The sequence below is a fragment of the Rhinolophus ferrumequinum genome, chromosome 13, assembly GCF_004115265.2.
Source record: "Rhinolophus ferrumequinum isolate MPI-CBG mRhiFer1 chromosome 13, mRhiFer1_v1.p, whole genome shotgun sequence".
NCBI classification, from domain to species: Eukaryota; Metazoa; Chordata; class Mammalia; order Chiroptera; family Rhinolophidae; genus Rhinolophus; species Rhinolophus ferrumequinum.
In genome coordinates, this window is record NC_046296.1 from 7,849,375 (window position 1) to 7,958,827 (window position 109,453).

Consider the following 109,453-nt stretch of genomic DNA (forward strand, 5'->3'; position numbering starts at 1 on the left):
ATTGTCGTGATGCAAGAGCCATGAATTGTTGGCGAAAAGTTCAGGTCATTTTCTTCTAACTTTTCACACAACCTTTTCAGCACTTCCAAGTGGTAAACTTGGCTAACTATTAGTCCAGTTGGTACAAATTCATAATGAATAATCCTTCTGATATCAAAAATGTTTAGCAACATCATTGCAACAAGTTCACGAACTTAATTGTCCGACCTCGCATATGGTACCCAGCCTGTAAAGGGGTAGTATTTATACCTTTTGAAGCTGCTCCCTCAGGTTTTATTAGTCTGAATCTTTTCTTTTTCTGGAATCTGGTGTGTCTTTCTATACTTTGTTTCCTCCTCACTCATTGGTGTGGTTTACTAGGTGGAGCAGGAATGGTGCCAGTACCGTAACCCTAAAATAATTCATTCAACCCCACCCAGCTTTAGTTTTTTTATCTATAAAATGAGAAGCTTGAAATAGATGACCTTTAAGTCCCTTCCAGTTCTAACATTACAGAGATGCCAATGTTTATTAAGCAACATGTGAGATGCTACACAACCAAACAGGAATGGACAGATGCACCCTTCCTGCTTTCAGAAGCTTTGGGTCTGAATCATTACTTCCTCATGGAATGCAGTAGGTCTTTTATGCTTTGTTTATCCCTATAATCTTAATAGCTACCTTTTATTCGGCCAGGCACTTTGCTTTAAATCTGTGATTATCCAAAGCAACCTTTTGAAGGGTTAATTAATATTGTTATCCTCACTTTACAAAATGAAGAAACTGAGGCACAGAGTAGTTAAGTATTTTTTTAAAGATTACACAACTAATACATGGTGGAGTTGGAATTTGTATTTGTCTGACTTCAAAACCTGTAAGCTACTGTATCTCATAAAGGCAAACTTATTCTGCATGATTTCTTATTAAGCATGGGATTTCTAATAGAACAAAGGATCATTTACGCTAGATTGTGTGTTTTGGTAATAGGAGCCCAGGGCTAAAATTCACAAAAATCATGACACTTCCACTTAACCAGCTTTTCAACCTTTGGCAAGAACTTTAACCAAACAGCCCTTTTTTTTAAAAAAAAAAAAAAAGCAATACCTACTTCACCTACCTTGCAACATTGTTGAGAGTAATATATACATATACACACACATATGTATATATGTCTAGTAGTAAACGTATACATTTAATTAGTAAATGTATATGAGTATATGTATATAGAAAGTGTTCTGTAAACCCTGAAACCCTATAGAAATTTAGGGTGCTTTCATTTTCTCCTGTTAGGTGTGCATTTGATTCATCAGTTTATGTCCGTTACTATGCATCTGCTCAGGACAGAGTCTGGGCTGTAAATCTGTGAAATACAAGATTCATAACTTTTGACAACCTGAGGGGAGACTCCAGGTAGTAAATTAAGCAAATATTTAAAAATGGCCTCTTGAAGACACTGTCGGTTCCACTAAAATGAAGTAATCCCATTCCTCCAGGTCATTATCCCTAAAAACACCGGACATAGCACAAAAAAATGTGGGAATATTTTGAAAGGCAGAAAGAAGTTGGGCTACGTACATAGGGTTCTCAGGACTTGAGAATATCATAGTGGTAAAGTTCCCAGGTTTCTTTATTTTCTTTCATGTCTCAGACAGGACAGTATAAAAGCCTCCCACCCAGCACCACAAACAGGGACAGATAATAAGAGCTCCAAAAAAAGCCTGTTTTCCCTAGCCACAGGATGGGGGGGAAAGGGTGGCCTTACAATGTAAAACTTTAGCTGTCTCACTCCAGCCAAACACAAAAAAACTGCACCCTCTCCCCCAGCATGGTTTCAGCAGAGCTGAGCAAGGAGTTATGTTTCCACTCAATCCCCCTAATCCGTGGATGGGGGAGGCAGCACTCCAATTCCACCGCAGACTGGTTTTGGAAGGGCTGACCTTCCTCTCCTGCCTGACAAAAGCAGGTGGTGCTCCAATTCCCCCAGAAAGTGGAATCAGCAGATTGAGCAGGGAGCTAACTTTAGACCCCCACTCAGGGGCAACAAGACAGTGGGAACTGGTGCCCCACTTTCACTGGGAAGTTATCAGTGGAGCAAATGTAGAACTGAACTTCAACCTCATTCATTTGCTACAAGGCAGTGTGACTCAGTGCTCCATTTTGCTAAGGTGGTATTGGCAGGACCCAGAGAGAATCTAAACACAAATCCAACAGCCCATGTGCTAAATCTCAACAGGGGACTGCCTACTAAAAAAAACAGAAGATTAAACAGGATCCAGAGCCTTATACTATACTATCCAAAATGTTCAGGATACAATTAAAAAAACAAAACCTCTCTTCCAAGAACCAGGAAAATCACAACATTAATGAGAAAAGACATTTGATGGATGCCAACAATGAGATAAATCAAATGTTGGAATTATAATTATGTTAAAACAACTATCATAAAAAAACTTTACCACTCATATACAATTCTCTTGAAACAAATTAAAGATAAATAATTTAGCAAAGAAATAGAAATTATCAAAAAGAACTAAGTGGAACTTATAGAACTAAAAAATACATAAGTAAAATATTGCTGAATGGGCTCAATAATAGAGTGAAGATAACAGAAATAGAATCAGTGAACTTGAGGAATAGACCAATAGAACTTACCCAACCTGAACAACACAGAAAAAATAGCCTGAAGTAAAATGAACAGAGTCTCAGGGACTATGAGATTTTTTTTTTAAGGTAACAAACATATCATTGTAGTCACAGAAGGAGAGGACTATGAGAGGAGGACTGAAAATGAATTCAAAGAAATGATAGCTGAAAACTTCCCTAACTTGGCAAAAGACATAAACCTACAAATTCAAGAAGTTGATCAAATCTCAAATAAAATGAATCCAAAAAAAAAATCCACTCCAAGACATATGACAATTAAACTTCTAAAAACTAAAGATGGAGCAGCCGATTAGCTCAGTTTGTTAGAGCGCAGTGCTCTTAACAACAAGGTAGCCAATTCAATCCCCACATGGGCCACTGTGAGCTGCACCCTCCACAGCTAGATCGAAACAACGACTTGACTTGGAGCTGATGGGTCCTGGAAAAACACACTTAAATAAATAAAAGTTTAAAAAAAAAACACTAAAGACAGAGAAAATATCTTGAAAGCAGCCAGAGAGAAATGACTCATTACTTAAAGGGGAACAAAAATATGAATTACAGCACCTGAATGTGGGGAACCAGAAGGAAGTAGCGTAACACTTCAAGTACTAACAGAAAAGGATTGTCAATCCAGTATCTTATGTCCAGTGAAAATACTCTTTAATAATTAAAAGGAAATTAAGATATCCTCAGATGAAGGAAAACTAAGAGAATTTGTCACCAGCAGACCTACCCAAAAAAATATTTTCTAAACAGAATGAAAATAATACAAGAAGGAAACTTGGAACATTGAGAAGAAAGAAATAACACTATAATAACACAAAAATATTAGTATATACAATGGACTTTCTTTCTCTCGAATTTTCTAAACTACTAAATTGACAGTGGAAATAAAAGCCGTAATAATGTTTGATGTGGTTTTAAATGTATGTGGAAGTAAGTATGTTCAGGTAAGAATGTCCAATCCTGTAGAGAATATTTATAAAACTTTATTTGAATCAGAGGATATGTAGGGAATCAAAATCTCGACAGACTGAGATAAATGCTTCCAAGAAAATGACAGCTTCTTTTATGCATTTGGAATTAAGAAGGGAATGGAAAGAAGATTATATGAAAGTGGGAGAAAGCAAGGCAGGGATCAGATTATAAAATAGTTAAGATTATATGATCTCTGAGGGTGGTCATACTTTAGAAGGAGGGGTCTGAAGAAAGGTGTGTTCCAAGGTGTGTTAACCTAGATGAACAGAAACAATGGACAGGACTAGCTTAAAGCAAAGTCAAGCTTTTTAATAAAGCAGTTATAGGCCTGGGGTGTGACTACCCACCATGACCTAGGAATTAATGATCACATCACCCTGTGAGGAATTAATGATCACATCACCCTGTGAGGAATTAATGATCACATTACTTTCCCTAGAACCCCTTTGTCATCCACAATAGTTAAGACAAACAGAAAGAACAAGGATTTAAATGGAGGTTAACTTGAACTAGTAAAATCATGACACCAGTAGACTGTGATAGCATATATAATGTAATGGCTCTGGCAAGCACTTAAAAAAATAATAATACACAAACGGTAAAATAAAAAAATATTATAGACACTATCACCCTGATCCCAAAATCAGAAAAAGACACTACAAAAAAAGAAAACTACAGGCTGATATTTCTAATGAACATAGATGCAAACATCCTCAACAAGCTATTAATGAACAGAATTCAGCAATACATTAAAAAGATCATACACCGTGATCAAGTGGGATCCATTCCTGGTATGCAAGGGTGGTTCAACATCCGCAAATCAATTAATGTGATTCACCACATTAACAAAATGAAAAATAAAAATTATGTGATCATATCAATAGATGCAGAAACAGCATTTGACAAACTCCAGCAGCCGTTTATGGTAAAAACCCTTAAGAAAGTGGGAATAGAGGGATCATATCTCAACATAATAAAGGCCATGTATGATAAACCCACAGCTAACATCATACTCAATGGGGAAAAGCTAAAACCATTCCCCTTAAGATCAGGAACAAGGCAAGTTTGCCCACTTTCTCCACTTCTATTCAACATAGTGCTGGAAGTTCTAACCACAGCAATCAGACAAGAAAAAGAAATAAAAGGCATCCAAATTGGTAAGGAGGAAATAAAATTGTCATTGTATGCAGATGACATGATACTATATATAGAGAACCCTAAAGACTCCACCAAGGAACTATTAGAGCTCATAAATGAATTTAGTAAAGTAGCAGGATACAAAATTAATATTCAGAAATCAGTTGCATTTGTATATACCAATAAAATATCAGAAGGAGAAATTAAGAAAACAATCCCATTTACAATTGCTTCAAAGACTATAAAATACCTGGGAACAAATTTAAGCAAAGAAGTAAAAGATCTGTACTCAGAAAATTATAAGACACTGAAGAGAGAGATGAAAGAAGATACAAAGAGATGGAAACACATACCATGTTCATGGATAGGAAGAATTAATCTAGTTAAAATGTCCATACTGCCTAAGGCAATATACATATTCAACGCAATTCCTATCAAATTACCAAGGACGTTTTTCACAGAAATAGAACATATAATCCTAAAATTTATCTGGAACCATAAAAGACCCCAGATAGCCTCGGCAATCTTGAGAAATAAGAACAAAGTGGGAGATATAACGATACCTGACATCAAATTATACTACAAGGCTACAGTAATCAAAACAACATGGTACTGGCATAAAAACAGACACATATATCAATGGAACAGAATAGAGAGCCCAGAAATAAATCCATGGCTATATGGTAATTTAATCTATGACAATGGAAGCAAGAATTTACAGTGGGGCAAAGAAAGTCTATTCAATAAATGGTGCTGGGAAACCTGGACAGAAACATGCAAAAATATGAAGCTGGACCACCTCCTTACACCTTATACAAGAATAAATTCAAAATGGATTAAAGACTTAAATGTAAGATCTGAAACCATAAAATTCCTAGAAGAAAATATAGGAATAAACTTTACAGACATTACCCGGAGTAAGATTTTTACTGATATACCCCCTTGAGCAAGGAAAGTAAGAGAAAAAATAAACATGTGGAATTACATCAAACTAAAAATTTTTTCACAGCAAAGGAAACCATCAATAAAACAAAAAGGGATCCTACTGAATGGGAGAAGATATTTGCTAATGATATATCCGATAAGGAGTTAACATCCCAAATTTATAAAAAACTCACTCAACTCCAAAAAAACAAACAACCTAATTAAAAATTGAGCAGAGGACATAAAGAGACATTTTTCTAAAAATGACGTACAGAAGGCAAACATACATGAAAAAATGCTCAACTTCACAAACCATTAGAGAAATGCAAATAAAAACCACAATGAGATATCACCTCACCCCAGTCAAAATGACCATCATCAATAAATCGACAAACAACAAGTGTTGGCGAGGATGTGGAGAAAAGGGAACCCTTGTGCACTGTTGGTAGGATTGCAGATTGGTGCAGCCACTATGGAAAACAGTGTGGAGGTAGCTCAAAAATCTGAAAATGGAAGTACATTATGATCCAGCAATTCCACTCCTAGGTATCTATCTGGAGAAATCCAAACTCTAATTTAAAAAATTTATGTACCCGTATGTTTATTGCAGCACTATACACAATAGCCAAGACTTGGAAACAACCAAAATGCCCATCGGTAGACGACTGGATTAAGAAACTGTGGTACATTTATACAATGAAGTATTATGCAGCCATAAAGAAGAAAGAAATCTTACCATTTGCAACAATATGGATGGACCTAGAGAACATTATGTTAAGTGAAATAAGTCAGACAGAGAAAGACAAATACCATATGATCTCACGTATATGTGGAATCTAAAGAAAAGAATAAATGAATGAACTAATCAGAAACAGTCTCAGAGACACAGAGGAAAAACTGAGGGTTGCTAGATGGGGGCGTGGGGATAAGGGGGAAGGTGAGGGGATTAGAAAGCACAGTCAGTAACCACAAGATTGCCACAGGGTTACAAAAATCAATTTGGGGAATGTAATCAATAATATTGTAAAGATTTTGTAGGTTATCCGATGGACACTTGTCTCATTAGGGAGACCACCTCAGGGAAGTTATAGATGCCTGATCACTGCACTGTACACCTGAAGCTGAAGCTGAACAATAATGAATGTCAGCTACAATTTTATACATATATATAGTTACAAGAAGCGGAGTACAGCATTAGGAATAGAGACCGTGGAAATGTAATGGCTGTGTGCAATGTCAGAGGGATAGTGGATGGGGTGAGGGGGGTTGTCACTGTGTGAGGGATATAAATGATAAATGTCTAACTATTACATTGTTTTGTGCACCTGAAACTAATAAAAAAACTAAAAAAGCTAATCACAAAAGAAAAAAATATTATAGATAAGGGGGAAATGGGGAGTTATTGTTTAAGGAGTACAGAGTTTATGTTTGGGATGATGGAAAAGTTCTGGAAAGGATAGTGGTGATGGTTGCACAACATTGTGAATGTAGTTAATGCCACTGAATTGTATACTTAAAAATGGTAAATTTTATGTTATGTATATTTTACCAAAAATTTTAAAGTAGGTAATAAAAATGGTAATTATTTTGCAATATATAAATTTACAAATCAACACTTATGCACCTTACACTTACACAATATTATATGTCAATCATTTCTCAATACAGTGAATAAAAAAAACACTAGTGGGGATTTAAAAAGGGGTTTCTGTGGAAAGTAACCTCACAGGGTGACCTGATCATTAATTCCTAACTGAGCAGGTCACGGAGGGTAGTCATACCCCAGGCACATAACTTTTTAGTAAAAAGTTATCTTTGCTTTAAGTAAGTCCTGTCCATTGTTTCTGTGCATCTAGGTTAACACACCTTTGAAAGAACCACACTCAAAAGAGCACATAATCTTGTTAACTATCCTTTAAGCCAGTTCCGGACTTGCTTTCTCCCTCTTCCACGTAATCTTCCTTACATTCCCTCCTTAATTTTAAATGCATAAAAGAAACTGCAAAACTGTTATTCTCTAGTGCATTTGAGATCTTGCTCCCTGGCATATGTCATCAGTTTGGCTCAAATAAACTTTTATAAAAATTCTCTATGGGTTTGAACATTTGTTATGTCAACAATAGATAAATCAAAATAGGATTCTTCAAAAATGTTCAAGTAACTCACATGATGGCAGAAAAAAAGAAACTAGAGAAATGGGAAACAAAGAGAACACATAGAAAGCAAAAAATATAATGGCCGACAAACTCTAACATATTAATAATTACATTAATTGAAAGATGAGATTTGCAAAATTTATTAAAAACATGACCTAACTACCTGATGTCTACAATAAGATCATTTCAAATATAATGAAAAAGCATGTTGAATGTAAAATAGTTTTTAAAGACTTACCATACAAATATTAATCAAAAGAAAGCAGAAGAGGCTATAGTAAATATCACATAAGGACTTCAGGGCAGGAAAATTACCAAAGATAAAGATAGCCATTATATGATGATAAGAGAGTCAGTCTGCCAAAAAGACGTAATATTTCAAAATACGTATGCACTAGACAACAGAGCTTCAAAATATGTGAAATAAAAACTGATAGAACTAGAAGAAGAAACAGACAAATTCACAATAATAGTTGGACTTCAGCACCCCTCTCTGAACAATTGATAGAACTAGACAGAAAATCAGCAAGGATATAAAAGAACCCAATATCACTAACAGGCAGCAGGATCTGATAAACATTTATAGAATACTCCACCCAATAACAGCAAAATACACATTCTTATCAAGTATCTGTGGAACATGTACCAAGATTGATCACATCCTGGGTCATAAAACAATTCTCACTAAATTTAAAAGAATTGAAGTCATACTGAGTTTGTTGTTCAAGCATAATGAAATAACTAGAAATAAATAACAGAAAGATAACAGGAAAATCCCAGAACATTTGGAAACTGAACAACAAGGCTTCTAAATAACTCATGGGTCAAGGAAGTCTCACCTCAAGAAACCAGGAAATGAAGTGTAAAATAAATTCAGAACAAGCAGAAGGAAACAAATAATAAATATAAAAGCAGATATCAATAAAATTAATAAACAATTGAGAAAATCAGTAAAAGAAAATTAACAAACTACTAGCAAGACCGACAAAGAATAAAAGAGAGAAGACACTGATTTTCCAGTCAAGATGGCGGAGTAGGTAAACATTGTGCTTGCATCTCACAACCACATCAAAATTACAACTAAACTATAGAACAACCATCACTGACAATTGCGTGAAGTCTAACTGAACAAAAGTCCTGTAAGTAAGGATGTACAGAAGAAGCCAGGTCGAGTCTGGTAGGAGGGGCAGAGACATGGAACATACTGCTCCTACACACACGTGTGCCCATTAAAAATTGGGAGGGATATCTCAGCTGTGGAGACCCCTCCCAGAGGAGTGAAGGGTCCCAGCCGAGGGTTCCTGTGCCAGGCTGAGAAGTCCCCATAATTTCTGGTTGTGAAAACTAACAGGGAGTGTGGCTGAGTGAGAATGAAGGCAGCTGGAGTCCCAGATGCTCTTCTGGAAGGGACCATGCTGGACTTACTCATTGATGGAATCACTGGCTGTGAGTTCCAGCACTGGGGAAGCAGCTGGAGAGGCAACAGGGACATTTGGAGGGAAACTGAGTTGTTTGGCTTCAGGATGAGGGCTGGAGGGGCAGCTTTCTCCCAGATGGAGGAGCTGGCAGAAGCCTTTGTTTCTTTGTTGAGCCCTCCCCCTTGCGGCATGTAGATGCAGGAGGCCACCATATCTAAGGTTTTATCGAGCTGGCTAATGCCATTCACCATTCCCTGGTGATTCTGAGATCCCACCCCATCCAACTTACGGGCACACCCAAGCTGCTTCCAGTGGCTTTTTCATACAAATGGCCTGCCTTGACTCGTGTTCTGGACTTTCCTAGGGCCTTTCAAAGGTTTGTGAAACCCAGACACACAGTATGTGGCTAGAGCATGTCCCAAACCTCTGGTTGAGCAGCCCTAAGCTAGGCACAAAAGGCAGCCATCCTTGGTTCATAGCTTGGCCTCTCGAGTCACTTTCAAACACAGCACAGGTGGCAGCCATCTGCTAATTGCTTTGTGGATCCTACTGGGTGACCCTCCGTGGGCACAGGCTGTGGCCGAACTTGATCTGCAGCAAGTCCTCTCTCAGGTGGCCCTAGGGCTTGTGCACCCAGTGGCCAACCTTGAAATGAGAATTACCCAGGCACTTCCCAGCACAGCAATCAAGGGGTAGATCCTGCTCTGTAGTGTCAGCCTCTGCACCACAACTCCTTCACTATAGTCACGGCCAGTCCTCACAACCAATGAGCATGAGAGTCAATCCCTCCCATTGATGTGCAAACAGCACATCTACAAGAGGAAGACTCGACTACAAGAGGAAAGCACACACAATCCACACAAGGGACATACCTGGAGTGTGCAGCTCACGTGAACAGAAAGACCGCGTCAATGAGCCCCACAGCACACCTACTACATAAGGCCACTCTACTAAGACTGGGAGACATAGCAGCCCTACATAATGCATACAAACAAACACAGGGAAGCAGCCAAAATGAGAAGACAAAAGAACATATCCCAAATAAAAGAACAGAACAAAGCTCCAGAAAAAGAACTAAACAAAATGGAGACAAGGAATCTACCAGAAGCAGAGTTCAAAACACTGGTTATAAGGATGCTCAATGATCTCAGGGAGAGGTCCAACACACAAGAAACATAAAAATGGAGATTTAAAACATATGAAAAAGAACCAGTTCAAAATGAAGAATACAATAATGGAAATGAAGAGTATATTACAGGGAAGCAACAGTAGATTAAATGAAGCAGAGGATGGAATCAGTGATTTAGAAGATAAGGTAGCAGAAAATAACAAATCAGAATAGCAAAAAGCAAAAAGAATCCAAAACAATGACAACAGTTTAAGGGGCCTCTGGGACAACATTAAGCATACCAAAATTTGCATTATAGGGGTAACAGAAGGAGAAGAGAAAGCAAAGGATTGAAAGCTAATTTGAAGAAATAGTGATGGAAAACTTCCCTAACCTGGTGAAGGCAATGGATATACAAGCCTAGGAAGTGCAGAGAGTCCCAAACAAGATGAACCCAAAGAGGCTAACACCAAGACACATCATAATTAAAATGCCAAAGGTTAAAGACAAAGAGACAATCTTAAAAACAGCAAGAGCAAAGCAGTTAGTGACTTACAAGGGAGCTTCCATAAGACTATCAGCTGATTTCTCAACAGACTTGGCAGGCCAGAAGGGATTGGCAGGAAATATTCAAAGTGATGAAAAGCAGTGACCTACAACCAAGATTACTCTACTCAGCAAAGCTATCATTTAGAATCTAAGGACAGATAAAGAGCTTCCCAGACAAGAGAAAGCTAAAGGAGGTCATCATCACCAAACCGGTATTACAAGGAATATTAGAGGGACTTCTTTAAGATTAAATAAAATAAATACATAAAAATATGAATAATAAAATGGCAATAACTACATACCTACCAACAATTACTTTCAATGTAATTGGATTGAAAATGCTCCAATCAAAAAACATGGGGGGGGGTGGGAGTGAATGGATAAGGAAACCAAACCCATACATATGCTATCTACAAAAGATACACTTCAGATCTAAAAGCACAGATGGAATGAAATTAAGTGATGGAAAAAGATATTTCATACGAATGGAAATGAAAGAAAAGGTGGGATAGTAATACTTATATAAGACAAAGTAGATTTCAACACAAAGAGAGACATTATATAATGGTAAAGTGATCAATCCAACAAGGGGGTATAACACTTATAAACATTTATGCACCCAACATAGGAGCACCTAAATATATAAAGTAAATATTGACTGACACAAAGGGAGGAGATCGGGAGTAATACAATCGTAGTAGGGGACTTTAACCCCTATTGACAAAATGAACAGATCTTCCAGAGAGAGAAAATCAACAAGGAAAGAGCAGCCTTAAATGACACTCTAGACCAGATGAACTTAATTGATATTTTTAGAGCATTTCACCTGAAAGCTGCACAGTATACACTGTTTTCAAGCGCACATGGAATGTTTTCCAAGATAAACTACATGTTAGGCCACAAAATAGATCTCAATAAATTTAAGAAGATAGAAATAATATCAAGCATCTTCTCTGACCACAATGGTATGAAACTAGAAATCAGCTACTAGAAAAAAAAACTGAAAAAACACACAAACACATGGAGGCTAAATAACGTTACTAATTAATGACTGGGTCAACAAAGAGATCAAGGAAGAAATCAAAAGATACCTTGAGATAAATGAAAATGAAAACACAATGACCCCAAATCTATGGGACACAGAAAACAGTACTAAGAGGGAAATTCATAGCAATACAGGCCTATCTCAAGAAACATGAAAAAAAAATCTCAATTAAACAATCTAACCTTACACTTTAAGGAACCAGGGGGAAAAAAAGACAGCAAACAAAGCCCAAAGTGAGTAGAAGAAAGGAAATAATAAAGATCAAAGCAGAAATAAGTGAAATAGAGCCTTAAAAAAAATTCAAAATGAAATCAAGAGTTGGTTCTTTGAAAAGATAAACAAATTGATAAACCTTTAATCAAATTTATTTTAAAAAAAGAGAGAAGACCCAAATAAATAAAATCAGAAATGAAAGATGAAAAGTGACAACTGACACCACAAACTGTAAGAAAATATTACGAACAATTATATGCCAACAAATTGGACAATCTGGAAGAAATGGGTAAGTTCCTAGGAACATACTGCCTTCCAAGATAGAATCAACAGAAAATCTGAACTGACCAATTACTGGTAATGAAATCGACTCAGTAATCAAAAAACAAAAGTCACAACAAACAAAAGTCCTGGAACAGATGGCTACATAGGTAAATTTTACCAACATTCAAAGAAGAATTAACACGTATCTCAAACTATTCCAAAAAGTTCAAGAGAAGGGAAAGCTTCCAAGCTTATTTTATGAGGCCACCATTACCCTTATTCCAAAACCAGACAAAGACATTACAAAAAAGAAAGAAAGAAAGAAAATTATAGGGCAATATCCCTGATGAACATAGATGCAAAAATCCTCAACAAAATATTAGCAAACCAATTTCAGCAATACAGTAAAAAGATCATACACCATGATCATTTGGGATTTATTCCTGATATGCAGGGTTGGTTCAATATGTGCAAACTAATTACTGTGATACACCACATAAACAAAATGAAAGACAAAAATTATATGATCTATAGATGCAGGAAAAGTGTTTGACAAATCCAACATCCATTTATGATAAAAAAATATGAGCAAAGTAAAAATACAGGGAACATACCTCAACATAATAAAGGCCATATATTACAAAGGCACAGATAACATCATACTCAACAAGCTAAATGTATTCTCCTTAAGATCAGGAACAAGACAAGGATGCCCACTTTCAGCACTTTTATTCAGCATAGTATACTGGAAGTCCTGGCCACAGCAATCAGACAAAAAAAAAAAAAAAAAAAAAAAGGGAAAAGAAAAGAAATAATAGACATTTACATGGGAAAGGAAGAAGTAAAACTGTTATTATTTGTAGATGACATGATACTATATAGAGAGAATCCTAAAGATTCCACCAAAAAACTATTAGAATTTATAAATGATTGGGTAAAGTAGCAGCATATAAATTTAATATTCTTAAATCAGTTCCATTTTTATATACCAATAATGAACTGTCAGAAAAAGAAATTAAGAAACAATCTAATTTACAATTGCATAAAAAAATACCTTATCAATTTAACTAAGGAGATAAATATACCTGTACTTGAAAAACTATGACACTGAAGGAAAAAACTGAGGAAGATAGAAATAAATGAGCATATACCATGCTCATGGATAGGAAGAATTAACATCATTAAAATTTCCATACTACCCAAAGCAATCTATAGATTCAATGCAATCCCTATTAAAATATCACTGGCATTTTTCACAGAACTAGAACAAATAACGTTAAAATTTATATGGAAGCACAAAAGACCCCAAATAGACAAAGCAATCTTCAGAAAGAAGAACAAAGTTTGAGGTATTACACTATCTGATATCAAACTATACTACAAGGCTACAGTAATAAAAACAGGATGGTAATCAAAACAGGATGGTATTGGCATAAAAACAGACACATAGATCAGTGGAACAGAATAGAGAGCCCAAAAATAAACCCATGTTTATATGGTCATTTAAGCTATGACACAGGAGGAAAGAATATACAGTGGGAGGTAAAGACAGTGTACTCAATAAATGGTGTTGGGAAAACTGAACGCCCTTCTAATAACATCTACAAGGATAAACTCAAAATGAATTAAAGAGGTAAATGTAAACCCAAAACCATAAAACTCCTAGAAGAAAACATAGTTCTTTCAAACTCTTTGACATTGCTTTTAGTAATATTTTTTTCTGATCTTTCTCCTCAGGCAAGGAAAACAAAAGAAAAAATAAACAAATGGGACTACATTAATCTACAAACTTTTGTAGAGCCAAGGAAACCACCAACAAAACGAAATCGAATGTGAGAAGATATTTGCCAGTGATGCAACTGATAAGGAGTTAATATCCAAAATTTATAAAGAACTCATAAAATCTTACCACGAGAAAAACCCCAAACAATCCACTTGAAAAATGGGCAGAGGACCTGAATAGATATTTCTCCAAAGAGGACATGCGGATGGCCAATAGACATATGAAAAGATGCTCAGTGTCACTAATCATCAGGGAAATGCAAATTAAAATCACAATGAGGTATCACTTCACACCTGTCAGAATGGCTATCTTCAATAAATCAGCAAACAGTAAGTGCTGGTGAGAATATGGAGAAAAGGGAACCCTCATGCACTGTTAGTGGGATTGCAAATTGATGCAGCCACTATTGCAAACTATTTGGAGGTTCCTCAAAAAATTAAAAATAGAACTACCTCATGACCCAGCTATTCTACTTCTAGGTACTTATCCGAAAAAATCCAAAACACTAATTTGAAAAGGCATATGCATCTTTACATTCACTGCAGCATTATTTACAATAGGTAAGACATGAAAGCAACCCAAGTGCCCATCAATAGATAATAAAGATATGGTACACATATGCAGTGGAATATTACTTGACCATAAAAAAGAATGAAATCTTACCATTTGCAACAACATGGATGGACCTAGAGGGTATTATGCTAAGTGAAATAAGTCAGACAATGAAGGACAAATGCCATATGATTTCAGCTACATATGGAATTAAAGAACAAAATAAATGAACAAACAAAACAAAAACAGACTCATAGGTACAGAGAACAAACTGATGGTTGCCAGAGGGGAGGGGAGTTGGGGAGCTGGATTAAAAAAAGGTTAAGGGATTAAGAAATACTGGACATTACAAAATAGTCATGGGTATATAAAGTACATCATAGAGAATATAGTCAATAATGTTTCAATAAGTATGTACGAGTGTATATATAGCCAGGTTCTAGACTAAGGAGGGGATCACTGCATAAATTATATGAATGTCTAACAACTATGCTGTACACCTGAACCTAATATAAAATAATACTGAATATCAAGTGTAACTGAAAAATAATTAAAAAAACAAACAAATAAAAAAGTAAAAATAAAAGTCACGTGCTCATCTAAATAAATGTCAAAAAGCATTTAACAAAATTGAACATCCATTCTTTGTACATACTCTCAGTAAATTAAAATTAGAAGGGAATTTCCTCAACCTCATACAGGTCATCTACAGAAACCTACTGTTACCATCATACGTAATACTGAAAACCTAAATACATCCCCCGTAAGTTCAGGAATCAGATAAGATGTCTTCTCTTGTCACTTTAATTCAACATTGTACCAGTGGTTCTAGCCAGTGCAATCAGGCAAAAAAAAAAAAAAAAATCCTGATTACAAAGAAAGAATTCAAACTTTTTATTTGCAGATTACAAAATCACCTATGTTGAAAATATGATGGGAATTTTTTTGAAAAGATTAGAACTAATAATTGAAACCAGTAAGGTTTCAGGATACAAGATCGATATACCAAAACTAAGTGAATTTATCTGTATTAGCAACAAACAATGAGAAATTTGAATAGAAAAACATTACCATATACAATAATTACCATTATACAAACATTACCATAATACAATAACATAAAAATATGCAATATATAGATAAGCTCAATAAATGAAGTCAAAAACCAGTACATTAAACTACAAAATATTGCTGAAAGAAGTTAAAGAAGACTTAAATAAATGGAAAGATATACCTTGCTCATGGATCAGAAGACTCAATATCATAAAGATGTCAACTGTCCTCAATTTAATTTGTAGACTCAATGCAATGTCAATGAAACTCCCAGCAGCAGAACTTTTTGTAGAAATTGACAAGCTGATTAAAAAATTCTTATAAAATGCAAAGAATCTAGAATGGCCAAACTACTCTGAAGGAAAAAAACAAAGAAACCGATTTGAAGGTGTAACACTCCTGACTTCAATAATTATTATAGAAATACACCAGTGAAGACAGTATTAACATAAAGTTAGAAAAATAGATCAATGGAACAAAGTAGAAAGTCCAGAAATAAACCCAAACATATATCTGGACAACTTCTTTTGACTAAGTCACAATGGTAATGCAGTGGAGAAAGGATAGTCTTTTTAACAAATTGTGCTGGAACAGTTGCATATAGATATGAAAAAATAAATTTAGATCCACATCTCACACCAAATGCAAAATTTAACTCAAAATGGGTCATAGATTTAAATGTAAAAAACATGTCTATAAAACTGTTGGGAGGAAATAGAAGTAAATCTTTGTGACCATGAGTTAAGCAGAGATTTCTTAGATATAACATCAAAAGTACAATTCAGAAAAGAACAACTTGATTAATTGGGCTTGGTTAAAATTAAAAACTTGTACTCTTTAAATGACACTCTTAGGATAATGAAAAGAAAAGACACAGACTGGGAAAGAAATCTTTGCAAAACATATATTTGATTAAAAAAAACAAAACTTGTATCCAGAATATATATTCTCGAAAGTCAACAATGAGCTAACAAACAAATCAAGACAGAATTGAGTAAAAGATCTGAACAGAAAATTTAAGATACAGAGATGGCAAACAAACATAAGAGAAAATGTTCAACATCAATTAGTCAATAGGAAAATGCAAATTAAAACCACAAAGACATAACGCTACATAGCTATTAGAATGGCTAAAATTTAAAAAAACTTAGCATGTGGAGGAATGAAACGCTTGTGAACTTCTGGTGACAATGTCAATATTACAACTATTTTTGAAAACAATTTTGCAGTTTCTTAAGTTGAACATATAATGGACATATGATCCACTCAATCCACTCCTAGGTATGTACTCAAGAGAAAAATAATTTTTGTCTATGCAAAGAGTTGGACACAAATGTTTACAGGTGCTTCATTTGTAATAACCCCAAGCTGGAAACAGCTCAACTGTGCATCAATAAGTGAAAGGATAAACAAATTATGGCATATTTATAAAATAGAATACCACCCGGCAATAAAAAAGGATGAACTATTGCTACTTATAACAACATGGATGATTCTTAAAATTATCATGCTGAGTGAAAGACGCCAGCCAAAGAAAGAGTACATATTGTAAGATTAAACTATAGAGACTTCAAAACTAATCTGTAGTAACAGAAAGGAGATTGGTGGCTACTTGGAGATAGAGGACTGGGAGTTGTGGAAAGGAAGGATTACAAAAGTACAAATGAAAACTTTTGAAGGTGATATGTTTGCTATCTTGATTGTAGTGATGATTTCATGGGTGTATACACATATAAAATTGTACACTTTAAACATGTGCAGTTATTATAAACTTTATATATAAACTTTAGTAAAATTTATATGCATATAAACTTTGTGTATAAAATTATACCTCTTTATTAAGATATAATTGACATACAATAAACTATATATAAAATTTAAAAAAAAACACTTGGTCCGAGAAGCGAAAATGTCACCTTCCTGTCATGTTTCATTGGCCAGTGAAAGTCATTATGTCCACACCTCATTCTGAGGGGCCAGAAAAGTGCATTCTTACCATATGCCTGGAAAGAGTTAAATATTTGTGTATACCGGTAGGCCTAATGACTACCATATTCAGCAGTAAGCTGCTGGTTTTTTATAAATATAACACTTACCCCAGTTGTTATGTAATAGAATTCACATTTATTTGCAGAACCACCAAACAACAGTAGACTTAGCAGCCCTCATTTAAAAGTCCTGCAAAGATTCAATTGTTTTGCTTATAATAGTGAGAAAAAAAAGTTAAATCAAATTGGCCACGTAACCCAGACCTTTCCCTACTAATTCTGAAATTAGTGCTTCTTAGAATTGAAGAAAATAAATAGAAGTAGGAGAAAGCAGGAACAACCATTTGGTCTAACTCCTGTCTCCTAGATTATCAAGTATATTGGAAACCATAGAAGACAGATTTCATAATGATAAATTCCTTTTCCAGAATTTATTCTCTTTATGGTCAAGAAATTGTTTCTCATGTCCAACTAAAAGAAATATATATTTTTAACTAATCTCTTTTTGTTCTGTTCTTATCAGTCACTTTGATGAATTGGTGAGAAATATTAAAGCAAAAGCGCTATGGCATAGCGTCCTTATTGTAGAGAAAAACTCTTGATATCAGTATGGAAAAAAAGACAAAACGTTGTACTTCTTTTTCTAGCAACATGGCAAATTGTGTTACTACAGCCTGTAACTCACCCCTAGCAGGCCTTCTTTCTGAAAAACGCATAGAAATGTTGTGTCTGTTCTATTATTGTCTGTTTTTGTATATGTAATTTTAAATATTTCTAATTTTTAAAAAGAAAAACAAATATCTTAACTAAAAATAGTTTATGGACACAGGCAATTCAGAAAGGAAAATTTATATGAACAATAAGTACATGAGTATAAGATGAAGAAAGAATTTATTATTCAAAGAAGTAATTTAAATAAAAATCGCAATGAGATGCCATCTTAGCTGTAAAATTGGCAAACAGATTTTTAAAGTGAAAATGTCCAATGTCATCAAGGGTATCAAACCTGTATTTACAGTAGGATAATCAATTGATACAAACTTGTTCATTGTGGGAGTGTACATATTTTTAATTTTTTCTTTTTGCTAATATGCATTTTCTAAGTTTTCTGTAATAAACATGTACTACTTTTGTAACAAAATGTACACTTTCAATTGAAAGCAATATTGCTATTTTAAAGTTCTTTCTTATCCTTCTCTGTGTTAACCCACTCTAATTTCTTCCATCTTTCTTTACAAAGCCTATTTTCATTATGAAATTATATTTATCAGGGTTTTCAGAACTTTATTTTTTCAATGTCCTCAAGTCAGCTGAACTTACTTCCTGAATTATTCTATCATAATAGGTTTGAATTTTTGAAAAATGCTTTTCTGGTTTCTCTTTTAAATTGTAAAGTAATATTTGCATCACATTTCACCTAAAACATTCATTAGCTAGACTGACATTTAAAAGAATATATTAACTGTATTCTTTTGTCCAAAAAATACTTCTTAAGTACAATTTATGTACTCTGTTAGTGTCCCTATGTGTCTAGCAGAGGTGTCTGGGTATCCATGTACGTAGGTAAACACTACCTATATACAAGGTCCGACCATTAAGTTCTTGAACTTGTTGCAACAATGTTGCTAACCATTTTTTTTTAATATCAGAGGGATTATTCATTGTGAATTTGTACCAACTGGACAAACAGTTAACCAAGTTTACTATTTGGAAGAGCTGAAAATGCTGCATGGAAAAGTTAGATGAAAACAACGTGAAATTTTCACCAACAATTAATTGGCTCTTGCATCACGACAATGCACCAGCTCACAAGGCACTGTCTGTAAGGGAGTTTTTACCCAGTAAACAAATAACTGTATTGGAACACTCTCCCTACTCACCTGATCTGGCCCGCAGTGACTTCTTTCTTTACCCAAAAATAAATGAAATATTGAAAGGAAGACATTTTGATGACATTCAGGACATCAAGAGTAATATGACGACAGCTCTGATGGCCATTACAGAAAAAGAGTTCCAAAATTGCTTCGAAGGGTGGACTAGGTGCTGGCATCAGTGCATAGCTTCCCAGAGGGAGTACTTTGAAGGTGACTGTAGTGATATTCAGCAATGAGGTATATAGCACTTTTTCTAGGATGAGTTTGTGAACTTAATTGTCCAGTCTCATATGTGTATGTCCATTTGTATAAAACATGCGCCAGTCACTGGGCTTATAGTACCGTATAAACTTTAATTCATTAAGTCCTCGCAAGAATCTTATGTAATCATTGTGTTATTTCTATTTCGTGGATAAGGTTTAGAGAGGGCTGTACTATGCCAGAGAATAGTTGGAAAGAGTGGGAGTTAAGCCTTGCGGATGGCATCCAGGAAGGGGAGAAGACAGAGAAATGAAACTGTGTACGAAGCCATATAATAAATGCCACAAATGTAATAAAAAATAACTTTCTGGACTCTCTTTGATTTCAATAATTTTATCCCACATGGCCAGTGTCATGGGTGTGTGGACAGAGCAGTGGCATAGGATCCCATGTTCAGATGGACCCTGTGCTTGTCGTTTAATGCTCTGCAGTTGCCATCTTGAAATTCGAAATATTTTTTCTTTGAATTTGCGTTTTGTAAATAAAGTCTGACGAACATTATAAATGAAGTCTGCTCATAGGCGGTCTGCCTGCTGTTAGCTCCCTACCTCCCGGCAGGTGGCTCTCCATGGCCTGGTGCCCCAGGGCTCTGCCCAGCCTCACCCTCTCCACACCTACCCTCCCCACTGCGACCACTGCTGCCTTCCACTGGTGGTGGCAACTGGGTTGTGTCTCCAGTGGGGACGCGAGAAGGCCCATGTTCTGCTGTGACCCTCTATCCCCAGTGGGGCCCTGGGCTTACGCCTGGGATGTTTTACAGCAAGATGTGGGTGACAGCAGCGGTCCCTGCCAGGACTGGCAGCAACATCGCTGTTTTGGGGGGTACTCATCAGGGGCAGGGCTCTCTCCCACCCCCAATCTAAGTTTTGAGCATGTCCTGAGATTGCAATCTTTTCCGGGACCCAACGCCTGCTACAGGGCTCTGTGGCCCGAGGATGGGGGTCCAGGTGCCTGTCAGGACCTGCACTTACCCTGCAAGTATGCCCCGCCCAAGGGAGAGTTATATTAAGTAGCAAATTAAAAAACACCATGATAGGTCAAGAGAGCTACCGTGAAAGAAAGAAAAAGCTTCATATAATATCTTTAACGGTACTTTCCCCCTGCTTTTTAAACAAGGGGAGTGTGCTTTCATTTTGTACTGGGCAGGACAATTATGTAGCCAGCCCCACTGGTCAGACAAAAATGTCATTGTAGCTGCAGGTGATCAGAGGAGGGAAATGTTTACTCCAAGAGGAAAAGTGACTTATTTGCTTACTCCACCCTTATTCACCTTTGTCTTCAAAGTGTTTATACAGAGTCCTACTGCTTGCTGTTCCTGGTGTTGGAAGATGAAAGCACTGGTGACTGCTAGCTGGCTGGCTGGCCAGAGGAGAAGGGTGTTTATTACATGGAGGGCAATGTACAAAGCGGAGCTGTCCCAGGGTGCATGCCTTTCAGTTTTATTGAAAGCTCCTTTCTGCAGGGATCGCTCTGGTGAAAAGAGGTTCCCACTTTTGAAGATTCCTGCTTGAGTGACAAATAGGTCTCTGAACACTGCTTTCTGGATATCACTTATTCCTGCAGCTAATGGCCTTAATGCACTGGAAAAAGCAACTTGATACCAATGCTGTGGTGACAGTCAGTGAACAGGGTCATCTCCACACAGAAAGGACAGGACACACAGTTCTCACAATCACAACAGGGCAGCTTCCTGGAGAAGGCACTCTTGGGTAAGTCTGATTTTCTCACACAAACAATGTAGTTAGGTCGCTCCATGCCTAAGGAAACCCTTAATCTGAACTCTTCTCTTTTAACGACCATAAATGCCATATTCAAATCAGCTATAAATTATATAACTGTATAATAGTAAGCTTTCAAAAATGTAAATCAGTTAGTCTGGTAATAAGGAAATAGATCATGTAAATTTTCAGTGAACTTTGTTTAATTGTTTGGGAGATTCCTCGGGAAGGGAGCTTGTGCAAGGATGGGAAGTATGGGGAGGACAGGGCCAAAAAAGGCAGAGAGGGGAGAAGTCAGGGGGACAGTAGGCGTCAGGGGGTGGTACGTATGCACTGCCTGGCATTACTTTCTAACAGCGTGTATCTGGCCAAGAGCTCCCTGGGGAAACTGCTGAAGGGTGAGCTGGTCTAAGGCAAGAGCTGCCCTAACACCCTTTTATGATTAGTTACTAATGAAATGAACATTTCTGTCCTTGAAATGGGAAACATCAAATATGTTTCTATGCTGGAGACTGACTTTGCCTACCTCAAATCTATGCTTCGCTGTGTGTAACCAGACATAAGATGATAAACACCTAACTTTTCTACACGGGGCTTAGATTTTGAGCCATTTTTTAACCATTTCTCACCATTTTAACCATTTTTTACCCAAATGTGTTCTTGATAATGGGGTAAGAGAACAAAGTGAAGACAATGGTGTTATTTCCTTTCCCTTTATCTGCCACTCTCTTTGTCCCTACCAAAAAACAAAGTAGTAAATGTTGGGATTCCTTTTCCTATGCTCCCTGTCTATCATTCTGAGGTCCTTGCAAGTGCCACCCTTGCTCCTCTGGCTCTGTGGAAGTGATTTTGTCTTAGATGCAGAGAGCCTTATAGTCAAAAAATGGAGGCAGAAGGTCAAAACAAATCCTAGGGGCTCCAGGACCTGCTATAGCACAAAGTTCTCAGGACTGTTCTCTGGGTCCACCTCCTGGCTACCCAATCTGGAGAGGGCCGGCCTGTTTACATGGGCCAGGCCTGAAAGAAGTGCACATTACTACTTGCCTCCCACCGGCCATGACTCAGTCATTTACAGAACCTAACTGCAAGAAGGCCAGAAGCTGTGGTCTGTGGCACTACCTCTGCCACACTAAATAAACAGTTGGTGTCACAGAATCTAGCAAATGTTCAGAAATTGGAAGCACAACACTTTGGAAGCCCAGGTTGCTGGGTGGGGCTGAAAACTGGAAGATTTGCTAGAAGTTTCATAAGGTACAGTTGTACCCTGTGGAGCCAGGCACTTGCCCAGAAGAAGATGGGAGGTTTATCCTTTGAAGTGGAGAGGCAGACTCTGAACTTAGAAATACCAGTATAGTTATGTCAGGGAGATGAGGAACCCTACTGAAAACTATGGTATTAAGCTCAAGTCTGATGGTTGAGTCGTGATAGTCCAGCCTCCTTCTCCCACTCAGTCCCAGGATGCTGACAGCCGTATTTGAACTTGCAGGCAGAATTCCTCTTCAACAAAAGCAAACAACCCAGCAGAAAGGACTTACAGATCCTCCTAGTGAAATGCATGGGCCCTGACCATTCATTGTACAGTGAGCCACATTCACTTTCAAAGAACTTCAATGAACTTTTCAGTGCCTCAAATTTATGAAACTATGAACAAGGAGAAAGCCAAGAATTACCAGGTAATTGAAGAGAGCCTCTAACATGAAAGACAAAGTCCAAAATACACAAATAGAAAATGAATCCAGATCTAAGAGGCAATAGAAAGAGCAAAAGAAACCTCAGGAGGAAAACCATTATTAATTAATATCTCCAGAGAGATATGAAAATGTACTACACACACAAAACAAAAACAAGGCTGCTATAGAAAAGGTACATCCCTATGACAAGCAAGAGGTTTTTGGAAACTAAAAACTAGGATAGACAAAATTAAGAATTCAGTAGAAGGGGTGAAAGATAAAGTTGAAGAAATCTGTCAGAGAGTAGGACAAAAGGCAAAGAGAGGAAAACTAGAGAAATAAGAGAATAAAATTGTAGGATCAATTTAGGAGTTTCAACATCTCACTGATGGGAGTTCCAGAAAAGTGAGATAATGGACATGGGAAATTATAAAGAATTTCCCAGAACTGAAGGACATGAGGTGTCCTAGTGAAAGGGCCCAGTGGGCACTGAACACAATGAAGGAAAAGAGACTTGCCCTGATGCACATCATTGCAAAAGTTCAGAACACCAAGGATAAAAAGAAGAGTTGAAGAGCTAACAGAGAGAACAAACAAGTCACAACAGAAGATGGAAGATAAGGGATTGACGTTTTCAAAATTCTGAGGGGAAATGATTTCCAATTTAGAATTCTATACTTGGCCAAACTATCATTCGAATATGAAGGATAATTGCAACTAACTCTTAAATGGTTCAAGATAAAAATATGCATATACAATATAAAGAAAAGGCATGATAAAACAAATACAGCAAAAATGTTAACTGGCAAATTGGTGAAGGGTATTAAGGAGGTTTTGGTAATATTCTTGCAGGTTGTTAAGTTTGGGGAAAAAAAAAGAATGAGGGTTGGATAAAGGAAGTTTTAGATATGTAAGGTCTCTAAAGTTTATCTCCATGTTTACTTTCTTACTAAACCACTGTAGAATGGGATGTGTTCCATGCAAACAAGGAAGTGAAAGAACAAAGTGCAACCATGGGATCAAGAAAACAGAATCCAACATAGAAGAGCAGTGAAGGGATGACAGCTGTGTAGTTGGTTTGAAGAATAACCAGTGTAGCCTGGAGCAGGAGGCCAGGACAGAGGTTTATTTCCAATAAAATATAGAATTGATAGATTAGTCATCAGAATAGTTTTATAGTTCAGACAGGGCCCTAGAAAATAGAACAAACCAAAATTTGAGTTAATTATTAACTCCAGGGAAAATGAACAATTGCATAAAAAAGGAAATATAAATGATGTGCCTCAGCCATGAACAAGATTTGTATGGTCATATTAATACAAAAATGAATATATCATATAATCATATTGGGGATAAGTGAACGGAAATGGTGTGTGAATGGGTGATATAAAAGAGATCATTCTTCATATTCCATGGTAAGAAATCAATACATAATGTATAAAAATGGAAAAATCAAGAAAAGCAGTATAAACCTATTATTGGAAATACATGGGTAAACATGAGACAAATGCTTAAAGAATAGTCTTTGAGGAATAGGAATCAGATTGGGTAGGGATAAGAAGAGGATCTATTTTATAATAAGTAGGGTTTGTCTGGCACAAAGTTTATCCTTGTTAGTCCGGCATATTTTTATTACCATTGTTCTTGCCACAATATCAAATGATAAGGCATTTAAGCCATCCCACAAACTAACAGAATCTGAGATGGAAAATCAAGAAACCAGATTAATAGTTTAGCTATTAGAAAAACAGATTATGTAAAACAATAAATAATTCATCCTTTTGTCAGCCTTGTCTTTGAACAAAAGTTGTAATGGTCTGCCCAATTAGGCATAGCGGAAACGGAAATCACCCTCATGGGAGGAAAGGCCATACCTTCCTTGGAATCCCAAAGGATGAATCTCTGCAGCTAAACCTCCAGACCAGGGAAGCAGTTCTAATGGTTGTCTTATTTTTCAAAACACATCTTAAAATTACAACAATAATGTATAATTAGTTCAGAAAAGTAATAAAGATAAAGCACAAAAGAAAAATTTAAATCATCTAAATTCCATCACCTAAAGATGAATATGATTAACATTTTAGTGTATGTATATCTTTTTTTCTTATACAAATACAAAAATGCCATCATTTACCATGCAAACTTCTCAGTAACCTGCTCTTCCCTGCAGACACTGCACTTTGGACATGGTTCCATATCCATGGCCATATGTCTACATCTTTCTTTTTAGAAGCTGCCTAATCGTTCATCATTTGGATTACTGTATTTGACCAATCTCTGTTGCCAGATACTTGGGTTGTTTTCATCTTCTTTATTTCTTTTTTCCTAACTTTACACCAACAAAACTCTGCACACACATCCCTACACACACGTGACCAGTTATTTCTTCAGGATAGCTTCCCTGAAGTGAGATTACTTTGCCAAAGAGCATGCATTTCAGGGGCCTTTCTAGCTCACGTTGTAAATTGCCCTCCGGAAAGGTTGTACATTCCCATCGATAGAAGATATAATTTTTTTTTTTAATCAGTCGGTGCTGTTACTTTTTCTAAGCATTAAACCTTGAGGGAATAAGGCTAGGTGGTGGGATGGGAGACAGTTGAAACAAACAAGAAATATCAAAGAATTACTTAATCGCTTCTTTAATATTTTTCCAATTTCAAACTCTGGCCTGACTGGTTCCATCTTCAGCTCACACCCCAACTCTCCCTGCACGACCCTCTTTTACCTTATTTGAGTTTGGGTCAGTCTTTCCTCACTAGTGAGTACATGCCTTTGAAGAGAAGGACTTCACCCTAAATTTCAAGGTTTGGACAGCAATATCACCCAGTAATAGGGTCACTGTGACATACCCAAGGATTCTGACATTTCAGAACCAAGCTTGTTAGAATGAACTATTTAATACAATCTCCCACATGGATCTGCCAGTTGTGGAAACAAAGCCACATTGAAGCTAGTTAAAACACAGAAGCAGAGGTCAAGAGCTAGGTTGTACATTCCTACACCTCCTCCTCTGATTCTTTCTCCCTGCTCCAGGGGCGTTCCCTTCTAAGTCCTCCTCCTCTAGCTGTGTACTGAAATGGTTTTAATTGCTTTAATTTAAAGGGGTACCATTTGGAGGCTACATTCTCACAGTTCATTCTTTGTTTTCCATTCCTCATTCACTCCAAGATTGAGGGTCATACCCCCATTCTTCCTAAAACGCCCACCCCTAGTTTAAGACATTTGACATAAAGTTTTGCATAACAGCGAACGTTTCTCTTGTAATTCTTAGGTCTTTTCCTTCCTGATCAAGGGGGTTGGTAAAAGCCAGCCTTGTTTAATTTATGTATGCAATCCCTTTCTTCCTAAGGACTGGCACAGAGATTTTCATAAAGAGTATTCACCACTGGTGTTAAATAAATATACAACTATGTACTGCGTGCTCACCCACACTACTCATTTTATCTAAGTTCTTGCTGGCGGAGCCCATACTCAGGGAGGGTAATGAAAGAAAACACAGATAAACTTTGCACTGGGACACATCAACATTCAACAACCTTTGTCCTGGGAACTCAGTGCTTCATTACTTGACTTTTAACACCCCTCAGACTGAAGGGGAGGAAAGACTCTAACCGGCTGGGACCAGTGGGCCTAGTTCTAACTGCCCTTTCAGTCAAACCTCTCCAACGCACAATGCACAAACTACATTCTCACCTAGAGACGGAAAAAAATCATTGTTTTCTGGGTTTCACCTTCTACCACCTCAAACCAACTGTGCCAAAAATTTCCCAATTCACGAGGACCTAACATAAACGTACTCTTCTATTTTTATCGATTTTAAGAGGATAATTAACTATCCTATTTTAACAAAAAAATACACAAAATGACACAGTCCAAAGTCCAACCCTTGGACAAAATCAATTACTAAATATCTGCAGGGCAAAAGGAAAGAGAGCGGAGAAGACATTGGAGGAGCACCTTTGGGAGCTGTTTGGAAGCCCAGCCAGTCAAGGCTGCGGCTTCGCACTTCTTTACCGCCTCCCTCCCCAGCCACTGCTCCCAGCTGGGCCACCCCCTTCCTCCTCCTGCCTGGCGGGCGCTCCTTCCCGGCCCCGCCTGAGGCCCCGCCCCGCCGCCGACGTCAGTTGTTATGTCTCTGCTCGGGCTGCGGTCGCTGCCGCTCTGCTACGGAGGCGACTGTCGCGGCCTCGCGAGGTGACGGGGACGGCGGCCGGGGTCCGCAGCGCCCATCCGAGCGGGGCGGGCACAGCGTGGCCTGGAGGCAACCAGATAGCCGCCCAGGGAGACGTCTTGAGCTGTTTTTTCCTTTTTTTCCTCCGGGACCTTCGCTCCGCGCGCCCCATTTCCCTTTGCAGAGATCGCGGACGCCCCCTCCCGGGCCGGGCCGCGGTGCCCGTCCCCCCTGAAAGGCGCCGCCCGCTGGCGGGAGAGAACCTGGAGCTGCCGCCGCCGCCGCCGTGCGGGCCCCGCTTCTCGCGGATCCTGGGCAGCCGGCGGGGCCTGGGCCCTGGGCGCCGGGCGCGGCGCTGCGGCGCCCGCTTCTTCTCGCGCTGGGCCCCGGGCCTTGCCGGGCCGAGCGGGGCGTCCTCTTGACCCGCCGCCGCGGATTCCCGATCGGCCCCTGCGCCCCCCGCCTGCAGCCGGGACCCCGCTTCCTTTGTGGATCGGATTTTTTTTTTCGTTTCCTCCTCCCCCTTGAGATTACGGTGCTGGAAGGCCGACCCCGCCACTTCGGTCAGTTGCCCCCTGCCTGGGAGCGTCCCTTCGTTGCATCCCCGCGGGCTCACCCGGTGTTTAATGGGGCTTTTTAAGTTTTTTCTGTTTATTTTTCTTGCCTCTTGACTGGAAGGCCCCGCGTGAAGCTCTGCGCCTCTGCCCCTCCTCGTCTGTTCCCTATCCTCACAGATACCCAAATCCACCTGCCTCCGGGCCCGGGATGTTCCAACAGTGACCGCGGCGAGGGCCGGCCCGCACGCGCAGATAGTGCCCTCGCCCAGGCCGGCGTGAATACACACTCCCCTCACCTCCTCTCTTTCGTATTCTGAGCTCTCTGAAAAGAGAGAAGACTTAGGGGAAGATGTGGCTGAAGCTTTTTTTCTTGCTCCTCTATTTTCTGGTCTTGTTCGTCCTGGCTAGGTTTTTTGAGGCCATTGTGTGGTATGAAACTGGCATTTTTGCCACCCAGCTAGTGGATCCGGTGGCGCTGAGCTTCAAGAAGCTGAAGACCATTTTGGAGTGCCGGGGGCTGGGATACTCGGGGCTGCCCGAGAAGAAGGATGTACGGGAGCTGGTGGAAAAGTCAGGCGAGTATCGGGCTCCCCCGAGGTCCCCTCCATCCGGGGTAGTGGCCACCTGTACTTCCTCGTACCCTGGTGGTCCCCCAGAATTAGGCCTTACCTGGAAGAGTTAAGCCTACCTCCTCCGAGAGCTGCCCCAGTTTTTCATTGTCCAGGTTTTCTACAAAAATGTGAATCACCGTTTTGAGAAGGGGTCTGGAATTAGGTGTAGGGGTATGTCTGTTTTTAAGGTTATTTTAAAATAACAGTTTAAAGTGCAGCTTCTTGGCATTGTTACTAAGTTGAGTGATTTTCTCAAAATATGGCAATGTCACAAACGAAAGCATTATTTGTCAGTTAAAATTCATAAGGATGTAAGAAAAAACCCAAAACGTTGTCACAGTAATAATAGCAAGTTACCCAGAGAGAAAAATGTCATTGGAATATTTAATTATCAAAGAGACATTTAAGCCTAAGATATAAGTTTAAAATAATGAATAAAATAATGAGTTTAAATATAGAGAAAGTGTACACTGTACAGTACTAACTTTTCATACTTCAAGTTTGATGAAAATGAGGTGAACATTTTTTTTTTGTGAATGCCTACCTTGTTTGTTTTATATTTCTTTCAGGATTTTAAAAAAATCCTTGTATGTAAATGTTTATTTTCTTTCCGTGTCACAGACACTGCTGCATCAATGAAATGGGTTGTGAAATAAAATTCGAAATAGTGCTAAGAGAATAACTTCTTAAAGAATGCATTTTCAATAACTGTGGTTTTGGGGTAGGATTGGGTGAAAAATATGGTTTGGTTTTTTTTCACCCCCTGCACAAATGTGTCTTGTTTAGATATACTTCCTGGGAGGGAATGTACTGTCCTTTGAGAAAGGCATTCTGGGTTGTAGGAAGCAGTAGAAACTGATGGTTATCTTTTTTATTGTTTCAGTATATCTGTCAGCTGTGTCTTTTACAAGAGAAATATTTTCCTTCTTTAGTATCCTATAGCCATATAGTATGACAGACCAAGAATATTAACTCCAGAGGATTTAGCACTCACATATTTGCAAGTTAAGGGTTATCAAATTCATGTATTATTACTGAGGTAGAGAAGGGAACCCTCTTTGTAAAGTGATACATTTTCTTTAAAGGAAACATAAAATTGTGGTATTATTCTTGACTCTTATTTGCTGACTGGTTTATGGTGACTTTTATTTTGGGGTGTGGGGCTGCAATGGAGTAAAATAGAAGATATCTAATAAACGCTCTAGGTTTAGCAATGAGAAGTATCTTAACTGCCAAAGCCAAAATATTTTCCATAGTAAAATAGTTTGGTAACACATTTTTTTCCTTTCGACTTTTATATAGTATTCCCTTCCTTTGGGCCTAAAAGTACTTGTCACTTTGAGTGTACAGGAATGTACATATCACTTAAAGAATATATATAGCCCATAAAAATATGACTCAGATCACACATTCTATAGCAGCGAAGTCTTGGTATAGCAATTTAACTTTATAATTTAAATATTCACTGTGAATGGCTTTGCTGCTATCATGATAAAAGCTTGTTTTCTCATTGTTAACATTTAAGGCAAAAGTAAAATAATTGGACATTTAGTGTTTTCCTTTACTTTTACAAGCTCTAAATTTACACTGTTAATGTTGTGTATGAATGTGGAGTTTGTTCTTATAGGTGATCTTTATATCTAACCTCAAAGTCATATAAAACTCTGTTGCTATTTTAAGCATGCAGCGGCGGCAAATTCTGTAAGCCTATTCTAATTATCTCTAAGTCAGAAGTATATAAATCATACTGTTTAAAAAGTATTTGAAGCCTGAACATGTATACACAAAAGTAGATAATATGGTGGTGGCTTTTGGACTGGTATAAACTTCACTTATTTTCTAATAAATTATGGTGACCCTCCCCTCCCAGAATGTAAACCCCATGAGGAGGAAACAGATTTTGTCTGTTTTGTTCATTTTTGCCTGACACATAATAGGTTCTTACTATATATTTACTGGATGTATGAATCTTAAATGGGTATATTCAGTTTCTACTCTTCTGTATCTGCAATGAAAGTACAAGACGATTTTTAACAGTGTAAAATGGAATTAATCATTGAAGTTGGGAATGAGGGAATTTTGAAATCTTACTAATTTGTTTTTCTTGTCTTCAGGTGACTTAATGGAAGGTGAACTCTATTCTGCACTCAAGGAAGAAGAAGCATCTGAATCTGTTTCTAGTACCAATTTCAGTGGTGAAATGCACTTCTATGAGCTTGTAGAAGACACAAAAGATGGCATCTGGCTGGTTCAGGTATCAGAAACTGATTGAAGTGAATTTTTTTTTAATCATAATAGTATTCGCCCGCTGTGTACTTATGTCATATTTCTTAGCCATAAGTCAGTTCTCATAGGAAGGCTCCAGTGTCCTCTTAAAGAGGTTTTGCAGACAGGGAAAATGAAAATTGAAGAGTGTGAGAGGGGATTGTTGGGGAAAGAGGGTTGACTGCTTTGTTTCGCGTCAACAGAAGCAAATCCATTTTAGTTGTTGGCTCTTCATTAAAGTAAGAAGCACATACATATATTCCTTTCTTTCAATTTTTGTTAACTCCAGTTTTTAATTCAGTGATCCAAATAATTTTTGTATCTGGAGGAAGAACACTAAAGTAAAAGTAAAGGAATCCTTCCATAGGAAGATAGCCAACTCTGTGGCTGTAGAAGAAGAGCTAGTGTAGGGAATGGTGGGGAGTGCTCATTACTTTGCTTATGAAATTGATGAGATTATAATATAAAGCCCTAGCTCTTATCAAAACTGTGAGATTTAATTAGCATATTAGAATTTTAGAGCGATGAAGGACTTTAAAAATCATCTTTTATGCTTCCCAGAGTGTAGTTTATATACCATTCATGGTAAATAAGTGGGCCCACATTATCATTTATGTATTTTAATGTAAGTTAAAAATATCAATATATCGAATGTAATTTCATAAATATCATTTACGGCAAGGCTGAAGTTATTTGAATTTTTAAAAAGATAAGTTCACTTAAAGTAACCTATCAAGTAAATTAACAGCTCAAATTATGATTATTAAACCAGGATCAAATCCCAGGTCCCCTCATTTCTTGTCCAGTGCTCTTGTGATTTCACCCTGGGGTTGGCAAAGTTTGATCAGGGTATAAAAATCAAAATAGCTGCTGCTTCATATTTCTGTCAATATAACTTTCTTGCAGTATGACAACAATAACTGCAAAATATGGTAGAAAAAGCTAAGTTCAGAGGTCTTAGTTACAGCTCTGGTCCTGTCACTGATTTATATTATGATAGTGGCTACATAAGAGTTTCTGTTGCACATGGCCTTAAATAAATACACATACATCTAAAAAGGATAGGATAATATGGTACTTCACTGGATTAAAGGGATAAGGTTTGGGAACTCTTCAGGTTATTGCACTGGATATCCATGACCTTTCCTTTACTTGGAATTTTCCTATTGTGTTTGACTTATTACCTTCCAGGGACCTAATTCAGTAATTTTAAAAATTAATTTATTTTCTAATTACAGTTGACATACAACATAACATTAGTTACAAGTGTACAACATAGTGATTAGACATTTATATAACTTACAAAGTGATCACCCCAAGTCTACTACCCATCTGACACCATACGTAGATTTTACAATTTACTGTATCCTTAGGCTGTACTTCACATCCCCATGACTATTTTGTAACAACCAATTTGTACTTCTTAATCCCTTTCCCTTTTTCACCCTGCCTCCCCAACCCTCCTTCCGTCTTGTGACCATTAATTTCTTCTCTGTAGCTATGTGTTTGTTTCTATAGTAGTACCTCGGTTTTCGAACGTCTCGGTTGATGAACATTTTGGTTTATGAACGTGGTAAATTTTACAGATCTATGGTATCATTAGACAGTAAAATTCATGCTAAATTGTTGTTGTAGGGTTTGCTTTTAAAGGTCTAGAACGGATTAATCCCTTTTGCATTACTTTCTATGGGGAGACCATGCCTCGGTTTTTGAACGTTTCAGAACTCAAACGGAGTTCCGTGACGGATTATGTTCGAAAACCGAGGTACCACAGTATTTTGTTTGTTCATTTACTTTGTTTTATAGATTCCACATATAAATGAAATCATATGGTATTTGTCTTTCTCTGTCGGACTTATTTCACTTAACATAATACACTCTAGGTCCATCTATGTTGTTGCAAATGGTAAGTTTTCATTCTTTTTAATGGCTGAATAATATTTCATTTTATATATGTACCACATCTTTATCCAGTCATCTAATGATGGACACTTCGGTTGTTTCCATATCTTGGTTATTGTAAATAGTGCTGCAGTGAACATAGGGGGTGTACATATATTTTCAAATTAGTGTTTTGGATTTCTTCAGATAAATGCCCAGAAGTGGAATTGCCAGGTCATATGATAGTTTTATTTTTAATTTTTTGAGGAACCTCCATACTGTTTTCCATGGTGGCTGCACCAATTTACAATCCCACCAACAGTGCACGAGGTTTCCGTTTCTCCACATCCTGGCCAACACTTGTTGTTTGTTGACTTATTGATGCTGGCCATTCTCACAGGTGTGAAGTAATATCTCATTGTGGTTTTGTTTTGCATTTCTCTGATGATTAGTGACGTTGAGCATTTTCATGTCTGTTGGCCATTTGTATGTACTCTTTGGAGAAATGTCTGTTGAGGTTCTCTGCACATTTTTTAATCGGATTTTTTGGTGGTAAGGTTTTATGAGTTCTTTATAAATTTTGGCTATTAACCCCTGATTGGATGTATCATTGGTGAATATCTTCTCCCATTCAATAGGTTGTCTTTTCATTTTATTAATGGTTTCCTTTGCTATGCAAAAACTTTTTAGTTTGACGTAGTCCCACTTGTTTGTTTTTTTCTTTTGTTTCCCTTGCCCAAGGAGACATATTCAAAAAAATATTACTAAGCGAAATGTCAAAGAGTTTACTGCCTATGTTTTCTTTTAGAAGTTTTGTGGTTTGGGGTCTTATCTTTAGGTCTTTAATTCATGTTGTGTTTATTCTTGTATATGAAACGGGAAAGTGTCTTGTTTCATTTTTTTGCCTGTATCTGTCCAATTTTCCCAATACCATTTATCGAAGATACTGTCGTTACTTCATCGTATAATCTTGCCTCCTTGTCGTAGGTTAATTGACCATAGAGGTGTGGGTTTATTTCTGGGCTCTCTATTCTGTTCCACTGATCTGTGTGTCTGTTTTTATGCCAGTACCGTGCTGTTTTGATTACTGTTGATTTCTAATATAGTTTGATATCAGGTAGCATGATACCTCCAGCTTTGTTCTTCTTTCTCAGGATTACTATTGCTGTTTAGTCTTTTGTGTTTCCATATAAATTTTAGGATTATTTGTTCTAGTTCTGTGAAAAATGCCATTGGTATTTTTGATAGGGGTTACATTAAATCTGTAGATATCTTTGTAATTCAGTGATTTTTAAGTTCAGCAAAGGGAGAACCCAGGAGGGTATAGTCTATACCTTATCCATAAAATTCTAGTTGCTTTCTGTGTTAATTAGTTGGTAGTGAAAAATAAACTATCATCTTTAAACCTTTATAAGTAAATTGTTACTCCATTTCTTTTCCCAGGTATTTATTTCTGATAGTCTGATTGAAGAAGAATTACTGGTTTTGATAATTTTAGTTTTATTAGTGAGATTGAGTTGAATAGCCAGTCCCAGTGCCCTGTGTTCTGTGTCAAAATGTTTGTCCACACATTGAATGATCCCATAGAGATGAATGGTAAAGATGCTGATCACCTTCCAAATTTGGAAAAGCCATATCAAAAGTCTGGAAATCTTTTGGTATATAGGGTTCTACCTATAGACAGCAAACATACTCTGGTTAACTAATTAGCAATAAATTCTTGGTTTATAAATGATTTAGTATTTTTTGATGTCCTACTGAAGATAACCATGGATTTACTCCCTTATTATATGACAAAATTGAAACAGTTTAATCAGTATATGCCAGACCCTGGAGATATACGAGGAGCAACCACCCGGCTGTCCTTGCTCTCAGGCAGCTCATGTTCCATCTGGGAGAGGTAGGCACTAAATAACTAAATGTTTACTATAACATCAATTAGTGGAAAGTGCTAAGAAGAAAAATAAGCTAGGTAAGTTAGGTAAGTAGACAGAGAGTGGCAAGGAATTCTCGGATAAGGTGACCCTTGAATGAAGTGAAGAACAAATAATGGTAGTAAATGTTAGCATTATAAATTCTAATCACTAAATTATTTTTCTCTGAAAATATTTTTTAAACCTCATAAGTATTTATAGTTGAAAAATGACTCCTAAGAAAATGGAATGTATTTATATGGTTTTCTGTGTGTTAGTGGTACAGGACACACATACTTGATTTTTCCAGTGACCTTCAAGATTTACACTGGTCACCACTGTCTGGCTTGTACTGCTTGGGGCTAGTGGCTTACAGCTGTCAAATGGCTGGCTGGGGTTGGAAGAACAGTCTGTGGCAGGACAGCTGAGAAGACTGATGTTGAAACCCTGTCCTAGGCACTCTGAACTCACCTAATCAGAACAGACACTTTGGTTTAAGCTCTTTAAAGAGGGTTTTTTGTTTGTTTTTTTTTAATTGAAATCATCTGCTAGAAACAAGAGAAATATTCTCTCGTCATTTAATCTCTTATAAAAGATAACTTTCAATAATTAGTTTTTAATAATTTGAAATATCGTTCTTTTCACTGAATATTTCTTCTTTTCTTTTTTTCTTTTAAAAGAAGCTGACTAATTTCAGTTTGTTCTTTTTTTTTTTTTAATCTGTCAGGGTACATAAATCATGACCAATTCAATCCTCTTCAGATTACCTTTCTTTTAGATATCCTATCCTGTAAGAAATATTTAAGCCCATCCAATTTCTTTCTTCTTTTCCTCCCAGTTTTCTAATATCGTTTCCTTACTCAGATGAACTATAGTTTCATTTTGTATTTACTGAGAAAAAAATGTAGTTAGGTGGTATATATAACTTCTAATTAGCACTTTGGACTTCATATATCATTTTACTGAAGGATGTCTGGATTTACTTATGTAGGGAAAATGTGACTTTAATAAGTGGGTATAGGTGACTTAGCTATTCCATCACTTGATCAGTCCGTTATTTTTCTGAAATGGGTTGATTGGCAATCGAGGTTGATTATCTTTTTTGGTGACACTACATGTGGAATGACGCTATGAAAGGAAAAATGAATTTCTTTTATTTAATTTATCCTATATTCCTTATGATTTCTGTCTTCTCTACAACTCCGGAGTTTATTTTCTAAATAATACATGTTAATGTTTCATATATTTTTTTCCTCTTAATTGTTTGAAGATTTAATAGTATTTATGAATTATCCTTTTGTTAAAATAGAGTACTAGGATATTCATTTGCATGTCAAGCTTTTCTATGTCTATTTTACATTCACTGTAATATGAGGTGAAAAGAACTAACAGCTTCTTTCTCTAACAGTTCTTTCTAACATTCTAAGTTTTTCTGCTTGGTTCCTAGCCTGGTTGGTTCCTGTCCCAGACGGGAACTCAGGCTGTCCTTTTATCTAGTTGTTGTTGTTTTTTCTAGTCTCTGAAAATATTCCCCACAGAGAACACAACATCCTTCCTGAACTCCCTAGGAGTATGTTTCCCCTCTTAATAAGACCAACAGTGTGAATGCATATCAGAATCATCGTGTGTACTCTTGGGTGTGAGCTATAAGTTGGGAACTCTTATTGGTGTGACACAGTAGTAATAGGCTTAGAGTATTTTGTTGTGCCATGTGACTTAGCCAAATTAGTTATTGTGTGAAAATATTAACATTTTTAGTCATTGTTTAATTCAGCCTCCACCAAATTTAATTGATGCTAAACCTTCAGTTGAGTAATATAACTATTTAGGACATTGGACAAAGCAATTTCTAATTGCATAAGCATAACTATAGAGTCAAATAAAATGCTTTCACAAAATGCCTAGGGGATTTTTCATTTTTGTGTGGCTCTCTCAGTGATCATTAAACTCTTCAAAAACAGGTGTTGGAACAGCTTGCTGAATATATAAGGCTCTGGGGTTAAACATTGTCATGTACTTGCGACAGGGGCATTCCCACCTCTCCACACACTTGTGTTGTCTGTGCTATAACCTGGGTGTCTGGGAACAACAATCTCATTTGTACTTCTTTTCCTAGCGTTGGAGCTCTTACAAGTCTGAAGGATGCCTGTGCAATGATCAGGATCTCACGGGAAGATGCCCCTAGACTTAAGGCGTATCTGATATACATTAAAGCAACCTCTTGATTAATCCCTTGATGCAATGTCATTATAAACACAGACCCGAAATGTTTGGGTTATTTGCAGCCTTGATAAGGAAATGGGAGTGGAAGTGAGTTCTTTTAAAAAGAAGGCAGTGGATACTATGCATGTTGCTAGAGATATTAATATGAAGAGCTCCCAGCCTCTGCCTTGTGGGAGAGTATTCACAGCTGAGTGGGAAGGTGGATGTAAACAAATTATTACAGCTGTGTAGTATGTATGCTTGTTCCTTTGTTGCCTGGAACAAACATAGCATTTTGTTAAAAAATAAATAAATAAATAAATAAAATAAAAATAAAAATAAAAAGAAGGCAGAACAGGGAATATGGTGATTGATTGCGCACAGACACTTCTTAATCCTGAGTTATCTGAAAAATAAGTTCAATATTTCTTTGACTACTTGACAGAAAGAACTACTACTATACTGACTCTTTAGAGGTAGGGAAAAAAAGGAAAGAAATACCTGCCTTGCTTGATCTCCCTTATTCTTGAAGTACATTGTATACAGCACTTTTAGACCATGGAAAAGTGCAAAAGCTAGGGACCTACTGGGTGATGTGAGCGATGTGAACCTCCTCTGAAAGAGCTTTCACCTGCTAAGACCATGTCCTCAAGTTGCCTTCTTCCTGGTTTATCTCAACCAGCTGAGCATTTGAATAATAACTTAAGTCTCCCACAGTGAGGCCATTTATTTTCACTAAAAAGTACCATTAAAACCATTTAGTTAATGCCCTAAATGTATACGCATGTGTATTTATTAAGCATCAAAGTTATGTTACAAAAAGTTACATATGCATGTTTATCTCTGTAGGTATGAGGATGATTATGGTATATGGCAAGAGGTTACTGGACTGTAGGAACATAAAGTGTCACTTGTCACCACCATGCAATATCTCTTTTTCTGCTGCCTTTGAAATTTGTTAGACTGTGGTAGAGGGGCCTCACGTGACGTAGCTGTACCATCTCCTGCTTCCCTGGTTCTTGACTGTTGGCACTTATTTCACACACACCCCTGGAATTTGACTTCCTGGAGCTTTGTGAACATGAAAATAGCCCTTCCTCCCAGAAAGATTAGAGGCCTCCAGTGTATTGTGTTGTAATTTTGAATAAAATAGTATCGGTAATGTAGCATTCATGGAAAAAAAAATTGGCCTATTTGCCCTGGGCTTAAAATAAATCAGATGTTTTCATTAAAACGTTTTTGACTTTCCTTTAAGTTCCCATTTAGTTATTTTTGTTTGTGTTTTTGTTTTTAATGTATATATTTTCCTTTTTGTTTTTTACTGGTATCTTTATTTAAATTTTGCCTTCATTCAAAGCAGGAAGATTAAGGAATAAAGGGAAAAGGTGTTAACTACTAAAAAGGCTGAGAAAAGAAGTCATTACATATTTTGAAAGTTAATTACAGTTTTTTCGCTTTCTTTTTTAAGAAATCGTTTTCTTCTTCCAACCCTAATTGTGTTTGAAAGCTATTTGCATATTTGAAGTAAAAGTTCAAAAATGTAGAATTCATTATGGTAATTCTTTTTATATGTTAGAACTTTCCATGATTGTTATGAAAAGAGCCATAAAAGTAGTAGTATTGATTTAGCCAAAGCATAGTTTAATAAAAAACATGTGTTTGACTCTTGGCTCCATAATTATACTTTTAAAAAAGTGAAATTTGAACTCGTTGAACCCACGTGTGATCATTTTTTGTAAGCTTTATTTGGATTGTTGTTTTAAATTATTTTTTCAGAGTAGAGAAATGACTCCAAGGGCCATTTTCTTAAATCTTTGTAACTTAATTTTAGAGAATAGGCCACATGATGGAGAAGGGACATGGCCAGCTTTTTAATGAGGCTTTGACTCATCTATGTAACTGCCTAAGAGTGGGGAGGGTTTAATGTACTGTATTCAGTATTTTAAGGCTTTTCCAGTTGGACAGTTGCTCCATCTACAAGAATTGCAATGATAACATGATACAACAAACAAGAACTGGGGACAGAGTATCTTTTTTAAAAAAGTGAAGTTATATTATAAATGGTTGGTTTGACTCTATTTTAGGTCATTAAAGTTTCTGTTTTTCTTTTGGGGGAATAGGTCATAGCAAACGACAGAAGTCCCTTGGTGGGTAAAATCCACTGGGAGAAAATGGTGAAAAAGGTATCAAGATTTGGAATACGTACAGGCACTTTCAACTGTTCCAGTGACCCCAGGTAAGTTGATTAGGCAATTCTTAGAATTTGAGTTCTGACCAGAATTTTAAAAATAAAGACAGTGATATTAGAAGCCTCTGTAAACTGAAAGTTAATTATAACATTGAGTTCCTGTTAGTTACACAGGTGCTTGATTAATAGTGTTTGATAAATTGATTTACTTTCTCTCTGAGATTTCTTTTTTTCTCTCTGATTCTTCTGTCTTCTTCCTAGTGGAGGTGACTCTTGAGAATATGTCTTCAGTCCTTTTTGTTTCAGTTTTCTTTCCCAAAGAGACTTCAACACATTTATGGTTTTGTGACACCTTTGTGCTGACCTAAATCTTCCATAATTCTGAAAATTCCAAAACCTCTAGTTTTCATTTTGACACTCATTTTAATCTGCCCTACAACTCTCTCTCACTATATCCTGTTCCCTAAAACTATTGTCCAAGTTCAGAGTCGTCCTCTTTTTCTTTAGTAAACCATGTGCCCTCTCTACCTTTCCCTTTTCTGTCTTTCACTGCTTGCTTCCCTGCCCCCATTTTCTCAGACAAGAATCCTTGCAGGTATTTTTGTTTTTCTTTTTGTCATCATCTCCAGTATTTAGTCTGTCAAAATATTTCTTGTTTTATTATTCCATTATTCTTTAAAATGCATTTTATTTCAATTTCTAGTGCCACCAAGTTATAACTTAAATTCACTCATTCAATTATCCATTCAATAAATATTTAATAAAAGACTAGCATGTACAGCATGTTTTGTTTAGTGCTGAGGAGGGGGCATATGATATCTATGTAGAAACACCCACAACATTAGGTAATTTCTAATGTAGGTAGATACACCTGACTTACCTACGTCCCTTATATGTAGCCACAATGGAAAGCCCATTAGCTGTAGAAAACCCTCCTACAACACAACTGCTACACCTCAGGTTTCCCTGCTCTTTTAATTTTAGGCCCATGTTTTCTTCAGTTCTCTTTACTATCCTTGTTTTGCTCACTCACCATGTAGGGTGAGAGCTATCATATCCTTTAAGAGTATGACCCCCTAAGAGTTGGGGATAGGAAAGGAAGTTTTTATATCGCCTAACTCACATTTAGTCTCCTCACCTACCTACAAAACTCCATTCTTGTCTTCACCACAGAACCTTGATCATATTGCAATGCCTTTCATTGAAATGTCCGAGATAGCTTAAGTGGTGCTAATGTTCTTACAAAAAGGAAATCATTCTTAATTCTGTCCTCTGTTTACCAAGAACAATTGCATTTGGTCTGATTCCATCATTCCCAAATAGAGTCTAAGTGAAAGATCTTTTTTACCCCACTGGTAATTGCAATACCGAAACAAATGATAGTGCTGACATTTTGATATTTTTTCAGATAATGCCAAAAATCAGTATTTTATTGAAAAATATTCAGAATTGATTTTTTAAAAGTCAATGAACTGAATAATGCATTTCAAACACTATACTTATATTAGAAAATATCAGGTAAAAATAAATTTACGAAAATGTAAAGGTTAAACACATATTGCAATCTAAGTTGTTAAATAACATTAATAAAGAGTTCAAAAATCAACTAAGCATGCCATAAAATGGAGATAATCTATTAAGCATTAAAAAACTGAAGGAAATGGTAATATTTGATTTGTTTTTTGGTATAATCATATAAAGCAAAATATGTCAGAAGCATTATAATTGAGACAAGTGGATTTTAGTGCAACTTGTTCTAGCTTTACGAAAAGCTCTTTTTTATTCTATACTAAGAATGGTGAAGATACATATAAACTACCTCCATATATTTTCATCTAAATCCTTCATCTTCAAATAATACCACCTCCTATTTATGATGGAAGAGATATTTTTTGAGCAACTTTTGCTTTTTTGTTGATTTCAACTATAATTTTTAGTTATTAAAAAAGCACTTTTACTGTACCTTCTTTAGTTTTCATCACAGAGATGAAGATTTTGATACACAGTTACTTATGTCGGTTTCAATATTGTCATGTTCGTGTTCCTTTTTTATTTGGAAAGTCTTCCAACTAGAGTAAGAACTGTTCTTGCCATAGAAGCTGTGCTAAGTCAGGGTCACTTTTTTCTTCTTTTGAGGATATGGAGATATAGAAGAACAAAATAGAGAAATATAGAAAAGCATGTTCAGAAGGTCACTGCAGGATGTAACTGGCCAGGGAATAGTGTTATTCAGCAAGTGTTTAAATCATATGTTGAATAATTGAGTCATCATTTCGACCATGGAGTTTTTAAAACACCAAAATTCTGTACTCCACTGTGCGCTGCTTTCTTTACTGTAGTTCCTTCTCTGGGTGGCCTCCACGATGGCCTCCTCCAGTGGGCCAGGCCCATTGTATAGCAACACTGTCCTGGCCTGTTTCACCTCCATAAGAACATTCAGGACAACCAGTTCTGGGTAGTGTCGGACTGCCCATGGCAGCAGTTTTCATTTCTTTTCCTGCTTATCCAGCTTGCCTGACCATAGCCCCTCTCATTCCCCAAGCAAGTGATCTGTCTCAGAGGGGCTGTACCTTTCAGATCTATTCTCTGCTCTCTTTTTTGGAGAAAGTAGAAAGTGAAGTGGGTGTGTATCGTAGGGGCTTGGAGAGACTGGGGGTAGTAAAGAGCAGATGGAGGACAGAGGAGTTGCAGGAGCTAAGTGAGAAACAGGCCAGGAGAGCTTCTGGTGATAGCATCAGGGATAGGGACCCATGCAATAGGCAGGGGCGGGAAAGGAAGGAGAACAGGCCCGGAAGGCCAGGGAGGCCAGTGACCTCATCTGACTTGAAGGAGTAGAGGATACCTTCCTGGCATTGTTACTGAATGTATTCAGACATTTAAAAAGTTTTTCTTTTCAATTCACAGTAAAAGTTTGTATATAGATATAAGATAATATAACATTCTTAAAAACTAATATGTACATTAGTCTTTATTTCTAGGTTTTTAAATTAATATGATATACTTTATTTGTATATTGGATTTCTTCAGAGCAGTGTTTAGATAAATATACATTAGCCTGGTGTTTTGTAAGTATTAGAGGTTTTTCAAGTCTGGAAATAAGATTTAATTTGAAAGATATATAATAATGTACAGAATTATTTTTTCTTGGGTACTCTGAAATTCTATCTGGAATGATAAACCTTAAAGCTATCACTTAGCTCTGAACTGAAAAGAAAGCACATGTACATTTGTTTTCTTACATGAATATAAGCACTAAGACTGCCTGTTTTACAGCGTAAAGTTTTCTACCAGAAAGACTGTCATTGAATTTATCACACAAACCAGAATCCAAATACTCTCTGAAGTGGTTACAAAGATAAAAAGAATGACCAAGAGTAGAAATGTGTCATCATAAGTATCAAATGCAATTAAAAAATTAAAGCTACTTAAAGATATTTAAGATGTCATTAAGGCAATTATCTATATTTAACTTGTTGCTTTTGGGCGGAAGTTAAAAATAGAATTCATGTTGATAAATTATTATTTTGCATTAGACAAATACATTGGGATAGAAGATATTTTATTTTGTAGGATATATATTCTCAAACCATTTCAATTAAAGCAATATTGATATTAATGGAATCTATCTTGTTAAGGAAGTAAATCAACTCAAATGGGGCTGAGTCGTGGTCTGTGATTCTGAGTTACCTAGATAGTTTCCCAAAGTCATTACTAATTGTGTTTATTTCCATCCATTTACAAATCTGTGACAAACAACGTGTATCCAGACAGGTTTTTGTGCCCTTAAAAAAAAATGTATCTACATGGTAGATATTTTCCCCACAACTTCATTGAGGTAAATTTACATGCCATAAAATTCCACATGGTAGGTTTTCGGAAAAAAATACTAAAAAAAACAAACAATGTTTTATTTATAATCTCTCCACTGTAATATGACAGCTGTTTTCATTTTTCAGTATGTTTTTCATTTGTCTATTTTTTGGGGGGCGGGGGCAGGAAGGAAGTCACAAATATTATAGTAGGAATCAGTCCATTTCCAAAAGATTTGGAGTCATGACCCTAGTGGATAAATCTGAACAAATGATTTGATTTTAGATAAATTCTTCTGTACTTGCTCTGTTGTAAAATAGGGTCATGCTTGGACTGAATCTCCTCTTAATCTGAAAAGTTACTACCTTTGTTTCCTCTGTGTTAAATATTCTTCTTCCTGGTCTTCATTAAAGCGATGAGAGAATACAAAACAACATGGGACTTGCTTTTTGTTAGGCGAGATTTTGTGCACATTTCTTTGTAACAGTGTCCGTGTGCATCAGGCATCGTGGTGGATGTTTGGGTTAGTAAAGGGTACAGCGTAGCTCCTGTGGTCAGAGAGCTTGCGTTCAAGGCAGGGACTCGGCGTGTGGGATAATCTGTTTACTTCTCTCTTCTTTGCTCATCTGAATCTAACCGTCCTTCAAGGACCTAGTTTAGTTCCCAAACCTTTCATGAAATCTTCATCAGTTCAAACTTCCAATGATATTCCCTTGTTTGAACTTTTTTTTTTAACATTTACTAATAGAACATATACGGTTTTAAACTTGTTTTGTTTCCTTAATAAGTTTTTAAATTCCTTGTGAGCAGGAATTATTTTCCTATTATCTTTTGGATCGTATCAACACTAACAGAGTAGTAAGTTCATAATAGATGCTGAAGTATTTGCTGATTCCCTTGACTTTTCAATCTACACTTTTTTAAAAAAAAAAAAAGCAGAGATACAAAACAAAGAAACTACAAAACAAGAGCTTGCTTTTCCTCTTTTACAACTGCCAGATACTGGTACTACTTTTGATTTTTTAGAGGTTATTTGGTTTCTGGGAGAGGGTATCTTTCAAGTGCTAAAGAAACGTAGCAGTGGAAGACAGATTGTTTGCGTAACAGTGAGGATGAGCAAATTAGCTCATCTGGCCAGTTTAGTTGTTTACTTACAGTTTACTCTCTTATAGATACTGCAAGAGAAGAGGCTGGGTGCGATCCACACTCATTATGTCTGTTCCACAAACAAGTACTTCTAAAGGCAAAGTCATGCTTAAAGAATACAGTGGACGCAAGATTGAAGTAGAGCACATTTTTAAGTGGATAACTGCTCATGCAGCTTCTCGGATCAAAACCATTTACAACGCTGAACACTTAAAAGAAGAATGGAATAAAAGTGATCAATATTGGGTGAAAATATACCTATTTGCAAAACTTGACCAACCCCCAGCTTTCTTCTCTGCACTAAGTATAAAATTTACTGGAAGAGTTGAGTTTATTTTTGTTAATGTGGAAAATTGGGACAATAAGAGTTATATGACAGATATTGGTGTGTGTAACATGCCATCATACATACTTAGAACTCCTGAAGGAATTTACAGATATGGAAATCACACAGGTGAATTTATATCCCTTCAGGCCATGGATTCATTTTTGCGCTCATTACAACCTGAAGTAAATGATTTGTTTGTTTTGAGCTTGGTTCTAGTTAATCTTATGGCTTGGATGGACTTATTTATTACACAGGGAGCTACCATCAAGCGATTTGTGGTTCTCATAAGCACTTTAGGGACATATAATTCTCTATTAATTATATCCTGGCTGCCGGTGTTGGGCTTTTTACAGCTCCCTTACTTAGATAGCTTTTATGAATATAGCTTAAAATTGTTGAGATATTCCAATACGACCACTCTGGCTTCATGGGTAAGAGCAGACTGGATGTTTTATTCTTCACACCCGGCCCTGTTTCTCAGTACATACCTTGGACATGGTTTACTAATCGATTACTTTGAGAAAAAGAGACGGCGCAACAACAATGCTGAAGTCAACGCCAATAACTTAGAGTGGTTATCAAGTCTGTGGGACTGGTACACCAGCTACCTCTTCCACCCGATTGCTTCTTCTCAGAACTTTCCTGTGGAATCTGATTGGGATGAAGACCCTGACTTATTCTTGGAGCGGTTAGCTTTCCCCGACCTTTGGCTTCACCCTTTGATACCAACTGATTATATAAAAAACTTGCCAATGTGGCAGTTTAAGTGTGTTGGAGTCCAATCTGAAGAGGAAATGTCGGAGGGCTCTCACGATATTGAAAATGACTCAGACATCGAGAGCACAGACACTTTTAACAGTGAGAAAGAAGTATTTGAAGATAATCAAAGTGTAGTTCACAGTTCTCTGGAAAGAGGAAGTCACTGTGGCACCGAGGCTTGTTCATGTGCCAATAAATATTGTCAGAGCAGCCTGTATGAAAGGAAGGGGAGGTCATATGGATCATATAACACTAATGAAGATATGGAACCTGATTGGTTAACTTGGCCTGCTGATATGCTGCAGTGTACTGAATGTGTTGTTTGTCTAGAGAATTTTGAAAATGGATGTTTGCTAATGGGGTTGCCTTGTGGTCATGTGTTCCATCAGAATTGCATTGCAATGTGGTTGGCTGGGGGCCGACACTGTTGCCCTGTTTGTCGGTGGCCTTCTTATAAAAAAAAGCAGCCATATGCACATCAGCCCTTGTCAAACGATGTCCCATCTTAACCATGTGCAATTTGTCATTTATAAGCTTTGAGTATCTTACAGCTTGCCTTTTTAATGTTAGTCACAATGTTTTTGTGGTTTGAAGTTTAGTTTAATGTTAGTGCAGTGACAGGAAATACACATTATACTAATGTTGATGACAATTACTTGGTTGCTTGTATGTCAATTGAATGCATACTTAATTATAAAAATTTTTCTTTACAACATTGGCAATTGAGAAGTTAATGTTTTTTGTAAGCACAAAAGAAGTATGATAGAGATTTATCCTAGCAAGACTTTACAAAGTAGGATGCAATTCAAATGGAATTGACGCAGTTTCTTATCCTAAATGTTTCCTCCCTTTTTACAATCGCTGCCCAGAATCTCTTAGTTAAGTAATGTATGCTCTGAGACATGAAATTAAAACAGACCTATGAAATAAATTATTTTAAAACCAGAAGATTACAGCTTTTCCAATGTTAAATTGTTTTTGATAAGGTGTGTGAATTCTATAGGCATTTTGTTGGTTTCTTAGTTTCACAGAAAAGTCAAACATGATTCTTGACTCGGGGGAAAAAAGGACAAAACTTATGTTGCTTGACTCATCCCTTAATTGCTAAGCATAGCAAATAATTCTTTTATCAGATTTTCCTGGAGGTGGAGAAATGAAGGAAATAATCAGCGTTAACAGACTCTAAACTTTAACTGTGTTTAAAAAGAAAGTTAATGAACTACAATTCCAAGTATGTGGGCTTTGTTGTTACTGAACTCTGGTTAACTGTAATAGTAGGACACATGATTGCTCTCAAGAGTTTTTCGACTGTCGAGTTATTTCTTGTGGAAGTCTTTGCTTTCCTTAAGGATAAGCTCCCTAAAGGCAAGAGTAATGCTATAATCTACTGTTATATCCTTAACATAATTAGACCCACAGTAGATATTCAATAAGTAGTTAGTGGCTTGAATTTTTAAACTCTATTGTAATTTTGCTCTTTACCAAACTTTTTACCACCCAACTAGTGTAGGTAGAAAAAAATAAAACAAAAGAGATTCTATTTTTAGTATCCATCTGTAGAAGATATTTTTGGCTTGCTCCAAAACAAAAATTTTAATTTTTGTTCCTGCAGTCACATACTTTTTTTCATCATTTATTCAGATTATTTGGGAGCCTGGAAGATTATTCATGTAATCTTTCTCCTACCACACGTTTCCCCTTGGCCATTTTATTATTCCTTAAAACTCTACCAAAGAGACAAAAAGTTGAGAGAGGTAAAGTATAGGGTCCTTTTTGCTATTGCTATTGGATCTGACTAAAAATTTAGAGAGAAAAAATGAAAATGTAATTTTTAAAATGTACTGATTTATAACCTGTTTAGGAATTTCTTTGCTTAAGTTTTTATATTGTCACCAAAAAAATGTTATTATTTCATATGTAGTAGATCATTTTACTTCCTAATATCCCTGTGCAACAAGTAGAACAGAAGGAATTCCCACTTAATACATGATCGGAGCTCAGGATAACCAAGGTAGTTAAAGATGTAACTAGGACACAGCTTTCAAATTTGAATGTCATCAGGGCCCAGGGAAACAAGAGTTTGAGTAACGTGTGGTGGGGGGAGCAGTGTGTGTGCTCCACCTACAAATCCTTTTTTAAAAGATGGTGTCAACAGATCAAGACTGGTGGTGGCTTATTTCTAATCTCTGGATAAGACTGTATCTTGCTCAGGGCTCTTTCTACCATATTTTCACTTAGAAGTAAGTGTGTTTGTGGAAAAGACAACTATAGGAAACTGTGTCTTGTCAAAGGTATATTATCCTTTATGCTGGTGCTAAATAACATACTTGTTATTGTCAAGTTCTTTTAGTTTATGTGTATGATGGGATAATGGGCACTTTACATTATATATTAAACAACTGGTGCTTGAATATTTTTACTTATAGTTTGTTTTAAAATACAAGGTGTGATCAGATAATACAGTGAATGTTTAAATAAAAAAATTTTTTACAGTAAAAGACACATTGCCATTAATCTCCCTCAAACTACTCTTCCTAGTTCTAAACACATACCATCATTCTTGCCACTTTCTGAAGCAGTTCTGGAAGTTCTCTTTCGTGAGTTCGTTAGTTGCTCTATTGTGCCTGTCTTGACGTCCTGAATCATTTTGACTTTGGGGAAGAGCCAGAAGTTGCACGGTGCTAGATCTGGTGAATAAGGTGGATGAGGACACACCGTAATGTTTTTGTTTGACAGAAATTGCCGTACCAGAAGCAATGTGTTACACGGAGCGTTGTCATAATGGAGGATGATTTTATGGCACACTTTGAAGCACATCTTCTCTCAATCATAGTTCACACCTGACTGACGTCTCTGAATAAATTGAAATTTGTTACACACTGTTACTAAGGTATGGTGCTCCACTTCCCGTAGTGAAGAGCGTTCACCATATTTTGTGATCACAACGGATAGGTTCTGCGTCACATCGCTTCTAGTACGGCAATTTCTGTCAAAAACATTACAGTGTGTCCTCATCCACCGTATTCACTGGATCTGGTGCCGTGCAACTTCTGGCTCTTCCCCAAAGTCAAAATAACCATGAAAGGTAAACGTTTTGAATCGATTCAGGATATCGAGGCAGCCACGACAGCACAACTAAAGACACTCACAAAAGAGGACTTCCAGAACTGCTTCAGAAAGTGGCAAGAATGATGGGATAAGTGTGTTCGAAGTGAGAGAGAGTAGTTTGAGGGGGATTAATGGCAATGTGTCTTTTACTGTAATAATTTTTAAAAGTTGAAACATTCACTGTATTTTTTGATCAATTTAAATACTCTTAGTATTGACATAGAGGGTAGGTGAGTTTACAGCATATTTAACAGTGAAGAACAAAAGTAAGCCTATAAATAGAAACAGACCCAAAGAGATGTCAAAGTTCAGGCACTAGTGTTTTGTTTATTTTATTTTTTGAGATTTATTGAGATATAATTGAAATATAACATCGTGCAAGTTGAAAGTATACAATGTATTAATTTGATACATTATACATTGCAATATGATTATCACTGTATAATTAGCTAACACTTCCATTACGTCACATAATTACCATTTCTTTTTTGTGATGAAGAATATTTGAGATCCACTCTCTTAGCAACTTTCAAGTACATAATACAATATTGTTAATTATAATCACAATGCTGTGCATTAGATTCCCAAAATTTATTTATCTTCTAACTGGAAGTTTGTACTCTTTGACCAACATTTCCCCATTTCCTCCACCCCCCAGCCCCTGGTAACCACCATTCTACTCTTTGTTTCTGTGAGTTTGGCTTTTTTGGATTCCACATATAAGTGATATTATACAGTTTTGTCTTTCTCTGACTTATTTTACTTAGCATAATGCCCTCAAGGTCCATGTATGTTGTCACAAATGGCAAGATTTCCTTTCTCAAGGTTGAATAATATTCCATTGCATACATATACCATACCTTCTTTATCTATTCATCAGCTGATGGACACTTAGTATCTTCTTATAAGCATCTACTGAATGAATGAAGAGCCATGCAGATACTGCCTCAGAGAAAATTTATTTTTTACATAGAATTTGAATGAGCTTGGTGATCTAGCTTCCTAGTCTATAGAATAGAAGCTACATGTATAGAGATTATGGAGTAGGGGTGAAGCCTGCTAGAGGCAGGCCAGGCAAAGAAGTTATCGATACAATCGTTTGATAGTAAAAGGTATTAAGGGGGAAAAGAAATACCAAAACAAAAAACTGTAGTTTGTGTCCAGGTAGTGCAGTGGCAAATAATTTCCTGAGAGGATGTCACTGTCTTGCCAACAATGACTCTGTCATCATGAAAAACAATTTACTATTATTTGCACAAGAAGTGGGGAAAATTCATTATGATATTCAAAGTAGTTAACTTTAAAACGTTTCAACAAAATGAAAAGATGCTGTTTCCTGGAAAACTCATTTAGGAGGATGGGGTGGGAAAGACAGAAATCTTGTTTCTTGTCTCCCTTATAAAAGGTTAATGCCTAACAGTCTTATTGGTTTTTCCATGAGCTATGACATCAGTTGTATAATAGACAAATGACTTTCACTTACAGTATATATCTAGTCAGTGTCACTACTGTTAGTACAATTCTTTGAGCTCTTTTCATTCGGTAACATACTTGGAGAACTGTCTATTTGGTGATAAAGCAGAGTCTGGTGATGTTTCCACATGGGTAACTTATTTGGAGTTTTGTGAAGTCCCTTCACAAAGTAGGGTTTCAGACACATAAAAGGGAAGTTAGAACTCTGATCTTTTCTGGCTGCTTCTGTTTTTATTGTTTAAATACTCTCCATTCAGCTTTACTTAATTCCTGAGCCAAGAAGCTAAAGCAATAGATTTCTGGAACAAAATACCTCAAACTGACTCCTGGCTTTGTTGCCAGAGGCTTGGATAGGAGACACCTCTTAAAATGCCAAACACAGCAATATTTTGGGCCTTTAAAACAGTATTATTGTTCAAATTATTTGTTAGTATTGAACATGGTAATGTATACTGCTTTGCTTTAAAACATCTCATTTTGTTTGATGAGAAAAAAAAAGGTCGTTCTTACAGTTTTTCTGTTTAAAATAATAGAATCTGAATGTCGGAAGCAAATATGGAAGCCATTTTGTCCAATCTACTGAATTAATTTAGATTGTTGATGTCCCCGTTATGACTAAATTTGCACACTCACCATCTAACAAAAAGCATGCTACATTTGCCAAAAACCTGCCCGGATCTATAGAAAAGCATGCAGTTAACTGGCAATGTAACAACAGCAGGTGCTGAAAGCCTAGATTTGGACACTTAGTGGGACACATGTCACCACCTTTGGGAAAGAGAATGAATCAGTTCATCTGTTGAAAAAGCTAGTCCTAATATAGCCTACTTGTTTTGAAATATGTTACGATATTTACATTTATTCATCAAACTGGCACATATTTCACCAGGATTTTTATTTAGAGAGAAACCTGTGAACTGTAAGGTTTTAAAGGCCATCCTCATGAGTTCAGCTCCAAACTCAATTACCCTGAATAGCTCCAGAAAGTAGGGAACAAAGACATGAGAGCAGCTTTCTCTGCTTCAGCCAAGCATATTGTCTGTTGTTACTGAATGAGGGCAGATTTACACAGACTGCTTGCTGTATTTTCATGGCTGTGGAAAGGATGAGAGGTTATATGACCAAAGCAAAAGACAGTTTATGCATAATATGCACCAGACTGGGATATACAGAAATTGGAGAAAGCATCCTTTACACTTTCCAAATTTTTTTGCTATAAAAGACTGCAAGAATTTATTCAGTTACATTCCTTTAAGAAGAAATGTATCTAATCGATCCATTTTGGGGAAATATATAGAGAGAGGGTGCCAAAAAATGTATACACATTTTAAGAAAGGAAGAAAAACTATTAAAATTGTAATATTAGGTTGGTGCAAAAGTAACTGTGGTTTAAAAGGTTAAAAATTGCAAAAACTTCAATTACTTTTGCACCAACCTAATACAATGAATGGTGCTAGGGTTCATTTGATTAACGCCATCTTTTGAGCGAACGTTATACTACACATTGCTACCGTAATTCAACTTCAAAAAGTAATACATAGATAACATCTTTTAAAATGTGTACATTTTTTTGGCACCCCCGGTATATATTTTAGAATCTGGAAATCAGAGACCTAGAATTTGTTCAAACAGCTTTGAGTTTTTAGTCAAAGAGAATGTGGTGTCAACCATGTTGCTTGTTTACCTGAGAATTATTCCATAGTCTGAATGCAGTACTAGTGTTTTCTGAAATAACATTCCTATAGGTGGGAACCATAAGTGGGAAGCGGAAAAAGGCTTTTGATCCCTCATAACATGTACTAATCAGTTAAGAAGGAAAGGAATGGAACAAGGAAATGATGGAACAAATGGACAGTACCTTCACCATCTGTTCCTTCTTTAACTTTTAGGCAACTAGGGAAAATACACTCTTTTTTCCCCAAAGTTTTTACTGAAGGGCAATATATACCCATAATAGTATATAAGTCTTAAATGTGTTTTATTTTATCACAAAGTCAACACATCACCCACATCAAGAAACAGAATTGCCACATCCCAGTTTCCTTTATATTGTGTTTCCCCAAAAATAAGACCTAGCCAGACCATCAGCTCTAATGCGTCTTTTGGAGCAAAAATTAAGACCCGGTATTCTATTACATTATATCATATCATATCATATTGAAGACCCAGTCTTATTTTAATATATTAATTTTTGCTCCAAAAGACACATTAGAGCTGATGGCCCTTCTAGGTCTCATTTTTGGGGAAACACGGTAGTCAATACTTACTTCCACCATCCTCCCCAAATGTAATCTCTATGGTAACTTCTAAAACCATAGATTAGTTTTGCCTCTTTGAATGTCATTCTAATAGACTCTCATAGCATTTTGTATATAGTTTCGTATATAGTATATATACGAAATTTGTATATATACGAAATATATATATAGTATATATATGAAATTTGTATATAGTATTTTGTATATAGTTTCATTTAAAATAATGTTTGTGAGGTTTATCTCTTATCTGTAGCAGTAGTTTGTTCATTTTCATTACTGTGCAGTGTTAGATTGTATGAACATGCCATGATTTTCCAGCTTTCAGCAATTACAAATAGTAATACTATGAATATTCTTGTATATGACTTTGGTTTACGTACGTTCACATTTCTGTTAATGGTAGAATTTCTGGATTATTGAGTATGCCTAAGTTCAGTTTTGGTAGATGCTGACAGTTTTCTAAAGTGTTTGTACCAATTTATACCCTCTTCAGCAATATACGTATGAGAGTCATTGTTCTTCCAAATTCTTACTAAGAGTGATGTTACAATTTTTTTTTTAATTTTAGCAATTCTGGTGGGTGTATAGATATCTCTGTGATTTTAATTTGCATTTCTCCAGTGACTAATGAGGCTGAGACCTTTATCATATGTTTATCGGCCACTTGAATCACTACCTCTTTTTTGAATCTTTGTTCAAATCTTTTGCCCATTTTTCTATTGATTTGCTGTGTGTCTTTTTCTTGTCAAAGTATAGTTCTTTATGTATTGTAGATGTAAGTCTTTTGTCCAAAATATGTATTACAAATATTTTCTCCCAGTCTGTGGCTTTCCTTTTGGGGGCAAGAAGAGATTTTTTAAAAATAATTTTTCCTTGGAAAATTTCAATCATTTACGAAAGTAGAGATTAATACCAGGGGCGCCAAAAAAAAAAAAATGTATACACATGACTTGTATTCGTTTTTTGTTATCATTATATATTATTACAATTTTAAAAGTTTTTTCCTTTCTGAAAATGCGTATACTCTTTTTTAGCACTCTCTGTATAATGAATCTTGATGTACCCAATTACAGTAATTATCAACTCATGGCCAATCATGTTTCAGCTATAGCCCCACTAAAAATCACCTTCTTTCATCACACTAATCTGTCCTTTTGTTTCCGTTTTTAATCCTTTAAGTATTACCTCATTCAACATTTATTTGTTGTTCTTTTTTCCATATATCGATTGGGTAAATTCAAATGAATAATTAAATCCAGTGAATGCATTTTTATACTTATATTACCTGAGATCTCTGCATATGGCAATTTTGTTGACCACTTACTCTTTCTTGAAATCCCTTTCCTTTAGGCCTCTCTGGTACTCTTCTTGGTTTCCCCTCTACTTCCCTGATCTTTCATAATTTCCTTTCCTACCTTGTTTCTTCAGAGTTATTGTTCCCCCAGAGTTCTGTTACAGTTCTCATGTGGGTGATTTTATCACTACTCATGTCCTTGACTCCCACTTACATGCTGATGGCTTCTGAGTCCACACCTCCATTCCAGAACACTCTACTCAATACCAGATCCCTATATAAAGGTATCTGCGGCATTTCACTTGGATGACCCACAAACATCCATGGAAGACTTGTTTATTGTCATCCCCCCCACAAACCCTACCAGCAATCTATTCTCCTATTCTTCCATTAATAATAGAATTTTAGCTACAAATACCCAGATATCACCTGTGTTGTAGTTAGATGTGACCAATGCAATGTAAGCAAGTGATGCATGCCACTTCCAGGTCTTGACTTAAAACATTGGGTATGCATATTATCACCTTCTGTACTTTCAACCTGCTAGATATGGTGGTAATTGATGCAAACTTGAAAGTTAGGTGTGACCAGTACACAGAGCTGCCTTACCGGCTTGGGTCCCTGCATGACCTCGCAGAGGAGAACTATTCAAATATGGAGATCCCTAGACTCTTCCAAAAAAACAGAAATAAACTTCTATTTAAGCCATTGCATTTTTGGATCTCTCTGTTATAGCAAATTATCCCTTAACTATTACAGCATCTCAGTTGTATTATATCCAAAGTTTACTAATTATCCATCCACCTAAATATCCTGTGACTATAGTTCCGGTATGAGTAAAGGCTCCTGCAGTCACCTAGTCATCTTTACTCTCTCGACCCCTACATTCAGCTTTCCTAAGTGTAGTTCATATGACTTCTTAAAAATGACTCAGGATTTCTACTTCTGACCATGATGACATAACTGGTACTAGATCAATTCTCTTGTCAAAAATAACCGTAAAACTAAACAAAAATACATAAGGAAATTGTTTTCAGGCAGTGGACAACAGGTAGTCTAAGACTGATCCTTGAAAGAAGGGAAATTAGCAGGGTAACGCCCCATGATTACTCTTGGGGCATACTGGTAGGGCAATTTCATTCATGATTGTGGTGCAGAAAACTCAAGTCCAAGCAAAGCACAGTGGTCCCACTGAGATTCAGGCATGATGATGCATTTATCTATCGTTCATTTTTGTATTGCTGTGTAGTATATCATTTGTATGAATATTTATGTATTCATTTGGTTGCTGAAAGACATTTGTTTCCAGTTTTTGCTATTATGAATAAAGCTGCTTTGGGTATCATTGTACATGTGTTTCAGTGGACATAAATACTTCTTTATGTTGAGTATATAACAAGGGATAGAACTGCTGTATCATAAAGTCTATATATATTTACCTTTAGTAGAGACTGCTAAAGTCTTTTCCAAACTAGTAGTACCAATATACACTCTAACCAGCAGTGGATAAGAGTCCCCATTGGCATTGCTCTATATCACAATCCAAGACTCGATATTGTCAGTGCTTTTAATATTAACCATTTTGTGGAATGCAGTGGTATTTCATTACGGTTTTAATTTAATTTTTATCTCTCTGATGAATAATGATACTTTGATATAATGTAGCATAATATCTCCAACTTTGTTCTTTATGAAGATTGTTTTGGATATTCAGGGTCTTTTATGGTTCCATATAAATTTTAGGAGTATTTGTTCTCGTTCTGTGAAAATGCCATTGGTATTTTGATAAAGATTGCATTGAATCTATAGATTGCTTTGGGTAGTATTTTAATGATGTTAATTCTTCCTATCCATGAGCACAATATATGCTTCCATTTACTTGTATCTTCTTCAATTTCCTTCTTCAATGTATTACAATTTTCCGAGTACAGGTCTTTTACTTCCTTGGTATTTTAAATTTATTCCTAGGTATTTTTTTGATGCAATTTTAAATGGGATTGTTTTCTTAATTTTTCTTTCTGATAGTTCATTATTGGTGTATAAAAATGCAACTGATTTCTGAATATTAATTTTGTACCCTGCTACTTTACAGAATTGATTTATTAGTTCTAATAGTTTTTTGATGGACTGTTTAGGGTTCTCTATATATAGTATTGTGTCATTTGCAAATAATGACAGTTTAACTTCTTTGTTTCCAATTTGGATGCCTTTTATTTCTTTTTCTTGTCTGCTTGTTGTGGCTAGGACTTAATACTATGTTGAATAAAAACGGTGAAAGTAGGCATTCCAGTCTTTTAGATTTTAGTTTTTCCCCACTGAGTATGATATTAGCTGTAGGTTTGTCGTACATGGCCTTTATTATATTGAGGTATGTTTCCTCTATTCCCACTTTGCTTTAAGTTTTTATCGTAAATGGATGCTGGATTTTGTCAAATATTTTTTCTGCTTATATTGATATGATAATATGATTTTTATCTTTCATTTAGTTTATGTGGTGTATCACATTATTTGATTTGTGGTTATTGGACCAACCTTGCATCTCAGGAGTAAATCCCACTTGATCTTTAGGTATAATCTTTTTAATATACAATTAAGTTTGCAAACTCATCCTGGAAAAAGTGCTGCATACCTCATTGCTGAATATCACTATGGTCACCTTCGAAGTACTCCCCTTGGGAAGCAATGCATTGATGCCAGAGCCTAGTCCACCCCTTCAAAGCTATTTTGGAACTCTTTTGCTGGAATGGCCACCAGAGCTGTTGTTGTATTACCCTGGATGTCCTGAATGTCATCAAAATGTCTTCTTTTCAATATATCCTTTATCTTTGGGTAAAGAAAGAAGTCATTAGGGACCAGATCAGGTGAGTAGGGAGGGTGTTCCTACATAGCTACTTGTGTACTGGCTAAAAACTCCCTCACAGACAGTGCTGTGTGAGCTGGTGCATTGTTGTGATGCAAGAGCCATGAATTGTTGGCAAAAAGTTCGGGTTGTCTAACTTTTTCATGCAGCCTTTTCAGCACTTCCAAATAGTAAACTTGGTTAACTGTTTGTCCAGTTGGTACAAATTCATAATGAATAATCCCTCTGATACCAAAAAACTTTAGCAACATTGTTGCAACAAGTTCACAAACTTAATTGTCCGACATCATCTATATCACACTGTGTGTTCACCAATAGTTTACTGGTTACCAGAGGGTAGAGGGGGGAGGAGGATTGTAGATGAGGTTAAACAGGATCAATTTTAATTCTTTTTCAAGTTTACCTGGACATTTTTAATGGTCTCTTGTTCCTTTCAAGTCCCTCCTTTATTTCTGTGAACATTTTAAGCATAACTTTTTATTCTGCATTTGAGAATTCTAATATCTGAGGTACGTTATAGTATAAGTATGATTCTTTCAAAATTTACTCTTGGCCACAAATGTTTGTTGCCTTGTGTATTTGGTAGTTTTGTTTATCTTGATGTGTAGGAATATTACAGTGCCTGGACTTGGGGTATGTTCCTTTCAAAAGAGCTTACATTACTTTGTCAGGTACCCTCCCCCCCATTATGTTATCAAGCTAGGAACATTTTAAATTAGTATCTAGGCTTGGGGTTTCCAAACTATGAAAGTAGTATAAACTTAAACCCCCTTGAGGGCAGCCTTATAATTATGGTTTCTTAAGAAAGCCTTCTACTTTTATTTTTTCACAAGAGCTGCAGCCTGAGACAAACATTTTCTTCTTGGCCCCCTTTGACAGCAGATAGATTTCTTTCTTAGCCTGTCCTTTCACTAAGGGTGAGGTTTTCAAGTCTCCCAGTTTCCAGGGGTGTCTATTTTGCTCCACCATTTTGCCTAGCCAAAATTTTTGCCCCCTGTTCCTCTGCCTAACAATGAAAACCAAGTATACTATTTGATTCCATTTACATGAAGTTCAAGAACAGTCAAAATTAATGTGTGGATATAGAAATCAGAATAATGATTATCTTTTGGCAATACCGACTGGAAATAGGCAAGATGGAGCCTTCTAAGATGTTGGAAATGTTTTAAATATTGACCTACATAGTCTTTTTTACAGGTATATACACAAAAATATATCAGATTTTACACTTAAAATTTGTGCACTTTACTGTCTATAAGTTACATATTTTTTAAGGCACACAAACAAGATTTCCATTATTGGAAGATATTACTGATTTCTCTTAATTTTTGAGAGATCAGCCATGCACATAAAATAGTTCTGATTGTGTTTTATCAACTCTGTTTTTGCAGTAGGTTTTTTCAGATTATCCATTTTATCATAATGTTTAATGTGTAAATTACATGCTACTCTTCTAATTCTGATGCTGATTTTGGAGACTTTAGTAAAGTATTGAAGTATTGCTTAAATAGTCCAGTTGGACTTTTTTTTTTTTTTTTTTTTTTTTAAGTTCAGGCTTTGTCGCTGCTGTGCTGTGGAGATATAAGGTAAAGTGTGTGAATTCCCCACTAAAGGGCAGGGATTACTGTGATTTCCCAGATGTAATCAGTTAAGTTGAGGTCATACTGGATTTAAGGTGGGTCCTTCTTATGACTGGTGTGCTCATAAGAAGAGAGAGACAGAAGAGAGAACATTGCTATCAGCTGAGTGGTGTCCTCCCACAATCCACGTGTTGAAGCCCTAACCCCAATGTGATGGTATTAATATTTGGAGATAGTGCCTTTGGGAGCTAATTAGGTTTAGATGAGGTCATGAGGGTGGGGCCCTCATGGGATTAGTGCCCTTATAGGGGGAAGAGACACCGAGCACTCTCCACCATGTGAGGACACAGTGAGATGGCTAAGCCAGGAACTCTTACCACCACCTGACCATGCTGGCACTGATCTCAGACTTCTAGCCTCCAGAATTATGAGAAATTACATTTCTGTTCTTCAAGCCACCCAGTCTACTGTATTTTATTACGGCAGCCCAAGCTCACTAATACAACACCATGTAATGACAGAGGCAGAGAATGGAGTGACGCAGCTGCAAGCCAAGGAATGCCAACGATTGATGGCCACCAGAAGCTAGGAAAAGGCAGGGAAGGATTCTACACAGAGTCTCAGCGGGAGCATGGCACTGCTGACACCTTATTTTGGATTGAAAGCCTCCAGGACTATGAGAATAAATTTCTGTTGTTTTAAACCACCTGGTTTGTCATTCTTTGTCAGCAGCATAGGAAACTAATACGAGGGTCATTGTAAGGTTGGTGGAGGAAGGTTGGGAATGGGCAGATGATTCAAGGTCTTTCTTTGCCTCATCTCAAATCAGAAACTGTGGTTAGGAGCCCATGGAACCTGAAGGTTAGTCAGACATGAAGACATATCCACTTCAAAATTATTATGTAAGCCATGGGCGGGAATTCAATTTTCCAAAGGTCACTTTGTATCGAACATTTTAAGAATCTATCTGTTGTATAAAACAAAGTGTGTCTTGGTCTTATTATTCCAAAATTCCTGCCAAAAATTGGGTTGTGATTTTCTTGCCCAAAGTATTTCATTTAACAATCTATGTAGTGAATGGGGAGTAGTTGTGAGCCAGGAAGCTCAAAGATTAGAAATCTTACTGAAATGATCAAGACAAACTAGAGAGTGGAGTGCAGGAAAAAACAGTCCTTTCTGTTTTTCATTTTAAAATCAAGGAAGGATTTAAAGCATCAGGCATTGCAGTACCTCTCACGGATATTCACGTACTTATAATATTTTTCAGGGATTAGGAGAATGCACATAAAGCATTTGAAAATGTGTGTGTGAACACCTATGTGAACATATGGCAGGGGAGTGTGATCCTGTTAAAACACCTGCTGTGCTTGGCAGGAGCAAAGAGCTAGAATGCCTGCTCACTTAGTTCTTCCCACCTCCTCAGACATTGAGTCTTAGCAGGTGGGAGGATCTGGTGGATGCTTCCTGAAGCCCATGTAGGAAAGAAATACTACATTCACAGCTGCAGCTTTGTCCAATACCAAGACAATATCAAGACACAAGTAGAGAGTATATGTGGCTCTGAGGGTGGAGCCTGGAAAATGTATGGAAGATGTACAGTGCCCTTGTAGTCGCTCAGGACCAATTACACTGATGTCTTTATAGGGCTCTGTCAGGAGCTATGGTCTCCGTATTTCAGTGAGACACCACATGCCAAACCAATCCTCCCTCCACGCTGTTTGGCCTCTGCCCTTGAGGACCAGCTTTAGAACAAGTGCAGCTTTACTAACTGAAATGCCTGTGGCCCAAAACTCCCACCCAGAAACTGGGAAGGCTCTTAGGCACATGCTGTTTCTTTTGCACTGGATACTCTTCACCTCACTGCTACTTCGTCCATCAGGTCCCAGTTTATATATCACCTGCTCAGAAAAGATTCACTGATCACCATGTTCTTACAGTTTTGTACATTTGTAGTAATCTACTCAATTGTTTATCACCATTGTTTTTATTTATCATCACTGTCCTTCTCACCAGATCGTATGAGGTTCTTTTTTGTTCACTGTAGTTTTCCTGGAGCCTGTAGAATGCCTGACACAGAGTAGACATTTGATAAATGTTATTGACTAATTGGAAGTCCAGTGTCCTTCTACGTGAAAAATTGCTGTGCCTTATAGTTCATTCTCAAAAACAAAAAAAGAGGGATATGGTGAAGAAGTCCTTAAAAGTTTTCCACAGATCTCTCATGTTCAAAGAGCTCCTTCGTATTAAAAAATGAGAGAGAAGGAGGGAAGGAGAGAGGAAGAGAGGCAGGGAAACAATTCCCTGGAAAATGAGCAAAGGATACAAAGACACAATTCACAGAAGACATTCAATTAGCCAATAAATATACAAAAGATGCTCATTTAGATTAGTAAATCATAAAGTGAAAATTAAAAACAGTATTTTATACTGTCAGAGACACAAAAATGTAGAAGATTGATAATGTTCATTGTTAGCAAGGACTTAGGGAATAGGGAGCTCTCATACACTATTGGCGTTAAAACTGTGCAACCTGTATGGAGGGCATTGGTAGTACTTCCAAAATTAAAGTGTTTATATTTATTATTTAATAGGGAAAAATTAGAAACTGCTAATGTCATCCAATAGGGAAATTGTTAAATTTTAGTACATTCTTGCTATGGAGTCCCTTACCCATAGATATTAATATCAATGAAAATCTATGTAAAAAATTTTTAAAAGGGGATTGCAAAACAGTATGTATAATCTGATCCCAATTAAGTAGAAGTATATAAAAGTATATTCTCCAAAGAAAAATGTCTCAAAGGATTCACACCAACTATTTATGATTACAATATAATATTGACACCAACTAGTTGATGAAAATCCTTTGGGGCCTTTACTCCTGAGGAAGTGAGAATGGGGGGTTTACTTTTTACAATGACCACATACCGCTATTTTTAAAAGAACTTTATTGAAGTATGATTGACATAAACTTCACATATTTAATGTCATTTGTTTTGACATTGTATACATCTGTGAAACCATCACCACAATCAAGATAATTTCCATCACCCCCCCCAAAGTTCCCTTTTGTCTCTTTGCAATGCCCCCGTCCCCTAGCAACCATTTATCTACTTTCTGTCACTATAGATTAATTTGCATTTTATAGAATACTATATAAATGAAATCATACAGTGTGTACTTTTTTTCTGGCTTCTTTCACTCAGCATTATTTTGAGATTCATCCATGTTGTTGCATGTATCAATAGCTTGGTCTTTTTAATTGCTGCGTAGTATTCCATAGTATGGATCTATCACAATTGGTTTATCCTTTCACCTGTTGATGGACATTTGGGTTTCCAGTTCTTGGTTATTACAAATCAAGATGCTATGAACATTCATGTCCAAGTCTTTAGAAGGACATACGCTTTTTCTCCTCTTGGGTACATAGCTAGCATTGTAATGGCATGAGATAGGTGTATATTTAGCATTTTAAGAAACTGCCAAAATGGTTTCAAAGTGGTTGTACCGTTTTACATTTCCACCAGAGATGGGAGTACGAGATTGAGGCACTTAATGAGTGGGCTCTTCACCATCAGGAGGTGAAATAATGACAGCAGAGATAGTCCTTTTTGGTCACAGATTCTTCTGAGAATTTGATTGAGGGCATGGTCCACGGGGAGTGTAGGAAAACACTCACACACACACACACACACACACACACACACTCGCGCCAGGTAGGAATCATCCACACTGGAAATGGCTGTGGTCCGAATAAAAGCTGTGACACTTAGGATGGACAGCAGAGGGCTGGAGTCTGAACATACTGAAAAGTTACAATTGTTGGGTCCTGGTAAGCGGGAGACAGATGATGATGCCCAGGTTTTACTGACTAGGTAATGGTGGTGACAACAGAGCGGAGGAGTAGGTCTGGTGGTTGCTGCCTGTGAGGTGCCTACCGGACACAGGGTGAAGCTGTTCTGCAAGTGGTTGTAAATGTACCTTTTCTGGGTGGAGATACAGGCTTCCGGCGCAACAACATGTCGGTGTAGGTGAATTATCAGGCGCGGCAGTAATCACCAGGTGTAGTCAATAAATCGCTGTCTTCCAGGTGAATCACTAGCGCACCTCACGCAAACACAGCGAATTCGCCGCCTCCTCTACAACGCCCCTCCCAGAATTGGCGCAATTGCGTAATCGCTGACAAAACTCCGCCTCACCAGCCCCGCGCACGCGTAGCACCTAACTGCGGCCGCTCCCTACTCTGGTCGTCTGTACTCGTTTGCTTCCAGCGGCCCCGCCCAGGCGGCTGCCCGTGACCTGCCTGGGCGCAGGGAACGGAAAGCCGGAAGGGGCAAGACGAGTTCAGTAGCCATGGGGCTGTTTGGGAAAACCCAGGAGAAGCCGCCCAAAGAGATGGTAAGAGCTACGGCGGCGGCAAACGGTGGATTTGCGTGGGGCGTAGTGGAGTTGGTAAAGCGCCCGGACACTTCCCCTCCCACCCCGCCTCCCCGGCTGGCCAGGTACCGCGGGCCCCCATTTCCGGGGCCTCCCACTCTACCGAGGGGCCGGAGGAAGAGTCTCTAAGGAGACAGCTATGGCGAAAGAGAGCCCTGGTACCTCAGCACTCCGTAAGGGAGCCGAGGGCTGGAGTAAGAGTTCCTCAGCCTCGGCCCAAGGTGCGGAAGCAGCAACGTGGTCCCGGCCCCTGGAAACCCCTCCGCGCGTTGGTATGTCCCGCCCGGAACCTTTCCCTGGCGCAGGACCCGCCCCCTTACGCCGGCCGTCGGACTGTCGGCGGACTTGCCCCCCGCCCGGAACGTGTGTCCCCTTCTCCGTGGCGGGGAGATCCCGGCTCCGGCCGCCCCTTCCCCAACCATCCCTCTGTATTGAGAGGGAGGCCCTGTTTCATCTTTCCCCTGCCCTACGGCGTTATGTTGACCCCAGATACGTTAATTATAGCAGGACCCGACTCGGAAGAATGGTACCGAAGATAACCTGCCTTCGAATTCTGATCTGCCTGTTAACTGAGATAATATGTGGGGGTTAAGAGTGCCCCGCAGACTCAGTCCGCTGAGTTTGAATCCTGGTTTTCCACGTATCAGCCTTGTGATCTAGGGAAAGTTCGTTGCTCTGTGCCCTAGTCTGTCAAGTAGGAATGATAACAGTATCACTTCAGAGTCTCTGAGATGGAAGGATGTCAAGTTTTAGTTGGCAGTGCTAGTTAGGGTTAATTCTTTATGAACCTTACAACTTTGCTGTCCAAGTGCAGACCAACAGTATCAGCGTCACCTGGGAGCTTGTTAGAAAACTAGAAAACTCAGGCCTTACCCAAGACCTGATGAGTCATAATTTGAATTCTGACAGGATTCCTAAAATCCTTTATTTGATAAGTAATCTCACCTATTCAACTCTGGCAGGCATATTTTTAAAATTAATGTCATGCATCATGAAGTGGCTGGCGTCTAATGTGTGTTAATTTTGATTATATTTGCTAATCACAGGTTGTAGAACAGTAGGTAATAAATATTAGTTCCTTCAGGCAACTTACGGTTTTACTCCCTGGTAAAATTGTGGACCTTAAATGAGGTAAGAGTGTGTGATATGACTTTGCAAATGTAGCGCATAATATAAATGCATGTTTTGTGGCATGTGTGTATTCTAAGATGCTTGTTATCGTAGAAGTGTGTTTTTGATGTTAGGGAATGATTAGTACCTTCACTGTTTGTCTTAAGTTTTGCCATTCATAAAGTCAGATAAGATTCTGGGAAAATGGTCTCATTACTATTTAAACTGTACTATATGTATTACTTGTATAACACTTAGAGTATTTTTAAATAATATATATAATTGCGAAGAACATGATGAGGAAACCTACCTGGGAAAGTAAATTAACACCAGAAAATCGCAAGGTGGTTGCATGAGATTGTTTTTTAAAATATGCCTGCCAGAGGGATATTATAAAGATGAAATAGACAGCCAAGGAACTTATCACCTGGCAAGTAAGATAAGCATTTCAAGAACAAGTCTGGATTGGGTACTACATATATAGTTGTAGGAATTCAGAGGTTGGTGTGATCACCCCCAGACGGGGTAATCAGAAATTATTTAACCCTCCACTATCATGTTTTCCATACACCTCTTGTCTGTGAATTGGTTCTTGACTATTTAGTAGGATTTTTAGTAAATATTAGATTATTTACTTCAACTGGTACTAGAGATAACCTCCCCAAAACTTTCTTCAAGTTCCCCTTCACAGTACTACAAGCTTCCTGTTCAGTCCTGTTCATATTTGTCAGAAGAGTGTCTGTGCTTGCTTTAAGTTCAACTTCTACCAAGCTCTCTTTATACCTTGTGATTTATGACCAAGGAAAAGTATTTTGTTATTTGCCGCAATTATTTAGCATTGAGTTTGTAATTCCAGAAAATGCCAGTAAAGCAGGAATGAGAAATACGTTTTTCTCTGTATTGTTGTTTCGGGAGCCATATATGAATAAGACAAGTAAAGTCTGGCATTGTAGTTTTAGTTAGCTTTTTTTTTTTTAAGAGGGAGAAAGAGAAAATTTTAATGTCCAATTTTGTAAAAGCAGCAAAGTAAAAGGAAATTAAAACAAAATGAGCTGATGTTAGCAGAAAGAGAAGAAAAATTAGAGAAAGAAGGAGAAAATTGACTAAATGCTATAGTCTGAGTTAGGGTAAATCTATATAATGCTTTCCTCAGGGGGCTGGAAGATGAGAGCGTGTGTTTCTGGTCCCAGCACAGGATAAGCAGGGGCCAGGTGCAGCCATGCCACAGCAGCCTGACTGTCATTTAGGCCATAAGTCAGGTAACAAGTGAGGTCAGGCAAGTAAGATGTGTTCTGGGTGGTGTTCCCAGAACTCTGGTATAGTATGCAGCACAGAGTAGGTGCTAAATAAATATTGAGTGGTGAATGAGTATCAATAAGATTAAGTAAGGCTTAAAGTCAAACTGTCCTAAAATGAGCAGTGTTTCAAGGGATACTCCAGGGAAACATTAACTATGTAAGAAGCCTTACAGACTAAAGTCTTTGCTCCCAGGCATCTCAGACACTTTGATGAAGACTGGATTGGGCCTACTGAGGATGAGGATGAGAGCCTTGTAATCCATTTAGAAACAAGGAGATTCTACTAGAAACAGATTCTTCTCTTGGACTTGAGGTTATGTTGGAAAGTTGTGCTAGTCTCACATAGGGACTTCCCTGATTTAGCCCTTGAGTAGAGTAGTCACTTTCCATGGCATCAGAATTCTGAAATCATATGATTAACTTATAACTTAGACTGGGTCATGAGTCATGGTTGTGGGGTGCTATCAGAAAAGGGAATAAAATGAGAAGGAATAGTCATAACAACAAACATTTATTGAGGTATTTTGGTGTGCATTGGGTTGGACACCAGGTTTACAAAAATAAGGCACTGGATGACAACTTTGTAGAATACCAAGTTTACTGGGGGACACTGATGTGAACAAATACTTATATTGCAGGGTAAATGACAGCAATGATGTAAGTATTTACAACATCTGTGATGTCACAGTGGAGGGAGTGATTAACTGTTCACAGTGGGGAGGGGGAACTGGTCAGGGAAGGTGTCTGGGTCTTGTCACAAGAGGCATTAGCCAGGTGGATGGGTTGGTATAGGATTAGGAAAGGGCGGGCATTCCAAGCAAAGTAAACTGAATGTTTGAGGCGTGGAAGTGTACAACATAGGTTGGAGGAACCAGAGAAAAGTTCAGAGTGGTTGGAAGAAGAAATACTGGTATATCTGAGTGAGATGCAGAAGGAGTCATGGCAGTAGTAAGATGTAAAATTGGAGAGGTAGGTAGAGGGCAGATTAGCCAAGGCCTGTGTACCTTGCCTACTAAGGATTCAGAATACTGATTTGGAGCGAGAATTGGAGGGAAGAGACTTACGTAGGTATGGGCATCAGTGACCCAGGTGAGAGAGAATACGGATCTATAACAGAGTAGAAATGGGGATAGAGAGGATAAGTTTTAGAAATATTTAGGACATATAGTCAGAATTTGCTCGTCTACTGGGTGAGAATGCAGAGATGATTATTAGGTTTCTGTTTAACCTTACCCCCAATAAAAACTACCATTCCCCTGATATAGGCACCATGAAATGAAATTGAGAGAATTCAGGAAAGGAACAGGTTTGATGGCGTGGTGATGGTGGAGGGGAATGTGCTACAGAGCTCAGTTTTAGACAGTTCAGGAGATCAGGGAAGACCTTAGAGAATGGGTTATCCTGGGAAAATATTTTTCTTTTCTAGTTTGTCTTCTCAGCAAAACTGTAAGCTTCTGGAGAGCAAGAATCATGTTTTTGTTTATCACTCACTGGGCCAGTATAGTGTTGAACTCTCTTAATAAGAATAAAGTGCCTATCAAATGTTGGCTTGATGAACAAAAGTAGAGATGGCAAGAGAAAATGCTTATACATTTGAAATACAGCCTAGTTGGATATATACCGGAGGTGCCAAAAAAATGTATACAAGTGGACAGTTTGGTCAATGTTGCTCAAGCAGTAGTTCGCCATAATCAGAAGTATCTGGACGCTGATGGTGACCACTTTGAGCACCTCTTGTAATTGCAGAAGTGAAACGTGACTTGTATTCATCTTTTGTTATTGGTATATATTGAGTATTACAATTTTAATAGTCTTTCCTTTCTTAAAATATGTATACGTTGTTTTTGGCACCCTCTGTATATATATCCATCTGACAGTGATAAGAATAGGCAAACTTTGACCTAAGTTCATTTATATTTTTTGCTTTTGGCTAATTTCTAGTTTTTTGTTTTAATTCTTGAAGGATACCCCAAATCCTACTTTACAGTGGTTGCCTTTAGGGAGAGGACTAGGTAGCTGAAGGTCAAAAGTGGGAGGGAAACTTACTTTTCACTATATACCGTCCTAGTTCCCTGCTATAACAAATTACCATAGACTGGGCAGCTTATTCACAGCATAAATGTATTTCTCACAGTTCTGGAGGCTGGGAAGTCCAAGATCAAGGCACCCACACATTCAGTGTCTGGTGAAGACCTGATTCCTAATTCATAGACAGCCATCTTTTCACTGTATCCTTACATGGCAGAGGGGGAGTCAAGCTTTCTGAGGTCTCATTTATAAGGGCACTAAACCCATTCATGAGGGCTCTGTCACTTCCCAAAAGCCCCACATAATTACCATCACATTGGGGATTAGGTTTCAACATAGGAGTTTTAGGATGACACATTCTGTCTATAGCAGTGTGATTTCCATCTCCCAGCCTGAGACCTAGAATCAGCCATTTCTCCAAGGAGTACTGCTTTCTTTTAGTGGGAATGGTATTTAGAAACCAAAATTTATGTGCTCGTAGTGATTACTGCTACTGGAATGTTATTGCTTCTGGGCCTTTTAACTGGACAGAACTAAGAAACATAGTCTTTAAAAAAACCATGACAGCGATTAGAAGCTAGGTTGTTTTGAACCAACCCTCCTGCTGAAAATACGGGTAGAGCTAGATGAAAAATATAACTTTGAAATCACTGATAGCTACCAAGGTAGTGAAGTAGTACAAACTCAAGATTCCAGAGAGGAAGGCAGCTCAGTGACATGAGCCCAATCATTTGGGAACACTTTCCCCTGAGAGATCCTCTAATTCCTAACGCATTGGTTTGAAAACTGAAAATTTGAGTAAAGCTTTTGACAGACCCTGTAGTCCGGGGGTTCCAAAGTTAGAGGCAAGATAGAAACATGATACTTTAAAACTTTTTAATTTCCTGTGAAGTATTTTATAGTTAAAAATTATTTGGTACTAAGCGTTTTTATGCTCACTTCTAAAAGTAATCTTTAGTCCCAACTGAACTTGGTACTCCAAGATTTTTTAAAAATTTAGTGATATTTACATAATAAATGTAATTTTAATCACTAAGTTCTTCCTCATCACTGCTTTTCTTTATCCTTGGGCAACTTGAATCATCTGACGTAGAGGGACTCCCTGAACTGGGTTTCCATATTTTTCATTCTTCAGTTCTGGCTTGCTGCAAAGCTGTGGCCTGATAGCGGCTGTCAAGAGCAGGGCCTTCTCCTTCATCTTCACTTTGTTCTCTTTCTTCAGTTGCTTCTTCCAATTCAGGAGGGTTTTTTTCTTTTTCTCTTTCTTCTTTGGAGGTTCACATTCTCCAAGCAGATTTTTAGGACAGGCATAACTTAAGTGTCCACTTCCCCCATATGCATAACACTTAGATTTATCGATGTAGTTTCGCCTTCAGAGGAACTCAGCCGCTCTTCCATTGTCAATAGCAATGCTTGTTTTTATCACTCCACGAAATAACTGTTTGTTGTTTATTGCCCTGGTACAGTTTTGTGCAGAGTCTTTATCCAAAAAATAAAATACATGCAACCCCTTTACTCTTCCTGGTATATTTATCTTTCATTGTAGTAAACTTTACAACTTTGCCATGCTTGGAAAATACCGGGTATAAGTCACTGTTGGTCAGGAAAGGGCAAGTTGGATACATTAGCTGTGCTTTTATTTGGGGCCAATCCACCACTCATGTCTTCAGGTGGGGCAGGGAGGGCGATCAGAAGAGCTCAAGCCCTCGGCTCAGTAGGGGCTCAGTCCCGACTGTTTCTCACCCCTCACAGTGGCCTTGGCATCACAAGTACTGGGAGGGGTCAGGGGCCACAGACGAGTAGCTGGCAGTAGCAGTGCCTCTTCCTGGCTCTTTACATACCTTTTTGAGGAACTCCAAAACTGTTTTTCACAATGGCTTCACCATTTTTTAGTCCCACCAGCAATGTACAAGTGTTCCGTTATAAAACAAAGAAAATTTGGGTTCACCATTTAACTGTTTTGAAGTTTTGAGTGATTGTCCAACAGAGAAGGGAGTGTGGTATCTAAAACAATTTTTAAGATAGAATTTAAACATATTTCTTCCAAACAAGATGATTTAAAGCAGCTTATGAATCTGGATGTTTTTCACAATTTCTTAAAATTTATTAAAAAGTATTGAAATAGGTTATATTTGTACATATTGTAAAATTCAAAAACCAGCAAAGTGTATCCTAATGTAGAGTAAAAAGTAAATCTCCCTTTCGCTCCTGCTTACAAATTATTTAGTTTGCATCCTTGAAAGCAGCCTAATTTCTTGTGTATTCTTCATTGGTATTCTACAATACATGAACATAGAAACATCTTTATTCCTTCCTTTTTCCACTTCTTTTCTTCCTCCCCTTCTCTGTTCGTTCCCTCTCTCCCCTCCTGTTCGTCTCTTCTTCCTTCATTCTCTCCTTTGAACACATGTAATGTCATACTGTACATGTCCATTACCTTGCTATTTTCACTTATATTTTGAAAATTTATTGGTAGTCCTCATTGTATTGCTTTTTTCTCTTTAGTTAAAACATACTGCCCGTTTATGGAAATTCTCTATAATATGTTTAACTAGTCTCCTATTGATAATACATTTTGGTAATTTCTTGTCTTTTGCTACTGCATACGGTGCAACAGTGCATTTTTACAAAAGTCATTTCACCTTGTCATCTGTTGTCTTAGATTGAATACTTAACACATAAGGAATATGAGCCATTAAATACTATAATAAGCTTTGAAACAACCATTTGTTAACGACTTTTCTTTCAAGCTCCTGGACTCATTTAAGCAATGGATAACCTTGTATTAAAAGACAAACTGTTAAGAAGCTGTAATAATAAACAGATGTAATAAGATGGTTTCTTATTTCTTTGAATTAGAGTTTTCTCACTACTAGGCAGCTAAAACCAAATATGGAAGAAATACATTGCATACTGAGGTATAAAACACTGTAACAACTAATTTAAAATTTTGTCTTTCATGAGGATAGATTATTTCCGTTTATTAATACTAGTAAAAGTGTTGAATCCAAGCCTACATGATAAATGTATATTCACATAATACTTCTTATATCTGTATAGGACTATGTTAGATTTATTTGAAGGATTCTGCTACTAAAAACAAGCTTAAAAACAAAGGCTCTGATTCATTCTGCCTCATTTTAAGGTAAATGGTAAAGCCCTTTGAAAAACAATTTTGGAGTGCCTCAAAAAGATAAACATAGAATTACCTGCCATATGACCCAGCAATTTCACTCCTAGGTATTTACCCAAAAGAATTGAAAATAGGTACTCAAATACTTGTACACGAATGTTCATAGCAGCATTATTCACAGTAACCAAAAAATGGAAACAATCCAGATGTCTTATCAATGGATGAATGGATAAACAAGTTGTGGTATATACATACACTGGAATATTATTCAGCCATAAAAAGGACTGAAGTATTGATACATGCTACAACATGGATGAGCCTCAAAAAACAGTATATTAAATGAAAGAAGCCAGACACAAAAGACCACATATTGTATGATTCCTTTTATATGAAATATCTAAAATAAGCAGATCAAAAGAGATAAAAAAAAGCCAGTCATTGGTTGCCAAGAAATGGGGGGAGGGGAACAAAGGTAGCGATTATTTGAAGGGCATAGTGCTTTCTTCAGATATGTTGAAAAAATGTTGAGACGAGAGAGAGTTGTAATGGCACAACATTGTGAAGGTACTAAATGCCACTGAATTGTACTCTTTAAAATGGCTAATCGTATGGTACATGAATTTCACTTTAAAAATGCACATATAAAGCTAACATTAAAATTTTTTAAATTGTATAACCATACAGCTTTAAGTCCTTTAATATTTATTTTGGGTGAAGTTATTACAGTTGTTATTGCATAATAAATGTTTCATAGATTTAGTTAAGTATGTTTTTAATTAAAGTCAAATGTATCTTCTCCTAATGGTATGGATTTTTTTTACGCCATTTAATTCATGTATCCATGAATGAAGGTCAAAGGGTTCAACCATCAATTCTATTCCTGTATTATTTTATTTTCATTATTTTTAATCTTAAAACTCACAACCATCGAGTATTGTGAAGGTGAACCCTGATTTTCGTGATGGGCTTACTGGTAGGATTTGTGCTAGGTATCCCATGCACCAAGGTCTCTGAACTTTTTGGATTTGCAGTGAATGAGGTCAGCTATCAGCAGGTTCTGGTCATACTGGATCAGGATGTTTTTGATCTCCTTGGAAGCCTATCCACATAGTATTGGTAATAGGCACCAGGGCTTTGGATGTGGACTGGTAGATTGCGGAAATCTGGGCCACATGACCACCGTCCTTCACATGGACACAGAGCCAGCTAATTCTTCCTTAGCCAGAAATAGAAAAGGCTCCAGTAGCTTGTATTGCAGCGTGTGATGGTTGGATCATGTCCATTTCATCTATTGACGCAGTTGCCCCATTTGCAGTATACCACAGCTCTGGCAGTTTTCTTGTGTCCTAAGACCTGCACCAACTGCAGAGGACCCTTGGATGGCATGGCTGTGGGTATACTCAGTGATTCTTATTGTGAGTTGCTACTACCAGTAAAAAGCCCTACTTGGTGTTTTATTAGAGTCAAGTGCTGAGAAACACTGTTAACGTAAGTAAGGAAATGGTAATGGAAGTTTTGTTATGTCAGTGTCACTCAGTTCTTTGAACTTCTATGTCATATGCCAAAAAATACGTGGTACTTTAATGTAAAATTTAGTTTTAATGATTTATCAGTTGACAACTCAGATTTTTCTTCAGTTTTTTGAAACTGAAGAATTGAAAAACACTTTATACTTTGTAAGAATTTGGTAGTCATTAGAGTCAATCATTCACTACTTTCTCTACATCTATATCAGTATTTCTAGTTGTCCTTATGTTTAGTGCTTCAGAGATTTTGCCCCTCAGGGAACTATATCATGATAATAAGAGACATAGATTAGTTGTGAAATGAAAAAAACCTTATTGTTAAAGGGGAGAAGGGAAAGATAAACTCATGACATAGGCAGAGCAGTTTTTGAAATAAGTATCTGTAGAAGTTGGAAATCTTCTGATACCCTTTAAATCTATCTATATCTGTGCACCTATTGAAAAATCTGTATGTACCTGCAGGGTACTGAACTCTGAGGTCTTGTATAAAGTGCTTTTTACCGTCTACCCTCAGATAAGAATCTTTGAATAGATTGGGACTTCTCCGTACTATGATTAAACAGATTCAAAAAACATAGAATTTGGCCCTAGGGCTTTGTTTTGAAAATGGCTTTATTTATTTTGTGTCTGGAATAAATGTAGAATTAATATAAAATTCTTTGAAATTCTGTGAATTAGGAGTGTTGGCTTCTCTTATAATTCCTTTTCTGAAATTTTCCCAGGTCAATGAATGGTCATTGAAGATAAGAAAGGAAATGAGAGTTGTTGACAGGCAAATAAGAGGTAAATTACCATTTTATGTCTCCTATTCCTCGCTCCTTTGGTGTTTTTTGCATTAGTTCCTAAACATGAACTGCGTCTATACAGAAGGTGCCAAAAAAATGTATACACATTTTAAGAAAGGAAAAAACTGTATTAAAATTGTAATACTCAGTATACACCAATAACAAAAGATGAATATAAGTCATGTATACATTTTTTTGGCACCCCTGGTATATTGTAAGACATAGTTGATTCTTATATTATTTATAACTGTCCTAATTATTTTGCTTTCTAATCATTATAAGAAAAAGAAGATATAATGAACTCCAACTTTATATTTTGTAAGAACTAAATCTTTCCTCTGGACTAGAACTCAGCCATTCAAGGGGGAGGGACCATGTTCATTCATTTCTGATTCCCTAGAGCCCAGGTTAGTATTGGAAACAAAGCAGGTGCTCACATACTGGGGTAGACAGAATAATGGCCTCCCAAAGATGTCCACATCCTAATCCCCAGAACCTGTGAATATGTTACCTTACACGGCAAAAAGGACCTTGCAGGTGTGATTGAATTAAGGAATCTTGAGATGGGAAGATTATCCTGGGTTATCTGGGCAGGTCCATGGTAACCACAAAGGTCCTTACAAGAGGAAGGCAATATGTTGAGGAAAAAAGAGAGAAAAGGAGATGTGATCATGGAACCAGATATTGGAGTGATGTGATTTGAAAATGGAGAAAGAGGCCACGAGACAAAGAATACCTTGAGAAGCTAGAAAAGACAAGGAAATGGCTTCTTCCCTGAAGCCTCCAGAAAAACACAGCCCTTCCAACACCTTGATTTTAGACTTTTGACCACCAGAATTGTAAAAGAATAAATTTGTGTTGTTTTAAGTCATTAAAAATAAAGAACTAAACAAACCTCTTCCTATTTATAAAAAAATGATTTTATGGAATTCAAATGAACTGTGTGTAAGTAAGGAATGCAATTCCATTTTCACTACTCTAATTATCTATCTTAGCATGACTGTAAATTAAGGAAAATATATTTATAAGTAAAGCTGATTGTTATTGAATACCACTTAAAATTAAGGTGACTTGCAAATAGATAATTGTTAGGTCTCTAAATGTTAAATTTCAGAGACCCTGACTTAATGTTAGGTGTCTGAATGTTAGGTTTCAGAGACCTTAACTTACAGAAAAAGCCATGTCTGCAAGAAGACAACAAAATGTCTGCTAGTCTGCACCTGCAGACAGAACCAAACTTGCGGTAACAGAAAATGCCCCCAAAAAGCTACTGGCTTGCGGGCAGTCGGCATTTTCTGTTCAAACAATGCTACCCTGTCAACACCACCCCCTATATAACCCCCCTCAGCCCCTCCCTTGGGGGCTGTAGCAGTCTTTGTGCAGCCCAATAGACTTTTCTCTCTTAATAAACTCGCTTAACTTGCCTGACCGTGCAAGCTCCTTTATCGGCCGACCTATCAATAATAATGTTTAAAACTTTTATGAATTTTAACACTTTCATGACTGGAGTAAAATTAGTACCATAAAGCTACATCAATATCACTTCTTTAAAAAAAAGAATTGGTGAGGGGAATTCCATTGGAGTAATGGTTTCGGACTTGCCCTCCCATTATAAAAAAAGAAAAGCCTGGACAAAGTCTATGAAACATGTGTTTTCAAACATTAGACAACTGGCAATGTAAGATTTTGATCACTGAGAGAAGGGTAACAGGGAGAGAGCCCTGATATGTCCCTGATTTTCTGCCTGGAGAAACTTTCTGGATTGTAGTACATGGAAAGGGATTCTAAGCAGAGCGTACTGGTCTCAGTGAGTCGAAGAAAACAGATCAGGGTTCAGGGAGGCTACAGTGGCTGGAATTTGTGGGGCAAAGTATCCGAGAGAAGGACATGCCTAGAAAAAGAGCTCTAGATATCTGCACGGTGTCCCTTTGAGTCTTTAGCTGAATACTAAGCTCTGCATACTTAGAATGAGATTTCAAGAGATTGGGCAAAGAACAATTACTGAGAACTTCTAAGAAGCTGTAAGCTAAACAATTTCCAGAGCTAGCCAAGAGTTGATGGATGATAGAGTTCTGATCCCACACAGGAAAGAGACTTTGTTGAACATCTGGGACATTCAGTAGAAATCCCAGAAGGGTCATGCCTTAATAGTAAGGCTGAAGTAGCCAGCCCTAGATTAACGGCCACTATAGCACAGACCAATAAAGCTTAAAAACAAGTCTTGAATGCTGATCTGTAGGCAACTTAACTGCTTGCCAAAATAAAGCTGAACACTCTTAACAGAAGACCAAAAAATTTAGACACTCAACAATGAAACATTCAAAGTAGCCAACATCTGATGAAAAATTACTAGGAAGAAGCAGGAAAATGTGACCCAGAATCAGGAGAGAAATCAGACAATATAAATAGTCCCAGAAAAAACAGAGATGATTGACTAAACACACAAGGATTTTAAACAGCTAGTATAAATATATTGAGGAATTTCAAGAAAAACATGAACATAATGAGATAAATAGAAGATACAGTAAAGAACAAGTGGATCTTCTACAGATGGAAGATCTGAAATAAAGTAAAATAAAATGAAAACTTCACTGGATTTAACAAGCAGATTAGATATCACAGAAAACAAAATCAGTGAAACTGAAGATAGCAATACAAACTATCAAAACTATAGTACAGAGAGAAACAAGTAAAAAGAAAACATGAACAGAGCATCAATCACTTGTGGAATAGTATCAAGTGGTCTAACGTGTAATTGAGTCTCAGAGGAGTTAGGAAAGGATTTGATAAAATGACAGCTGATGAAAACTGCAAACCCACCGATACAAGGAATTCAATGAACTTCAAACAGGATCAGTGCAAAGAAAACCATACCAAGGCATATCATAATCAAATTACTGAAAGTTAACAATAGAGATAAAACAGTTTGAGATAAAAGACTTTAAATTCAGAGAATGCTAAGAATGATTAAAAATTTCTTAATGCATACTGAACATCTTTAATATGATGTAAGAAAAAAACCCACATTATCCTAGAATTCTATATTCAATGAAAATAGCATTCAGAGGTGAAGGTGAAGTAAACATATTTTCATACAAAGCCAAAACAATTTGTTGCCAGTAGATCTACAGCACAAGAAATGTCAAAGTAAGTTGTAAGATGATTTATTTATTTATTTTTATAGTAAAATACGCATAACATAAAATTGACCATTTTAACCATTTTTAAGTTTATAGTTCAATAACAGTAAGTCTATTCACATTGCTGGATAAACATCACCACTCTTCATCTCCAGAACTTTTCTTTCATCCTGTATTGAAATCATTAAGAAGACCAACGTGTACATTGTGTGAGTCATAGAAGGAAAGCAGAGAGATTATTTGAAGAAAAAATGACAACAACTTCCTAAATTTCATGAAAGACATGAATATAATCATCCAAGAAGCTTCACACATTCCAAAGTAGGATAAAATCAAAGAGACCCATGCCAAGGCACATTCTAACCAAACTGTAGAAAGACAAAGAATATTTAAAACAGCAAGAGAGAAACAACTAGTCACATACAAAGGATCCTTATTAAGATTTTTAGCAAGTTTCTCACCAGAAACGTTGAGAGCTAGAAGGTAGTGGGTTGATACATTCAAATGCTGAAAGAAGAAACCTATCAACTGAGAATCCTGTTTACACCAAAATGAGGGAGAAATTAAGACATTCCCAGATAAACAAAAGCTGAGGAAGTTTGTTACTACTAGACCCGACTGGCAAGAAATGCTAAAGGTTTCAGGTTGAAATGAAAGCACAATAGACAGTAACTTGAAGCCATAGGAAAAGATAAATATCTCTGTTAAAGGTAAATACATGGGCAATTATAAAAGCTAGTGTTGTAACTTTGATTTGTAACTCCATTTTTTATTTTCCATGCGATTTAGGAGACTTGTGCCAAAAAAAAATTATTAGGCTGTTTCTGAACACACAGTGCATAAAGATGTTCTTTTGTGAAATTAATAACTGAATGGGGGTGGGCACAGAGTTGTATAGATGTAAAGTTTTTGTACGCTATTGAAATTAAGGTTATATTAATTCAAATTAGTGTTATAAATTTTAGGATCTTAAGTGCAATCCCCACGGTAACCACAAAGAAAATAGCTGTAGATTATACACAAAAGCAAATGAGAAAGGACTTGAAAAGTTTCACTACAAAAAAGAAACAAGTAAACACAAAAGAAGACATTAATGCTGGACGTGAAGGCCAAAACAATCTATACGGCCTACAGAAAAAATGACAACATAGCAGAAGTAAGCCCTTCCTTATCAGTAAAGACTTTAAATGTAAATGGATTAAACTGTCTAGTTAAAAGACGCGCTTGGCAGAATGTATTTAAAACAAAAACCCTATTATATGCTGTTTAGAAGAGACTCACTTTAGATCCAAAGATACAAATAGGTTGAAAATGAAAGGATGGAAAAAGATATTCCATTGAAATAGGAACCAAAAGAGTGATGGTTGCTATATACTAAGATAAAATAAGATAAATGGGAAAAAATTCTTTAAATCAAAAAAGATCACGAGAGTCAAAGAAGGACATTATGTGTTACTAACAGTTTTGATACAATAAGATAATTATACACATCTGTGCATCTAATAACAGATCGTCAAAATAGCTGAAGCAAAAATTGACAGAATTAAAGGGAGAAATAAATAGTCCTACAGTAATAGTTGAAGACTTTAATAGCCCACTCTCAAAAGTAAATATAACAACCAGACAGAAGATAAATAAGGAAATGAGACCTTGAACAACACAATTAAGTCAACGAGATCTAGTAGACATACAGAGAATTCTCTACCAAAAACAAAATACATATTCTCAAGTGCACATGGAACATTCTCCACGGTTGATCGTATGTTAGGCCAAAAATCAAATCTCAATCAATTTGACAAAGATGTGGAAATTAAACAATACGTTGTTAAACGACAAGTGAGTCAAAGAAGAAATCACGAGGGAAATTAGAACATACTCCTTAGAGATGAGTGAAAACCAGAACGCAGTATGTTAAAATTTATGGGATGCAGCAAAAGGAGTGCTAGAGGGAAATTTTAGGTGTGAAAATACATTGAAAAAGAAGAAAAGATCTCAAAACAACAACTTGACAACTTATGGAATTAGAAAAAGAAGAGCAAACTCAACCTAAGGCTAGCAGTAGGAAGTAAATAATAAATATTAGAGCAGAAATAAACAAAATTGAGAATAGAAATAAAATAGAGAAAAGTGAAAGAAACCCAAAGTGAGTTCTTCCAAAAGATCAACAAAATTGACAAACTAGCTAGATTGACCAGGGTCAGTGGGCAGGGGAGGGCGGAGAATTCAGGTTCTTAAAATCAAATGAAAATGGGAGCATTGCTAATGGTTCTACAGAAATAAAAATTATTATAAGAGTGCTGTGAACAATTGTACACCAACAAATTGAATAACCTAGACGAAATAAATTCCTAGAAACAAAATCTACAAAGACTGAAACATGAAGAAATAGAAAATCGGAATAGACATAACTAGTAAGGCAATTGAATCAGTAATAAAAATTTGACAAAGAAAAGCCTTAGACCCAATGTATTCACTGGTAATTTCTACGAAACATTTAAAAAACTAACATCAATTCTTCTCAAACTTTTCCAAAAAATAAAGAGATGGGACTATAGAGATAGAATGAATTCATTTTGCATGTGAGAAGGACATCAATTTGGGGAGTTGGGGGACAAAGACAGAATGCTATGGACTGAATGTTTATGTGCCCCCAAATTTCATATGTTGAAGTCCTAATTCCAACGTGATACTATATGGAGGTGAAACCTTTAGGAGGTAATTAGGTCATGAGGGTGTAGTCCTCATTAATGGAATTAGTGCCCTTATAAGAAGAGACCTGAGAGATGATCTGTCGGCCATGTGAAGATACAGCAAGAAGCTGTTCATTTGCAAACCAGAAAGTGGGTTCTCACCAGGAACCAGATTGATTGTTGGCACCTTGATCTTAGACTTTCCAGCCTCCAGAACTACGAGAAATAAATTTACATTGTTTAAGCCACCAAGTCTATGGTAATGTAAGCATATGCACAAAAGATTTGAAAGCAGGGTCTCGAAGAGATATTTATACACTTGAGTTCATAACAGCATTATTCACAATAGCTAAAGGTTGAAGGCACCCAAGTGTCCATTGATGGATGAATGGTTAAACAAAATTTGGTACATCCGTGCAATGGAATATTATTCAATCTTAGGAAGGAAGGAAATTCTGATACATGCTGCAATGTGGATGAACATTGAGGACATTACACTACGTGAAATAAGCCAGTCACAAAAAAATAAATACTGTCTGATTCCACTTGTATAAGGTATCTGGAGTAGTCAAATTCATAAAGACAGAAAGTAGAATGGTGGTTGCCAGGGCTGGCGTGACGAGGGAATGGGGAGTTACTCATTAAAGGGTTTGAGTTTCAGTTTTGAAAGCTGTAAAGAGTTCTTGAGATGGATAGTGGTGATGGTTCACAACAATACGAATATACGTAATACCACTGAATTTTGTACTTAATGGTTAAGATGGTAAATTTTATGTGCATTTTACCACAGTAAATAATCTTGACTGTTCATAAATACATAATATAAACTCTAGTTGATGCTGTTATGATAGTTTTTAATACGTTCACGTTTTCCTCAAATTGCAGATTTTTATAAATCATTAATGACTACATAAATTGTACTCCCATAATTGTGGCAATGCTACTTATTATTAGAGCAAGCTCTGGAATGCATTTACAGAATTTTTAAAGTTTCTCATACTAATACCAACAAACGTTAGAATGAGCTTGCAAAAGCAGGTTTGAAATTTTGTCTTAGTGTAATAGGATTAACTTTTATTTTTATTCTTAGATTAATGTTGTATCTGGAAATAAAAAATACCTACCACATAAATTATTTTAATTTCGTTTATGTCCTCCTGTTTTCCTATTTAATAGACACTCTTAGATCACAATAAAAATAGATTTGAATACCAATAAATATGTTTTTTTGGTGTTTTGTGTTGTGCTTTAAATTTAGATATTCAAAGAGAAGAAGAAAAAGTGAAACGATCTGTGAAAGACGCAGCCAAGAAGGGTCAGAAGGACGTCTGTGTAGTTCTGGCCAAGGAGATGATCAGATCAAAGAAGGCTGTGAGCAAGCTATACGCATCCAAAGCTCACATGAATTCTGTGCTCATGGGTATGAAGAACCAGCTGGGTAAGATGGCCGTGACCTTGCAGCCACCTCATTAATGCTGTTGCTCTTGCTGTTATTATCAGTACTGGTTTGCATGAATAGGAAGACACAGTCTTAGCTCTGGTTTTTATTTTTTATCATTGTCGTGGTTGGGGTGTTACACAAAATGCAAAATATTACCGTGATTTTGTTGTTGTTGTTTATTTTCTTTTGCCAGTGTTGTTGAAGTAATGGCAAACTCTACATATAAATCTGCTTTGTTTAAAGGTTAGACTATGTGTCCTCATGTGAATAGTGTTATAAAGTGGCCTGAGAGTTGAGTCATAGGAGTAAAATGTGGGCCTTTGTGTTAGAGGGAGGATGAAGAAAAGACTTTGCTCTGGCCTGTCCTAGTGCCAGAACTACCACCCTAGACAAAATTTTAAAAGTCTAAATTTGTCCTTGGCTTTCACCCACTTCCTTTTCTGCCTTATCTCTGGCTCTCTACCTAACGCTTCATCACATCTTAGGAATCTGCAGACCACGTAATGGGTATTCAGCTACATGTGAACTATCAATTTAATTTTTTAAAACTCATTATAATATTTAAAATAAAAATAAACATAATTTAGTTTCCTTTTGATGTCCAGTATACTGCTGTTTATGATCTTTCACAGGCATCTTGACAGCTTGAGTCATAGGTTAAATTTTATATCCAGTTGGTTTCTGTTCTTAATTTCTGTTAAATGAAGAAGTCCTAATTCAGAATTATATTTCAGAATGGCAACAAGTGACTGTTAGAAATTTAGATTGAGTATGGACTCAGAAATTACAGAGAAATTTTTCCCTAAAGAATATTTTCAACTCTTTGTCAGTTACTACACTGATGATTACATCACACTCAGAAGTTAGAAGACTGAATCTTTTAACTTAGAGCCTGGTGCCAAATTAGCACCTAATCCATTATTTGGTTGTATTTGGGTCTGAAAGTATTTCGTTACGTTCTATTTTAACACTTGGATATGTTTTTAAAATATGTATAATAATAAATATGTCATCAATTTCTGTCTCTGGATACTGAAGAAAATAATCATGGGTTGGGAAAAAGTAAAAAAATATGACAATCAAATGGTTTGTACCACATCTTATTAACTTTTAAAAACGGTGATTTCAACCCTAACGTAATGTATTTAGACTTTAAATACTGGACATACCACCTAGATATATGCCTTTTGAACAAGTCAAGTATTCTGTACCATGAAGAAATAGTTTAATCTGATCTGTCATTTTGAAAGCTTAGGTACAAAGCTCTTGCCTTTTACATCCAGCTTTGAAAATTTCATGTCTATTCTCTATTTTTTATGCAACATGATGAAAAGATGCGTGCTTTGTTGACCATGATAAGCTTATTTAAAAATTTTTTCACTATTTCCTTTACTGCGTCAACATCAGAAAACATATTGCTTATTTTGCCTTTTTCCCCCCTATGAATAAAACATTATATGCCCAGTCTCTTCCCCCCCCAATTGCAAAGATAAAAGTACACAGGATAATAGAGTGGATGCTTATGTACCTATCACCCGGAACCAATACAATTTGACATTTTGTTATCTTTGCCTTGGTTTTTATATTATAAAAGAAAGAAAACACTATTACTAAACTCGAAGCTCCTTTAATATGCAAGCTCCTTTAATATGCCTTCCCAATTCTCTCTCAACCTCCCAGAGGAAACCACTATTGTGAATCTTAAAATTTGTATACATGATATTATACATACTGTTCTGTATCTTTTTTTCCCATTAATCATTGCATTTTTGAAATCTACCCATAGTGTTAAATATATATTTTAACTACTCGATGTTACTCCATCACATGGATATATTTTATTTTTCTCTTCCCCCATTGATGGACATTTAAGCTGTTTTCAATTTTTGCTTTTACTAACAGTGCTGCTGTGAATATCATTATACTCTTACACGTGTAATGGTTTCTTCAGGACAGTTATATACTCAGAAGTGGAATAGCTGGATTTAAATTTTTCTAATATTGCAAAATTGCTCTCCAGAGAGGTTTTACTAATTTTTATTTCCACCAGCAGCAGATGAGAGCTTTTTTCCATACCTTTTCAGCAACCCTTGATATTGTCAGACTTTTTAAGTTTTGAGAAGTGTTATCTTGTTTTAACATTTCTTATGGAACTAGTGAACTTGATTCATCTCTGCTTTCTGTACACTGATTACAAAAAACCTTTTCGGGGGTGGCCGGTTAGCTCAGTTGCTTAGAGTGCGGTGCTCTTAACAACAAGGTTGCCGGTTCGATCCCCACATGGGCCACGGTGAGCTGCGCCCTGCACAACTAGATTGAAACAACTACTTGACTTGGAGCTAATGGGTCCCAGAAAAACACTTAAATAAACAAAAGTTTTTAAAAAGAGTTAATGAGCACTTAAAAACAAGCAAACAACCTTTTTAAGCAATTATAGCTCACAAATAATGTTTATTAATCCATGTGAAAAAAAACTCTTCTCTCGTAGCATATACTTTTAGTAGTAAACATAACAGAAGCTCTTGTATGTATTGCACATAAGTCAAGAGCCTACTATCCTTTGAATACGCATTTGTAACAATATGTCATTTCAAATGTATATTATTTTGTGGCTTTATCACAATTGAAACGTAAGATATCTACTGTTTGGTCTTTTAATGTAAAAGTGCTCTCAGGCTCGTGTTCTAGATCCTCTGTTCTTTTCCATCTTCAGTCTGTCCCCCTAGGTGATCTTACCTAACCTCATGCCTTTAAATGCCATTGATTTCTGAATTTTTATCTTCAGGCCTGACTTTATCACTAAGTGTGTAGTTGTCATCTCCAGTCATATCTGATGGGTATGTCAAAATTAATATGTCCATACAGAAATCTTACCTGGTCTTACTTCCCCTGTGTTCCTACCGACGCCTTATATTTTCCTTGGGAATCTAAGACATCAGTATAATTTCATCTGTAAATGTTTCCACACGGATTTCTAAAAGGACAGGGTTCTGTTCTTTGGTCTTTCGGCTCTTGAATTTGTAATCATTTCCTTTCCACTGTATTTTCTGTTTTGTTATGAAAGCAAAAGATTTTCCCAGATTGATCCTTTAATTTTCTTAGCTTTCCTGTGTTCCATTTTGAGAATAATAATTGTGCCTTCCTCAGACAGTGGTTGTGAGGCTCAACCCAGTGCCTGGCACGGGGTATTTGCATGTATGTAGGTTCTAAATATTATCACCATTGTCAGCATCAATTTAGTCTTTGTTTTCCAGTTTCTGAGAAATCTCTTCAATTTTATATTCCATTTATTCTGTTGAGTTTTTTTTTGGGGGGAAGGACTATCTTAATTTTAATTTCCAGGAAAGAGTTCTCTGATAGTGCCTTTTTATAAAAAAAAAAAAAAAAAAAAAAAAAATCCTTATTTCATGAGTGCAGTATTGTCCCTTATTATTAATAATCTTCTTTTTGAAGTTTTTTTTTGTTCCTTGCATTGTTTCTCAGAGCTCCTCCTCCCCACCATCCCCTTCTTTCCTATATCTCTCCTCTTTTTTAAGGAAAGAGAGAAAGGAGAGGACGAGAGAAAGGAGAGAGGGAGAGAGACTGGTTTAAGTGTAGGCTTCATGAGAACCTTGTCCAGTCTCCTCAGCAAGTAGACTAAGCTACAAAGAGCAAAATGTTAATACATTTAATAAATACATTTCTTTTGGCCCCTATTATGTGCCATAGTATTGCTGGGCACTGGAGATAAAATAGTGAACATATAGGCATAGTCATTGCCGTCTAGGTAAAGGGTGAAAAGCAAATAATTGGATAAATTTCATAAAAATACACAATAAAATAAATAATAAATGTATATTTGTAATTGCAAACTGGTAAGCACGAGGACAATGTAAAGGGGAGGTGGGAAGACAAGCAATTGAGTATACGTGTTGGGGGCGATGTTCCAACCAGAGTGTCAGCGTGGGTAATGGTCCTGGGGCCAAAAAAAGAACTCCAAACACTGAGGGAAGGTCTGGGAAGTTGGGGTACCCGAGAGCAAGGGTACCCCAACTCTGAGGTTGATGGCCGGAGGGAACGAACAGGGAGGTGAAGAAGACAATTTGTATAGCTGTTAAAAGAAAAGCAAGGGTTGAGAGAAGTTCAGACTGAGATGTGGTGTGGCGATGGTGCAGATAAAGTGCAGCGGGAGTTCAGAGGAAAAGTATTTTGGGGAGAATCCTGGAGGCATGTTAAGTAGAGGAACCAGGGTGCACAAAGGCACAGGGGAACTATTTCAGGCTGTGTTCAGCCAATAGTACTGGATTCAGTTTGACAGGAGTGCATTAAGGGGAGCAGTGGGAGGTAAAGCTGGAAAGGTAATTTGGAGTCAGAGTTTTGAGAGTTAAGCTGAGTAATTGTAATTTCACTTCGTAGGCAGTGGAGAGCCTTGGCACACTAAGCAGAGACCGTAGGTCCAGAGACAGATGTAGCCGGATGGGGGGCAGTGGGACCTGGGAGGTAATGGGCAGGGCCTGAACAGATGAGTCTAGTGGCATGGAGTGGAAGAGAGGACACTGGGAAGAACTGCTCTGGATGCAGAGTAAGTGGGACTTGGTGAAGGTATAAACAAGCCTGAGTTGCTCCAAATGCTGGAACATGGAAAGACTACAGGGCCATTAACACACTGGAAACCTAGAGAGAGGAACAGGCCTAAAAGAGGAGATTCTATTGGGGGCTGTTTAAACTCACTCTATGCGGATCACCCGACTTCCCCAGCACCAAATACCCGTCCTGGTAGGAGGACTCCCCCCGGGAGGGTTGTTGAGAGGATTTATAGTAGGGTGTTGCTTGTGGACAAATTAAATACAGCAGTTACTCCAAGGTACAGCTGAGGACAGAACCTGGAACAGACAGGAGGGAGGAGTCTACATTTTGAGAGTGAGAAAAGAGAAAACTAGAAATAGTGTAGTGACAGTCCCCGAGAGGTCTTGCTTTGGATGTGCCCCACCCCACCCCCAGCCTGTTGCTGCTTTGAAAAGCCATCATTTGATAAAGGCATTCCTTTTCCTTAAGAGGTTCCTCTGTTAAAATGCAGATGTCTCTTGGCGCGGTAATACATTAAGCCTTGTCAGTTATTAATACATTGTCATGAATAAATGCATTCCAAGTGATAGCTTTCTGACAGCCAGTTCCCACAGAATAAGACAGAATGATGAGTATGTTTTGATTGAGGGGAAAAAGTTGACAGAGATTCCAAGGTGGGGCAGGAAATAGAATTACCATATGATTCAGCAGTTCCACTTCTGGGTATATACTCAAAAGAACTGAAAGCAAGAATTTAAAGAGATAATTTGTGTATCCATGTTCATAGCAGTATTATTCACAACAGGGAAAAGGTAAGGGCAACCCAAGTATCTATTGAAGGATGAATCGATAAGGAAATTGTGGTATATACACACATGGAATATTATTCAGCCTTAAAAAGGAAGGAAATTCTGACACATGTTACAACATGGATGATTATTGAAGGCATTATGCTAAGTCAAAGACACCTGTCACAAAAGGACAAATATTATATGATCCACTCCTATGGCCTTTGGTTTGGGTTCCCCATATTATAGAATGTTAATACTATTTTCCTTTTAATTTTTATCTTCTTTATGTATTATTATGTGTTGGATATTTCCTTGTATATCATTTATTTTTTAACTATTTTTCTTAACCTTGTTATAAGGAAGAAGTATCCTATTCTCTTCAAAGATAATCACTTTTGAGGCATGAATGTTTTTAATATCACTTCTCTGAGCTTTCACTTGTCATTGTTAAATGTCATTGTAAAATTCCATATTTTGTTATAATTTTATTCATTCTGTTTGTAATTGCCATGTTTAAGAAGATGGCTTTTAAAAACCAGTCAGTCTAGTTTGTGAGTGTATTTCTTCCCTGGGCCCTTGCTACCAAGGAGCTGCATTTTGCTGTTGATGCCACTTTTAATAATTATTTTAATTTCCTTTTCTGATTTTTTAATTTAGCTGTAGTTCTCAGAAGAGCCTGTGATAAGTAAAGAGAACTTTGTGTTTTTGTTGCTTTCATTATTGGTATCAGATTTTTTTCAGAATATTTCCATTGATCTTTGCATCTATCAATTATGAAGACAAGCCTGTATTTAGCTTCTTTGGTTATTGTTATTATAATAGTTATAGCAGAAGTTGTATTTTTATGTATGTAATATCTCTTCTAGCAGGGATGGCAATATAATGTTATTTTATTTTTATATATTTTGTGAGATTTTTTTTAATTAAGGTTTTTATTTTGAGATAATTATAGATTCACATATATGCAGTTGTAAGAAATAATACAGAGAGATTCTGTGTACCCTTTATCCATTTCCCCCAATGGTAACATCTTGCAGAATTACAGTACAATATCACAAGCAGGATATTGGCATCGATACAGCTATAAAACATCCCCATTGCTACAAGGATCCCTCACATTGCCCTTTTGTAACCACACCTGCTTCTCTTCCACCCCGCCGCCTTAATCTCTGGCACCAACTAATCTGTTCTTCATTTCTATAATTTTGTCAAGAATGTTATATAAATGGAATTGGTCAGTATGTAATCTCTTGGGATTGGCTTTTTTCACTTAGCATAATTCTCTGGAAATTAACCCAGGTTTTTCATGTATCAATAGGTCATTCGTTTTTTTTTACTGTAGAGTAGTATTTCATGGCATGGCTATACTACAATTTGTTTAACCATTCATCTGTTGAAGGACTTCTGGGTTGTTTCCAGTTATCAGCTATTATGAATAAAATTGATATGAAAGTATACAGATTTTTGCATGAACATAAGTCTTCATTTTTCTGGGATAAATGCCCAGTAGAACAATTACAGGGTTTTTATGGTTGCATATAAGTAACTGTCAAATTGTTGTCCAGAGTGGCAGTACCATTTTGAATTACCACCCGCCAACGTATAAGTGATTCAGTTTTCTGCATCCTCACATTTGGTGGTGTCACTATTTTTCATTTTAGCCATTCTGATGGGTATGTAGAGCTATCTGATTGTGGTTTTAGTTTGCATTTCCCTAATGGCTAATGATTAGGCACATTACTTGGCATCCATATTTCCTCTTTGGTGAAGAGATACTTCTCAACTTTTGTGTATATTCGAAATTCTCAACAATAAAATGCTAAAGGATTAATCCTTTTATGTTTATTTCTGGTTTTTAGTTTCCTAGATCAGTAAGATTAGCTAATATGGGGAATGGATCTGTGTCCTGGAAAAAAGACTAGTGGAAATCAATCAATCAGAACAGCCAAGAGAAAAAGAATTTTTTAAAGTGAGGATAATATAAAGGACGTCTGGGACATCATCAATCACACAAACATTCGCATTATAGGGGTACCAGAAGGAAAAGAAAGAAAAGAACAGAAACTTGATTTGAAGAAATAAGGGCTGAAAACTTTCCTAACCTGGGAAAGGAAACAGATATCCAAGTCCAGGAAGCACAGAGAGCTCCAAGCAAAATTAACCCTAAGAGACCCGCACCAAGATGTAATTAAAATGGCGAAAGTTAAAGAGACAAGTTTAAAGGCAACAAGAGGAAAAGAAGTTAGATACAAAGGAAACCTCATAAGGCTATTAGCTGATTTCTCAGCAGCAACAGTACAGGCCGGAAGGGAGTGGCAGGACATCTTTTACGTGCTAAAAGGAAAGGAACCTATAGCCTAGAAGAGTTTACCCTTCAGAGTTATTCAGAATTGAAGCAGAGAGAAAGTTTCATGAACAAGCAAACTAAAGTAGTTTGTCACCATTAAACCAGCTTCACAAAAAGTGTTAAAGGGTCTTCTTGAAGCAGAAAAAGAAATGCCATAACCAAAAATAAGAAAATAGTAAGAAAGGCAAAAAATGTCACAGGTAAAGTCAAATAGTTAATAAATATAGTAAGTCAGACATTTAAAAAGCTATTATGAAGATCAAAAGACAAAAGTATCAAACTCAACTCAAACTACAATAAGTACTTAGGAAATGCACAAAACAGAAAGATCTAAAATGTGATTTCAGAAACATAAAGCGTGTAGTAGGTAGTAATAAAGTAGTCTTCTTAGAATATATTTGAAATTAAACTTCTACCAGCTTAAAATAGTCTGCTATAGATATAGAATGATATACATAAAGGTCATGGTAACCACAAACCAAAAACTTACGAAGGTTGAACAAAGGATAAAGAGAAAGGAACCCAAACAAAACACCAAAGAAAACCAACAAACCACAAGGGAAGAGATCAAGAGAAGAAGAAAGGAACAGAGGAGAACTACAAAACAACAACAACAACAACAAAGTAGCAATAAGTACATATTTATTAATAATTACTTTAAATGTAAATGGACTAAATGCTCCAGTAAAAACACAGGGTGGCTGAATAGATTAAAAAACATCCATCTATATGCTGCTTACAAGAGACTCACTTCACATTGAAGGACCAACAAACTGACTGAAAGTGAAGGGATGGCAAAAGATATTCCATGCAAATAAAAGCAAGAAGAAAGCTGGGGTAGCACTACTCAGACAAAATAGACTTTGAAACAAAGACTGTAAAAAACAACAAAGAAGGACATTACATAATTACAAAGGGGTCAATATAAGAAGAGGATATAAATTGTAAATATCTACAAACCCAACATAGGAGCACCTAAATAAGCCAATATTAATAGACATAAAGGGAGAAATTCACAGTAATGCAATAATAGGGGATTTTAATACCTCACACATTAATGGATAGATTATCAAGACTGAAAATTAATAAGGAAATAATGGCCTTAAATGTCACATTAAACCAGACCAATTTAATAGACATTTATAGAACATATCCAAAAACTGCAGAATACACAATTTTTCCAAGTGCACATGGAACCTTCTCCAAGATAGATCATATATTAGGCCACAAAACAAGTTTAGGTAAATTCAAGAAGATTGAAATTATATCAAGTATATTTTCTGACTACAATGGCCTGAAACTAGAAATCAACTAGAAGAAGAAAACTGGAAAAAACCACAAATACATGGAGACTACACAACATGCTACTAAACAACCAATGGATCAAACAAGAAGTCAAACAGAAAATCAAAAACTACCTTGAGGCAAATGAAAACACAACTTTTCAAAATTTACGGGATGCAAGAAAAGTAGTTCTAAGAGAGAAGTTTATAGCGATGCAGGCCTACCTCAAGAAACAGGAAAACTCCCAAATAAACAGTCTAATGTTACATCTAAAGGAACTAGGGAAAAAAAAAACAAATAAGGAGAAGGAAGGAAATAATTGAGATCAGAAGGGAAATAAATGAAATAGAAATTTAAAAACAGTAGAAAAGATCAATGAAGCTAAGAGTTTGTTCTTTGAAAAGATAAGCACAATTGACAAACCTTTAGCCAAACTCATCAAGAAAACGAGAACACAAATAAAATAATAAATGAAAGAGAAGTGACAACCGACACTACAGAAATACAAAGAATCATTAAAGAACACTATGAACAATTATTTGCCAACAAATTCTACAGTCTAGAAGAAATGGATAAATTTCTAGAAGCTTAATAACCTTCCAAGCCTGAACCAGGAAGAAATAATGAATCTAAACAGACTGGTGACTAGTAATGAAATTGAAGCAGTAATCATAAAACTCCCAACAAATAAAAGGACTAGACCATTTCACAGGTGAATTCTACCAAATATTTAAAGAAGAATAAATACCTATCCTTCTTAAACTATTTTAGAAAATTGAAGAGGAACGAACGCTTCCAAACTCTTTCTATGAAGCCAGCATTAGCCTGATACAAAAACCAGTCAAGGACATTACAAAAAAAGAAAATTACAGGCCAGTATGCTTGATGAACATAGATGCAAAAATTCTCAGCAAAATATTAGCAAACTGGATTCAACAGTACATTATACATTAAAAGGATTATACACCATGATCAAGCAGAATTTATCCCAGGGATACGAGGATTGTTGATCATCCATATCAATTAATCTGATACATGATGTCAACAAAATGAAGAATAAAAATCATATGATCATCTCTATAGATGCAGAAAAAGCACTTGATAAAATGGAACATCCTTTTACGATAAAAACTCTCAACCAATAAGGGATAGAGGGAACAAAGCAACATAATAAAAGCTATATGTAACAAACCCACAGCTAATATCATACTCAATGGTGAAAAGCTGAAAGCTTTTCCTCTAAGATCAGGAACAAGGCAAGGATGCCCCCTCTCACCAATTCTATTCAACCTGGTATGGGAAGTCCTATCCACAGCAGTCAGACCAGAAAAAGAAATAAAGGCATCCAAATCAGAAAGGAAGAAGTAAAACTGAATTTGCAGATTACCTGATACTATATATAGAAAACCCTAAAGAGTCCACCAAAAAACTATTAGACTAGTGAATTTAGTAAAGTTGCAGAATACAGAAATCAATGTACAGAAATCGGTTACATTTCTATATACAAATAATAAACGATCAGGAAAAATTAGGAAAGCAATCCCATTTACAACTGCATCAAAAAAATAAAATACCTAGGAATAAATTTAACCAGAGTGGTAAAAGACCTATACTCTGAAAACGATAAGATACTGAAGAAGATACAAATAAATGGAATGATATATCATTCTCATGGATTGGAAGGATTAATGTTGTTAAAATGTCCTTATATCTAAAGCAATATACAGATTCAGTGCAATCCTTATCAAAAATATCATTGGCATTCTTCTCAGAACTAGAACAACTAATCCTAAAAAACAAATAAAAAAGTGGAACCACAAAAGACGCTGAATAGCTAATGAAATTTTGAGAAAGAACAAAGTGGAAGATATTACACTCCCTGATTTCAAACTATACTCCAAAGCTACAGCAATCAGAATAATATAGTACTGGCATAAAAACAGATACAGATGAGTGGAATAGAATGGAGAGCTCAGAAATAATCCTCGCTTATGGTCAATTAATCTATGACAAAGGAGGCAAGAATGTACAATGGGGTAAAGACAGTCTGTTAAGTGGTTTGGGAAAATTAGACAGATACATGCAATATATGAAATTGGACCATTTTCTTAGACCATATACAAAGATAAACTCAAAATGGATTAAGACTTAAATATAAGACGAGAATCCATAAAGCTAGAAGAAAATATGGGCAGTAAACTCTTTGAAATCCGTCTTAGCAATATCTTTTATGTCTCCGTGGGTAAGGGCAACCAAAGAAAAACACTAAACAAACGAGACTACATCAAACTAAAACGTCTTTGCTCAGCAAAGGAAATCATAAAAAAAAAAAAAAGACAAAAAAAACCAGACAACCAGCTGAATGGGAGAAGATATTTGCAATGATACATCCAATATGGGGTTAATATGCAACATCTATAAAGAACTCATACAACTTAACACCCCCAAAAAAAATGTCCAATTAGTAATTGGACAGAGGACCTGAATAGACATTTCACCAAAGAGGACATAGAGATGGCCAAAAGACATATGAAAAGATGCTCAACTTAATCATTATCAGGAAAACACAAATCAAAACAACAATGACTATCTCCTCACACCTGTTAGAATGGCTATCATCATAAAATCAACTAATAACAAGTGCTGACAAGAATGTGGAGAAAAGAGAACCCTTGTACACTGTTGGGATTGCAAATTAGTGCAGGTACTATGGAAAACAGTATAGAGGTTCCTCAAGAAGTTAAAAATAGAGCTACCATATGATGCAGTAGTCCCACTTCTGTGTATTTATCCAAAGAAAACAAAAACACTAGTTCAAAAAGATACATGTATGCCCATGGCCATTGCAGTATTATTTATAATGGCCAAGATATGGGAGTAGTATAGGTATTTATCAATAGATGAATGGATAAAAAAGAATTGATGTACACACACGCACAAGGGAGTATTACTCAGCCATAAAACAAAAATAATGAAATCTTGCCGTTTGCAACAATATGGATGAATCTACAGGGTATTATGCTAAGTGAAATAAATCAGAGGAAGATAAATACCATATGATTTCACTTATAGGTGGACTATAAAAAAATAAATGAATAAACCAAACAAAACAGAAACAGTTTACTCGAACACGTCATTCTGAGGCACTCTCTCTGGGATGTAGACTTGGGATGCAAATTAGGATAAAACATGGGCGTGGGTAGACATCAGACTTTCATAATTCAAATAGAACTAGGGTTTGCTTATTTTTACCCTTTATTCATCTTCCTATTCGTTACCTTGTTCAATAATCAATAGCAAATTTAATATTCTAGAATTTCTTTCTTATATCATTACGACATATAATTTATTGCTTATTTCATCCAGATTCTTGATACTTCCTCTATAATTATAAATTTTGATATTTTACTTTCCCATTCTAGTGATAAGGAAAATGAAGTATTCTTTATAACTTTGTAAGTATTCTTTATAACTTCTTTAGAAAAATGACAAAATGCTATGTACGCATATGTCAGACAGGTATTTCCTTGGTCACCCTTGGTCACCCTTGGTTTCCTTGCCTCTTGTTTTTCCTTAAACACAAAAGCTTCCTAAAGTCGGTATTCAGAAGGAGGTAAATTTGCGGTGACTCCTGGCCCAGCCAGGCACTGCAATATTGGAGTAAATCTGTGTGCCAGTTTTGGCAAACAGTTTGATGTATGGCAGTTCTCAAAACTTTAAGTCTCATGAAACTCAAAACAGATTTGGAGGGTTGCCAACTCTGTTTTGATATGTTAAAGAGTTTGGGGGGGAAACGATCATTTGTTAGTATTCTGATTTCTCATAAAGAATATATAGTATACGTGTGATCTCAGGATACAGAAAGTTTTGCCCTAGCAAGGAACTGTAACCGCCTTACACACACGCGTATTCTCACTGTCTTATCCTGATTTCTCTCATTTGCCTGAGAACCAGCAACGGGATCCTCCCAGAGCTGCTGCTATCCATCCACAGGCTGTTTGTGAAGAGCATTACCTGGGTAGCCCAAAGCCTTCTGTTCTGGCAAGGTCCACAGCTGTTCCTCTCACTTGTGGCTTAACCTGGGTCTCGTGGATGCCTAGGGCTTCCTTCCCTAAAGATCAGCCACAGGCCTTTGGCCAGTTGGGGTGCGTGCTCAGAGAATTTGTCCCAGTGTCAGCAAAGTGGCACACAGTGTAGAAAAGTCCATTTCTTGGTCAGCTAGTGCAATAATGTATTCCACAGATACATAAATAGCTTCGGGAACCCACATGCTTTTATTAGACTAGCTCATAATTTGACTTTGAGTCTCTCTCTCTCTTGCCTCCTGTGTCACATCCTGTTGAGCAATACTGACTGTTGCCTTTCTCTTTCAGCGGTTTTGCGAGTGGCTGGTTCCCTGCAGAAGAGCACAGAAGTGATGAAGGCCATGCAGAGTCTTGTGAAGATCCCAGAGATCCAGGCCACCATGCGGGAGCTATCCAAAGAGATGATGAAGGTCACCTGGGCCGGCCCTGCACCGCATTCTAAACCACTAAGCGTCACTCTCAGCACGTGGCAGGGGCTCGGGCTGCATGGGACAGTGACAGACCCACCACTGTTGCTAGACACTGAGGACAGAGAACAGCTGTGAACATGGGTTGAAACTCTCTGAGCTGAGCAATGGCAGAGGCTGGTCAGATTGCCTGTGCCCCTTAGAAGTGAAAGTGTACCCAGAGCTCTAGGGGAGGTGGGAGATCCAGAGAGCAACTGTTGAGGATTCAGGGAGCCGGGCTTGATGGCATCTGACATGAGCAAGGAGACAAAAGCCCAGGTTCTACCCTCTGCTTCAGCAGAATGTTGGTGAAGCTGGTGCAGGAGGTCGTTCTCCCTGCTTCGCCAGCCAGGTTTTGGCAAACCTTTTCTGTAAAGGGCTAGATAGTGGATGTAATTTCTACTTTGTGGGCCATACATCTTTGTTATAACTACTCCACTCTTCTTTGTAGTGTAAAAGCAACCATAGATAGCATGTAAACAAATGAGTGTGGCTGTGTTCCAGTAAAACTTTATTTACAAAAGTAGGCAGTGAGCTGGGTTTGACCCTCAGGCTGTAGTTTGCTGATGCCTTTTTTAAACTAGAAAAGGAGAGACTCAGAACCAAATAAAGAGCAATAAATACCTGCCTCCCCCAGGATCAGGGCCTGGCAGGGACCTACTGGTGGGCCGGGCTCGGGATGGCGGTGTTGCTGAGCCCCCTGCCAGCCAGTGGTACGTCACACGTACTGTCCTGTCAAGTCCCCTCAGCGACCCTAGTATAGGGATTTTTATCCCCATTTTACACAGGGGGAAACTGAATCTTCAAGTTACCAGGTAACTTATAAGTAGTGTTGGCAGTAAGTGACAGATCTGGGGTTGGAACCCAGATATCCGATCTTCTTGTGTTTGCTGCCTCAGAGGAAGTGATGATAGGGAGTGCCCTCTGCAGGTGCTCGTGCTTAAAACCTGTGGCCTGAGAGCCAAAGTTACATACTTCCAGTTCTTATATGCAGATTGTAAAGTGTAGAAATCATCTTCCGTCCTCCTAAGGAATTATTACACTTACGGACTTGAATTGTATATGGGACCCCAGGGCCTAGGAGAGAGAAACCAGAGAGGAAAAGTGATGGAAAAGATATAAAAAGCCCAGGGCCCAGGTCTTTGGAATGAGAACTCCTTGGCAGTAGCAGTCGGAGGGAACCAGGCGAGAGGGTATGTCCTTTAAAAGTGGTGTGTAGCTGTCTCGTCCACCAAGTTGGTGATGCCAGTCCATCTAGAACTGGATAACAAGTTAATTCTTGGAATGACGTCGAATCTGGTCGTTCTAAGTCATGTAGCTGTCAGGATCTGAGGGAAATCTTTATCTTAGAATTGGATCTTTTCCACAGTTTCTGAATACTGAAAATAGAATAGGTTTGAAAGAAGGCTTGCATGTAGTAGATGGTCATAGATACTTAATGGAATTCATCTGATGGTGCGTCCCCAGGTACAGACTGAAGCCTTGGTGGGGATCCAGCTCCTGAAGGGCAGAGACGTGATCTGACTCAGTCCATTTGACCTGTCATTTGGCACAGAGCAGGCAGTTGATGAATGGTTGTTGATTGAATAAATGAGTTAATAAATGACAACTTCTGCTACCAGGATGTGTGGGGCTATTACAGTCAGGATTCCAGCAGACACTCCTAACCAGTTAGCAAGTGTCTAGTGAACCTTTTTTACAGTAGCCTCCAGCACGAAGATGACTTCCAGGGGGCTCTACCTGTCTCACCTCGAATGTGAACTTGTTTATTCATTTCGGTTGGGAGTAAAGGGTCTGAGAATGGGGAGAATATGGTACTAGCTAGATTTATGTCACTAAAGCACTTGAATGGTCTGGGAATAGAAAGGCAGGCAGGAGAAAGGGCTTGCTTTCACTCTGATTGCATCAGCGTGTTCAGTTAGAGTTGTTCCCTGGCTGAGTGCAGGGGAGCCAGAGTTGGAGCTGCCACATGTGACCTCCACTCCCTGAATCATTGGGATGTCAAAGTACAAAGCAAGGCTGCAGGTTGCAAAGCAGTCAGAATCTTTCTCTTTTGGCAGCTTCTCAGAAGGCTGAACCCGTGCTTTCCCTCTGCCATCCACCACGGCATCCATTTCCCTCTGCCATCCATCCCCTCTCACCTCTTCTGCCCAGGGATGTCACTTGCCCCCTTTTTGACATTGGAGAGTGCTGTTCTGACTTTCTGCTTCAAAAACAAACAAAAACCGTCAGTAGGGAGGGCCTTCCCTGGGAGCTGAGGACTAGTAAGCAGGGAAGACGGCAGGGCCTGTGTGAGCTGGCCAGGGTTAGAGAGCAGTTTTCCTGTGCTCTCTGGGGGTGTGGTGCTGCCACACTCCCCTGAGAACAAAGCTTCAGGCTGCCAGGCACAGGGCATCCAGGAGAGTCTGGGCATTACCCGTTGGCTTCAGAAACGCCATCTTGTCCATTCTCAGGAGAGGATGATCAGCTTTCGTGAATTGACTGACCCTTTCCAGACCCACCTAGTCGACCTTGTGCCGCCGAAGTACTCTGCAGGCCTTTCTGGGGTCCCATGGAACCCCACCCTGCTCTCGGTGTTTGTTATCATAGTGTCTACTGTGACTCCATCCAGTTTTCATACTGTTTCAATTCCTGCACTCACAGATTATGTTTGCAGCGTAGGGCAGATGCTTTTCCCAAGACAGAGCAGTGCGGATGCTCATCTGTCAGCAGATTGTTCCCCAAGTGCTGCCACTGTGGTCTGTGTGACTTTGTGAAGCTCCGCTGACAACCATTAGAGGCCTGCCTCCAAGCTTGGTGCTGAATTTGGAGATCAGTCCCCTTTGGCCTTTTGCCTTTCTGCAGAGAGGACAGCATCCATGTTTCCTGTGGCCAGCTGTCCTGTGCTAGGCCTCAGAGGGGTGTGCTGGCACTGAGTTCAGTTGGCACTGGCCCTTAGAAGTGTCTTTTGGGAACAGATCGAATAGTTGCAAGTGCCGTGGTTTATTCTGTGTTTAGGCTGGGATCATAGAAGAGATGTTAGAGGACACTTTCGAGAGCATGGATGACCAGGAGGAAATGGAAGAAGAAGCGGAAATGGAAATTGACAAAATTCTGTTTGAAATTACAGCAGGTATGACCTTGACATACATGCTCTTTCTCCCCTCCTTTCTAACCATTCTTCCTGCATTTACTATATTAGCTGGTAGCTTTTTCTTTAGGCTATAATTCCCTTCTACATTTTTTATTTTAGATTATGCAAGTTATTTCTTAAAAAATAACCACGGTATCTATAACCATCTTTTTTAAAACACAGGGATGAAGAATTTTTTTTAATTCCTAGAGTTTCCAAAATGGAAAGGTGAAATATTGAAATAACTGCTCTCACCACCTGCATTTGGGAGCTTAAATTGGTATAAACTTTCTTGAAAGCAATTTGGCAGTAACTATCAAAAACCTTTGACCTAGAAGATTGACTTCTGGGAGTTTACTCTCATAATTAAGGATGGCTGAATGATTTAACTCATGGATATCTGTAGTAGCATTATTTATAACATTGAAAAGTTTGAAAAAAGCTAACTGTCTAATAAGAATATTGGTTGAATCAATTATGTACATTTTATTGGAATACATCATAGTTGTAATAGATAATGTAGAAATATATATACTGACATGGAAACAGTTCACAATATATTATTTGAAAAAAGCCTTGTTAAGGAAATACGCACTTCTTTGTAAAAATCACATCCATAGAAAAACAGTAGTTATCTCCGAATGATGGTTAATGAGGAATTTTTCTAAATTTATTTTTCGATTACAGTTCACATACAATATTATATAGTTTCATATGTACTACATTGTGTTTAGACAATTACATGTCTTACGAACTGATCACTCCAATGAGGCAACTACCTATCTGACAACATACATAATACAGTATTATTAACTATATTCCCTATGCTGTACTTTACCCCCTGTGACTGTTTTTATAACTGGCAATTGGTATTTCTTAATGCCTTTCACCTTTTCACCCACCCACGCAAGCCCCTCCCATCTGACAACCATCAATTTTTTCTCTATGTCAATGAGCTTGTTTCTGGTTTGTTCGCTCATTTATTTTGTTTTTTAGATTCCACATATAATTGAAATCATATGCTATGTGTCTTTCTCTGACTCATTTCACTTAGCATAATACCCTCTGGGTCCATCCATGTTGTCATAAATGGTAAAATTTCAGTCTTTTTTATGGCTGAGTAATTTTTCATTATATATATGTACCACATCTTTATCCATTTGTCTATTGATGAACACTTATGTTTCTTCCATATCTTGGCTATTGTAAGTAATACTGCAATGAACATAGGGTTGCATATATCTTTTTTAATTAGTGTTTTAGATAAATACCCAAAAGTGGAAGTGCTGGGTCATAAGGTAGCTCTATTTTTAATTTTTTGAGGACCCTCCATACTGTTTTTCATAATGGTTGCACCAATTTGCAATCCCACCAGTAGGGCATGAGGGTTCATTTTTCTTCTCATCCTTGCCAACACTTGTTTGATTTTTTGATGATAGCCATTCTGACAGGTGTGAAGTGATATCACATCATGGTTTTAACTTGCGTTTCCTTGATGATTAGTTATGTTTCACGTCTTTTCATATGTCTGTTGGCCATCTCTATGTCCTCTTTGAAGAGATGTGTATTCAGGTCCTCTACCCACTTTTTTAATAAGATTGTTTGTTTTTTTTTGCTGTTAAGTTGTGTGAATTCCTTGTAGATGTTGGATATTAACCTCTTACCAGATGTATTATTTACACATATCTTCTCTCATTCTGTGGGTTGTCTTTTCATTTTGTTGATGATTTCCCTTGTGCAAAAACTTTTCAGTTTGATGTAGTCCCATTTGTTTATATTTTCTTTTGTTTCCCTTGTCTGAGGAGATATATCCAAAAAAATATTACTAAGATCGATGTCATAGAGTTTACTTCCAGTGTTTTCTTCTAGGACTTTTATGGTTTCAGGTCTTTCATTTAAGTCTTTAATCTACTTTGAACTTATTTCTGTATATAAGAAAGTGCTCTAGCTTCCCTATTTTGCATGTATCTGTCCAATTTTCCAAACACTATTTATTGAAGAAACTATCTTTACCCCACTGTATATCTTCCTTCCTTTGTTATAGATTAAATGACCACATACATGTGGGTTTATTTCTGGGCTCTCTATTCTGTTCCATTGATCTACGTGTTAGTTTTTAGGTCAGTACCATCCTGTTTTGATTACTATAGCTTCATAGTATAGTTTAATATCAGGTACAACTTGGTGTTTGCACATTTGTCATACTGGCTTGTTTTATTGCCTCTTCTCTGTTTCTTGTCAGACTGATCCAGTTATGAAAGACAGGAAAGATGAGGGTCCTCTTCTTTAAACCAATATTTTGTTAATGTGTTCACTCTTTTTCTTTTTTAGGGGCCTTGGGCAAAGCACCTAGTAAAGTGACTGATGCCCTTCCAGAGCCTGATCCTCCAGGAGCCATGGCTGCCTCAGAAGATGAGGAAGAGGAAGAGGAGGAGGAGGCCTTGGAGGCCATGCAGTCCCGGCTGGCCACGCTCCGCAGCTAGGGGCTGCCCAGCTCGGCCCTCACGTCCTTCTCATGGCCTGGCCACCAGGTGTGCACACATTGCTCTGAAGTGGCCGCTATTTTATGTATCTCTTGCACTACGCCTCTGATGAGGCTTTGCATTCTGGAGGAGGTTCTCTGCTAATATCTCCTCACACGCTGCAGAGGTTTGGAGATCTCAGCAGGATTGTTCTTGAATGGTGTAGTAAGTGCATCACTTTCAGGAGTATAAACAGAAGTATCTTTTTTGGAGGGAGGGCAAAGAATTTGGTCTTCTCGCAAAACACTTCTAAGAATAGAGTTCATTGCCTAAATGTTGAGGACTCTGTACATTTTTTTTTTGTCTGTAAAACACTATATAAATGAATTTTAATAAATTTCTGCTTTAACACTTGGTCTCCTTTTAGATTGTCATGTGTAATGAATTTCAAGGTGTTTGTTGTCCTAAAGTGTTTCCTATGTGGCCTTGGAAAGACAGGAGGTGCTATTGCCAGACATATGGGACTTGGAAGCTTAGCAGAAGGGGCGTCTGCTCTGGAGATGCTGCTCCCCAACTTTCACAGTCATGGTGTGGGAGCCACTGTCTGCTTTTGGTCATCTGTTAACCGAAAGGATGCTTGGGAATTGTGACAGTTTGTCCTGTTTGGATGGCTGTATTATGGGGTGGGTGGGTGGGTGTGTGTGTGTGTGTGTGTGTGTGTGTGTCTTTCCTTCCCTCCCTTCCCATTGCAGGATGCACCCAGAGCAGATAGCTGTAAGGATTCTTTCTTGATTGCCTGCCCGTGCTTTGAGCTGCCTATTTTGGATGCATGGGATCTGGGCCTACCCATCAGAGCTTTCTCAAAGTCAGGATCTGACCAGTGAGAGGCATGGCGTGGTCATGCATGATAAACAACTCTCACACATTTGAAACATTCCTAAGTTACATTTATAAATAATTCATTAGTAGCAATTTGTATTTATGTGTGTTTGACAGTTCACAAAGCTTTTTGACATATGTGATCTCATTCAATGTACATAGATAAAGAAAACAGCTCAACTTGCAGAGCTGAGGTTCAACCCACATCCCTTTGGTCCAAGTCCTGTGTATACTAAACCAGGCAGAAAAAAACTCAACTACTCTCCCACAGGTTATTTTTTTGTAGGTTGTATAGAGAAATCCTGATGTCTCAGATGTTGCTGCAGTGAGGTCCTTCTGGTCTCGTTATGCAAAATGGAAATCTTGAATCCAGGGACCATCCTATTACTTCCTATTACTCTTGATTTTCCTTCAGCATATACTTTGTTTTTTTTAAGTAAACTTTTTTTTTTTTTCTTTTAGAGCAGTTTTAGGTTCGTACGTAGCACAATTACTGGGAAAAACAGAGTTCCCATAGACCTCCTGCCCCAACACATGCACAGTGTCCCCCACTCGTATATATCAACATCCCACCCCACAGAAGTACATTTGTTACTGGAATCATACAGTATGTATTTTCAGATTGGCTTCTTTCACTTACTGATATGCTTGCAAGTTTCCTTCATGTGTTTTAATGGTTTGATGACTCATTTCTTTTTAGTGCTAAATAATAGTCCATTGTGTGCACGTACCACACTATCCATTCACCTCTTGAAGGACATCTTGGTTGCTTCCAAGTTTTGGCAATTATGAATAAAGCTGTGAATGCCCATGTGCAGGTTTTTGTATGGACATTCATTTCAACTCATTTGGGTAAATGCCAAGGAGCACAACTGCTGGATTATATGATAAGAGTATGTTTAGTTTTGTAAGAAACTACCACAGTCTTCCAAAGTGGCAGTACCATTTTGCATTCCCACCAGCAGTGTAAGAGTTCCTGTTCTTCCACATCCTCACCAGCATTTGCTGTTAATATTTTGGATTTTGACCATTCTAATAGGTGTGTAGTGGTATCTCGTTTTAATTTGCAATTCCCTAATGATATATGATGTTGAACATCTTTTCATGTGCTTTTTTGTGATCTGTATATCTTCTCTGGTGAGGTGTCTGTTTAGGTCTTTTGCCCATTTTTTTCAATTGGGTTGTTTCCCTATTGTTGAGTTTTAAGAGTTCTTTATCAGATATGTCTTTTGCCAATATTTTCTCCCAGTCTGTGGCTTATCTTTTCAGTCTCTTCACATTATCTTTCACAGAGCAGAAGTTTATAATTTTAATGAAGTCCAGTTTACCAGTTATTTCTTTCATAATCGTGCCTTTGGTATTGGATCTTAAAAGTCATCACCATGCCCAAGGTCACATAGATTTCCCACCTATGTTATCTTCTAGGAGTTTTATAGTTTTGTAATTTACATTTAGGTCTGTGATCTATTCTGATTTAATTCTAATGAAGCATATAAGGTCTGTGTCTAGATTTTTATTTTTGCATGTGGAAATCCTATGGTTCCAGCACCATTTCTGAAAAAGACTGTCCTTGTTGCATTATATTATCCTTGCTCCTTTGTCAAAGATTAGTTTATTCTATTTATGCAGGCCTATTTAAGGGTTCTTTATTCTGTTCCATTGATATATTTGCTTATTCTTTTGCCAATACCATATGGTTGTTTTTTTGTTTTGTTTTTTTGTTTTTTTTTGTAATTTGCACACTGTCTTGATTAATGTAGCTTTATAGTAAGTCTTGAAGTCAGATAGAATAAGTCCTCCAGCTTTGTTTTTCTCCTTCAATATTGTGTTGGCTATTCTGGGTCTTTGAACTTCTCTATATAAACATTAGAATTTGTCAATATCCACAAAAGAATTTCCTGGGACTTTGATTGGGATTGCATTGAATCTATAAATCAACTTGAGAAGAACTGACATGTTGACAGGATATGGTTTTATGGTTGCATTTATCTGGCTGGTTGATTCACAGAATGATAATGGAATTAAGGGATGCTCATAATCGCTGAGCATTTTTGTTCTTATGTGGATAATCGAAATTAATCCAGGTGGATGGATGGACAGTTAGAATAAATAATGACAGCCACTGTTCCAGACATTCGAATAAAATGATACAAATGTAAGTCTTCTTTTAATTATTTAAAGAGGTTCTGTTTTTTCCATTCCTGCTTTCAGGCTAAGGAAAGAGCATTGTTGACTGATTATCATGTTTATATTCCATTTCCCCTCAATACTTCGTTGGACATCATTGGGAACAATGGTGAGTCAGATAATCTCAGTGCTGGAAGGGTCCATAGTCTGGCAAGGGAAATAATTGTGTAAACACCTGCAATAAAAGTTTTCCTCTATACTCAGACTTAGGTCCAAAATTAATATAAGACCCGGTATTATATTACTATATTTTATATTAAAGACGCAGTCTTTTATTACAGTAAAATAAGACTGGGTCTTATACTAATTTTTGCTCCAAAAGACGCATTAGAGCTGATGTTTGGCTAGGTATTATTTTCGGGGAAACATGGTAGTAGCACCAGCTCCCACTCTTCCTGCTTTAACCACAGACTGTATCTACCTGGTGCCCTAAGGGAAAAAAAATTTTTTTAAATTGTACTCAGAATAGCATTCCACACCACCAACTCATTTGTTTTGTTTTTAAACACAGCTTACTTTTTAAAAATCAGTGTCCAGCTTGTAATCACCCAGCAATTTAGGTAGGTTGTAACCTCTCTTTCCCTGTGCTCATTCTCCCCATATCGGCTATCAAAGATGTGTTCTTGAGCACTTACCAGTTGTACATCTCACATGGCCGTAGGCCCCCTGTCTTGCTTATTTCCATGTATCTCAGAACTGGAGAGAAGGGGTTATGACTCCTATTTGTTCCCAAATAGTACTAGTCATGCCTGCCTCTGCAACTCTCCCTGACACCCAACCCCGTAACTGGCTATGGGAATAACTAAAAAATCATAAAGCTTTTAAAGCTTTGAAGAACTGGGGCCATTTTTCTTGTCCGATCCTAGTTACAGATGCTCTTCAAATGTTAATATGTATTACCAATAACAAAGACTATTAAGTGACATAAACTTGGGAAATGTTTGCAGGTTTCTTTACAACTTTTCAGAGCCTTTCATACACTTTTTTCAAATTTGTTTGACGAAGACGGTTTTTTTCCTCATGAGATGCCAGAATTAACATTCCCCAGCTACTGAGCCATTTCAGAAATGGAAGTCTGAACCACAGTAGGGAAATACCTTTTTAAGTAAGAAAGTTCTCTTCTACACAATTTGTTTTAAAAATGTATTCATAGAGTGACGTCAGCAAAGTGGTAAAGTAGACAGCTCCAAACAACTATCCTTCCAAAGAAACATTGAAAAGGAACCCAAAATTGTCAGAACTCTGGAAAATAAAAAGCTTACAACAACCAAGTCAATGCTGTATTAAGAAAAAAGAAACTTAGAAAGCTTGTGGCATTTTTACTTGCTCTTTCCCTGTTTCTGAGCTTGACGGCAGCAGTCTTGTAAAACAGCAACCCACGTTATCACTTTGGAACCTCGCTTCCTAGTTCCTAGTTCCAGGGGAACACAGCAGACCTTATTCACAAGTTCACTAACCTGTCCAGGAGCCATCCTGAATAACTTAACACAAGATGCTCATCTTTGGTTTGCCTATCTTGGAACTTGCTCAGGGTAGAAAAGCATCAGGCATTACTTGAAAACATGTTAAGGAAATTAAAAATGTGCAACCACCTGGGGAATAGACTGCTTAAAGCCTGGGAGGAAAAGCCAGGGAGAAGGTTGTTTTTGTTTTTGGAGATTTTGGGGCATTCAAAACTATCTGTATACTGGGGAATTTAGAAAGCCACATGCATGCCCAGGACAGGAAATATGCTCAGAAAAGCCCTGAGACATCTCTACACATGGTGGCATGGCTGGTCTATAGGCTTTGTGCAAACAGGAAGTGAAGACTGAGGTAGAATCATAAATGGTCTGGCTAAGTGTTAAAAGAGTGCCCCAACACAGAGTCAATCCATAAAAATGGGGGCAGGTGGTATTGTTTTTTAAGGTCCTGGTATTCCAGGAAGTCTCTAAAAACCCTGGCCGAACACAGGCTTTTAACAGTTAAGAACAGCAAACTCTGGGGAAGGCGGAGAATCTGAGTTCCAGAATTCTGGAATATTCAAATACCCAGTTGTCAACAAGAAAAATCAAAAAGCATACAAAGAAACTAGAAAGTATGGTTCATTCAAAGGAAAAAAAATACAGAATGCCTGAGGAAGCCCAGACATGCACTTCCTAAGCAAAACCTTTAAACCAACTGTCTTAAATAGGTTCAAGAGGTAAAGAAAAACAGGAAAACAATGTATGGACAATATGAGAACATCAATAAAGAGAATTTTTAAAAAGAACCATGGAAATTCTGGAGCTGAAAGGTACAATAACTGAAATAAAAAAAATACACGATAGGAGCTCAACAGCTCCTATCCGTGAATTTGAAGGTAGAATAATTGAAACGATCCAGTCTGAGGAGCAGAAAGAAAAATGAAAAGTGAACATAGACTAAGGAACTCATGGGAGGCTGTCAAGCTCATCAACATATGCATTATGGTAGTTGCGGGAGACTAGAGAGAGAAAGGAGCAGAAAGAGTATTTGAAGCAACAATGGCTGAAAACCTCCCATACCTGAAAGATATAAATCTACACATCAGAGAAACGCAACATAATTCCAAGCAGGATAAAAACCAAAGGGATCCACATTGAGACAAGTATAGTCAAATTGTTGAACGTTAGAGACAGAGAATCTTGAAAGCAGCAGAAGAGAAGCAACCTGTAATGTACAGGGAAACCTTAATAAGATTAATAGCTAATTTCTCATCAGAAACCATGGAAGCTAGAGGCAGTGTGATGACACATTTAAGGTGCTGGAAGAAAAACTGTTGATGAATTCTATATCCAGCAAACCTACCCTTAAAGAATGAAGGAGAAATTAAGATATTCCCTGATAAAAACTAAGGGGGTTCATTACTAGTAGACCTACCTTACCTAAAAAAAGGAAAAAAAAGTTAAAGGGAGTCCTTCAGCCTGAAATGAAAGGACACTAGACAGTAACTTAAAGCCATATGAGAAAAATAAGGAACACCAGTAAAGGTAACTACATTGGTAAAAAATAAAAGCCAGTATCGTACTTTTGGTTTGTAACTCCTTTTTTCCAATATTGAGTTAAATGCAAATACATACAAAAATAATTATAAATCTATTTTAATGGGTGCACAATGTATAAAAATGGAGGCTCTGACAATAGCAATGTAAATGAGAGAGATGTTTAGGAGTCGAGTTTTTGTATACTGTTGAAATGAAATTGGTATTATGAAAACTAGATTGTTATAAGTTTAAGATGTGAATTATTACTAAGGTAACAACTAAGAATTTAACTAAAACAAAAGGAAAAGAAGCAAAATGGTACAGTAAAAATTTTAAATATGAAAAAAAGGCAGTAATGAAGGAATTGAACAAAAACATATATAGATAACAAATAGCTAAGCAAGAGAACCAAGTCCTCTGTATAATTAAGTGTAAATGGATGAAACTCTCCAATTAAAAGGCAGAGATTGGGAGAACGGATTAAAAAAATAGCTACATGTTGACTCAATTTAGATACAAAGACACAAAAGATTGAAAGTAACAAAATGGAAAAAGATATTCCATGGGAATAGTAATCAAAAGAGAGCCAGGATATCTATATCATTGTCAGACAAAATAGATTTGAAATTAAAAAATATTACAACATACAAAGAAGGAGATTAAATATTAATCAAAGGGTCAATCCATCAAGAGGATATAACAATATATGCACCTAACAACAGAGCCCCACAATATATACATCAAAGATTGCCAGAATTGAAGAAATAGACAGTTCTATGATAATGAAACTTTCAATAATTAGCAGAATAACTAAGCATACAATTAGAGAGGACTTGAACAATACTATACACTAATTAGACCTAACACACATTTACAGAATACTACACCCAACACCAGCAGAATACATATTGTTCTCCGCAGTAAACTATATGCAAGACCACAAATCAAGTTTCAGGAAATTTTAAAGGATTGAAATCATACTGAATATCTTCAAAAAGAAATGAAACTAAAAATCAGTAACAGAGGGGAACTGGAAAATTAACAAATGTGTGGAAATTTAAAAATACAATCTTAAACAAAGGGTCAAGGAAAAAAATCAGAATGGAAATTAGAAAATATTTTGAGATGAATGAAAATGAAAAGACAACATGCCAAAACATAGGAATGCAGAAAAAAAAGTGCTCATGGTGAGATTTATAGCTGTAAATGCCTATATTAAAACAGAAAAAGACATCAGATTAATAATCTAACTGTACACCTTAAAGAACTAAAGAAAGAAGAGCAAGTTATATCCAAAGCTAGGAAAAGCAAGAAAATAAAAAAGATTAGAGTGAAATAAATGAAATTGGAAACAGAAAAATAGAGAAAATAAAAAAGATGGTTTTATGAAAAGGTTAATAAAACTGGTCTTTAGCTAGATTGACTAAAAGGGGGAGAAGAGCAAGAAGGACAGCGAGATGACTCCAATTACTAAAATCAGAGGGGACATTACTACCAACTTTAAACAAATTTCAAGGATTTTAAGAGAATAATATGAACAACATATTATGTCATATTATGTCATAATATGCCAACAACTTGGATAACATAGGTGAAATGGGAAAATCCCCAAAAACACACAAGCTACCAAAACTGAAGAGCTGATAATCTGAATATACCTGTATCAAGAAAGAAGAAAATTAGTAATAAAATAAACTCCCAACAAAGAAAACCCCAGGACCAGATGACTTCACTGGTGAGTTCTACTAAAAGTAGAATTAGCACCAATATTTCTCAACTCCCCCCCACCCTCCAAAGAAATAAATAGGAGGGAACACCACCCATCTCATTTTATAAGGCCAGCAATACCTCAATACCAATGCCAGACAAAAAAACTACAAGAAAAGGAGGCTACAAATATCCCTTATGTGGATAGCTACAAAAATCCTCAACAAAATACCAGAAAACTAAATCCAATGGCATATTAAAAGCATTATATTATACACCAGGATCCAGTGAAATTTATCCCAGGAATGCAAAGGTGATTGAACATATGAAAATCAATCAAAGTAACACACCATACTAATAGAACAAGGAGAAAATTGCAAGGTCATCTCAATTGATGTAGAAAAGGCATTTGATAAAATCCAACACCATTTCAGGATAGAAAACACTCAATAAACTAAGAATAGAAAGGAACGTCCTCAACATGATACAGGACATTCATAAAAAACACACTGCTTACAATAGTGAAAAACTGAAAGCTTTTCTGTTTACGATCATAAACAAGACAAGGATGCCTGCTTTCACTATTTTTATTCAAGATGGAACTGAAAATTGTAGCCAGAGCAATTATGTAAGGTAAAGAAATGAAAGGCACCCAGATTGAAAAGGAAGATGTAAAATTATCCCGCTCACAGATGACATGATCTTCTTATATGTAGAAAATTCTAAAAGATCACACACATACAGAGAGAGAGAGAGAGAGAGAGAGAAACAACTCTTGAAATTGATAAACAATTCAGCAATGTTGAAGGATACAAAATTATGCAAAAACTAGTTGAAAAAAAGTCAATTGCATTTCTATAGCAATGAACAATCCTCCCTGCCCCCCAAATTAAGAAAACAATTCTACTTTCAATAGCATCAAGCAATAAAATACTTCAGAATAAATTTAACCAAGGAGGCACAAGTCTTGAATACTGAAAACTATAAAATACTTTTGAAAGAAATTAAAGAAGACACTGGTAGGTAATCATTTTGCACTATACAAATCGATCAGATTCAACATGCTGTACATCTTAAACATATTCAATGTTATATTTTAATTATATCTTAGTAAAGCTGGGGGAAAGCAGACACCGATAAATGGAAAGATATCTTATGTTCATAGATTGCAAGACTTAATATTGGTAAGATGACAATCCTACTCATAGCAATATATATAGTTTCAGTGTAATCTATATCAAAATCCAGATTTTTTTTTCCCTCCAGAAAGAAACACCCATCCCAAAGTTCATAGGAAATTTAAAGGAACCCTGAATATCCAAAACAATCTTGAAAAAGAATAAAGTTAGAGGGCTTGGTTCTTGATTTCAAAAGTTACTAAAAATTACAGGAATCAAAACAATGCAGTACTGTCGTAAGGATAGATATATAGAATAGTGGAATAGATGGAGACACCAGAAGTAAACCCTAACATCTATGGTCAATTTTTTTCTGACTAGGGTGCCAAGACCATTCAATGGGGAAAATAAAAATCTCTTCAGCAAATGGTGCTGGACAACTGGATATCCATATTCAAAAGAATGAAGTTTGACTCTTACATTACACCATATATAAAAATTAATTTAGAATGGATCAAACCTACATTTAGGAGTTAAACTATAAACCTCTTAGAAGAAAACATAACAGCAAATCTTATGACCTTGGATTTGGCAATGGTTTCTTAAATATAACAACAAAAGCACAGTCAAAAAAGAAAAATTGAAAAACTAGACCATTAAAATTAAGAATTAAAAACTTTTTTTGCATCAAAGGACACTGTGAAGAGGATGAAAAAAATAACCCATAGAATGGAGGGACATATTTGTTAATGGTTTAATATCCAGAGTATATAAATAACTCATAACTCAAAAAGATAAATAACACAGAAAAAAAAATGGGCAAAGAACTTGAATAAACATTCTTCCAAAGAAGATATTCAAATGGCCACTATGCACATGAAAAGATGCTCAACATCATTAGGAAAATGCAAATCAAGCCATGAGAACAATTTACACGTACGAGGATAGTTATATTTTTAAAAATGGAAAATAACACATGTCAGCAATGACATGGAGAAATTGCAACCACCATGCATTGCTGGTAGAAATGTAAAATGGTACTGCAACTGTGGAAAACACTGTGATGCCTCAAAACATTAAATATAGAATTACCATGTGATCGAAAAATTCCACTCCCAAGGTATATTCTGAAAGGGATTGAGAACAGGGATTCAAACAGATATTTGTACATTGGTGTTCATAGCAGCATTATTCACAAGAGTCAAAAGGTGGAAACACCCTATCATCAGATGGATTAATGAAATATGGTATATATATACTCATATAATGGAATATTATTCAACCACAAAAGAATAAAGTTCTGATCTGTATTACAATACGGATAAACCTTAAAAGCATTATGCTAAATGAAGTAAGCCAAACACAAAAGGGTGAATATTGTATGACTACACTCATATGAAATATGTAGAATTCACAAATTCATAGACAGAAATAGATAAGAGGCTACAAAGGGGCTGAGGGTAAGGGAGAAAAAGAAGTTATTGTTTAATGAGTACAGAGTTTCTGTTTGGGGTGATGAAAAATTATGGAAATAGAGGTGATGGCTACACAGACTTGTGAATGCCATTTAATCATACACATTTTATGGTACACATATGTTACCACAATAAAAATAGTAAATGTCTATGTTGACTTCTACTAAATGAATTTTGCATATATGAAATGATCACACAGAATTTTGCCTTTGTTAATGTGAGTTAATATGTAAATATTCCAATTTTAAACTGTCTCTGTATTCCTTAATCATGTTTTGGTCATATCATTTTTTATACCCTGCTGAATTTGAACTTGCCAATATTTTATATAGGATTTTTGCAAGTATGTTTATAAATAATATTGGCCTGTAATTTTTTCTTGTCCTGTCTTTGTCTGATTTTGATATCAACTCTAGTAGCCATACAAAATCCATTCAGTAGTTTTTTCTCTGTTTTCTAACTTCTTGGCTATGCATAAAATAAGGATTGTCTGTTTTCTAAGTTTGGTATAACTCATTTGTAAAATTGTCTATGGGCGGTGCTCTTTTGAGACATGGATAGTGCAGATTTTTTTAACAATTCATACAATAATAATATCCAGTTCTGGTCAAGATGGCAGAGTAGGTAAACACTGTGCTTACCTTCTGTCACGACCACATCAAAATTACAACTAAACTACAAAACAACCATCATTGAGCATCGCCTGAAGTCTAGCTGAACTGA

General features: G+C 36.9%; 1 protein-coding gene and 1 pseudogene across 5 annotated transcripts; one reads left to right on the plus strand and one right to left on the minus strand.

The window, feature by feature from the left end:
• Positions 1–28,255: 28,255 nt before the first annotated feature.
• Positions 28,256–98,791, plus strand: LOC117033193 (charged multivesicular body protein 3). Of its 5 annotated transcripts, XM_033125214.1 has the most exons (7): positions 28,256–28,619; positions 30,770–30,909; positions 71,975–72,035; positions 79,126–79,305; positions 92,649–92,770; positions 95,804–95,918; positions 98,250–98,791. In XM_033125214.1, the coding sequence occupies exons 1-7, from the start codon at positions 28,394–28,396 to the stop codon at positions 98,399–98,401; spliced, it is 996 nt and encodes a 331-aa protein (XP_032981105.1). In that variant the 5' UTR covers positions 28,256–28,393; the 3' UTR covers positions 98,402–98,791. The 5 variants fall into 5 exon arrangements, with proteins under 5 accessions (XP_032981105.1, XP_032981100.1, XP_032981101.1 ...); XM_033125210.1 differs by lacking the exons at positions 28,256–28,619; positions 30,770–30,909 and adding an exon at positions 61,999–62,118 and having other exon boundaries at positions 98,250–98,780; XM_033125213.1 differs by lacking the exons at positions 28,256–28,619; positions 30,770–30,909 and adding an exon at positions 62,294–62,429 and having other exon boundaries at positions 98,250–98,416.
• On the minus strand, positions 67,619–68,255 carry LOC117033194 (zinc finger CCHC-type and RNA-binding motif-containing protein 1-like; annotated as a pseudogene).
• Positions 98,792–109,453: the final 10,662 nt, after the last annotated feature.

Bases quoted from the DNA above. Each gene is read 5' to 3' on its own strand.
- LOC117033193 (XM_033125209.1), top strand. From the start codon at position 28,394: ATGTGGCTGAAGCTTTTTTTCTTGCTCCTCTATTTTCTGGTCTTGTTC. The intron at 28,620-30,769 runs GCGAGTATCGGG...TCTTGTCTTCAG, and splicing joins GGAGCTGGTGGAAAAGTCAG to GTGACTTAATGGAAGGTGAA. The intron at 39,153-44,086 runs GTAAGTTGATTA...ACTCTCTTATAG, and splicing joins AACTGTTCCAGTGACCCCAG to ATACTGCAAGAGAAGAGGCT.